At 40.8% G+C, this 143,668-nt stretch overlaps 8 protein-coding genes across 13 annotated transcripts in view; 3 read left to right on the top strand and 5 right to left on the bottom strand.

Moving 5' to 3' along the window:
- Positions 1-4,787, bottom strand: part of keap1a (kelch-like ECH-associated protein 1a) — a 14,999-nt gene extending 10,212 nt beyond the window's left edge. Inside the window, exon 1 of the mRNA XM_006798387.3 lies at positions 4,460-4,787. The gene's annotated coding sequence lies outside the window, so the exon portion shown is untranslated. The remainder of the gene's footprint in view (positions 1-4,459) is intronic.
- Positions 4,788-19,243: 14,456 nt separating this feature from the next.
- crlf1a (cytokine receptor-like factor 1a) lies at positions 19,244-39,646 on the top strand. Of its 2 annotated transcripts, none has more exons than XM_006798385.2 (9): positions 19,244-19,658; positions 25,031-25,309; positions 27,533-27,662; positions 29,155-29,324; positions 34,658-34,815; positions 35,932-36,006; positions 36,088-36,181; positions 38,541-38,725; positions 38,839-39,646. In XM_006798385.2, the coding sequence occupies exons 1-9, from the start codon at positions 19,586-19,588 to the stop codon at positions 38,860-38,862; spliced, it is 1,188 nt and encodes a 395-aa protein (XP_006798448.1). In that variant the 5' UTR covers positions 19,244-19,585; the 3' UTR covers positions 38,863-39,646. The 2 variants fall into 2 exon arrangements, with proteins under 2 accessions (XP_006798448.1, XP_006798449.1); XM_006798386.2 differs by having other exon boundaries at positions 38,541-38,729.
- Positions 39,647-45,581: 5,935 nt separating this feature from the next.
- On the top strand, positions 45,582-47,692 carry odf3l2a (outer dense fiber of sperm tails 3-like 2a). The gene is made up of 5 exons (XM_087833113.1): positions 45,582-45,658; positions 46,024-46,134; positions 46,287-46,403; positions 46,565-46,706; positions 47,347-47,692. The coding sequence occupies exons 1-5, from the start codon at positions 45,610-45,612 to the stop codon at positions 47,690-47,692; spliced, it is 765 nt and encodes a 254-aa protein (XP_087689239.1). The 5' UTR covers positions 45,582-45,609.
- Positions 47,693-47,972: 280 nt separating this feature from the next.
- ebi3 (Epstein-Barr virus induced 3) lies at positions 47,973-50,669 on the bottom strand. The gene is made up of 6 exons (XM_006798383.2): positions 50,392-50,669; positions 50,092-50,206; positions 49,882-49,951; positions 49,022-49,139; positions 48,735-48,898; positions 47,973-48,128 (listed from the first exon to the last, which is right to left on the bottom strand). Exons 1-6 carry the CDS (start codon positions 50,495-50,497, stop codon positions 47,973-47,975), a joined length of 729 nt encoding a protein of 242 aa, XP_006798446.2. The 5' UTR covers positions 50,498-50,669.
- Positions 50,670-50,893: 224 nt separating this feature from the next.
- Positions 50,894-55,876, bottom strand: rabgap1l2 (RAB GTPase activating protein 1-like 2). Its single transcript, XM_006798382.3, has 8 exons — positions 55,423-55,876; positions 54,497-54,577; positions 54,232-54,342; positions 53,869-53,973; positions 53,690-53,773; positions 53,537-53,608; positions 53,045-53,311; positions 50,894-51,458 (listed from the first exon to the last, which is right to left on the bottom strand). The coding sequence occupies exons 1-8, from the start codon at positions 55,531-55,533 to the stop codon at positions 51,228-51,230; spliced, it is 1,062 nt and encodes a 353-aa protein (XP_006798445.2). The 5' UTR covers positions 55,534-55,876; the 3' UTR covers positions 50,894-51,227.
- Positions 55,877-59,665: 3,789 nt separating this feature from the next.
- On the bottom strand, positions 59,666-73,842 carry LOC102775920 (protein FAM163A-like). Its single transcript, XM_006798381.2, has 5 exons — positions 73,464-73,842; positions 72,713-72,766; positions 64,018-64,039; positions 63,794-63,908; positions 59,666-62,260 (listed from the first exon to the last, which is right to left on the bottom strand). The coding sequence occupies exons 4-5, from the start codon at positions 63,884-63,886 to the stop codon at positions 61,889-61,891; spliced, it is 465 nt and encodes a 154-aa protein (XP_006798444.1). The 5' UTR covers positions 63,887-63,908; positions 64,018-64,039; positions 72,713-72,766; positions 73,464-73,842; the 3' UTR covers positions 59,666-61,888.
- Positions 73,843-80,695: 6,853 nt separating this feature from the next.
- Positions 80,696-108,518, bottom strand: nrd1a (nardilysin a (N-arginine dibasic convertase)). Of its 4 annotated transcripts, none has more exons than XM_087832801.1 (32): positions 108,455-108,518; positions 107,621-107,967; positions 106,853-107,087; positions 104,641-104,722; positions 103,294-103,447; positions 101,954-102,027; positions 101,692-101,787; positions 101,377-101,499; positions 99,529-99,586; positions 98,776-98,849; positions 97,670-97,739; positions 97,359-97,436; positions 96,166-96,286; positions 93,621-93,679; positions 93,121-93,175; positions 92,900-93,004; positions 92,351-92,474; positions 91,959-92,045; positions 89,498-89,617; positions 89,319-89,370; positions 88,851-89,001; positions 87,328-87,455; positions 87,019-87,181; positions 86,774-86,805; positions 86,427-86,565; positions 86,258-86,305; positions 86,106-86,158; positions 85,386-85,469; positions 85,065-85,155; positions 84,717-84,833; positions 82,699-82,788; positions 80,696-82,593 (listed from the first exon to the last, which is right to left on the bottom strand). In XM_087832801.1, exons 2-32 carry the CDS (start codon positions 107,821-107,823, stop codon positions 82,372-82,374), a joined length of 3,288 nt encoding a protein of 1,095 aa, XP_087688927.1. In that variant the 5' UTR covers positions 107,824-107,967; positions 108,455-108,518; the 3' UTR covers positions 80,696-82,371. The 4 variants fall into 4 exon arrangements, with proteins under 4 accessions (XP_087688927.1, XP_087688930.1, XP_087688929.1 ...); XM_087832804.1 differs by having other exon boundaries at positions 107,621-107,858; XM_087832803.1 differs by having other exon boundaries at positions 107,621-107,944; positions 108,455-108,478.
- A 5,010-nt stretch (positions 108,519-113,528) lies between these two features.
- On the top strand, positions 113,529-128,210 carry LOC102799148 (SLIT and NTRK-like protein 3). 2 transcript variants are annotated; one of them, XM_006798374.3, is made up of 7 exons: positions 113,529-113,700; positions 116,491-116,771; positions 116,967-117,218; positions 117,456-117,571; positions 117,832-118,755; positions 119,932-120,151; positions 125,552-128,210. In XM_006798374.3, the coding sequence occupies exons 2-7, from the start codon at positions 116,556-116,558 to the stop codon at positions 126,680-126,682; spliced, it is 2,859 nt and encodes a 952-aa protein (XP_006798437.1). In that variant the 5' UTR covers positions 113,529-113,700; positions 116,491-116,555; the 3' UTR covers positions 126,683-128,210. The 2 variants fall into 2 exon arrangements, with proteins under 2 accessions (XP_006798437.1, XP_006798438.1); XM_006798375.3 differs by having other exon boundaries at positions 113,529-113,829.
- Positions 128,211-143,668: the final 15,458 nt, after the last annotated feature.

Raw genomic sequence — 143,668 nt, 5'->3', positions numbered from 1 at the left:
CTTTTTTGTTTTTGTGTTATTTAATTTCTATTGCTTTATTTCATTTTTGGCTTCCATATGACTAAATGTGATATTTTATCCTCATAGAGTGACATCTGGCTAAATACAGATTTGTTAGGACAATATTTGTTAGGACTGATATTTAAGAGAAGTGAAATTACACAACCAGATAATGACTTTCAAGCTATTGTTATCATTGTCCTTAAACCTTTTTTTTTTAAACTGTTGTCACAGGGCAGGAGGTGGGGTACACCCATGACCAGTTTAGAACCACCAGTAAGCCTGAGTGAGAGTCCTTCAGCTTCCCCTATAGTATATATAGATTTTTATCATGCTACCTGAAGATAATAATTAAATATAGTTATTAAAAGAAAAAAAAGCAACTTTGATCTATCCAAATGAGTCATCAGGCACATGCTAATTTTTAACTTGCATATTTTGATGGATGTGGTATATCTTGCTATTTTAACGTAATACTGACCTGCCAGATTGGTCTATACATGTTCGGAGAATGACGCTTATTTTATTTTGTTTTGTATTTTTTTTATCCACTATTTAAGTGAATTCATTTTTATACATAGCTCCCTGTTTGAGAGGCTCAAAAAAATCGAACTTGTATTTCGCATCTTTCACTCGAACTCTCAATATGCGATTTAAATGTTTAAGTTGTAATGTTTAAGTTCGCTATCTTTTTGATTAGTCTGACAAACCAAAATAAACCTATCAGACAGATAGCAAAAAACCCTTAGGTGTGGCCGTACCCTATCAGAATTAATCTAAAATCAGAAACTTGGACAAGGTCTGGTCAGTAAGCTCCAACATCAGGCATTTGCCTCACTGAAATCACTGACACTAAAGACCAAGCAATGGTGGAAGCGTGAGTGACTGCCATTTGTCTGGAGGCCAATTTGTTTGCCCAAAGTTTTGCTTTTGCTACAGGGTGTCCTCTCAACTTACACACTTATTTACCTCTTATGTAAGAGATCTGCAAAAGGTTTTGTGTAACAGATTTAAAGACAATTAGAAGAATTAATGCATTAAGCTTTCAAATTATGAAAAAAAAATGCAAGTAAATAAAAGACAAAAACAATTATTTTGTAGCACACATCTTTATGCAGAACAGCACACCTTGATCAGCTACTTGTCAAGCAAACAGTAAAATCTCCTGCATGCCAGTGTCAGTTGCTGCTGCTCCAGCTTCAAGCGAAACAAATCAGCTCATGAGGTGGAGATGAAGAAAGGACTTTTGTTATCTTGCCTGGTAGATATAGTGCATTTGTCTGTGTGAGAACCCTTGGAATCATTAAACATGTAAGCATTAAAGCGGACAAATCAAGGCCCCGCTGAAGGCTAAACCATGCAAGATCCTTTTGACTATTATATGCAAAATGTCACCATTTGCAGCTTTATGGCAGCACGCATGCATGATTAAAATACTATTGCCACACACATTTTGGAAGATTTTTTTTTTAAGTCAAAGCAAAAGGTGGTTTAGCGATAAGGGGATTTGCAGAGCTGCACAATTAAATCTACTCAGCCACCAGCTACCTCACATCTCAGCCTACAGTTAGTCAGCCTGCTTGCTGGTCATATGACCCAATGTGTCAGACAAAGGGGGGGTAGGGCAGAAAAAATGAGATTTTCAGGGAAGCACACCTTGGGTAAGAGAGAAACACTGATGACAGTAAAATGATGGAAAAAAAAGATAAGAGGGGGAAGTCCACTCGAGGAGGGAGTAAAACAGTAACGCTGATATGACACTTGGTCTGACCAGTTTATTGATTCTAGCTAGATATGAAGGTTCTGTTTGACCGAGGTCCTCACCGGTAGCACCGCAGGTGGGAGTGCAGTTTAGTTTAGTTGCATTTAGTCATCAAATACCTCAATTTGATTTAAGGAGTTTCTTTCTTCCTTTTTCTTTAAAAGCAGTTCTGTGGAATTTGTCAGATGATATCATACTTTTGACACTAAAAACAAAGAGAAGCATTGAAGCCACTGATTCTGGCTGCAGATGAGTTTGCTTTTCATAAATCACACGCCATTCTTAGTGCAGAATTTCTGAGAAGAAACAAATGGGGCAGACAGTTAACCATTTACAGATTGCTTCCGTACATCCAGAACAGTAGAGTAACTGGTGCAGTCAGCACTTATGGCAAATTTCCTGTTGAGAAATGTTGTTGAATTACTTATTTCAAAACTACCTTTTTAAACAGATTAAAACTGAAATAAATATCGTCCTAAACTGCTGAGCTGTAATGAGTGCACATCCTTCGAAATGTTTTGTAACAGTAGTGACAAAAGCGCCTCTGCTGTGTCATCTTTGGTGTCACCATTGACTTTTCTCGAGACAAATGTTGGTGATGACAAAAGCACATTTTCTGAAAAAAAATTAAAGGAAAAAAAGAGGAAGACTGGAGTTGAATGCCACGGGATGATTGTAGTGTTTTAAAGACTTGCAACATCTGTTAACTCAGCCATAACAGCCCAACAAGGAAAAAAAAAACCCCACTCGTAAGCAAGTTCCGCTGTGCACAGCAAGCTTGAATTTTGTAGACCAGTGCATGTGATAACACAAAGTCTAACCAATGTCCGATTGCACCTATGTGAGAACAGTGCAGGTAACTGTCCAAGGAAGTGAATGCCATGTATCCTGCTTTCTGCACAGAGCACCCTCACCTAAACCAAAGGAAGTAGGCCTATTTCCAGATGTGATCCTTAATTTAATGTGTACTCTCTCTCTCTGGATAAGATAGCACCTCTACACAGTTGCTATGTTATTTTTATTTGAGTTACTGTTGCTTTCCTATCAGTTCAAAGTAGTCTGGCCATCTGTCCTCTTGAATCAACAAGGCATTTTCACCGAGAAAACTCACGCTCACTGGACATCGTCTTTTTTTCTGACCATTCTGTGAAAAACCTAAAGATGGTTGAGTGGAAAATCTCAGCAGATCAGGAGTTTTTGAAATACTCAGACCAACCTATCTCCACCAATAACCACACCACGTTCAAAGTCACTTAAATCACCTTCCCCCCCCCCCCAATCTGATGCTCGCTTTGAACTTCACTTTGACCATGTCTAGATGGCTGAACGCACCAAGCTTCTGCCATTTGATTGGTGGATTAGATATCTGTGTTAATGTGTATTTGACCTATTAAAGAGTCTAATGGACATAATTTAAAAAAATCAGACAACACCAGTGCCTCATTTCTCACATCTGAGAGGGATGCAGATCTCCAGCTAAATTGAACAGGTTCTCCCTTTGCTCGCACTCCCACACTTTAGCGAGTGTCATGACATTCAGCCCAAGATATTTTGTGTAATCTTGCTGGCGAACAGAGAGCACTGATCACATTCCCTCCCTTTAGAGGAAAAACAGTTGACACCCTGGACGTGGTGAAATTTAGGAAATAAGTAGTTCCCAAGCTTCTTGTAAGGACGTTCAATAAACAGAAACCCTGGCCAAGTGCTACACAGCCTAAAATATTTGAAAAAGAGCTACAGTTTATTTGTGTGTGCCATTCAACCAGAGACAGAAACAATAAATACACATCAAGCCTGTTGTGGAACGTGTAGGAAAATAGCTTGTTATCCTAAAAAGCAGTCTTTTGGGACTTGTGTATCCTCCCCCCTTCATCTTCTTCTTAATATTATAAAATTACGCTGATTCGCAAATTAATCAACAAACTTGCATTTATCTTTCCCTTATTCAATTAATTACTCAACGGGAAATTGAACTACAGTTATTTCTTTAAAAATTGTATCCACTTTTATTCATTTTATGGAATTTCCTTTTTAAAAAGGTCGACAACATTTTTTATTTTTATACGATTTAAAACTGGTCTGGGGACTGTTAGCTTTTTCTGAATAAACTAATCAAGAAAACGAATTATGGCCACCGGATCTGCGTTTAAAATGCAGAAGCACAGCAATAGAGACCTCTTTAACATTTTCTTGCGTCAAAGGAATGATTTAGAGAACTAATGAACTAATATCAAGTAAATGTCCCTACGTTTGACTGGTCCTGAACAATAAACAACTTTTTAAAATCAAAAACAAAATTCCACCGGATTCTATTAGAATTTTGCAATTTAGTCAAAATATATTTGATTTTATCTGAAAAACCAAAAACAAATAAAAAGCACAACAGCAGCATTCAGCGCTCCGCATGCAAAGGCGACAAAGAGCAAACGTTTCAATTCCCCTTTAAGAGTCTGGGCACCAGGAGAGGAAATAAACTCCACTGCTCAACAAGAACCGTACAAACTACCCGAGCCGAGGGATCAGCCTGTCCGCGAACGTTGCTAATGTCGGAATAGTGATGTCACGAGTGCTGCTGGAGGATCACAAACTCACGAGAACCGTCTTTAAACACATCACAACGATCCCCCTTTCCTCTCCCCCCAACCGAAGGGCGCGTCCGCGCTGGTTTTATTCTCTAACAGCTGCAGATTCACTTACCTACAAAAACACCTGGTCGGCAGCCGCTAAAACTCCTCGTCTCAAGAGAACGGGGCGCATTCACACAGAAGCCAACTCAAACAAGTTACGCAAGACTTGCCCAATCAGCACGATAAGTTTCGCCGGTGTTTCTCTGCACGGATCTCTCCGTCCTACCAGGAAACCCGCTGATATCTCGTCCTCCACGTCAAAGGGACAAATGTGCACTTGTGAACTTCGTCGGTGCTCTGAGTCGCTGAGGGCCGACGTCCAAAGGCTGTAGTGTTGGTGGTGGTGCTGGTGTTGGGGGAGGAGGAATATACACCAACATGACACTGCAACTTTTCACTCCGCAAACATTGTGCGGGGCAATAACTACGCATGTTCAGACCTACACGGCAACTAGCCGGACGCCGCATTCCTCAAAGTGAAACTGAACTTTGACTGGGGCAAGACAGCGGCTTCGGGAATTAGATAATAGTTACGCAGATGAAACACGCTTCAGCGAGAATATCAACAACATATCTTTTATCCAACAACCCGAAACACACACACACACACACACACACACACACACACTCAGGAGAGTGAGCTGCAGAGGAAATCCACAACATTTCCTGCAGTTCGTTCAGATGGATTAAAATCAGGGCCCATGGTAGAATGGTCCGCTGTTTTCTTTATTCTTTGGCGCTATTAGATGCATACTTTGAGTTTCAATAAATCCCTGCGTCGTTATGTCATCCTAAGATATGTCATATCAAAAAAAGGATGTCATTTGTTACATCTGTACACAAAACAGAAAAAAAACCTGCATGCTTTTTGAGCTGTCGAGCTCCTTTATGTGTCCATTCTCTATAATTCCTCAGGATTACTTTAATCTTAGAGAATCTTGTTTTGAAAGTTTCCCTCTGTTCAGCCTGTGGACAGTTTTTTGTTTTTATTTTCCCCGTCTATCTGAGGTGGCTGTGGACTCATTGACTTTATACTTCCTGATAATTTAACTGTCAGCACAGGGACAGAGGTTATTTAAGCCTTTACTTTAACCATGCTTGGGGTTATTTTTTTGTCTTTTTCATGCTTGCCTGCTTGAAATGAAATGTCCACATGTCACCCCATATAAGGCTTGACAATAATTTTGTCTGGGCTGTTTTAGACGATCTTGAAACTTGTTGATAGTTCCCAAATGTTTTTGGTTGAGGTGCAACTTGTTGTGGTATGCACTCAGTCCACCTTGGAAAAAGAACAGTTCAAAGAAATCATTCAAAGCCCAAAGCTGACCTTCATGCCCATGATGAGTGTGTAAACTGCTGTCCACAACTGTATGTGTGACAACAGAGCTGTCCCAAGAAGAAAGGAGCATTGTTTCACAGAAGTGTAAGGACAACAATATGTTTGGACACAAGTAAGAAAGAAAAGAATTCTCTAGCAAGTGTGGTGACGCCTGTTAAATGACTTTCCAGTTTTTATAATGCTCTCCTTTGTTTTCTGAGTCTTTTGACTCAGGTCAATGTACCTCAGCCTAGTTCAAGAAATAGAATGTGTGCCATGATAAAAAGAACCAGTCTGCATAGAGAAATAGATAATTGATATTTTAATGTGCTTCAAACAATTAGACTTACCCTTAGCAAGTCCATGATCGGACTCTTCTAAATAGCACAAAACAATCTCTGGAGTCCTAACAAGGCATTAAAATGATAAATTGTTTGGGTATCTTGTATGGTATCGTAGGAGAAAAAAAAATACAACAGGGGAAATTCTGGAAGTGGCTTATCAGGGTTTTTCGGCTCATTGGTCTATCCCTCATGTCATTATATTTTCTAGGAAATTGAGAAACAGGTCATTGAAACATGGAAATGCAAATGAAAGTGCAGGACATGAGGCAAAAACAAGAGTTTGTACAATTCTCAGTACGTTTATTCAGCCTGACCTCTTAGGCACTCTTCCAGCTTTGCTGTAACTTCTTTAAGTAGTCTTCAGTTCTCCAGGCTTCTTCGAGAACATTCAAAGCTCTTTGGGTGTTGGCTGCCTTTTGTTCTATTCAGTATCAAGATGATCTCACACTGCTTCAATAATGTTGTCGTCTGGACTCAGGGGAGGCCAATCCATGACTTTCATTGTGTTTTTTTCTATCTGGGTATACTGTTACTGCATTAGCAGTGTATTTGGGATCATTGTCATGCTGAAAAATGAAGCAATTACCAATCAAATGCTTTTCAGATGGTTTTGCATGGTGGATCAAATGCTGATGTTATTTTTCTGGATTCATAATTTCATCAGTTTTGACAAGATCTCCAAGAAATAAAGCCCCACCATTTTTACAGACGGCTGCAGCCACTAACTGTTGTACCTCTCTCCTGAACCTCTCCCTAGATATTGACAGCAATTTGAACCAAAAACTTCAAATTTGGACTCATCACTTAAGACCTGTTGCAAATGATTTTCAGTCCAGTTCTTGTGTAATTCGGCATAGCTCATTAAGAATGGCTTCTTAACAGCCATCCATCCCCTGACACCATTTCCGATGAGGCTTTGGTGAATAGTTCATGGATTAACTAATGGGCCAAATAGATCTTTCATGTCCTATGTGCAGCTGGATAGTGTGGTGGTAAGGCTACACAACTTCGGCGTGGGAGTTGCAAGTTTGATTCCTACCTGGTATCCAGTAAGGATCCTGGCTAGACTCCCCATGCTAAAACCAAGCCCTGGAATGGCGCGGCTATGTCTGCAGCTTATCTACAGCTCGTACACAAGCATTTCACTGCATGTTGAACTGTGTATGTGACAAGTACAAAAATTTGAATATCTGAGGCCTTTGGTGTTATTTTCCCCTATTTCTTAAGAAATGTCTTTCATCTGTTTTAGGCCTGTCATGTATTTTGTCCTTCATTTCCTCAAATGAATGAAGAACACTGTACACCATGCTGAGATATGCCAAGTTATTGGCTTATAGCTCTTTGCCAATCACCTTATCGATGGAAAAACACTATCATGAAATAGCATGCTATCATATCACTTTGGCATTTTTTATAGATTCGGCTAAAGAAACAGGAGCAAGTTGGGCTTTGTTGTTACAGGCTGCTAGTAACAAAGGACCTAAAGATACACTTTAACGTGGATTCTTTGATAAGTTGTTTGTTATGTGTAGGCACAACATCCCTTGTTTTTTATGCTTAAATGATTCATAGGTCAATGTTAAGCAACTTTAACAAACTACAACAACAAGCAAAATCTTCTTTAATCTTCTGAAAATGCTCAGGGACAAGGACTAGACTGAAAATGAGTGAAAAGACAGTCAAGGTCCAAAAAACCACCCAACATTGTGAAAGACTTTCAAAAAACTAGTGCTCAACAACACTTAAAAAACAAGCACCTTAGAAACAAATTATGAAGAAATGGAGGATGTCTCAAAAATCTTGCACAGTAGAGTAGATGTGACAGCACACTGTTGTTCAGTGTAGAAACACTACATCAAATGGAATGAGTCTGTTTTATCCCATCACAAAGAATTTTCCTTTTAATATTTGGGGGTGAATGTGGTGAGCGTGTGAGTCAGCTAATGGGCAAGTTTAAAGCTAGAAGTAAAAGAGCCATGTTTGACTTGTTTAACAGTTGATCTGAGTTACTACTTTTATTCAAAAATCAGTCTGATGATTTGTTAAAGCCTCTTTGGTGATGGCAGTTAGTAATACTGACACTTAGCAATATCCTCCAGCTTGTATTGCGTGGGTGATCTGCGCAATTTGTCAATACAGCATTGTGCAGAAAAGGTTCTTAATAACCTCTTTATAATCACTTGGTTACTGTAATTTAAAGAATAGTTGGTGTTTTGGAGATACATTGGTACACGGACTTAACAGGACTTAAAGGATAATGTCAAGGTTCACATTTCTAAGTCTCAATAGTCCCAGGTGATCCATTAACTTTGGTTCAGCTGGATTAAGTGACTTTGTTTCCTTGACTATCTCACAGTTAATGTATGTATTAAAGTGTCTTGAAAAATACAAGATTTTAATATGATTATTTAGAATGAAAACATGCTAAAGGGTTAATTATGTTACACTTTTGAGTATGATATCCTAGTACCTAAGATACATAAACAGCATGATTGACTTGCAGTAACTTCTTCTTCCTCCCACACCTGGGTCCTTACTCTGTTGTCCCAGACATACACGTGATGTTTCTAGCCACATCAAACACAATCAGGCCTTAAATATACATTGATATCCTGTCAGTGAATATCTAATGCTGCACCAGAGGTGACATGCCACACCCTTGGCAAATGTCCACACTTTCTGTGCTTGACTTAATTCCAAAAACATAAACACAGCTCAGCACACGCAAAGAGAATGACTTGCAAAAAACCAAACTGTAACTTCTGCAAAATAATTAATGAGGTACTAGCGTCTCTTGAGCAGACTTGTTCAGCAACTTCTTATGTTTTGTTGTTTTTGTTTATGTTTAACTAAAGATGAGTATAGAGTTTAGGGAAAATTTTGCATGATGATAGAAATGAAAAGACATGCAGCAAAGGGCCGTGGGTCACATTCGAACCCAGGCCAGTTGGCCGCCAACTCATCACGGCGAGCTAAACTGGCATCCTGTTGCTTTGAAACTTTATACAATAATTCTCAGCCCACTAGCATTTTGACATAATATCGCTCAGCGTTATATTGCCTAAGGAGTCAGCCAAGGTGACATTCAGGAAGTCTCCTCGTCCCTTTTGGTAACAATACTATCTATGCACGGCACATCACACCCAACAACACCAAGAGCACAAATCCAAAATCTACCTGCAAATATTGCCACTATTGGAAATGTTGCATCATATCGTGACAAACCAGGCAGGTTACTAGATGTCAGCTGGTTCACTTGAAGGTTCGGCTTCTAGTTAAAGACACAACAAATGATTCACAATGCCGTGAAAGAATTTGCCAGTAATTGATGAGCAATGCAGATTTTTAAATTCTGTCTAGCTCAGTTGACTTTTTCCTAGTTTATTTTTCTGAGCCATGCTGATTTGTGTTACAAAGAAACTGGTTTTGACTAGAATTTCTGTATCGTCATCTTAGTTTCAGTATGTTGTTTGACCTGCCAGGTCAGGTAACTAAGTCTAGGCTTGGTCCATTCACAATGCAGTAAAATTATAAAGGTCTTATCTTAATTCAAGCGAACACCACACCACTCTCATTCGCAGTAAGATGCCTATAAATACACGATAGTGGGTGATTCACCTCTGTTGACTCATTTTGTGACACATAATATGCAATTAAAGTTGGGGTAAGAGCTTGGGCAGGAATGTCTGCATGGGCATGTACAAATATTTGACATTTTTCTCCTTGCTCTATGAGCCTCAGTTATAAGGACAAAGAATACCATAAGTCACGTCTTCTCACAGCAGCATACAGATAAATCCAGGGTTGCTTTTGTATTGAGATCCTTTATAGAAGTAAAATTATCAACACAAGAATCAATACCCAACTGTAAAATACTGGAGCTAGGTGAACATTTTGCACAAGTATCAAAAAACAAAAGTTTCCAATACGAAAAAGGCACGCCCAACAAAACATTCATTCATCTGAAGATATGTTTCAGACAGTTTGCTTTAGGTCCAGCCATTTCCTATGTTAAATATTAGACTGTTAACATGAAAAATTTTCCACTATGTTCAAAATGTACTTGGATATTTTTTTTTCTTTGCCTGCTACTAGTATGTGCATTTGTTTGCTTTTCTCATTTTTTCTTTTCTTGTCTTTTATTTTACCCTGCTGTTGCACACACCCACGTACACATACACGCGCACGCAAATAACGTAAGAGCAATGAGTGTGAACCAAAGCAGCGAGGCGAAGCAACGGTAACGCCTGAACAATAAGTTTTACTGTAAGTTAACAGTACATCAGTAACCCAAACATTTACATGTACAACTTTTATTATTTTTTAAATCACAGCCACAGTGACTAAGCACTTTTTTACAGACTCCTGATTGGATACATGCTGCAATAATAAAATAAATTAAAAAATACAAACCAACAAAAGCAAATAACGATGGAAGATAAGACTTTAAGTGCTCTGATATAATTTATCTGATTAATTGATGTAGATGAAGTCAATACATTACATCCTGCCACACTTTTTCCTTTCCTCAGTGGAACATGTTAAGGAAAAAACAACGAGGAAAAGACAACTCCAGTGTTCAGGGAATTTAACTTTACTGACTGTAGGCTTATTAGGTGAAGACAGATGTTGTTGACAGTTGGTGCTAGACTGAATCAGCTCTTCTTCAGCTATCCATAAACCTCCTGCTGCTTCTCCCACACTGATCCAATCCTTTCGCAAAGGCTCACCCGGTGCCTTCAACACTAAAGGAAATAAGAAACGAAGCACTTGAAGCACTAGTTGTCAATTAAATGTAAACATACATTATATAATTTGCACATTTGTCAAAGAGACTGCTACATTTCCATTGCTTCTAGAGGTTTCTTAAAAATGATGAGTCACAACATGTCCCTTGCACAACCTTTTGAATTTTTTTTGTTGTTTTTTGGGGTGAGTCACCCACTGATGTTTTGATAAACACCGAGGGTTTCCCCTTGATATTTACATTGGTACTTTAATAGATATACACCATGCGATATTAAAGTACCAATAAAAGATAGTATTTGCTTTATTAACGCCTGTTGATATTTGTACCTGTTGCCATGGGATCACACTCAAGTCCTATTTACTGCTACAAGGAAGTAAAAAGTACAACAGCATCATGACACAGCACAACACTGACCACATACTGTAACACTTCTGCAAAGACACACTTCTTGTCTTTCCACCTTCACATCATATTGGAATTTAGCTCCATCCTCTCAGCATTCTTTTAATTTTTATCTTTCTCACATTTTCTTCCTCGCCTCTCCTCAGTAACAGATCCATACTTTATAGCATTTTTGGCACCAGCAGTTTACATTAAATAACTCTTGGATATCAAACACACGCCATGCTGCTAGATTGTTGTTGTTGTTGTGTCTGGTAGGAGAATCTCTGTGATATTGTTCATTAGTGTTACTGTGACAGGGGATGGTTTGAGCTTGACTTCATGCACTGGGAAAGTGCTGCCCTCTTCTGCTTAAACACAGAAACACAAAACCACACTGTGATGATAAAAAGCAGCATGACATTTTCTCAAACACTCTAGTCAAGTTTAGTTTTGCAGCACTTTCTTCTTCTTCTTCTTCTTCTGGCTGCTGCCTTTAGGGGTCGCCCCAGCAGATCACCTGCCTTCAACTCACCGTATCCTAAACATCTTCTTCTCTCACAATCTTCTCTTTGATCTTCCTCTTCTTACTTTACGTCATGTTAACATTTTCCAATGCAATATAATACATGGTGTAGTGCTGCTATATATGCTTATATGTACATTACACATCAGAACAGTTCTGAGGGCTTGATTATTTTAAAAGTCAACTTTATTTTCAGTTCTGCAATATGTGCAGGACAAACAGGGTGGAAATGTCATTTCCCCCTGACTCATGGTGAGCAACTTGAAGCACAAGAATACAAGACAGATATATGAAAATAAATAGAAATTATAGAAGATAAATTAAGGCCTAGTTACAATCATTGTTGTTTTTGCATGAAACTATGAAATGTACAAAGATTCCTAAAGCATTTTGCATTATTGCAGTTCTTTACATAAAACATGAAGTAAAAAAGAATGATTAGAAAGCCTGTATACTTACAGAAGTCTTTATATATATATTACAGGGAAAGTGAGTAAACAAATAACTTATGATGGTTTAAAGGTTGAAGGTTACTTGTTCTACTGTGGCTACACTGAAACATTAAAATTCTGCTTTGAATATTATAAAACTATCCAACCCAGTTGTTTAATACTCTCTTATAAAAATGCACTTTAAAGTATTTTTAAAAATCAGTTCTGCTTTATTGCAATCCTGGGTTGTAGTAATTCACATTTCCTCATTTTTCTAAACATTTATTTTCAAAAAACAATAAAATGAAAGAATAAAGAATTTCCCAAGGACTCCCTCATAATCTACTAAAACACCAATTTAGCTGTTCTGGGCTCAGCATCACCTAATGATGCGGTCTAACTCAAATATTTCTCTAAGCTTGCCAGCTGGCTGGCTGGATAATAATCCATGTTATGCAGGTTCGTTTAACGTTGAGAGAAAGGACGCCTGATCAAAGACAGACTGATATGATGGGTCACCATCTATATCAGAGTTTCTATTGGCTCAAAGATATCACAGGAGGGAGTAATGGACAGACTGTGTTTGTTTTTGCTGGTGCACAGTAAATCTGTACAGTGTAACATTTAATGCAGCACTGTTTTATGGGACGGGAATTCTGATATTTTCTAAAATATTCTTCGTCTTCGTGTGATCTTTAGCAAAGTGCAGATGGGCAAAAGTGTACTTCTTGGAGAGCTGTGCTTTCTTCTTGCAGCCATGCCAGGAGCATCAGTGTTGTTCAGTGATCTCTTGATGGACTCATGAAAAATAGGCAGTTTTGGAGAAACCTGCAATTCTAAGATGTTAGCCCGTGTTTCCTTCTGAGCTCCCCGACTACCCTATTTTCGAGGGTAACAGCTCTTTTGAACTCCTTTCATTTGTACACAGTCTGAAGTCCAACGTCTTCAGAGATAGTTTTGTAATTTTTTCCAGCCCTGATGAGCATCAACAACTCTTTTTCTAAAGACGCCATAAATCTCCTTTGTTTGTGCCGCAGTTAACTTCCTCGAACATATGTTGTGAAGCTTTAATAGATCGCTCTTCCTTGACGGTAAAAAAAGATCCACTCACGACTAATTGTCATAAAACTCCTGATACTGATTACACCTTCAAATTAACCGCTAAAGTTACCCCTAAAGTTAACATACTTTTGCCCCTCAGAGAAATGTAGCTTATTAACAGAGCATATTTTTTCAATAATTAAATAAACAACTATCAAATCTTCATTTCATTTGTTTAATTGTGTTATCTGGATCCACTTTTAGGACTTGGATAAAGTTTTATTTAGACAGGAATACAGAAAACACAAAGGTTTTTCTGCAATCATATGCATCCAAATGCTTGGATGAGGAAATAAATATATTTTATGTACCTGAAATGCATTCTGAATCCAGTCGTCAAACTGAAGAAAGAAAATACAACACTCTAATTTGAATTTAAGTAGAGTTTAAACTCTTGTGACCTCTGTGATTATTTGAGACCAAACTGACATTTTTACTAACTACAAAGTAACAAACTACGGGTGATTTCATTTTCAACGAAGACCTCAAAGGTAATGATGTAAATGATAAAACTCGAGGTTAAAAAAAATGAAAGCAAAAAGACATATTGGAGCCAAAGGTCTCGCCTTCGGTTCATTATCGAGTCGGTAATTAGCCATCTGACGCGGAGGAGTACTCAGGCGAGATTGTAATCCTCCTTTTTCAATTTAAAAGCCGTTTATGCTTTGATGCACGATGCCCACCATCAACAACACATTGGCCCCAGATGAGAGGAGGCAGAAGAAGAAGGACAAAGAGGGAGACACAGAGACAGAAAGACAGAGAGGGAGTTGATGTACATCTGTCATGCATTATTGCCGCAAATGCCAGTGCTGCTATCCTGGCTTTAGAAACTATGTGAGGCGTGTGGGGTTGGGGGGCTGATGGGTCCTCCTTAAATCACAATCTGATTCCTCCTCCTCTGCGTCGCTCCTTTTAAGTGACTGCATCCACACATACATGCACAAACACACACAAATACTTACATACACGCAGTCTCAGAAATCAGTGCTTTCTTTTTGCCTTCCTCTGACATGCGCACACAAACGCACATACACATACCGCTCACTATCCCCCTATGAATTCCTCAGGAAGGAGTCAGCCTTCTTCATTCCTCTGGACACAACTTTTCCTTAACAAGGTACTGATGGTCTTGACCTCCTCTTCAAACAAACCCTTCCCTCCAATCAGCGAGGATTGCGGAGCTGGGGCTCAGCCGGGGCCTGTGGGTATTACAGAGGAAACGTCCTGATTCTCCTTGATTACTCCCACTCTGTCTGTCTGTCTGTGTGTCTGTCTGTGTGTCTTTGCCCCCTTGACACACACACACACACACACACACACACATGCAAATGCACGCACACACACACACACACTCCTGCCCCTGCTCTCTCTTCAAATATGTCTGTCTCAGTGGCTGCTGTTTTTTCTGTTGTCTTTAACCCAATCCCGAACTTTTCTTTGCTGTCTCCGTCTGCTCACTGTGTTTTCCTTCTCTTCTCTTCAGCTTCTATTCCTTTGATTAGTCCCTGGTTTGCTTTTCAGAGCCTTTCCAGTTTCTTGGTAATGAATTGTTTATTCTGTCTTTTCTTTTCTTTCGTTTTTTGTTGTTTTCAGCAGAATACAACAAAGTCAACAAATCCTTTAGTTAAGACTTTAATGGGTCTGTTTAGATTAGTGCATGACTTGTAAGATTTCTAAAGGCAACTTAACGCTCATTGAAGGATATAATTATCTGGAGCCACTGACTATTGTTTTGAACTTCTTACAGTATTTGACTGTTAATGACTGCCAAGCAAGATGTAAATCTGTCAATTTCCACAGGATTTTGTTTATATCCCAAAATCTTTAACTTTTATTCTATTTCCACTTTAAAAAAAAATCCCAATTAATGTTGTATTTATGTAATGTATTTTTCAGTTTTAATAATGTATATCTGTTTTTATTTACTATTTTATGTTTTTGTCATGATTATTACATTAAATAGTTTTTTCCCCTCTTATTTTTAATTTAAAAATGCTTAAATGAAGGAAAAGCCTTTTGGTATAGTTTTAACACTTGTTCCAGGAACCTAAGACACTTTGTTCCGTCCTGGCTTCAAAAGCTGAAAAAAAAAAGTCTGGCAGCATTGTTTTAAAAAAAAAAAAAAAGTAAAAAAAACCTTGAAAAATAAAAAGCGTGTAAAGTTTTTTTTCTTTGGTTCTATTTTTAGTTTACACAGATAAAGGATTGCATCTATTAGCTCAAGTTAAAAAGTTCAATCACAATTATGTAATCTAATGTTTAAAATATTTTTACACCGCTATTTCTATCGACTCATGTGCTACATATTTACATAAATACATGTATATACATGTTTAAATGTCCCCACCCTCTTTTACCCACATTAAACTATGAAAAGAAGAAAATATTACTTGTAATTCCAGTTCCTAATTAATCCAAGCAGTGCAATGCATGCTATCTAGTGACTTAAGTAGTTTTTTTTCTTTAACTTCTTGGAGCTTAGCAGCTTTTGGTGGATTTGGAGCTGTGGAAATAACAGCGGCTTTAGTTGGCAAGTTTTTTTTATAAATTTGATATGATGGATAATCCCACCATTTTTTTCTTAATCATTTTTTCACTCAGCGTAGGAAAGAAAAGGCAACAAACGGAGCGTGTGTATTCAGCTCTGCAGAGCTACTGCTTTCCTCTGCTGCTCTGTGTAACAGTTTGTTGCTCCGTATTTTGTCAAATGACGATGATATCTGCTTATATCCTTCTTTATTTATTTTTCATCTCTCATCTCTCTGATGAGAGATGTCTCAGAGAGGTTACAAAGGGCTGGAATAAATCATTTTAGACGTTTTGCTGACATTTCTTTTTAAGAATTTGGTATTCCAACAGTCCTGATTGGGGAAACGTCCTGATTCTCTTTGATTACTCCCACTCCGTCTGTGTGTCTGTCTGTCTTTGCCCTCTTGACAGTTAGCTTGACAGTCAGTTTGACTGTCTTTATAAACAGATAAAGCTGAATTACAATTGTATGTTTTCTTTTTAGAAATGTTTCACTGAACTAATTAGATGACTTTGCACAACATACATATCTTGATCTGCTGGAAAGCCCATTTAAAATGCTTCCATGTCTCACTTGTAACTCTAATTAAGGCGGAATGATTTTCAACCTAGTGATGTTACAAAAGCTTCAATGTACTCAGAATTAAGGGAAGCACTTTGCAGATAAATGTGGAACCAGTCTTCTTGTGCAGGGCGGGAGAATAAGAAATGCCACGACACTGACAGACATTTGCCATTTGTTTACACCGAGCCTGCACTCCCATCTTGTGGTCCTTATATGATTGGTGTTACTACAGAGGAGGTTTCCTCGTCATGTTCACCATTGTCTTTGCTGCTTTCGCGATCTTTCCGATTCTCCACGTCTTACTTCACGTAACTATCAGCGCTGACTTTCTCAACACTTCCGCTCTGTGCCCGTGGGATTTTGGATTAAGGACAGCTGGGCTGTAAGAGGTTTTATTTGCATGTCACTGTGACTGTTTATGCCACACTGCGATGGCAGTGTTTGCCTTTGTATGCATGTGTTTTCCGACATGTAACAGAGAAGGAAGAGGGAGCTCGTGGATGTTGAGTGTGAGAGAGGCTTGCATGTGTGCGTGCCAATAAAAATGGGAGACAATAGCAGCATAAAACCCACAAGCCAAGACACTGACACATCAGTTTCACTCACAGGGCCAAGATGGTGACAAAGGTCTGCCATGAATTAACTGTTCTAACACTGCGAATAGGCGAACGAGCGAAATGTTCGGAAAAGTGACACAAACAGTCACGTCAGTGTCACAGTTCTTTTCACGCTTCCTGGAAAATAACTATAGAGCACGAGCGGGAACTGTCCCACAAACAAGAGCCCTCTCTGATTGAGGATAATGGCAGACCCTGTAGGCCAGGACCTAAAGGTCATCGTGGCTGTTAGGCTGGCACTGTGGGCGCACTCCTGCTGACTCAACCAGGAAAGGACAAGCAAGACTAACTCATGTTAGTCAAATATTAGTCACAGCGCCCATTTAGACCATGAACATGAAAATGTTCCTGTACTCCAGACAAACTCTGGGGCCCAAATGTCTCACTGTTCTCAATCGCAGTGTGACCCGATGTCACTGCATTTCCTCTAGCGTCTGTTGAAGCAGCCAACGAGTTGCCGGATTCCTGTGTCAGAGGACTCCCACTCAGATCCTGATGAATTTAAACTGAGCTGATACCACACCTCCGCTGGAGGGCAACTTTTCCTCTGTGGAAATGGAGTTTCTTCTCTGGAAACAAAAGTCGCCCTTGTCTTCTTCTTCTGAGGAATTTTATCTTCAGTATAAATTAGATGCTGATTGGCCAAAATAAGCAGGCACTGGTTTTTCATGTGTGCACAGTCGTGCATGAACATATTTCTGAAATGTTTCCAGTTAATATCAGCCTTGAGATCTTCATTGTCTGCTCCTATTTTCAAAATTATGCACATTATGTTACTGGTGTCCACAGGACTGCACTTTGTTTACTTTATCCATTCTTCCATAAAGAAAAAAAGTAGAATTTCTATTGCTTGGATTAGTCTGCAGCTTTTTGCTGGTATATTCAGTTATATATATTCATATATTTTACATTGCTTGCATGTCTTCTGAAAGCTGAAGTTACATGAACGGTGATGTATGACAACATGATGTTTATGACCACTGCCTTTTCCCTGAATCACTCATGAGTTTCCTTGAGGCGTTTCCTTGCCTAGCTGACCTTTATACTGGAGATATTTGGACATGTCAAAGAACAACTTCAAATGAATAATGGTCCAATTCCATTTAGCTGCTTCATTTTCAGAAACGTTGTGTGTGAAATTTCAACTTGTTAAAGTAAAAGCACAGGTGCAAATGTATTTTAGGGAGCCACTGATTCGGTGGGACATTTAGGGGGAACGGCGAGACTGTTAACGTTAACGACCCAAACTATGACAAGACGAAATGACTGCCGAGAAAAAGGCCTGTTATTTTTGTGGTCAGGAGACTGGTTAATCTTCCCAGCATCTATGAGTCTGTTGGCTCTTGTGTTTACATATTTGATGATGATAATCTAGACTGAAAGGTCACACTGAATAAAGATGAAATCAATCAGCAGTGAGTGAAGCAGTCTGTGGGTGTTTGGCAGCTCTGTGTTTTGACTATTGCTTATTCAGTGTCTAGCCATAGTGGCTGGCAGTTTCACTACAATAGAGCTGGAACTGTTAATGTTAAGGAACGAGTTTTTCATATTTCCATCACGTGCATTCCCGTTGAATAAACCCTGGTGGCCAACATAAAAGAGTCTCTAAAGCTAATTTCCCTTTTAATGCTAAACTATTTAACTTTTGATGCCAGTGTGCCCAAAAGTGGAACAGCTGTAGGCTAGATGTTTGATCCAAGACTGATCAATGCAGATTAAAAAATAATAATAAAATGAAAATATTCCCTATCCTCAGGCTGAACAAAGATATACGTTTCAATGGTAACATCCCTGCAACAAACAAAACAAAAGAAAACAAAAATTGCACATTAAAAGATCTTAGGAATTTGTTTAAAAGGATTAAGGGATACAGTTATCATTACGTCATAATATAACACTGTCAAATATCTGAGCAGAACTCAGCAAGAATTAATGAGGAAATGTCATAATTCACTTGGGAGTCTGTTAGGAAGAAGAAGAATCTCCTCATTGACACAAGGATTAAAATGGAGAGACGAGATTTAGCTTTGGCAACCTTTCCTGTAGCACTCACTGACTCAATAGCCTCATATGGTGAAAAATTGTAAAGCAGAGACCCGAGGCATGGAAAGTAACAGAGACAGAGTGATTCAGTGAAAGTGAATGGCTCTAACCATCACTCAAGGGGGGAGAGCCTTAGAGAGAGAGAGAGAAAAAAAGCAGGGAAAGGACGGAAAGAGGGGGAAATGACTGGCGACTGTGTGGGAAGAGAGACAGAGAGCAAGAGAGAGAGAGAGAGGGGAGGGGCTTAAAAAGTATGAACTTGTGTATGATTTAGCTGCAGGAAGCATTAAGAAGGGAGAAGACTGCAAACAGGACGTGGTAATGCCCACGCTTTTTTTTGGCTTTAATGAGGACAAGTTACTCCAAGACTTATCAGAGGGTGATTTTTTTTGCTTCCACACTTGGTCACACTTTTTCTAGTGCGCTTCTTCAGTCCCGAGAGTCAATAAAATCCGGTCCTGGAACCCGTGGTGTTTTTCCTCTTTCTGCTGTGCGTAATTTGTATCCAGGATCGATCGAAAAAAAAGGCGACAGAGCAACGACACGAGGACGAGAAGTCAAGACACATAGAAAAGTAATTGGTGGAAAATGAAAGGCGTCTTGGATTTCTGCTTGATTTTCCTCACGCTGCACATTCCCGGCGTGCTGTCCTTGTCCACACGTAAGTTGCACACAGATGTCCATCGATGCGCAAAGTTACGATAGTGCTGGGGAAGGCTTTGGGGGGTTTGGCTATATATGTTTGTTATGTTTTATTTTATTTTATTCTAATTTTTAATTTTATTTTTAAATTTCATATTTATGTAGTTTTCGAAAGAAATCAATGCAAACCAAGTGTCACCCAAATATCCCAATGTAAACACCAGCACCATGTGACAGTGTAAGTCCTGCTCCGGTATGTTTGATTCTGGCGATAAATATGTTGTAAAAATAGACTTTTGCTGCTACTACAGTAAAACGTTTTAGAAATGTATTAGGCAAGTTAATATTGGAGTATTACGCTGTAGTAATACAATTTCGAAGGGGGAAAATTCAGTTTTTTTGAGCACAACAGTGTTTTAGTGATACCACGTGGGACACAATTACTTAAGAAGAAATATTAGTCATTGGAAAAAACACACAGAAGGATAAATCTAATAAATATTATGCTCATATCAAGTATAGTTGACCACAAATAGTTTCCATACAAGAAATATTGTATAAACCCCGTATAAGAACATGTAGGAATTGCAGGGGGCTTTCTTTGAATAATACTGTTTTTACAATGTGTTTCCAATCTAAAATAACACCAATTCCACGGATTCTTTCCTAAGTTGCCTTACATAACAGTAGGTCACTTCCTTGGGACACATACTGGATCCACTTTGCTGGCTTTCTGGATACATAAAAAAAAACGAAAAAAGAAAACGGTCACTTTGTCCACTTGACAGCTCATGTTATAGATGGGCTCCTGCTGTAGTAAACTGGTCGTTTCCCTGCAGAGAGAACTCATCTCCCATGAGGCTGATTTTCAACAAGTCAGGCCATAACTCATTAAACACATGGAGAGCATGGGGGCTTTACGAACCGCATCAACACAATGACATCATCTGCTGGGGTTGTGGAGAATGTTAACCACCAGCTTAATGCACAATAATCTAAATAAATCAAAGTTATGTCCATTTCACTCTTTAAGTGGTTGGATTAGTTTTTATGGCGAGCTCGCTGGCAAACAGCAGCTCCACTGTGAGGATCTCCTGCTATTCATCCTGTTTCAAAGGCACTAATAAAAGAAACTACAGTTTTAGGGGCTTAAAGGAGACAATGGGCCCTGATCATAAGCCACCCTGCTGTTTATTATACGACATAATCGGTCATTACCATGTTATTCATTGTAATAATGGACTTTGCTTCCCTTTCACAGACTATGCTGCGGTTTACGAATGCCACCATAGTAAAACAGTTTAAATGTGGATTTTTTTTTGCACTAACATATAATTAGTTTTCATTGCAGCTCATAAACTTTTACATTTTTAGTTTTCTGTGAACAAACAATGAGACGTTTATGTAGGATATTATCATATTTTTTAAAACTTTTTTTTAAAACAGACTTTTAATCAGAAACAAACTTATTCTACCCTATATTTTCCTTTTGTGCGCCCTATTTAAACTAAGATAAGCTAATTTAATCTCTCTCGATAAGACCATCAGTTAAATAACTCAAATGTAAACCTGTAAAAAAACAAAAAACTCAAGAGGAACAAATAACATCCGTTGCTGTTTCCTCGGTCTCTTTACCAACGACGTTGCATGGCTCATTGTCACTAAATGTTGCGTGACTTCTTTCACTTGGCTTGTCCAAGCGGCCCCTCAAAAAGTTCCACATGTACTTCTATTAAGCAGACAGAGAAAAGTATTGGCTGCCTTTCAAGTGTTGCATGAATGAGTGAGAGGAGCTTTTTAATACAAAGAGGAGGTGGCATGTACCTTTGAAGACTGACAGCCTCAATACCGCTTAAGTTCACTGGAGACCTTTCACTCTCGAACAAAAGTTCAAAACTTTTCCTCGGCTGAACTTGCCCCGTAACTTCATCCATCTCCATCGCAGGCTTAAGCTCGTCTCCTGCCCCAATGAGAGCTGTGTTTGGAGTTGCCTCAACCTCTCCAAACAAATAATATTTTACAAACCATTTCCTCCAGTGAGTGTGTCCAAGAGGCAATAAACAGCAGTAATTTCGTCTAGAACCGCCGTGTTTGAAGGAGTGTTAAAGGGGCTTCGCACCCTGCTCAGGGGCAATGTCCTCAGTGCCTGGAATACATAAACACTGATTGTTATTCATATGGATCGCAGTCCACTGTATCCGGTGACAAAGACAACCCAGCCTCTGTGCAAGTGTTTGTTTGTGTTCATTTGTGTGTGCATAAATGTGTGCAAGTGTTGTGTCAGAGCTCAAGATGGGCTTACCATATTAATATTGGAGCGGAGTTACAGTTGATTTCGCTTGTTCAAAGGCGACTCCTCCATAAAAGACCCACAACATTGTCTGTAAGCGCAAGGTGGCTGGCAGCTGAATAGATGTGGCCCCGGGCACAGATTTACAGTGTTCTAACAAAGTATTGATGCTCTCAGTCAGTGTTCCTCGCTCATTCCTTCATAAAAGGTTTTCCACAGTTCCGCGCTTTTCAATACGTTGGACTTTTGGCGTCATTTTTTTTAAACTCTCGTCTCCTCTTGTCTCCTCTCTTCGCTTCCATATCCCCATCTTTTTTTGTTCCTTTATCATTTTGTTCACGTGTAGTGAGATCAAAGCTCCACTGTTTGACTTTCAGTTGTCAGATAAGATAAAGAGATAAACAGCTAAACTCTTTCTTTGACCATTTAGCAGCTTCTTTGCTAAAACAACTAAAAATACAAAAAAAGCAACGAAACTGAACTGCGTCAGTGTTAGCGAATGCAAGTGAGACAGGGAGGGTTAAAAGATCTAACGAAACTGCATTAGCGCATGTCTGTGCTCTTTTTGTCAGATGTTTTATCTCAAAATAGCGCAAACTCTGCATTGCCCAAATAATTTTACATAGAAGCATTTGCACTACATACTACAGCATGAAACTCAGCATGCACAAGCATGCACATTTGCTTGATTGTGAGAGATAATCCAATTCAGACATTTCATCCCTTATTAGTTGCAGATTTTTGTCACAGAATCGTGAAGCAGATGGTTTAGACAGGACACTGGAAAAAAGGATAACTTTAGAGGGTTTTTTCTCAGTAAGATTTTAATTATTGCAACTCTAACGTTCTGTTAGGGGTCTAAATGAGGGCAAAACAAAAGTAATTAGTGTCATGCTATGTTGGCTGTGCTTTTTCTATATTAAAACTTATATTTCAGCAGAAGTGGGTCTCGCAACCTTCAACAATTATATAAAACAAACAGTCCTAAACAGGTACCAAAGCTATAATCTACAGCAGGACAAGGTTGCTTAACGGGCAACAAATATGGCACAAATAAGCAGTTATCTTTTGCTCACTGGTAAATTGTTACATAACAGGCTGGCAAACCTGTGAATCCCAAACATTAACTACATTTCTTCACTAATAGCACTAACTAATCAGTGCAATGCCAGTTGTCCCATTAATGCTGTTAACATTTGGATTATTTTCATTTGGTGGATTTACAGAAAAACAAGCAAATCTGACTCAGAGTTCATTTTCTTCTGAATTTTCTTCAACAAATTTCAAGTAAAGTACAAAAAAAGCCATTTTTCTCAGTGCGGGAATTTGAAATGTGGCTTCACTGAGGATGGTGTGCAGAAATCAGCCACCACAGGCAGAGGGCAAAATCAGATTGGAGCAGGGAGTTGAGCTAGCCAACCATGCAGCAGACAGTGAGCAAACCCACTGTCGCGGTACAGCAAGGGGGCAGCAAACCACCTTCATGACAATGATGTTTCAAATGTGATGCGCTGGGCAGGGCAGCACTGTTGGAACACAAACTAAGGAATGAGGCTGTGGAAGGAGGCTTTGCCCATCGTTTTCCGCTTACACGTAAAATAAGAACAAAAGAATTAATACCTAATTGCCAAAACATAGGATTATAGTGACATACCAAAAAGAGCTGATCTGACTTTTAGAGGAAAATAGGGCATTACACAACTTACAGCAGCTAAAATGCTGGGTAGCCTGTGTTTACGTCATGGAATACAAGGAAGGCTTAAATTTGGCAACTCAGTAGATTTCCACTGCAAACCAGGCACAGGAAACCTTTACAGGTGAATCAGACATGGGACTGGGCTGACTGTGATGTGGTGCCCTGTAGAGTTTACAAGTGACCCTAACATGTAGTGCTACGTAAGGCGACAACGTGAGTTGAAGGTAGAAGATGTGTGGATGACGGCTTCATACTGTGGGAAAGCCTTTTGATAATTCCAGCACAAGTACAACTTCATGAGGCCAATTCAGGGGTTTCAAGAATGAAGACATTGGCCCGCAGCTACATGTGGTGGCCAAACATGAATGCATATGCTGAGACAGGCATGCAAAATCAACCAAGCTACAACCATGGGAGTGTCTAACTCCACCATTGATGAGATTCCATATGGATTTGTGTGTGCCTCAGTGGTCTTACTGTTCACAATAAGTTGATTCAAGCTCAGCCATTGCATTCCATAAATACTGAAACTTATCTTTGCTACTCTTGAACTCCTGTGCTCATGAGCTCAGGGAGCACAGAGTGTAAAAACCTGCACAGGCATGGCATCAAGCATATATTGACGGTGGCACTGTGTAGCATTCTGTTAGGGGTTTCAGTGAGGGGGGAAAAGGCTTGTAGGGTGTACGGTGTGGCTTTGTAGTAAGAGGCTCAGGAAGATGTTGGAGTGGAGCTGTGAAATAAAATTGCCAGGGATTCTGCTAACATGCCTGGCAGCCCCTCATATGCACATTGCAGCAGGACCAGTTTAGCTGTCGATGGAGTCTGACGAGTCAGAACCCATCTGTGGGTGAGGGACTTTATGCTGGAAACAGAATCCGAGTAAAAGAACCAGAGCAGTGTCTCAAGGTGATAAAAACACGTTGACTAATATGTTAGGACATGTCCATGTTATGACCAGAAACAGCATGCCTTCAGCTTACAAGATAAGCACTGCCCTGCTAACAAAGCTCCACTAGAGCCAAGAAACACTAAACCTGAGAGCACGGTGCAGGACTGAGTGGTTCTGGAAAGCAGGGAACAGGAATTTGAAATAGAGCAACATTATCCAGCTGGAGGTGGTGAAAAGCACCAAAGCATTATCAGAAGGTTGAGGGGCCGAGAGCGAAGTCACTAGGCTCCAAAAATGAAAGGGAAGTAGGGCACAAGTCCAGAGCTTTGCTATACTGAAACTGTTAATAAAGGTTCCAGCAGATAATTGGATATTTTGTCTTCAGCTACACTTTAGTACATCTGAAGTGCCCCTTGAACACAGGCAGTAACTTTTTCAAATATTAGCCTAAACTTTAAAACCATTCGAAAGACATACTCCCTCTAATATCCATGTCCTCCCACCCTCCTCCAGATGTAGCAATCATCTACCCTCAGGACCCTGTACTTCGCATTGGGTCTAACCTGACAGCCAGCTGCTGGGTCCACCCCGAACTTGGCGTCCACGCCAGCTCGCTTTTCTGGACACTGAATGGTCAACAGCTGCCCAGCTCCTTCTACAGAGTGCTTAGTCCGACTAACCTCAGTGTGACGCTGGCAGGACTCAATGCCTCCAAGCAAACATCTGGTGACAACCTTGTCTGTCACAATCACAAGGGACACATACTGGCTGGCTCCTGTCTCTATGTTGGCAGTAAGTTGAAGTATAAAATGTATAACTTTAAAATAATCTTAATCCTCTGACGATTCTCTGCATTTGCTTCTCTGCTTCGCTACGAGGAAATGTTACATAAATGTATAAGTGCAGGCGAGGACTTAGAGGAGCAATACACCAAAGAGATGAATGGAATGAAAAGGAAATGGGAGTAAAAGGAAACAGCAACCAAGTAGTGGGCAGATTTTTAAGTGTCCCTGCACATTTGTAGCTGTATTTTATGTTTAGTGTTCCTGCCTTCAGGCCCAGCGAGAGGCCTCTATTGCCCGACGCTTTAACCACCTGTGTGGTCCATTACTCGCACTATCACTCATAAAGTATGGGCCTGACGTTTTACACACGCACAAACACACATGTCTGTACTTCTAAAGTTTTGAGACGTACTGTTTTTCTTTTTTTTATCGGTACAGTAAACTTTATAGAACTTACTGATTTGGGGCTTATGACAACCCTAATATGGCGTGTTCCTGTTTGCTCTGAAACAGTATGAGACTATGAAAAATGGGCTTATTTTTCTAGTCAGAATACAAGTAGACATATATAAGGACTTGAATAGTGACAGTTAAATAGCAATAATCTCACTAACAGGGTGGCAAGACTTAGTAATGCTATCCATGTTAGTATGGCAGGGAACTGGCAGGTGTTGGTCCTGGAAAAAACATACGCTCATCGGCCACTTTGCTAGGTATACCCATTCATCTAATCAGCCAATCATATGGCAGCAACTCATTAGGCATGCAGACACGGTCAGCACAACTTGCTGAGAAGAAGGTGACTTTAAATGTGACGTGGCTGTTGGTTGCAGAGCATTTTAAAATTACTAATCTACTGGGACACAAGCTCCTCTAGGTTTACAGAGAATGGTCTGAAAAAGAGAAATGAATGACATTTCTCTGGGGGAAAAAGCCTCGTTGATGTCAAATGTCAGAGGAGAATGGCCATACTGTAACAATGTAACTCAAATAACAACTTATTGCAGCGAGGTATGAAAAAGAGCATCTTGGATCACACAGCATGTCCAACATTAAAGCAGATGGGCTACAGCGGCAAAAGACCGCACCAGGTGCCACTTTTGTCAACTAAGAACAGGAAACTGAACCTACAATTCACACGGCTCACTAAAATTGGACATAAACAACTGGAAAAATGTTGTCTGGTCTGATGAGTTTCTGCTGCAAGATTCACATGGTAGGTTCAGAACATCAAAGCATGGATCCGTCCTGCTTTGTATCAGTGGTTCAGTCTGCTGGCAGTGGTGGTGTAATTGTGTGGGGGATATTTTCTTAGAGCACTCCGGATCCCAAAGCACCAAACGAGCATCGTTTAAACATCACAGCCCCCGCCGAGTGTAGTTGCTGACCACCATCCTCTGATGATGGATGTTCTCAGCAGGATTACATACCATGTCACAAAGCTCAAATAATCTCTCTAAATAATGTACTTCAATGACCTCCACAGTCACTAAATCTAAACCCAATAGATCACTTCTGGGATGTAAAGAAACAGGAGATTCACATCGAGGATGTGCAGCAACTGGGTGAAGCTCTCGTGTCCACAGGGGCTAAAAACTGGGGAATGTTTCCAGCACTTTGTTGAATCTGTGCCATGAAGCATTACGACAGTTCTGAAGGTAAAGGGGGCCTAGCCAGTACTAGCAAAGTGTACCTAATAAAGTGTCCAGTGAGTATAGCCTGTGTACTTTATGTTTGGATTTAGAAACATAGTGACAGATAAGTGAAGAAGCCAAATTATATAAATCACTTAACTTGGTGTTGATAATAATGTTCTACATCATTTAAGTCTTTAAAATGCGATCAGTGTTCATTACCTTTTGTATTCTTTGGTCTTTTTTCATTACAGTAAGTTTAAAGAGCTTTTACTACTATTATTAACCGTGATGAGAATGCTTACTAGAACTGCAAGAACACAAAACCATAAACACGCTCTCTCTAACACACACACAGAAAGATGCAATCAACAAGATCTTCATCTCTGTGAAGCACCTTGTGTTCTGAGAGATGAACATGCACATACACACGCCAATAACAAAAACCCCCAAAACAACAGCTATTTATCACTTTGTACCCTCACTCATCTTTTCTCCTTTGCCATGTTTTTTCTCTTCTCTTTTCTCTTCACAAATTTCCCCCACCCTCTGTCTTCGTCCTACTCTCTGTCCATCTTCACCCCATTGTCTCCCAGTGCCTCCAGTGAAGCCAGTCAATCTGACCTGTTGGTCCAGGAACACCAAAGACCTGACTTGTAGCTGGGCCCCAGGGGGAAAAGGAGAGACTAATATCAGCACGCAGTACAAGCTCAAGTATAAACTCAGGTATGCACACACGCACTGCAGCTTAACTTTTACAAGTGACTCAATTCACTGTTTTTTAAATGATCTAAATCAATTACACTGCTATCTACACATTACCTACACACACACAGCTTTGCACGAGAATGCAAACATCTGAATCATTCGGACTGCAAATTAAGCACACTTTATCCTGCCAGCTCCCTAATACACAGTTTGTGTAGTATCCAAATGAACCCATGTGAGAACAGTTAGCTGGTGGCTATCATGTGTCACTCTAGAAAGCCGACACCCATTTTCCTAAACCAAAGGGAGTAGTTCCATTAGTAAGAACACATCTGTGACAGATAATCTCTGCTTGTGTGCTATATGTGAGAATTTCCAGCTTTGGACAAGCAGATAGTTACTGTTCATTACATCACTGTTCTAAATGTTGTAATCAGATTGCAGTTACTAATCAGACAATTTTGTCTTGACTTAACCGACATAGTTACTTCGGTTTGCACGATTCATGGATAGAAAAAATCAATGATCGAAGGGGCAATGATCAACTAAGGGACAAGAAATGGAAAAACAGGAATCCACCACTGCAAACCCACCATCAAACCTCTAAGCCTCAGAGCAACAACAGCAACACCCCAAACCAGTGTGAATGAGGCAACCTGAACAAGACAGCCAAAGCTTCACTTTTCACACAAAGCAAAAGCAGAAAAGGAATAACTTTCACAGCAATAGATTCTTCCAATATTGTCCGAGCAACCTAAACCATTTTTAAAAAAGTCTTTCAGTAGTTGTACAGTTGGTCTTATAGTGGACCTATCAACGCCATGCTGGGAAAAAAAGAAAGCCTTTCACACAGAAAGTTGATTCTTATCATCTGGATGCAGCATTTTCACTCATCCAAGCGATTTCTTTAGTCTTAGAGACTGAAGAATTCACTTGGATGAGTGATGAAAGATTTTTCCCACTAAAAACATTGCATCCAGATGAACACAATCAACTCTCTGGGATTTCCTTAACTGGATTGTTAAGCAAGCATCGAGACCTTTCATGCTTACTTACTACTATTGTGCTATGACTGTCCAGTTGGCACAGAGGGCTTTTGGCCAGTTAGTAACATTTCTCAGTAGCCTAACTTAATGGATGAAGTGAAACACAAAATAAAACATGAAAATGCAGCCAAGGTTTTAAACGAGTAAGCCCACCGCGAATGTTTTCAGTTAAAATCAGATTTTTTTTCAGAAGATTTTTTTTTGTTTTCTTTTACAATACTGACATTCCTTAGAAAATCCCATGAAAGAAGTCTAAGTGGAGGTGGAAACAAATCCAAATACCACTGGATTTATTTTCAAGAACAATAACACACATGATACCCAGAGTGAACGCTGTTCAATAATAGTAGTGTCATGAGACGATGGTTCAATGTGGAAGCAACCACGTCATGGAATAAATTGTGTTTTAGAAGGATCATTATTGAATGCTGTGTGGAGTTCAGTATTTTTTGTTTTTCTTTCAGATGGTATGGGACAGAGAAAGAGTGTGCAGATTACACTCACACACAGCCGTACTCCTGCAGCATCACCCAGGACCTGCACCTCTTCACACCTTACGAGATCTGGGTGGAGGCCTCAAACCAGCTAGGCTGGGCTACCTCTGATGTCATCACCCTTGACATCCTAGACGTGGGTGAGTGTGAGAAGAAGTTCGCTTTGACCCTTGTGCTTCATCTGCTGCTCTGAGAGCCTTGATCTCAGTGTCGATGAGGCCTCTGGCTGTAATCTAGGATGATTTGCAGCAACCTTTTAGGCTTGTTAGCCTTCAGAAGGAAAAAATGTCTACCTGATCTTTCATCCAATCTGCCAGAGGTTCAACCACTGAGTGAATTTCCTTGTGCTAATTCACTATTTGAACATTCACAGCAAAACCAAGATTAAACATGAGAAAATAACTGATTCAAAACATTAAAGATGAAACACTGTAATTTTTACAAATAGAACAAGACCAACAGCAAACTTTGAGAAAACACTTTACCTGACGCTGGACGCCATGATGTTTTCTAACAAAATTAGCCAATTCTAGTACCGCCAATTTGTCCAGGCTAGTTTAAAGTCATACTCCCACAGTTATGGAAATACAGCCTTTATCTTTCTTACTGAGAGTGACAAGAAACTATCTAGATCACCTTTTAAAACATACCTTCAAGCGCTACTAAAATGCATCGCATTTGTTTAAAACATAGTGTAACAACACCAATTTGTGGTTTTACAGGAGGTTATTTGCCAAAACTTTTCTTAGCCAGCAGCAGTTACTTCAAGTCTGCGCAAAGCCAGGATACCTAATGAATTTGTCTGTTTCTAGTCTTATCTCAAACTAAGCTGAAAGTCTCAGTTGCTTCATACTGATGTGAGGAATATGAGAGTGCTTTCTAATCCAACAGGAAGGTAAAGAAGATGTCAAAAAATAAAATGCCGTATTTTTCGTAGAGAGCGATTTTCACTCTAATTTATCACCATTATGTCAAATTTCATTGCCACATTTTATTAAGGCATTTCTTAAAGTGTAAATATCATATACACTATACTCGGTTCAGCTTTATACAATATACACACTACATAGTATAGAAGATACTATCAGATGGTTTTGGGGGGGGGGAATTTTTAAATAATGTTAAAGCTCCTCAGTGAGACTAAGCCGTGGATTCTTTGCCAGGTTCATCATCTCAAGACTCCTTTTCGATTTATCTTGTGGCCCCCAAGTCAGTACCTGTGATTGAAACAACTTTTATTTCCACAGACAGGTCATTGGCTTGACTTCTGTGAATTCTGCCTTTTAAAGAAAGTTGTTCACAAGCACTGATAGAAACTGAGGGGCAATTCCTTTTAAAGCTTTGTTATGCCTAGCTTAGTGCGGTTTAAGCCAACGGAGCATACATCATTATCCTCAACACTCACTCACACATACAGACACACACACATGCACACATTCAGTCACATGCATGCTGACACCTGGATAGGCAAAGTTGTGTGATGACTGGAAACGCCCTCCCTTTTGATGAGCTTGTTTTCTTTTTACTCATGCTCACTGGACACACACACACACACAAATGAGGAAAAACACACATGTACACCACCTTATAACCCGCTTTTATCTAGTTTAGGAATGTTCCTGGCTGATCCTTGGGACTAATCCTGTCTCTGAGGCGGCCGTAGATGCCCGAGGCTTGAAAAGTTTGGGCTTTGAGGCTTTATGACATGGACCGGAAATAATACAACCTGATTAGCTAAGAACTCTTCACCTGGTTTACTCCTGACGTATTCCTAACAATATACTGGAAGAAGCCCATATGGAGTTTCGAAGGTGAACACGTCATTGGCAAGGAAACAAGTGTCCATCAAGTTGTAATCCCTTTCTTCTTCCTAATGTATGCATGCACGCACCTGTTTACACACCCTGAGGGCTGGGCAGGTCCTGGTAACAGTATAGAGACAGAGGCAGAGAGAGTGGGAGGTTTCTGCACTGGCCTCACTTTTTCATTCAAGTAGTTACCACAACAGCAGCAGCGTGTCATGAAACACAGCAACCAACCACACCTGCATCGGGGTGCCGTGACTCACTGGAGTATACGGTCATGTCTGATCAGCTATGAAGGCGAGGCGGAAACACCTACAGTTTCCCCTGCATTTCTTACTCACAGGGAATCCTCTGAACAGAGGCTAGAGGAAACTTGTATCGCTGACTCTGAAATGATGACGTGTTAAGGAAAGGCATATGTTAATGATGATTCATCCGTAATCTGTCACGTCTCATTGACTTTTACTGCCAAATGCATATAATGCTCAGGGTAACACATTTGCTGTTGACTGAGAACAATACCATTACTATGTATTACTTTTTATATATATATATATATATATATATATATATATATATATATATATATATTAGAGGTGGGAATCACCATACATCCCACGATACGATATTATCACAATACTTAACGCACGATACGATATTATTGCAATTTTTAAAAATATTTTGCAATATTCAGATTCTGTACATAAAGGTAAACTTTATCAATATTCATTTTATCTAATATCAAAGTCTCACACTCAGTCTTTCTCTCATTTCAGTCAGTTTTATTGTTGACAAACTTGAATGGTTTGTATTACAGTCTAGTCCAACTTAACTGAATGCAACCATCTGGTACAATTATAGCTATTCTGAACTATGCAATTTATGAAAACTATGCAGCCCATTCAGCAACTGAAGAATTTGAAAGTAAATTAAAAGAAAATATAATTTTACATGAAATAAAAAAGTTTTAAACGTAATTAAAATAAAACTTGTCTTAAATTAAAATAAGTAAACTGTCATGTTTATTGCTGCCAAAAAAAAGTTAAACACATTTGGACAGTGAAGGAATGTCAGGATTCTTGCTCAGAAAAAGGAGCTGATCAACATGCATCAACAAGTCAGAGCATGTTCCAGTCCACAAAAACTTTTTGTGTAACAAAATATCGATTTCTGCTGTCCCTGTATCGATACATTATTAGCAAACAAAATATCACGATACTACACAGTATCGATTTTTTCCCCCACCCCTAATATATATATATATATATATATATATATATATATATATATATATAAGCATTTTCTTCTAACAATTTGACACTTTTCTATCATTCTGCTATTGCCCCAGTGTGTTTTATCTGTTAATACTGGAACATTTGTCTTTCTTTTTTAAATAGATCTTAAAAAGAGTTTTTAAATTAACAATAGTTTACTGTCATAACTTTAAATTATGCTCAATTCTAGCATCTTGAACAAAGATGCTGTGTTATACATATTCATATATTCAATATATATTCTGTTATTTTAAAGCCTCGAGTCTTGCGAGCCCTGCTTTTTGCCACATGCCTAACAATCACAGTGTGAGGAAACAGGAACACTCTTTTCTAGAAGTTTAACACGGGACAAAGAAATTGTCTCTGTTGATTTTTAAGTTGTTACCTTTATTGAGTAAATCAAATGGAAATGACTTAGTGGATAGAAGAACACGATTCAAAAGAAAGAAAATGATCTCCTTGGTCCTTATTATTATGTAACTGGAAAAAAGAAATCTCACATTTCAAGAAAATGAAACAAAAACCCATGTCGAATGTTGGTTTTGCATCATGAAAGAGATACATTTGTTATCAACCGTGGCATAAAATCAATTATTTCAGTTAAAACACTGCAACAAATTGGTGTAAAATTACAGCAATGTACCGTTTTTTGGTGAATGCAGCTGAATACTGTAACTTCTGATGCCTTTGAGGAAAAGAAGTTAAGAGCAAGCTACTGCACATAATGAAATATTTTTCTTTGGCAAGCGCAAGAACTTATGGGAATATGAATGTTTACATTCAAATAATTATTTTACACATGTTCTCGTGTTTATTTCCGTTGTGCTGCAATTAGTCTGTTTGACTGCTGTGGATGTTCTGTGTGGTTTCATGGTTTGGTCAAGACCCCTATAGTTGCATATAGCCTGCGTGCATCTTCAGTGTCTTGAATACGCCTATAAACTGTTCTTATAGTTGTGGACATATGAGCCAGAAGAAAAATGATATATGGAAAAAAGCACTGGGCCATCTTTGAATGCAGGTATTTTGAGTCCCTTTGCCAAAGGTGGATAAAATCAAGTGCCCAGGACTTGTGTCCGTAGGACATGCAGTTACATTTACAGTGTAATGATATCCAGAAAGCAGTGAATCTTATATGAAATACAGGTTTAAAAATATTATGTACAGTAAGAAACTGTTGCAGAGTACAGAAGGTAGACTTTAACAGTAAAGCTTCCTGTACAAAAGGAAGTATTTTTTACAGTGTACTTTAACAAAACCTATGTTTCTATCTGCAGATAAGATAAGATAAGATAAGATAAGATAAACTTTATTAATCCCTCGGGTGGGTTCCTCTGGGAAATTTGTTAGCAGATGTCATTGGCTATAATTGCATTGAGCCCTATGTGTGTCCACGAAAATATTAGTATTCTCATTTTACTCTTAGGTTTACTGTTTAATCTCTCTCCAAGAAGAAAAAAGCCTCTTGTGTCAACTCCCATTTTTTCCTGTACTGAATCTTTCCCATCTTCTTCTTCTTCTTCCCTCTGATCAGATTGTTTATTTACTAGCTATTCAATGATGGCATTCTGAAAAAAAAGGAGCTGAAGTAGATACTGAAATGATCTCAAAAGTTAATATAATGCTCAGTCACCACATGTTTGTTTGCCGAAAAGATAATTGTTGTCAGATGAACATGCCTCTTCCAGCTCACACAAGTCAACTCTGCAAAACTAAAAGGCGCCTAGAGACCTCAAACCTCCGGCAACACTGAGCAATCTTTCAATGTGTTGTTACACATGAAGACATCACTCCTACTGCTTAAAATTGAAATTGAATGGATTGCTTGGTCGTGTAAACATAAGGAAGTAGAGAAAAGGCCCTAAGCAAAGAGTTTTGTTGTTGTAATACGCTTTGTTTTACTAGAAAAAAATGCTTGTGACATTAATGTTTTAATTCAGATTAGTGGTTCAAATCAACCTCTAGTCAGCCACAGCATCTGTTAGAGCTATTTGATAAAAATCAAGGCAGTATTTGCCTCTCTCGCAGAGCAGACTATTTCCTATCTGTGCTTGATTTCTTTATAACACATACATTAGTAATACAGGCAACAGCTTACAGCAGGGAATCAAATGTATGAGTCGGGTAATCTCTCATGAACAGCTATTAACTGTTGGTTAAGACACAAAAAGATGGAGCCATTACATCCATGCGTTCTGTTTCTGTCTTCCTGCACTTTCTGTATGTTTGCCACTATCAAAGTAACGGATAAACATGCCACTGATCAGACGTTTTGTGTGCAGATGTTGAACCAGTTTCCAACTGCACTATAGGACCTAAATATATTCACTATGTTTTTCATTATCAGTTCTGCATGTGATGCTTAATGTCCTGATGCCATTCCTCCTTCTCCAGTGACCACAGACCCTCCATCAGGTGTGACCGTCAGTCGCGTCGGGCAGTTGGAGGACCAGCTGAGTGTTCGCTGGGAGGCCCCGCCTGCTCTCAAAGACTTCCTGTTTCAGGCCAAATACCAAATCCGCTACAGGCTGGAGGACAGCCAAGACTGGAAGGTAGAGGACAAGAATCCATAGCTATAAGGATGCAAATCTGTTCTCTTTGTCTTTTTCTGTATAACAGCAGCACTGTCCCAGCTGTTTCTCATCCTTGTGCTGTAATCACCTCTGATGTAGCCTGATTGAGGCCTCCTCTGCCAGATGAGTTAATAGTTGGGCTGGTCAAAAATTTTCATTAGTCATAAATCTAGAAGCTACAGCCCAAAGCCACTGTATGTGTAACTCCGCACGAGCCTTTAATGAATGAAAAACACAGTGTAAAACCTTAAGACGCGCAGATGGTGCTTCCCAGAAATCATTTTCCTCTGGGTAAGAGTGAAGATTCTCCTGTAATTAAGGGGGAATTACACCGATGTAATATAAGCAAGTCTTGACTCGCAAAGTGGAAAAAGAAAAGGCGGGGAGTGGAGCAAGGCGGAGGAGGGATGATATGATTTTGAAGGAGGAGAGCTGGAGACTCGACACAGAGTGGTGTTAAAGGGTCGATGGTGAAAACAAAGCACCATTTCCCTCTGAACCAGCCCTAATCATGAGGTCATGCTGAGGAATGGAGGGATACATCTCAGCTGTTAATGTCTTCAATATGTCTGTAAGACGCTCAGCTGTAACTTCTGCCTGTTTGGCTCCCCCACATCACATCATTAGACTTTTGATGCCAGTAATTTCCATGTTCTGTTTTTTGTTTGAGTCCTTTTTAACAAGTGTTTATAGACTGATGCCAGAGAGAAAGTGAGGATTATTAGACAAGATTATTAATTGCAGCATGTGCGCCTTTCTTCTTCTCTATTTGCCTGTCTTCAGTTATGCTGCTTGCATGAGTACCTGTAAGCGCTGCTGTGTGTGTGTCCCAGCATATCCAGCTCTGTAATAAATAATAGAGAACAGATTTTACCCAGCAGGCACGGTTACATTAAAATAGTTTCATAAACATGATCAGCAGCCACCAAACAATGTGAGGTTCATGCATGTTTGGGTCTGTACATGGTTTGCGGTTGTGTTTTCTGCATCTTGATTCGGTCCTGTGTTTTAGTTTTTGCCCATTGGTATTTAATACTGTGGTCAGACCTCCAGCGCTCAGCGCTTTTGTGTTTGTGTCTTTGATTTGTCGTGTAGGTGATGGAGGATGTTGGGAATCAGACCTCTTGTAGACTGGCTGGACTGAGACCTGGAACGGTATATTTCGTCCAGGTACGTTGGATATGTCTCGATGTGTAATGATTAAGTACTTCAGAGTAGCTTTCAGCCTTTCTAATGATGTATTTTCTCCAGGTTCGATGTAATCCCGTGGGCATTTACGGTTCTCGCAAGGCTGGCATCTGGAGTGAGTGGAGCCACCCGACTGCTGCTTCCACACCCCACAGTGGTGAGCACACACTCGTACACAGTCAGAAGGGCACTCAGAAGTCATTTTTTGTCCATTATTGAGGTTTTTAAGAGTGTTTTAAAGCATCATGGTGCATATCCCACAGATCGCTCCTGCAGTTGAAAACTGGCAGCCTCAATGTCTCAGTGGTACTGTTTTATACACTTCTTGGTCAGTCTTCCAGGTTGTTTTTTATAGCACTGGCAGTTTTACTTATGTTAGACAAATCCAGTCAAAGACAATAAAAAATAATAGCCTAACCATCAATGTAACATAATGCAATCTTTTCCCAACCTGACATTACAAAATCAAACCAGACTTTGATAATGTTTTACTTGCAATAGGTTGTAAAATAAACAATTTCAGGACCAACAAAAAAATTCAAAAAACATTACTCATGTTCACAAAGTAGTGAGCACTTGTGGTTGTTTCTTCCCCAGACATAACTGCTGTGCAAAATGTTATCATAACTGATCGGAATAAAGACCACAACTATGAAAACAAAACCCAGTTCATAAAACCTTGATTTTTTTTTTTCCCCATTTTCTGGAAGGGTTTCTGCAAGGGCAAGCTGAAAAAGCACAAATCGGGGAGGGGGGTTTAATTCTGTTTCCCTTTCTCTCCTCAAAGTCTTTTCAGTCACTCATCTGTCTTTTTTTAAAAGTCTTTGACAGTGAAAATTGCATTTGCTTGAGTACTGCTCTGCAGATTCTTAACATACTGGAGGATTACTTGCTTATTTCACTTTGCCATTATAACTACTTTAAACTTTCAGCCCCAAATTTGAGCCAGGTGAAAACTCTGCCTTGGTGTTTTGCATGGCATAAGCCCAGAATATACAGTTAGTCACTAACTGTTAGTGTATAACCTCAAAATTCAAACTGTGCAAACCATTTACCATTTACCATACCAGCGCCACAGCTACAATAACAGAATCAGCAGCAGCTCCTTACTTTGCTGCACGCACAGTACGACCTTTCCATGTTTGATGTTTTCTGCATGTGTTTTGATCATTTGAGGTTCAATTATTCCCTTTTAAATAAGTCATCTTCTTGAGAAGTTGAATCACTGCTGCTTTTTTGATTTGTTCAGGTGCATCCAGTTGAATTCAAATTGATATAAGGAGATGTTAAATAAACTGTATGGCTGATTTATGACTTCTAGACGGGATAAAGTATAAAAGTAAAAATTTGGTGAATGAGTCTCATCAGCATCATCAGCTTGAATTCAAATTGTTATCTGCTGCCCTTCATGTAACTTAACACTGACCCTGCGTTACTGTAACTTCATAGCATGCAAACTAACCAGTTTAGCCTCTATTAAACTGTACTGAATTTCTTAACGTAATATTTTTAATGCAAATGTTGAATAACACAAAATCCTGCTTCATTTTGTTTAGAAATAGATTTCACATCATGAAAAAAGATAGCTCTAAAATAAATTAGGACATTAAAAGTATAATACTTGCTGAAAAGTCCTTATCTTCCTGTCCTTGGGAAATACATTAAGCGTCCAAGCATGAGATGCTGCACAGAAACACCTGCGCTGACTCAAAAGTTACATCTTTATGCTAGCTCCCCCTCTGCAGTGCTAGCTAGATGCTAAAGTACCGCAGACGCAACATTGACACCTCAGGTGAACACAACACAGGAATTACAAGGAAAAACTGATTTGAGGGTGAAGTGGGGTGTGGGATCTCGTGTCCACGCTGGCAGCTGAAAGCAATGCCAGACTGCAACACAGAAATTTAACTCCCTCGGCATTATGTATCAGCCTAATCTTCAGATTTGATTACTCATTTATTAAAAGTGCCAGAATGCTGTTCCAGATCAATCCCACCCACTTTAATCCTTTACTTTAGGGCAAGCCAACCCTGTGACTGAGGAACTGCTATCCAATGAGTGTAAAGTGTCTCTTGACATCCAAGGGGTTTTTATCCAATGTGCAATGTCCTGATAAGAGTCTATACCAGGGGTGGGCAATCTCAGTCCACGAGGGCAGGTGTCCCTGCAGGTTTTAGATCTCACCTTGGGTCAACACACCTAAATCACATGATTAGTTCATTACCAGGCCTCTGGAGAACTTCAGGACATGTTGAGGAGCTAATTTAGCCATTTAAATCTGCCGTGTTGGTTCGAGGACACATCTAAAACCTGCAGGGACACCGGCCCTCGTGGACTGAGATTGCCCACCCCTGGTCTATACTAAAGTTTTGTCAGATGGTAAATGGACTGGTACTTAATATAGGGCTTTTCGACTCAATTTGAGTACTCAAAGCACTTTCTTATTACAAGCTTCATTCACACACACACTCCTTTTCTATGCCTAATACCTTTTTACTGGTTTCTCCTCCCTGCAGAGAGAATGATGTCAGGCTCCTGCGACTCAAAATCCAGCGGAGACTCCAACTCCACCTTGCGCAGGGAGCTGAAGCAGTTCTTCGGCTGGGTGCGGAAACACGCCTACGGTTGTAGCAGCATGTCCATGAAGTTGTATGACCAATGGAGAGTGCTGATGCAGAAATCCCACAAAGTTCGCAACCAGGTAGGTAAGCATCATCATTCCAATCAAATCACAAACATGCACGCGTACACATGCTGCTCACACAAATACATGGAAATCTAAAACTGTTTTATAAACGCTGATTTTTTTTGCAGGTTCTCCAAGGGGATAAATCATAGCACACGCTGTCTTTACAAGCAGAAAACAAATCAAGAAAAGAACTGAGTGAATGTGATTCGTTATTATGTGTGTATATGAGATAAAGAGAGTGTATTCATATATCAGAATTATAAAGACAGTTTGCTCCGGACATTTTTTGTACGGCTACCAGCTGTGGCCACAAGAGGACATCCGAAGAAAAAGTGGGATATTCTTCCTTTATGTAACTTTTTGAGTCAACGTAAGGAAGGTGAACTCATCACAGACATGCTGGTATCACAAGAGGCACCATTTGGACTACCTTCTTTCAAAAATGACACATTTGCATGAATAACCTGGATTATAGTAAAGACTTTTGTATTTGTGTGCAAAAAGGCAATCAGATCAGAAGTATTCAGTTACATTTTGGACTTCTTTTTTTTCCCTGTGGATCCAAAGCACCATCTAGTGGCGGTTCAGCCTCAATGGATACTCCCACCTCTGCCTTCACCGTGGCCCCCATGTAAAAGGCAAAAGTAAATTATCATACAGTATTTCTAATTTCTTCTTTGTTATATAGCTGGATACTATACCAAACTGGTTCACTCAGGATTCTTCTGTTTCTGAGTGTCAGTAAGTGACTGATGACGTGATGGTGTTTGTGTACGGAAGCATTTCTCTGCCTTTTATTTTTGTACTAAATTGTACCAGCATATTTAAAGTATAAAGCTATGTTTTAATTCTTAAATTATGTTTAGTTAGTAAAGACTGTACAATGACTGAAGTTGTTATCACTCTGATGCTGTTCTATAAAATGATGTCAGAAACCCAGGGTTTGGAAAATAGTTATCTGCACACCAGAGTAACTGGCACTGAAAAACACAACTCTGCACCTTATCAGATGACCAAAATGCAAATGGCAATTAAGGTGGATAAAAAACAAAACAAAGCAATAGACATCATATGGATTCTTAATAACATATCATGTTGACTCCACAGTGCATAAGAGGTGAAAATGGAGCTGACCCAAAGTACTTCAAAGCGGAGGCAGATGGACTGACGGGAATACAGAATATTAGTCAAGAGCGGCTCAGTGTCATCTTCGCCTTGTGCGAAGGTCCTAGTTTCTAATCCACTAGCCAGCTTGGGCCCTTGTCTGTTTTTGCATGCTCTCCTAGTGCCTGTATGGCTGCTCTCCAGTTTGTCTTTCAGTGCCTTTGGACTTCCCAAAGTCCAAAGGCATACATTTTAGAAATGGTGAGTCTAAATTTATGCACTGCAGTGCATAAATGTGGGACTTTCTCTATGTGCTCTTTTACAAACCTGCAACCTATTCAGAGTGTACCCAGCCTCCTGCCCTGCTGGTATAGACTCCAGCCCCCACAGGCCTAGATAGAAAATGGATGGGTGGATTGTATTAGGAAAGTTATACAAAGCAAATCACAATTAAAAATATATATATATAAAATATATAATCTGGTGCAAGTAAGAACAAAACCAGACTGAAAAAAACTATGAAAGGTGTTTAAATTAATTAAAAATAAATTAAAAGTGGGTATACGTGGTCCCTTGTTTATCGCGGGAATTATACGTTCCAAAAATAACCCGCGATAGGTGAAATCCGCGAAGTAGCCAACTTTATTTTTTACAATTATTATAGATGTTTTAAGGCTGCAAAACCCCTCACTACACACTTTATACACTTTTCTCAGACAGGCATGAACATTTTTACACTTTTCTCTCTTATTTAAACTCTCTCAAAGATCAAACATTCGTAGAAAAATAAGTCCAGTATTATAGAATGAAACCAAAAGCGCCCGCGGTTGCCTTTGACGGTGCAAAACGTTTCGTCAAAATTGTTGTGTGTGTTGGGGAGAAAACTTCCAAACATACAGTACAGCACTTCAGAGTCACACAGCTAGCGATAGAAGATTTATGTTAACTTGACAAGCTGAACGCATTCTGTACTGTGCAGGAGACACAGCACGAGATTGACTGACAATGATCTACAGCCAATCAGGACGCAGAACTCAAAGCATGCAAAATCGCACCAAAACAATCCGCGAAAGGTAAACCGCGTTATAGCGAGAGACCACTGTACATGTATAAAAAGATTACAAATAAAGGGACATAGATTACTGAAAGAAAAATGAAAAATCTGTAATTACAGTACACAATATTTACAATCCAGTACCTAACCTAAATTAGTAAACTTGGCCTGGGTGTAGAAACACTTGGACAATCTTGTGCACTTCATGCAGATGCCTTCAGTTCTTCACATATTAAACATGTGCATCAACCACGCTGGGCTGTAAACGCCAAGTGTTCAAGAATGATGATGAAGTATGTCAAGCAGCACAAAAGAAAGACACCTTAAATGAGTCAGAATGACTTGGTGTACAAAATAAAAATGTTCACAAGCAGAAACAGGTGTGGCGTACATGGAGCATAGCAGTCAATGATTGAGAGTAAAAACAAAAAGTGCTATGCATGTAGTGGACCTGTCTCTTACTACATCTTATTGTTTTTCCTTTGATTCTTGGCTGTATAATCTACCAAATAGCACATGTGAAAGAGTGCAGAGCAAGCAATAACAAGCTTATGTCTCCATCGAACCAATGAATCCATGTTAGAGCTCGACAGCGAGTAACATCTTTGATCCCTGCTTGTTACATGGTGTCAGTGTTTATCTGGGAAACTTGAGACGCTGGTTGTGTTTTCTGTCTTGCTGTGAGTTCATCTTCCTCTGACAAGCACTATCTTGTTACTGTGCCTGTGAGCAGTCAGTCAGCAGTGCTTAATATTTAACTAGCATGGAGTTCTTCTTGGTCATGGCTCTGCTCTCAAGCCTTTAGTTACCTCTGCATCCAGTGTCCAGGGTCCTGAATGTCAGCAATCGGGAGCTCTATATGTGTATGCCAGATGCTAAATCTGACTCCGAACTTCTGCCACAGCTGACTCTTTTCAGATGGTGTCTAGATGCTAATTCAGTAGCCACAGTGACCCGCAGTGATATGGAAATTGTGGCTGTAAATCCATTGTTCTCATGTGCACTGACACAACCTTTTATAAGTTCAATATAAATATTAATATACTGATGTGCTGTAGGTCTCCTTGCTCAGTACTGAGGACCAAATACTGGACACAAGGCAAGACCTTTTGGGATCCAAATCATCAGGCAAATTCAGAGGGCATGAGCAAGTGAGCAAAACAGACAGGACACATGTAGGCACAATCTGCTATGATGGAGGGGCTGACAAACACCAAGGAAGGGAACAAAAGCAAAAAATAAAATCAGGACGCATGTGATTTATCAAAGTAAAGCAGGAACCAGATTAAGAGATAAGATGAAACAAGAAGCCCCTCATGCAGTGACACTTTAAGTCTTAATGCCATTGTTTTTGTTTGCGCTTTTTGAGCAAAAAATCCTGTGATCGACTGACAGCCTGTTCAGGGCACTGTAACAGCTGGGATGGGCTCCATGCTTCATGGATGAATAGATGAAAAAACACAAAGACAGGTAAACACAGAAGGACAATGGCACTAATGCACAAGACATATGGACACAAGCCAGGGAAACTTAAGGGAAATCAGAAAAAAAGAATATTAGAAACACCCGAATTAATCACAAAATCAAAAAAGGAACCGAAAACTCAACAAATGCAACGCTAGAACCCGGGACGATGACAGAAATCTTATGTCTTGGAAGAAATACTGTAATTTATTTAAATAAAACTAAAACTGTTAGTTTAAAGTGCATAAATAATGGTGGAAAATGGACTTTAAGGACAAAAACAGCAGCAGAAAACGGGAATCAGAAAAGGTCTTCTAACCTTTTGCTGATAAAAACTCCTAATTCGTTGTGAAATTTATTGTACTAATATAAATGACATGAAGAAATCTGAATGATCTGAATCTGAACAATGTTTTTGTTCAGTCCTGCCTATGCTTTTCAACACACTTAGCCTCATTTCTGTCATTTTGACTATTTACATGCTAATTCTAAAATTTAAAGTAGCCACATTTTCACAATTTCGCTGTTAAATTCAATTCAATTCAATTCAATTTTATTTATATAGCGCCAAATCACAACAAAAGTCGCCTCAAGGCGCTTCATAGATACAGAGAAAAACCCAACAATTATATGACCCCCTATGAGCAAGCACTTTGGCGACAGTGGGAAGGAAAAACTCCCTTTTAACAGGAAGAAACCTCCGGCAGAACCAGGCTCAGGGAGGGGCGGCCATCTGCTGCGACCGGTTGGGGTGAGAGAAGGAAGACAGGATAAAAGATATGCTGTGGAAGAGAGACAGAGGTTAATAACAGATATGATTCAATGCAGAGAAGTCTATTAATACATAGTGAGTGAGAAAGGTGACTGGAAAGGAAAAACTCAATGCATCATGGGAATCCCCCGGCAGCCTACGTCTATTGCAGCATAACTAAGGGAGGATTCAGGGTCACCTGGTCCAGCCCTAACTATATGCTTTAGCAAAAAGGAAAGTTTTAAGCCTAATCTTAAAAGTAGAGATAGTGTCTGTCTCCCGAATCCAAACTGGAAGCTGGTTCCACAGAAGAGGGGCCTGAAAACTGAAGGCTCTCCCTCCCATTCTACTTTTAAATACTCTAGGAACAACAAGTAGGCCTGCAGTGTGAGAGCGAAGTGCTCTAATAGGGTGATATGGTACTACAAGGTCATTAAGATAAGATGGGGCCTGATTATTTAAGACCTTGCATGTGAGGAGCAGGATTTTGAATTAAATTCTGGATTTAACAGGAAGCCAATGAAGGGAAGCCAAAACAGGAGAAATATGCTCTCTCTTTCTAGTACCTGTCAGGACTCTTGCTGCAGCATTTTGGATTAGCTGAAGGCTTTTCAGGGAGTTTTTTGGACATCCTGATAATAATGAATTGCAGTAGTCCAGCCTGGAAGTAATAAATGCATGAACTAGTTTTTCAGCGTCACTCTGAGACAGGATATTTCTAATTTTAGAGATGTTGCGCAAATGGAAGAACGCAGTCTTACATATTTGTTTAATATGTGCGTTGAAGGACATATCCTGGTCAAAAATGACTCCAAGGTTCCTCACAGTGTTACTGGAGGCCAAGGTAATGCCATCCAGAGTAAGAATCTGGTTAGATACCATATTTCTAAGCTTTTCAGCACCGAGTACAATAACCTCAGTTTTATCTGAATTAAGAAGCAGAAAGTTAGCGGCCATCCAGGTCTTTATGTCTTTAAGACAGTCCTTCAGTTTAACTAATTGGTGTGTGTTATCTGGCTTCATGGACAGATAGAGCTGGGTGTCATCTGCATAGCAGTGAAAATGTATGCTATGTCTTCTAATGATGCTGCCTAAGGGAAGCATGTATAATGTAAACAGAATTGGTCCTAGCACTGAACCCTGTGGAACTCCATAATTAACCTCAGTGTGTGAAGAGGACTCTCCATTTACATGCACAAATTTGAGTCTATTAGATAGATATGATACAAACCACTGCAGTGCAGTACCTGTAATACCTACAGCATGTTCTAATCGCTCTAATAGGATATTATGGTCAACAGTATCGAATGCTGCACTAAGGTCTAGCAGGACAAGCACACAGATGAGTCCACTGTCAGAGGCCATAAGAAGATCATTTGTAACCTTCACTAAAGCTGTTTCTGTGCTGTGATGAGCTCTGAAACCTGACTGAAACTCTTCAAATAAACCATTCCTCTGTAGATGATCTGTTAGCTGTTTGACAACTACTCTTTCAAGGATTTTTGATATGAAAGGAAGGTTGGAGATTGGCCTATAATTAGCTAAGACTGCTGGGTCTAGAGATGGCTTTTTGAGTAAAGGTTTAACTACAGCCAGCTTGAAGGCTTGTGGTACATAGCCGATTATTAGAGATAGGTTGATCAGAATTAATTAATGGCAGGACTTCTTTGAGCAGTTTTGTAGGAATGGGGTCTAAAAGACACGTTGATGGTTTGGAGGAAGTAATTATTGAAGTTAACTCAGAAAGATCAATTGGAGAAAAAGAGTCTAATTTAACATCAATGGTACTAAGAGTAGCTGTAGATAATATTACATCTGTGGGATGATTATTGGTAATTATTATTGGTAAATATGTACATAAATACTGCAAAGGGCCTGTAAGGCTTTTCAAATGAAATTGTGTCCACCCGTCAATATGAAGAACCCCCTGTTTAAAGGTGCAGACATGAAATTTGCAAGCATTTGTACTCACATGAATATCCTTACAAGTTCAATAAAGAACTTAGTGTTTAATGTTCAGATATCAATATGCTGCAGAGGAATGTTCTAGGTCCTTCCACTTTAATAGCATGTCCACTGAGATGCTGTCACTTGAGCATACATACATGAGTGAAGACAAATACTGCAGTACAGTAACCAAATACTTTGGAATAGTGTTACAAATTAACTACATTACACGTTACCAACATGATCATTATACATCACTTCAAGATCGTGTTTCAGCAGAGCACTTCACATTCAGATTTACATGCTAAACAATTATTTGAGCTCTTTAAGTGTCTATTTGGTAAAAACTATTTCTCCTGAGGAACCTTGGAGGAAAAAAGGTTGACAACAAGTTTGTGCAGATCAGGGCCTCAGTCAAGATAGGATTTCTTTACCTCATGACAATGAATAATTCAGCCTGGGATACTTACCTGGACAGAGCCACACAAGAAAAGGAGTAAGAAAAGGATGTGTCTGAAGTAACAGTGGACTCAAAAAAGAAAAGCTGAGGAGAGTGAAGAAAGAGGTCGGTAGACTATGGAGGAGGCGGAGAAGAAACGGCCGATTATCTCTGCTAGAGAAAGAGGTCAGTTTGAGAAATGTGTATGCCTGCATGTGTGGTTATGTATGTGTGTGTGTGTGTTTGCATCCACATGGACTGTATTATAGCTGAACTGTTTTTGCTATGAAATCTTGCACAGCATTATACAGTCGTTGCTCCACACTTGTTTGAGATTTCTACTTTGTTTAGAATCCATTCCCCAAAAAGCAGAGGAAGTAGGTTAAAATGCATAACCATAGAAAATAAGTCAAAGAGCTCCATATGGAAATCATCAGAGACGATGCAGCCGGAGCCAAAGAGCGGTGGGTGTGCTATACTGCTGCTTGGAGTGCAATCTGTTGCATCATTTTCACCACCATCCTCCTCCTCCTCCACCTACTCACTGTCAGGCCCAGGCCCTGGACGCTACAGCCTGCCCCCTACAGTTGGATACGTCAACCATGATTTCACCAAGCCCAGAAGTGCAGCATATACCTTCCACAGTCGTATGAGCAGTGCGAGTAAGTTGTCAGTTATTTTTGTATGTTCTGGTAAACTTGCCCTCAGTGGACCAATCGTTGACTAAGGAGTGCTACAAAGAAGTACTTAATGCTAAGCTGGAGCAGTTAAAGTAAAGGAATAGCACTTTGATGGTTTTTGGCCTTGTTTGCAGTGGTCTCTGTGGACTCCAGCCCAGGACCGAGGTACCACGTTGGATCAAAGGTCACGCGTTTTGGCAGCATGGAAACGCCATCTTACTCTATTTTGGGCAGAGGAGGGCGTACAGGAAGTAAAGGTAAAAAAGAAGGAAAAACAATTCAACCTGTGTAATTGATGTCAGATATTTGGACAAGCATTAGTCATCCATCCATTTATCAGTCCATCCACCCATTCATCCATCTTCCCCCTAAAATAAAGGACTAATTTCAAACTAGTTTCCTTTTATGTTAGGTGACCTATTCCAGACTCCCGGGCCCGGAGCCTACAGTCCAGAGAAGGCTCCGCCCCTCAATGGCCACCGCAGACCTCCATCACACATCATTGGAGCTCGAACCAGATACCGCTCTGTGGATGCTGTACCCTCACCTAACAGGTAAAAGCGAGGAGGAGAGGTAGATTAGAGGTCAATGAAAGTGGTGTGACATCACCCGTTGGTTTGTGGATCCCTTTCCTGAATCCTTCTAGTAACCATAAACAGTTCAAGTTAGCGTTTAGTGTTAATCTAGGATTTAATTCATCTAAAATTGTGCACAGATTTGACTTGAGCATTCTTGAGTATTAAAACCTGCAGCTACTGTTACTAGGCTCTAACTATATTTATTTCTGCTCTAAAGTTCGACAGTACAAGACGGAAGATTGCCTCTAATACGGAATAAGGGTTAAGTGGCTATTTGAGGAACCTCAACTTTATAAGCACTTCTGCTTCCCAGCCTCAGAGGTTCCCATTCCCAGCCTCAGAGGTTGTTGCTTAATAGCGTCTGATTGAGCTCCGTTGTTTCCCAAACTTAGAGGGGATAGCCTGCTATATCCACCCCAGCCATTTCCTACTAAGTCCGCATCTTTGATAAATATGGTTTCCTTTGTTTTTTAGGAAAGAAGAATGGGCTTGGGAGTAGGTGCCCAAGACAGCATGAGGAATTTAGAAATCAAACAGAGAATAACACCAGATTTACCATCTTACATCACACTCAGTGCTCCTGTTAACCTTTATATTGTTTCCGTCAATCTTCCAGTTACAGTCTTCCTAATCTTCTGGGACATCATATTCCTCACAAACCCTCCAGTGCCAGCTACAGTTTCTCAGCCCGGAGGAAGGTCGGCGCTCCCTCTGAAGATCTCGCCACAACTCCCGGACCAGGAAAATACAACAGCACCAACCCGGACATTTACCGTCATCGCCATCCGTCCTTCACCATGCAGGGGAGGACTAAAAGGCCCAATTATTCCTCTGCTATTCCTGGCCCTGGCGCCTACAACCCAGAGAGATTTCATTTGCACCTTCCAAAATCACCATCCTTCACTCTGGGCATCAGACACTCTGAGTTTGTCACCCCACTTGTGGTAAATGTAACTGACTGACAATGAGGATTTGCTTCAGACACCTTATTTTTATTCTTTTTGACTTGACAAACCAACACTGTTACAAAATAACAATAATACAAAAAATACTGACTTAAACTGGAAATGTAAACTGTGCGCATGATATCCATTTACAATACTCTTTAATAAATAAAACAAAATATAAATAGTTTGTGTTTGCATTTTTCGTGCAGGTAAAATACCAGAAAATGAAATTGTTTACTTCAGTGCAAGCTTAACAGGAAATGGGTAAACAAAAAAAGGAAGTCAGTGGAACTTCCTACAGTCTTTTTCTTGGTATTGTGATCTTCACGGGCACACTCCAGTCACTGCATTTGCCCAGACCAAGCAGCTCCCTAGCACACACTTGGAACAGGTATGGCCTCCCTGGGGTCAGGGCCTTCAGTTCAACCATGGTGTTCTCATAAGGACCCAGCTGGAGGAGAAAATATACATATGTAAAAACACACATAGTTAACACCAGGAGGCTACAAGTCAGCCCAGTGGGAAAAGATACTGGTTACTTTAAGTCACATATTAAAATAGAAGTAAAGGACTTATAAATAGTTGATGAATCATAAACCGTTTCATGAAAGTGGATGGAAGAGTTTAGTAATAATGCAAATGTGTTTCCAATCATTAGTCATACTTTCAAATCAGTTACAGTGTGTGCGGATGCACTTTTTTAAAAAAAAATTCAGTAAATCATGACCAACATCTTAAAAACAGTTTATGAGAAAATATTTTCACACAATTTTGAACACTTGAAGTCAAGTTAATGAGTGTTGTAATATTTAAAAGGAAACAGAAAAGCTACTGATGATTAAATGATTCAATTAAAAACTGGATCCTGTAGACGATGGAAACTTTTTTAGAAAAACAACAAGTACAAAAAAAAGCAATTCGAGGTTGCTTCAAAAGGTTTGGGTAATTTTGAACTTGCACATGTGATATCCGTGTAAGCGTTAAGTGTGATGTGCTGCTTACAAAACTTGTGGTTGTAACACTTATGCAAATATGGTGTGATGAAAATCATACTTACATTAACAGACCTTCGGATCCCCTTGTTTTCCCACTGGTAGATAATCTGGTATTTTAGGGGGAATATTGCCAAGTTGGTCCAAGTAGGTGGAGGAGACCACTCAACCAACAACTTTCTGTTGTTAGTAGGGGAAACCCGGACATCAACGGGAGGATCTGGTTTCACTGAACACACAGAACAGATTTTTTTTAAATTGTTTTTTTTGTTTGTTTGTTTAGATAAAAACAGGAATTGGGTTATGAAGCTAAGTGAAGTTTGACCACATTCTGTGTAATTTCATTTCTCACCTATATCCTCCAGCATGAAGCTTGTTAGATGGGAGCTGCTTCTCCCAGAATGAACTGCTGTGATGTTGATTATGTAGTCAGTAAGAAGCTTCAGGTTGGGCAGCTGGCAGATCCAGAACTGAAAAAAAAGAAAAAGAGAGAGAAGATGAAAGAAAACTTTGGGGAATTCACAAAATGACGAGCACTTGAGATGATCAGAATTAGTAATCAACCACAGATCACAAATTACTGAGACCCTCGTTTCCTCAGACTCACAAGATAAACTTGAAATGATTCAAAAAAAGAAAAGAAAAGAAAAGAAAAGAGAAAAGAAAAGAAAAGAAAAGAAAAGAAAAGAAAAGAAAAGAAAAGAAAAGAAAAGAAAAAAGAAAAGAAAAGAAAAGAAAAGAAAAGAAAAGAAAAGAAAAGAAAAGAAAAGAAATGGGATTTTCCAAAACTCAGCCTGTCCTGTCAGGTTTGTGGATCATTCCAGTTCATTACAGTAGAAACAGTACAGTGGATCATTCCAGTACAGTATGTATGTGTGTGTGTGTGTGTGTGTGTGTGTGTGTGTATATATACATATATATATATATATATATGTATATATATATACATATATATATATAGTACAACTTATCTAAATGAGTTATATTTTGTTGCATGAATTCTGGAAACCACCTCTTCTCCTTTCTCTTGGCTGTTTGCAAACCTAAGGGTTAACGTCACCCCATGACTGAAAATTCCCTCCATACTATGCATGATGCATGATTTCAGTCTCAGGATCCAGGGATTTTTGCTCATAACAGACAAGAATATATCCAAAAATTCCTAGATGCACAGCCAATATCAGATGATCTCTTAAGGTTATAAACTGGTACCTGTTCAGACGATGAAGAGCCGGGTGGAAGGAGATGGCATTCCTTGCTGCTTGCCTGATTATATCTCTCACTGGTAAACACAAACATTTACACATAAACACATTTAAGAAAAAAAAGGCTATTTAATGACACTTGTTAAGTAGAGTGTCTCCTACTAAAAAGGGGTCAGTGCTTTGGGTCAGCACCCACTAAAACTATTCACAGACTTACCTGTATGTGGCAATGTAATGTGTGCTAGGGAAGTGGGGTGGTTTAGGCCAGGTGCACAGCGTCGCATTTGGATAGCTCGAACACCAGCAGTGCACCTTGGGAGCGGAGAGGGGATCTGGCAGGCAAAAACTGGATTTAGTCACTGAGTGCAATACATAAACACTGACAGAAATACAGAATAAAGAAAAATACAAAATTTAATATCTGTATCGGTATCATTTTGAGAATAATATTATAACATAACATGAAAGAAAGAAAGAATAAGTGGAAACATGTAGTCAAGCACAGACTAGCACTCACTCTGTGATGTTCCAGCTCCTCTCAGCAGGTCCAGTGCTTGACTTTCAACAATGCTAATTAGTAGAATCACAGTGACATAGCCACCACCAAATACTGCAGCCCTCATTGCTTCAGAGGAGAGATTATTCGCCAAGAGCAGTTTTTCAAAGTAGTTTTAGAAATGTTACAGTCAACTCCCAACCCCGGGCCCAAGTTAAATACTACTCTCTTCTGTTATTCCCTTGTCCTTTGCCCTTTTCCTTGCAGATCTACACCTGTCTTTGTGTCAAAGTACAGCAATAACAAGTTGCTTCACAGTCTCGCCTCCCCTGTGTATTTGAGCGCCTCGCAGCTGATTGCGGTATAAAAGCCAAAGGGGTCATTGCGAAAGAGGAAGAGAAGTCACAGCACAGGAAATTCCTTATAAGAACTGAACAGTTATGAATTACTGCATGCTGATTAAGGTTTCCTTACGTCATGAAAGAGAATTTTTTTTGAAGTGGTTACTTCTTTAATGGTGCATTTATGGCACAAACGAAAATACTGGTCTCCAGGAGACTCACGCAGCACGTACATTTACAAATATGCAAAGAAACCTATCAGTAAAGACAAAATCAGCAAAGCCAAGAAAGTCCCTACTTCATATCAACTGTCAGTGCTCTCTGGTACTCTCCTCAGCTCATGGTGTCTTGACTGCCATCTAGTGCACAAATTAGGAATCAGCAGGTACAGGTTTAAATCATTCTGTATATACAGTCTTTGGTTATCACTCAGGCAATAAAGTCATACTTCAGCAGAGGTATAACCCCCCTCTAGTGTCCAGTTTTGTGTCATCTGCGCATTCACAGTCCAAGCTCTCAGACATTTTCTCGATTGACTCTGTGAGGCCACGATAGCTTCTTGGGGCTCCATGCAGAGAGGGAGGCACTGTGGACGTTCCAACCCACTGTGTGAGTCCCGTCTTTGTGTATGTTAAGACTGTGAAGCCCCCCGCTGGAGGTCCGCAGCGAGGTGAAGGCCTTGCTGATCCAGCTGTTCTTTGCTTCCTGCAGATCACTGGTCAGGATTCCCTTCTGGTGCTCCAGCTCCTGCATGAGGATACACAGATGTATGACTGCAAATACTGCATTGTGCAATTAATTTTACTATGTTTTTACTAAATATGCACTTATGTTTAATAACATAATATTTAAATAACAATGCCAATTCATATGATTATTGGCAAATTAACACTAAAGTTTTTAATCTATTATGGGTCACAGTTATACCTGAATTTACCTGTAATGATTAGTTTTAAATAATTCACTAACTGGACACTATTATGAATTACTTCAACCCTGTAAATCCTGAACCATGAAACAATTGTCAGAAAATTCAGTTTTTTTGGAACTGCAGTGTTTTCCAAACCTTCTGACCAAAGTTTGTACATGCGAGTTTGAATTTGCATCATATTTGCAATATTAAGCTTTTTTTTTTTGCACAATTTAGTTACATTTTTCAGGAAAAAAATGATTTAGAAGTCTCAAAAGCTCACAAAAACACACGTATTAAATATGATATTAATTAATAATTATGATAATGTATTGTGGAAGTAATGCAATTTATTTATATGCCTATTTTAAGCATGCTAGATATGTAATTAGAGTACTTTAATACTTAAAAGTAATAAAGTAATAAGTAATGAATCTTGAAGCATTCTTCAGGATTATCCCATTATGCTATTTCTGTGTTATTTATCAAGTAAATGACTTCAAAAATGATCCGGGGTAATTCCTGTTAGCTTTTGAAGTCTCTGTTTTCTGCTACTTCTTCCTGAAAATGTTCCTTTGTAACTTTCACTTTCCAGTGTTGTCAAACCTGTTTTACTGGAACAGCGACAATATCTCAGAACCTGGTCCTGTTGTCTGTCTTCAGGGGCTTATGCTTAGTAAAAAATGCTTCATATCAGCTTTATTAGAGGTCAGGTGTCAACATATTCCCTATAAAAAGACAGATTTAATGCAGCACTAGACTAGCAGAGCTCACAGTCATGCTAATGACCACTTTAAAATAAAATAATCTTTTTTTTTTTATTGAATGCCACTGATCTCTCCCCACCCTATGCTCAAAAAACCAATTGAGGTTGTTTGAGCAGCTAATCAGGATGCCTTCTGGGCACTTTCCCATCAGGTTTTCCGGCCACGTCTATCCATCTATCCAGGGAGACACCCCAGAACATGGTGGAAGGATTATAAATCTCATCATATTTGTAACTGGCTCAGTATCCCCAAGCAGGAAATGGGACTGGGGAAAGAAAAACCCTATTTAGCCTGCTAGCACCTCACCCCAATTCTGGATAAGCGGAAGAAAATAAATGGATGGACAGCTGGATGGGTGGCAACCAATATTTATCCAGATCTTCCTTGATTTTTCTTAACTGTGACCAAGAAGCAAACTGAGAGAGATATGTTATAGTGTAAAACTACTACTAACCCATGTTATGACAAAAACATTTCTTTGCTGCATTTTGTTGCCATTTATTGGCTGACATATATACAGATATCCTCTTATCTGCAAAACACTGACAATTTGTGTATGTTTTGGTTACATGCTTGTAGATATTTGTGAAGGTCAGAGATTTAATCAAGATATGTATCTATGAATGGTCCAGTCCGGTCTGATTCACTGGTCTTACCTGGATTTTGCACGTGGCTTCCACCATCTGGAGTTTGGTCTGGACCAGCTCCTTTTCCAAACCCCCAATCTGAGCCCTGAGTAGCTCCTTTTCCTGCTCCCTCCTCCCCTGCTCCTCCAGCGTGGGATCTTCATCCTTCTCCTCCACGCCCTGTTCAGTCACTTTCTGATCTTCCGTCTGCGCAGCCGTTTCTGAGTCCCGACCTATATCGGACGTTTCATCTGAATTCATGATGTGTCGACAGTGGGAGCAAGCTTTTATTGCACTCTGTAATGTGAAAAAAAAAAGTGCAGCAAAAATTAAATGATACAGATTTTTTCCTCTCAAACGTGACATATGTAATAGATAATCTGAGTAACTGATGAGTTAATAGAAAGGTTGAAAGCATTTTATACAACAACAGGATTTGAGATGAAGCACGGCGGAGGTAAGAGGTGAGATAAAAGAAGAAGAGATGACAGCAAAGCTCCAAAGGAAGAGCGCTACCCTCACCTTAAGTGAATCCACCTCCTCTCTGTGGGCGGCTTGCTGGCTTTCAAGGCGGTTTGTCAGCTGAGAACAGATCTGAGCCAAAGATCACGACTTTAACATAATTAAGCAAAACATCAGCAGAAGAAATGTAGTGATTTTAGAAACTCTCTGTACCTGTTTGTAGTCTGCAATGATACCAGACGACCTTTTGAGTTTCTGCTCGGCCTTTTCTATTTCTCTCCGAAACACTTCCTTCAGCTATAATGAAAGATAACATTCCTTCGCTCAGTTATGCCTGCAGTTAAATATCAAAATCTCTAATTGTGAGGAAGCATGAATAACTTAAATCTCACCATGGCAACTTCCTCCTCTTTCCCTCTTTTCTCCTCTTCTGTGATCTGCAGTTGCTGTCTAGTTTCCATAAGGTCTTTGGTTAGTTCGTCCACTTTGTCCTCCGCCTGCAAAGAGAAAATCGCGGCAGTCAGCTCAGGATATTACGCTTTCATCGTGAATGAAACTTTTATATCGATGTTGCATATAACTGCAGGGCCATGCACAATACCAGAAGTTAATAATAATACAATAAGACGAAATCACTGTGCTATTCTAATGAAATGTAAAATGAATGCCAAATATATTATTCTATTACGGTTACACTTTATTCATTTCCTGTGGGGTTTCGCTACCCTTTTGAAAAGGGCAGTAATTAATTGTACCTTGTCTAGAGTGTTCCTCAGGGCCACCTTGCTGGAGATCAATTTGTGGGCCAGATTGTCATTTTCCTGCTCCAGACGAAGGCTGGCCTGCTGAAGCTGACGGTTTTCCTTCTGCAAACCACAGAAACAATCTATCAAAGTCTCAGCATTTAAAAAAAAAAGACATTTTAGATAAAGAATAAGAAAATAACTTGAACCTGATCCTAGCACTTATCACAGCAAAAGAAGAATGTTAGGATTGACTTTAGAGACAAAGATCCCCCACCACATATTTGTCCAAAGTGTCTTCCTCGTCATCCATTATTTGAAGCCGGCACTCCTTCAGTTTAGCTTTCTTTGTTGGTACCTAATGGCAGAGAGTCAAAATGCACTAAATATAACAACGCAGAAAAACTGTCATATTTGACTGAGCTGAAGAAAGCTATCTCCTCCACACAGATATTGTCCCGGATGAGGGATGAGCATGACAAATCAAGAACGAGCCCAAGAAAGAGATCCAGAAGGAGATAGCACCAAGATAAGATAAAATAAGCACATGGGGAAATGATCAAATTGGTATGCCTGAGGGAGTAATAGTAGAAGGAAGTCTGAAATGGCAATTTCCATATCTCAGATATCTAAAACGAACAACCAGAAATCATTCCCTTTTTTTTCTGAAATTAAAATCCATCCATAAAACATCCAAAGGAATGTTTTATGTGTTGTGATTGTACTTGCAGCTACCGTTTAGCCAGTTGCTCGTGTAATAGATGTAGAAATATTGTAAAGATCAAACCCAAACAGGCCCGTAGAGGCAAGCTAAGAGCAGCACTACACCCATTTAATGCTTTGCTCCTAATCAACATTCAAATAAGGACAATCTGCAACTTGAAATGAGTGTGTGAGTGTTACAATCTACTGACATAATCATTTATATTAATAGGTTGTTAATATGCATTAACAAGTAAGAAGAAATTTGTTGCTGTAGAGGATAAAAGTAGTGCCTTGTTGGATAAATCAGTCAAATGTGTAATATTTCTTCTAAAATGTAGACATCTAAAAATGGAAATACACACAGGCAGTACAAATCTGCTTAAGGACAGTACTTGAGTTAATGCAGACTCATGTTCTACTACTTCACTGCGGAATTATGAAGAAAAATAGCTCAGCTGTTGTCACTAAGTGCACAAACTGAAAGAAAAAGAAACTTACTGTGAATTTAGGTCCCGTTTCAGACTCTAGACAGGCAAAAATCTCCTCCTCGCTCATCTGCTCGATTGCATGGGCATCGTAAGCATTGACCATGGACACCTCTTCCATCATCTTGTCCAAATATGCAGCTACAAGAGCTGCCTCCGCTCAATCAGATGTAAACAGTCAGAGCTTTTGCACGTTGAGGCTCCAATTTTAAACAGACCCACGAGAAGTAATGGGGATCCCGTCAGGCCCGAAGGACAATCTGTCTCTTAAGTGAATTAAAGAAGCGGGTTCATAGCGATGCAGTTCTTTTTCCTTGCAGTGATGATGGTTGCAAGTCCAGTATTTGAGCATAAACAGGAAATATCAGGTTAAAGTCCAAGTCAATCGAGGATAAGGAAAGTCTGTTTATAGTCCAAAGGTGAGCAACAGAATAATACGCTAAAGGTGAAATGTATCTCTGCTTAAATCCTCGTTAGAAGTCAGTCAGAACTGCCTACTGTTTCAGGAAAAACAGTGTTATAGGTATTCGGGCGGTAACAGGTTCAACAGGGTTTACAACAGGCCTGAGAGGGAGTGTGACAACAAGACAACCTTACACACACCCACAGCAGAGCTCAGCTTTCTTAGCAACTCACGTGTCCATGCTCTCTCTCACACGCACGTATACATATATAGAAGAACAAAAAAAGAAACACGTGTTGTTGGAGCTGAACTTTTCAAACAAGCTAGTTCACTCTAATTTATCTGGTTAAAATAAGCTCATGCTATGAATTGTTTTTCTCTCACACTTTATGCTTTCAAACCTCTTTAAAAATTCACTCCAGTCATCTTTTCTTCTACTTTTTTCTCCCCCTTTACACTTTTCTTTGCCAGGTAGAGGTGCTGTGTGAAGCTGCCAGACCCTGCTTATGTATTTAAAGAGTAAATGATGTCGTATTTGCGATCTGTCATCCGCAGGTGTTGGCATCACAGAGACCTGTCGCTCTATTATTGTCATGGGCGAAGCAGCCTGACAGGGTATGAAACGGGTCGAGCAGGTAAAGCACTCAAATACCAAAGCACGAGTGTGGAGTAACAAAGATGATTCTGTGTTCGACGCCCTCCTTTTCCCCCACGGTCTCGGTGTCACTTTCATGTAATGATGCATGGTTTCTCTCAATTCCTGGCTTGCATTATAAACCTCTCAGTTTTTATCTTCTCTTTCTTGATGACAGACCGGTTTCTTTTTTAAGGTTTCACTTCCCTTTCTTTAAACTTCAGTGTTTCACTACCTTTCTTTATCTGAATTTTGTAATTTTTATTTGTTTCCCCTTTGTGGCTTTAAAGAAAAAAAACAAACAATTCCCGCTCTAATGTACGCCTGTGGTTTTCTGTTTTTTTTCTCTTCTGTGACCAGAAACTGATTTCAACATCTTGTATTTACTGTCTGAGTCACCGTGTGGAAAAGACAGACCAAAAAAACATGTAAATATACGCCAATATCTACTGCATATGTTTAGTTACGTTTTTTTGTTTCCCCCTCTGTGGCTTTTTTTCAATCAGCATTTCCTGCTCTAATGTACACTACCAGTAAGTTTGGACTTTCTGTTTTTTCTTCATTTTCATGACTATTTACCTTGTAGATTCTCACTGAAGACATCAAAACTATGAATGAACACATATGAAATTATGCAGTACACAAAACAGTGTGAAATAACTCAAAACATTTTGTATATTTTAGATTCTTCAAAGTAGCCACCCTTTGCTTTGATTACTGCTTTGCACAGTCTTGGCATTCTCTCGATGAGCTTCATCGGGTAGTCACCTGAAATGGTTTTCCAACAGTCTTGAAGGAGTTCCCAGAGATGCTGAGCACTTGTTGGCCCTTTTGCTGTCTCATCTCAAACCACCTTGATTGGGTTTAGGTCAGGTGATTGTGGAGGCCAGGCAATCTGGCGCAGCACTCCATCACTCTCCTTCTTGGTCAAATAGCCCTTACATAGCCCGTAGGTGTGTTTGGGGTCACTGTCCTGTTGAAAAATAAAAGATGGTCCAACTAAACACAAACCGGATGGGATGGCAGGATTTTGCGGTAGTCATGCTGGTTCAGTGTGCCATCAGTTTTCAATAAATGCCCAACAGTGTCACCAGCAAAGCTCCCCCACACCATCACACCTCCTCACGGTGGGAACCATGCATGTAGAGACCATTCGTTCACCTTTTCTGCATCGCAAAAAGACACAGTAGGTGGAACCAAAGAGCTCAAATTTGGACTCATCAGAACAAAGCTTGGATTTCCGCTGGTGTAATGTCCATTCCTTATGTTTCTTTGCCCAAACAAATTTCTTCTGGTTGTTCCTTTTCCTTTGTCGTGTTTTCTTAGCAGCTATTTGAACATAAAGGCTTGATTTGCACAGTCAGAGCCAGTTTCATCCTAGTGCTTAATGGATTTTGCGACTTTCAAAGTTCCAGACTCCTTCAGTTCTTAAAGTAATGGTGGATTATCGTTTCTCTTTACATAGCTGATTGGTTCTTGACTTAATATGAATTCTAACAGTTGTCAAATAAGCCTGTCAGCTGTGTACCAACCTGATTCCTGCACAACATGGTCCCAACCCCATTTAAAGGCAAAAAATGTCACAAACAAACCCTGACAAGGCACACCTGTGAAGTGAAAACCATTGCAGCTGACTACATCATGAAGCTCATTGAGAGAAGGCCAAGAGTGTGCAAAGCAGTAATCAAGGCAAAGGGTGGCTACTTTGAAGAATCTAAAATGTAAAACATATTTTGAGTTATTTCACTTTTTTTGTTTACTACATAATTTCATATGTGTTCATTCATAGTTTTGATGCCTTCAGTCAGAATCTACAATATAAATAGTCATGAAAATAAAGAAAAAACATAAAATGAGAAGCTGTGTCCAGACTCTTGACGTGTACGTCTGTGGTTTTCTTTTCTGTTTTTTTTCTTCTTCTATGAAAAGAAACCGATTTCATAATCCTGTGTATCTACTGTCTGAGTCACTGTGTGAAAAAGACAGACCATAAGAATATGCAGATATCTACATATTTATTCGTCCTGAAAAAAAAGGAACATTATGTGAAACATTGTGGATTTTCCTCAGGTCATAGCAGAATGTGTTTTTTTTAAATACAGAAACAGTAACCTGAAAATAAAAGTTAAGTTCTGACACAACAGTTGTGTTCATTATGGTGCAACAAACCTGTGAGCACAAACACTGAGCCACTGTCATCGGACTAAGGGGATATTTGTTGGGTAGGTGGCAGTGAACGCCAGTGTTCAGTGAACATCTAAACTGACAAAGACATTTAAAAATAAAAATAAAGCAGTTTACATACAATACTGTGCAAAAGTCTTAAGTCAGCACTCCATTATCTGGATTTAGCTTCTAAGGAGGCAGACTTGTTGGTATTTTTAAACCAGTTTTGAGCAATAGTCCACTCCCTGCGCCGGATCATTTTCAGAGGAATGTTTTTTTAACACTGACCTATGAATTAAACAAGCATAAAAAAGGCACCTAACCCAAGTAATGAACCAGTGTCATGTCTATACGCACCAGACAAATTAGCAAAGAACCAATTATCAAATTGTATCTTTAGGCACTTTGTTATTAGAAGTCTGCTGCAAAAACATAAAAATTTATTTTCTCATGTATTTTATTGAAACTACAAAAAATGCCAAAGGTAGTTTGACTGGCTTAAAATACTATTTGTGCACAAACAAGGTGATTACCAAAGGGCTACTTCCTGAAAACTGCATATCTCAGCATGATGTGCAGTGTGTCTTTGAGAAATGAGAGGAAAGAGGACAAGAGGAGGACAAAAAGAAGAAGTAGCAGTTCAATAGCAGATGAACAGTCATTTTAAAGGAAGGCAAACAGGCAGAAAAGGGTGAGATATGCTAAATTACACAAGAACTGGGCTGAAAATCAGCAGAAACAGGTCATCAGGAGTTTCTACAGCGATCTGTAAAACACAGCAAGGCTCTGTCATGGTTTCGGGCTGTATTTCAGTGTTGGGGATTTTGTTAAAGTTGATGGAATTATGAACGCTGAAAAGTACCCTATGGTCATCAGTCATGGGTTGGACTACCGAGAGCCCGGACTTACTGCTATTACTATAACGGATCATACCTACAGAGAATGAAATAAAAAACAGCCAACATCCAAAGAAGAGCTTTGAATGTTCTTCAAGAAGCCTGGAGAACTATTCCTGAAGACTTCTCAAAGAAATTACAAGAAAGCTGACAGGGTGTGTTGAAGAGTAAAAATGGTCATTCCCAAAAATTCACTTTTGGGCTTGCTAGAATTTTACAAACTTTTTTCTTTGCCTTATAAACTGTATTTCTGTGTATGTCGGTGTATGTTTCATGACATCCCTGCACCCATTTCCCATTTTCCTATAAAGAAATGACATGTGGCTCAAGACTTTTCCACAGTACTGCATAAAATTTAGGACGTACGTCTGACCGAGAGACTGTAAGATCAAGAAAATAAGGAAATATAATGAAGCTTACAGCTCAGTGAAAACAACGTGACATTAGAGTGAATAAGATAGTTTAGATCTTAAATAATAGCCTATGTTCAATAATACTCAACATCACTGTTTCACACATTTTCCTGTGTTTTTCACACCTCCAGCACAATTTATGTTTAAACTGAGTTGCCATTTCCACAGTTGTGTTCCTCTGCAGCTGTCAGGAGTGCACAGGAACACAGAAAGAAACCAAAACTGAAGAGAAAAGTACTGAAATACGTCTAAACCCAAACATCCCTCACAAAAAAATGACAATACTCCTTAAAAAATATATAGATTCAGGCATATACTGCAATAACACTGCATCTTATTACTGTACTGTAGCAGATATGATGGCTCATATATAGATATAAAACCTAAGCTTTAAGATCATTAAATATGGTACAGCAGCTCTCTTTTCTGCTTATCGCACGTCTAAAAATCTGCTTTCACACGTCACAATCTGTAAGCACAGAAAAGGTAAATACATCAGCTTCTATGGAAGACACTGCGGAACAAACTCTCTTCAGTTTCATGGCAATTTCATGTCAGAAGTGAAAACAGAAACAGACTAAACTGACACTTTTCTCACAGACTTTCTGGTAATCTGCAAGAAGAACAAAAAAAGGCTTAAAAAGTTGTAGTTCCTTCTTCGCTCGTCAGGTCTTTCTTCTGGATAAAAACAGTTAAGCTCCATTAGTAGTTAATATAGCTGTTAGCCCTCATGTAGTGTAAGCTGCAGTGGTAAGAGGTTCACACTACCATTAACCCTTTGTGACACAGGGAAAAAGGGAGAAACTGGAGAAAAGAATAAGAATAACTGAAGTGATGCTCAAATATGGGGTTGTGCATGCCTTCTTCATGTGTCTCAGCTCTGTCTCCTCGTCATCAGCAGTCACTTTTGATTCACTGAGTGGAAAATGCTGCTAAAAATAAATTCAAAGTGCTCACACGTAACAGAAAGGTATTTATGTGGTTAATCTTAATCACATCGAGAGTGAATGATAAATGCAGCACTATATCTAAGTGTGTTTATGTAACTTTGTCATTCTTCAGATTAGGCTGACATTTGTCTACTGCCGGAAAAATGGTGGTTTTTACTAGATCCCTGCATCCAGGATGCATTTGCCAGAGAATGAGCTGAACATGAGATCATAAACTCTGTGTTCATCTAATCTAATGCAACTGAGGTCCTGAGTCATAAATAACTGCCGAATGACTTATAATTGCAGAATTTGCAAATAATGTCCTTACTGTTGTTCCACTGAGTTTAATAAAACATGCTTGTAATTTAGTACTAAGCCTTTTCTTGTCTAACTGAATACATTTTTTCTCCATAAATTACATAATTACATTCACAAAACTTCATGGAAATTAAAAAACAAATTCTACATGTCACAATTTTTTAATGACTAAATTACTTTAATGCCCCAAAACCTCGCCTGTTTTTCTGCCTGGGGACTGTCTGAGTTTACTCTGTACTAAAAGCTTTGTTATGTGTCCCTGATCATATGTAACCCGAATGACTTCATTGCCCCAGATGCATTTATAGAGTGTAGACTAGCTCCAACCTTTGAGCCATTTACTAAAAACACTATCATGTGTGACCGGGCTCAATGAGATACTAACTGTAATGGTACTTATACAGTTTATAGCTTTTGTTTAAGCAAAAGTCGTACTAAGATTAAAATATGAGTTTTTTAAAGAGTAATGTGGCCAATTTTATGTAATATTTCCCTGCTGCAGATCATGCCCAGATTTGTCGCCCACCATGGGGCTTTATCAGTAGGCTTAGTTTATGGGTCACTTCCTTTCAAATTATGTGAGCATGTACAGTAATATGGGCATGTGTGTGTATAATTGTGCTGTCCTCTAATCAATTACCTGAAGTTAGTCTCAAACAAAAGGGCATGTGCTAGATGCTGTAGGTGTGTGTGTGTGCCTGTACAGTGAAGCAAAGGTCAGACGTCAGTGCTGTAGGAGCGCGGCGGGGGAGGAAACGTGTCCAAGGGACTGCAGTAGCTCAGAGGGGAGGAGCTCTGAGGGTGAACCGACAGGGGAAGAGACACAGACGGGTTCTCGTAGTAAGTATGGAAGCCGAGACGCTCCCCTCCGTTACGCATGTCGTCTGTGAGTCCCGAGCGCAGGGTGTACGGTGAACAGCTGGGGCAGTGGTGAGAACCCGAATCCAGCTGATCCAGAGAGACGGGGGTGATGGCAGTGCCGTCCATGGCGAGGGCGTTGCAGGCGTTGCATGGAAAGTGAGAAAGAGGATCCGGTCCTGCCATGGAGGCCACGTCCACCTCAGAATCATTTTTCTTACAGCAGTAATACTGCAGGAGGATGACAAAGAAGGCACCAGGGTGTGAGCAAGAAGAACAAGGGTTTGGATGTCTTCTTAAACATTCTGTGATTCTGATTGCTTTATCACAGCAAAATAAAGTTGTGATATCAAAATCAAAATATGAACAGTGACAAACAAAATGCAGTTTAACGTGGTGGGAATAGTTAAAAGTAGTTTTTTTTTCAGAGGTAGGTGAAAAGACTGACAGTGTACTCAGCCAGCTGTCACTAGGCTTTGGAGGGGCAGTCTGCACTGTGCTTTGTGCAAATGTTGAACCACTGACTGCTCTGGCCACCACATCTGCTTTTATTGTAACCAGATCCAGCTGTGACTTGGTACTAGAGTGCTATGTTACATAAATGAGACAGAATGTGGAAAACCATGTTAAGGTGGCAGACAATTAGACTGGGTTATGGCTCAGTCTCGCTAGATTAAAAATAGGACTGCAACATCCTTGAGTTGCCCGGTGACTGAAGTAAATTTTTGGCAAATTTAGGGAACGATTGGAAGTAGGTCGCCTCCAGGTTGAGCGTTCGACAACCTCAATCTCACAGCAACCACTTTTGCTTGTTTGTTTGATTGTTTCTATTTTAACTATTGCAATCTGACTGAAGCCTAGATTATACTCTGTTGTGGACATGGACAACGTCCTGGACAGTCAGACAGCTGAGTACTCATTCCTGTTACTGCTTTTTGAAGTCTGCCAACTTGGTTGGTTGTCTAGTGAATTAAATTTCTTGTTTTTATACTGTATAATTGTCTGTCTTTACCTTACTGACTGACTGTTGCTTTAAATTGGCACCATGTGAATAAAACTGCATTGAAATGAATTTTATGTACGTCACTGGAACCCGAGTCTTAATTTTTAAACGCACACAGATTGCAATCAGCTAAATCAATATGTGGCAACAAGTGCAACTAGTCTGCAATGGGTCTCTTTGGATAAGGTGACTTCATCCAGCTGGTTACCAACTTGTTTGTTTGGTAACCAGCTCTGCCTTGTGGTTATATTTATTAATAAAAGCAAGTGGCTAGCGTCTATGATATTTTGCTAGTAAATTAAAATCCTGGAGCAACTACAACACTATCTGTGGAAACCTTTCTGTTTCAAGCTTGAGAAGTTCAGTCTGGACTCTGATTGTAAGTTAATGCGAATTTCCAATTAGTGTGAATTACTGTGCATGTAGATGGCAACAGATTTGCACTAATTTATCACAGTATTATGTCAAACAGATACCAAGTAACTGCCAACTTAACCCTACTTAATTGCAGACTAATAGCGGACTGTGTCAATTTGCTATTTTTTCACTCACTTTTAAGATGCTAGCTGAGTGGGAGTGGTGCCCATCTTTGAAGCAAGTATTTCAAAGACAATAAGACTGCAAGTTCATTGCACACGGTCACAAACTAGATTAGTTAGTTGAGTTTGTTAAACCAGTAAACATCAGTAATGTAAAAAGAACTTTTGGGTGAACAGCAAACTGCCTAAAAGACCAAGAAACATGAACGTGCACAGTAATACCTGGAGTCTACAGTAACAGAGAACTGCTACAATGCACAGCAGTATCACTCCGGCAAGTATTCCTCCGGTTATGACAATAGTTCCCGCTGACATCCGACCAGCTCTCCATCAAACCCTTCACACAAAATCAACAAAGACAGAAAAGAAGCAAAAAATGCATCAAGATTTACATTTGGATTTCAGTAATGTTAGAATAACTTCTGCAGAATATTTAGCATACTTACGTCCAGCAAAGGTTTCTAATGCCTGAAAAAATAACCAGAGTAAGCTGGATTAGTGTATTTATATGCCATTATTATACAATTGCAACTGATAAAAATGCAATTCCAAAATAAAAGTCCTTCTGGACTTTGTAAAAAAGCAAAGCTGCTTTGCTTCGAGCAAATATGATTCAAACGATTCTGTTTCTGATTGAATCAAATGGCAAACTCTGGTGTATTTGTGCAGAGAACAGGAAACATTTATAAAACTATTTACTCTTTACAAACTGTATTTGCCAGAAGTCTGTCCATACCCCAAACTTACATCGTTATTGGGTTCAAATGGTGAGATATTTTTGTCATATTTTTGCTGAGCTGCAGTTGAATATCACCATATTTTTTGCAGGGTACTGTGCATAAATAGGATATCACAAATTCTAATTTTGACATTTGCTTTTTAGGGATAAAACAACAGAGTAGTTGTATTTTTAAACATTGGCACATGAAGGGTAGCTGTTTAGCACTGCATGCTGTCTTAATGCTGAGCTCATCCCCTCCCAGCTTCTGCTCAACACTCAGTGAACTAACATGAGAGGAATGCTGAACTGCAATACTGAACTATTTCTTTCATTTGTAACCCATCTGCAGTCTATAGCCTCCGGGCTAATGTTTTTTTTGTTTTTTTAATTTTCAGAGGTTAAGTGCTCAGAGCAAAAATAATCTTTTGAAGGCGCCATCAGATCTGAATTCCAACAAACCAACCGAACACACACATAAGAAGACAGCGGGAGAATGTAAGGAGGTAGGAAACCATAGCAGGCCTGAGGACTGTTACTCTCAGAATCACCTCTCTTTGGAACCCCTGCAGGTAGAAAAAGAGGCTTCTGTCAGGAGGAAATGTTTAGCATGAGAAACGCTACAGAGCAGCTGTTGTGCTATGCCGCTGATAATTTCTATGATTCTGTAATTATGTAATTTATATTCAACCAAGCAACTGTTTAGCCTATAAATACAGTGTAGTTATATAATGTGTGGCTTTTAAAAATTAAATAACACACGTGGTTGCCTAAAATGTCTAAAAGTAGTTTATAAAATACGCCCCCAGGCCACATTTTAAGCTGCTTGTTAATACAAATCAGCCACTCACGTGGGAGCAGCCCAATGCATTGCAGCTCAAGTCTGAAGAAGTGCTTAGTTGATTTCAGAGCTCAGAGGAGAATGGCCAGACTGCTTCATGTTGATAGGAAGGCAACTTAGAAAAGTACATTTATAACAACAAAGGTATGCAAATGAGTATCTGTGAATGGATAATACATCAAATCCTTGAAGCAGTGTGCGTGGTCTTCTGTTGTAGCAGCAGTAGACCACACCCCCTGCCACTCCTGCTATCTAAAGAACAGGAAACTAAGGCTACAATTCACATTGGCTCACCAAAATTAGCCAATAAAACACTGGAAAATGTTACCTGCTCTGCTGATTTCTGTAAGTAATTAGAATAATAGGTTGAGAACCTGGTATAAACAACATGAAAGCACGACTCTGTCCCACCTTGTATCAACAGTTCCAGCTGCTGCTGGTGATGTAAAAGGCTGGAAGTCTTTGGGGCCCTTAGTGCCAGTCAAGCATTGTTTAAACACCACTCCATACACAAGTGTTGTCCCTGACTATGTCCATCATAGTATGACCACAGTGTACCCATCCTCTGATGGTTGCTTCCAGCAGGATAGCACGCCATGTCACAAAGCTCAAATTATCTCAAACTACTTTCTTGAAAATGACAGTAAGTTCACTGCTCTCCAATGGCCTCCACAGTCACCAGATTTCAGTTCAATAGAGCAACTTTGGGATGGGGTGGAATGGAAGATTGATATCACGATAATAATAATGCTATCACGTCAAAAATAACCAAAGCCTGTGAAGAATGTTTCCAGCATCCAGTTGAATCTATGCCATGAAGAATTAAAGTCAGTTCTGAATGCAAAAAGGAGTAAAGCCACATGTACCTAATGAAGTAGCTGGTGGGTTTGTATTACAGCCGCTGTTTCATGACAAAGAATCTGTTCTTTCTATATAACCCATAAATAGGCATACAAAGGAATGAATCACGCTCACTCCAGAATACTTAAAACAACTGGGAGCTGTTTTGAATTGGAAAATAACACTCAATGTGTGGTTGAATTAATCTGCTGAATGCAGAAGCACATTCTCTGCATACTAATAATATGTGTGGCATTTCATACAAGTATGTGCAGCACAGTTTCAGCATAATAATAATACGTTCAAGCGATATGTCGCTTGTCCTTTTTTTTACTGTGACAGCTTCAAAATCACCTCTCACTGCTGCGCTGATAGCTGCCACCATGAAATCTCCTGGATATTATCAGGGCATACTGTCACATGAACCCAATTCCTCTCCCCTTTTCTTTGCTTTGCAGGTAAATAACCTTAAGCAAACAGATCTGATTGACACTGAGACACAAAAAAACTGTGTAAAGAAATAAAAGAAAAGAAAGAAATCAACGCAGATGCACGTATATTTATCTCCAAAGCGCACAGCAAATTTACTGTCTCGCCTCAAAAAAATCTGCTTCTAAACAAGCCTGTCTGAGAGAAAGCACTAAATTAGCTGCGTGCGAGCGATAAAGAACCCCATGTGTGTGTGTGTGTGTGTATGTCTTAATTTCATTTTACTGGCAGTGACATCAAAATACTAAATAAACAAACAACCACGGCGCAGAATACCCAAATTAATCCACTCAGAGAGTGACCTCTTATATCAGCTTTTAAATTTCATGATTTTGACATTAATTTAGACAAATTTGCATGGCTGCGTTCGGGCAGAAATATTCATTTTAGGCACTGCCATTATAGTAATTACAACACCAGAAGACTCTATTTATCTACCGTTCAACTTGATTAACTAAAACATCCAGATATTTCTCACTGGAGTAACAGCGTTTAATTATGCCAATTAAATGGATTCAAACAAACAAAAAAACCCAACTTCCCTTTATATTAATGCACGTTTGTGAAAGCTGTGAGCTTTCGAAAGCAGTAATTTGCAGTTAATTTACATTTCATTGACTAATTAATAGATTTAACTGTTCTGGGATTTGATATTTTGACATCTGGTAAATCTCAGCAGGAAGATTAAATAAAAAGAATAGTTCATAATTGGGCGGCTTGGTCAGCTGCCAGCGAGAGGTTTTGCTGCTCTGTCCCTTTATTTGTCCGATGTATCATTAATGAGGTTAATGACCCTGAACAATGAATAAACTTGAATCTCTATTTTATAGAGATAGTACAATCACATAAAGCACTACATCTCTTTCAGTATGTGTGCGGCCTGAAATGAGTATGTGAGCCTCCCTCTCAGAGAGCTCACTTCTGCAGTATCTTCCATTGCGTCATCGTACTAAATTATATACACCATGGACCGCGATAATGTCGTTAAAAGCGATGTGAAGTCTCTTTTGCTCCCCATTTCTCCATCCCCTCCCCGTCTAGCTCACAATCTCACGTCTCCTTACTCCTCTTTGTGCATCTTATCTTTTCTTCATTCTCTTTGTCTCTCATTTACTCTTTGAAGAATATCCTACTTTTTCCAACATGCCATACATCGTTCCGGGCGCAGGCTATCGACTTAAATTTAAGACCTGTGTGCAACTACTGTGGCACATGCATGCAAAATTCATAACCTTCTCTGAAATATATCAACAAAGGCGCAGCAATGGAATCTTTCTAGAAAGAAAAATAAGTCACTTTGACTAACACGCGACCAAATTATGCTAGAGAGGGAGCGCTGAGGTAAAGCCTCAGATTAGAGAGTTTCCAGTAGACTGGAGAGACAAACATGCCAAGTGACAGAGGTTGGAAGACTCAACTTTAATGCTGTCATCTTATCCAACACAATTCATGTATGACTCCCAGTGGGTTCAGAGCTGTCTGATTTAGCTGGGAAGCACACACACACACACTCATAATACCACATAAAACCCTTAGATTTAACTGTGGTCTGAAAGAAGGATCTACTACAATCCTGTCAGTGGCTGACTTGGACAAGTGACACTGAAGAAAGGGGATGAAGCTGTCTCAGAGGAGCCAACAGGCATCTGATTTCCACAACACAGAAGCTACATAAAGTCATTATGTGTACCAGTCCCAGGTGACCTGTACACTCTAGTTATACAGACTGTATTTGTCAAGTCAGCTTCAATCACAGAAAGAAAGGATCCACTTCCTCACTGTACAAAAAGCAGCGCTGAAGGAAATGTAAATCCCTGAGATTTGCAGGGATTTTGAGAGTTGCCAAGAAATGATGTAAAGTATATGTGCAAATGAGAGACAGGGAGGCTCTTAAGCAGTCAGCAACATTGTCACTCTTGACTCAAAACACTGAGCGTCTAGCAGGGTTGGGCAAAAATTCAATTTTGACTTCAGCTCATTATTATTTTCACTGTCAATTAATTTGTACTGAGAGAAGAGAGCAGGTGGAGGAGAACCTGGGGAGGTGACGATATGCACTGGAGAGAAGAGGACTGAAAGTCGGAACAAGCATGAAAGATTATGTGTGTGATTGAGAGGGAGACAGGTGGAAGACTGAATCTGCAAGCAGTAGATGTAGAGAAGGTTGATGAGCTTAAATATCTGGGGGTCTGCCATCCAACGAAAAGTGTAATGGAGAGGGGGAGAGAGTGCAAGCACGGTGGAGTGTGTGGAGATGAGTGTCAGGGATGATTTGTGACAGAGGGATAACAGCAAGAGTGAAAGGGAAGGTTTACAAAACAGTACGGAGACATGCTATGAGGTATGGTTTGGAGATGGTGGGACTGACACAAAGTGTAGAAGTGAAGGAGGACACGGAGTAGGTTGGTGTGACAGTGGGGGATGCTAGGGACAGGCAGAGAATTCGCTGTGGCGACCACCTGCTTCTCATCAGCAGTGATGATTCTTGGCTCACAGGTTGGCTGAGTTTTAAAGAGAAGTTTGTGTTTGATTTGAGGTTCATGGTGCTGCCGCAAATAGGCACATACAACAGGTAAAAACAGGACTTCCAATTAATGATCTAAACATAGCAGCAGTGCTGGAAGGGTTCAGAGGTGCACAAGGATGTCCTCGATGGGACAAAATTTAAATCAGGTCATGCTTTTTGCTTTATATTGGACACACTGTTAGATTTCATTTATTATGAATGATCTTAGGCATCAAGAATTTGTCCTTGGTGGTTTTCTGATATTTCTGCCATCTTCTGGGAATTCTCTGACATTTTTGTAGACGATTTGATTAATTGATTACTCAGAAAGAACATAGAAAGATGACTTTATTGAACACCCGAGTCTCAAAAGGTCTGTGTGCATAAATAAAAAAAATCGTTACCAGAAAGAAACTCAGAAAGAAAAATTCAACCACAATACCACAACTTTATTGATCCTTTTGGGAAGTTGTTCTTATATTTTGAGCGAACGCATCTGTATGGAAACAGCCAGCAAGTTGACTCAACTGTCTGAATTTTGGAGTCTGGGTTAATGATACAGCAGATAAATTCAACAATCGCAGGTTGGGAACCTTCCTCATAGAAAATACAAGGCATTGAGTTGCTATAGTCTCTGACTGGCCTCCTCTTCTTCTCTACTTGTGAAAAGCCATTAAAATTCTTGCATGCAAAGACAATAAATCATCAACTTTAATACAAATACACATGCTAAGAAAAACTAAACCTGTTATACTGCATTACACCATATTTACCCTGATGTTATATTCGTCTCTAGCATATACTTTATTATTAGTATTACTTAAAAATCACATTAGCCTTGCTGTAGCACAGATCAGAAAAGTGACTCTTCTTCTTCTTCTGCTTTTTTCTCCTCTCCCTCCCTTTTTCGTTCACATACAACATGCACATGAAGAGTTCATTAGAAAGATGATTAAACCTTTGTTCAAGCTACCACAAAATCCTCTCATTTCGACCTCCGCAATGTTAGAAACGCTGAGAGAGGTGAAGAGGTTTCACACTCCACTTGCAGAACTATATTTAGCAGTTTTGCCATCTCTTAACACAGTGAAAAGCACGAGATGAGAGGCAGAAGAGAGAGGTGTCATATTTTAATTCGTTTTCTCTGCGGGAAATGAAACGATCCTCGCATACAGCTACATGCAAATGAACACGCACGCACCCACAACCAAAAACACCCCTGATCGAATGCTGAAGAGGTAAAAACACAGCTTCCCTCAGAACTTTCACGTGGGACGATGTGGTGATGATTAGTGTTGTGAAGCTGGGAGGTTCTTCTCCCATGTGATGCCTGAGTGAACTGTGGAAATTAGAGAAGCTATGACAGGAAACTTTAATTAGAAAACTCTCTGCTATACGGTAAAGCAGTGGACGACAGCAGATCATTAGATGAAAAGTGATCCCGTATCTGTTCAGTCAATCTGAAGCTAAAAGGAAAATTAGCTTAGGTTTGCAGCAAAGGCTGGAAATGGGGAGGAAATTTAATTCGTTCAGTTCAATTCAGTCTATTTATATAGTTCCAAATCACAACAGCACCTTACTGTATACATCATTTCAATTGCTTTATGTGGTAAGGTAAAGACCCTGCAATATTAGATAGAAAGCCCAACAATCACAAGCAGTAGGCCACAGTGGGAAGGAAAAACTCCCTTTTAAGAGGAAGAACGAGGTGCAGGGAGGGGCAGAGTGGGCGTGAGCACAAAAGGCAACCTACAGGAGAGAGTGTCATAACCACACTTCTGAAAACGTATGCTAAAACTTGAAGTGCACTTCCCTAGAAATGTTACTAGGGAACTAGTAACAACTATTGTGATCTGTCCACTACTGTCCATTTCTCCTATCCATTTATGGTTGCTTGTTTGAGTGGATTAGTGAAAGATTAATACTTATAGCCTCAATATAAGGACTCACAGATTTAGCAAATTCCTGGAAGGAGACAGCAGAAAATATCATGAGGGAATGTACAAAGAAGGGAAAACCTCACAGCGTTTTATTCGTGTCTGTTGTTACTGGCACTGCATGCACAACACCAAGACATGACCACAATGTAATTAATGCATAATGAACCAGACACATGCATAAATGTTGGCAACAAGCCTAATTTAAAACCACTTTTACTTGTCTAAAGTGTCACAGACTAGGAATGTCACAATACCACCAATACCAGTGCAATTATATGATCCTTTATAACCAGTTTAATACCAAAACTAAATGATTAGGCTATGTACCAAATCATAAACACCTGACGTGTTGCTGGCAGACTGTTAATATTATGTATCATTGAAAGGACAGACTTGAATGTTAGGCTAGTTCATGGGTAGCACTGCCCAAATTAGATGAGTTTAAGTATCAGGGGGTCTTTTTCATGAAAGAATGAATACTATGTCACTCTCTTGCGGTGAACAATGAGGTGAGCCTGAAAGCAAAGAGCTGCAACTATTCAACATCAAAAGGAGCCAGATGTGGTGGTTTGGGCATCTGTCCAGGACATTTCTTTGGTCCCTCCCAAGTGAGGTGCTTCGGGCATGTCGTACTGGAAGGAAGCCCAGGGGCAAACCCAGGACATGATGTAGAGATTATATCTCTCGACTGGATTGGGAACGCCTTGATGTCCTTCCAGATGAGCCGGAGATGCATCCAGCATCAGAAGATGGATGAATGGATGTCTAACTGCTCAAAACTTATATACATATCATTGAAAAACTACTAAAGCTACTACTATGTCAGAAAGGCGGTGTGCAAGATTTTCAATATATGCCTTTTAAGTTCTTATTTAATAGGAACTAAAAGATATGGATAAAGGTTAGCATGTGGTTAATTTTTTATAAATAAAGAGATGAGTTTACAAATGGAGAAAGGAAGAAAGAGAGAAGGAAAGCGGGGAGGGATCAAACGGGGAGAGTAGGGAAGCAGGAGAAGGTGGCAGTGCCTGAGTGGCTGAATGATATACCCACTCTTAAATAATGATATGAATATTTCGTTGAGGTGGCCTTCAACTTTGCGCCGCAAATCACAGCAGGTTCTTGCAATTTTAAAGCCCCGGGGCTTCAATTATTCAGGTATCATTCCTTTAACAATATTTTTCCATCACAGGACAATTTAGCCAGGTAGTAAAATCGGGGACTTTTCTGCCTTGTCTGCCTCTGAAAGCACTCATCTCAGCGTGTGAGGAGAGGAACACATCCACATCTAAGACAGAAACACCCACTATCAGAAGGGTGCAGAAGGGAACAAAGGCAGCCAGAGGGAGGAAGGTGGTGTGTGTGTGTGTGTGTGTGTGTGCTAGATTTCATTATGAAATACTCAGAAAATGAGTCTCAGAAATACACATTTTTCCTTATGACTGACGGCACATGAACTTAATCAGGTCTCCTGTTGCGTTTGATGCGGTTACTGCATGTCCTAATTACCTCGTTGTCAATTATTTTTTGTATTACTTATGACTGAATGCATCTCAGGGGTTCTGGGGATGAATTTCTTTCACAGTATGCCAAAAAAAGGAGGTTATACAGAAATCCAAGTACACTCTTGAGATCCGAATTGAAGATCCACAGCAAGAGCAGAAACACAACTTTCCTTTGCACAGCTTGCCCAGAGGTTCAGAATAGAGATCAGAGGCACAGCACGAACTTGTGGCCAAAGGTTTACAGTGCTGGCTTCCTGTAACAAACAGTGCCAGAGACATAGCTGTACCAAAAGCACCCTTACCTTTAGAAGTCAGCATCTGGGGGAGAGCATTCTCTGCTGTGCTGCAAATCCCCCCTGGAAAACCCCAAAAAAGACCTGACATCAGTTATAACAATGATTTCAAGAGATGCCTCAGGGCCCCAGCAGTGATGTGGTCAGCACTGCGGCTACAGTAAATGAACGAGTTTGTCTCAAAGTGGGGATGGGTCTGTCTGCATTCCCATCAAAAATCCACTCATCCATCAATTTTCACATCATTAATCGCTCACCCAATCAATGACACATTTTGCCCCCTGTCAGTGCTCATATTACCTCATAAAGACATATGGAAGTTGTCATAATCGTGGAAATTAAAGCACATTTTCTGGTCATTCACGCCACAATAACCTCTGAGATCTTTTTCATCCTAGTCCAATGCAATCAGACAACTGTACGCAAAATTACTAGAAAGAGCTGTGAGATAGATGTTAAACCCTCTAAAAATAAAAATCGAGTTTACTCACCTTACTGTCCACATCATTTCAAGTAACGTCTAAACTACTACTACAGTAGAGGCGATTTTTCTTTTTTCTTTTTTGGGGGCGAAATAAAATTGAAAATCCTTACTTTTGCGATATAAACACATCTAATGCTTTAACCGAATTGGCGGCTGGAGGTCAATTTAACAGCTGTTACATCACTGATTAGCCTCGTTTTACTCAATTAAGCAGATAAATTAATGCGCACAGCTGTTAAGTGGCGCGCGGATGACTGTAAATCCAGGATGCCCTACCTTTTCGGACTGAATGTCTCAGCAACCTGTTAGAGAGACGTTTCTTTTCTTTTCTTCCCTTCTTCTTATTTGCACCGCTGTCGGTCCGGTGTTACGCGGCTCCACAGACAATAAAGTCCAGTGATTTCCTCTCCAGCACCGGTCATTAAAGGTGCCCGGAGCCCCCCTGTGCTGGCTCTACAACCGGAATCATCACGTCATTATCCGCCGTTGGTTATCCCCTCTTGACCACGGTTTTACTCACAGCATGGAGCCAGTGAGGGCCTGTGGGAATTCTCATGGCATCCGACCGCTCTGTGAAGCGCTAAAGACGGATGAGACCAGGCGGTAGTCCGGCTGCAGAGTGTCACCGCTCGGCATGGCCGCGTTTTCAGCGAGGTTCTCTGGGGGCGTTTCGGCACCTGCTACCGCCGTGCCCGGTGGGGCGGGGTAGAAAGAACAGTGGGAAGAGTGAGACGGTGTCAGCTGTACCGTGTGATATCATTTTACAGGACGATGGAAGGGGTGGTGATGGTAGTGGTGGGGGGCAGAAGGTCGTCACCAGTATGACATGAAAGCGTAAAACGGGTGCATGATATGCTCGGCTGCAGCGGGAGAGGTACACACGGACTCTGCGGAATCCAAAGGACATCCAAAACATGTCATGCCACTTGTCTCAGTAAGTCGTAAGCTTGAAAGAATCCAGAAAACCAACCCGCCATATCATGTCTACACAGGATTTGAGATATTTTGACAGGAAAATCTCCCCAGTAAAAAAAGAAAAGTTGTGGGGAAAGAAGAGGTTAAAAGGCTGAGTGACACACACACACACACACACACACACACACACACAAATTAAGAATTGAAGCTGCCCCTGGATCTGATTAATGTGCAGCAACTATATAGCAAATATAGAGGTCATACTCAAGGGTGAGCGGTGGCCTCGCTTCAGTGCTCCACTTTTACTTTCCTCTCTGGTTAAGGACTACAAAATGCAACAAGTAGGTTACAGGCTACACAAAACAGCTACTAAAAAAACTCGAGCCACTATTTGTGCTGTCCTTGGTGCTGAAGTCGACTATAAGCAAAACAGAGGGCAGGGTGATACGCAGCTAAAGGACTGTTCCATAAATCTCATCGTCATCCTTTTAAGTCCCTCAAGCAGCTGCAGACAACTCTCTCAAATGACTTGAGCAAACAAGGTCCATCATGACAGTAATATCCACATAGCATGCACTGTGTGCATAAATATTTGGAAAGTGTTCTGCCTTGAGTATTCTAGTCTTACCACCTGCGCAGAGAGATTTAAAAAATCTTTTAAAAGATGTACGATAGGAGGTTAGATCCACAAATATGTTATTCTAAACTATTGGCTCACGCAGTGTTTAACAAAGCAGTGAACACTCTTCTCATCAGTGTTTCATAGAGAGTCATGCTCTCTGAGTGACCTTTTTACAACATGATGTTAGCCTTGTTCCACCAGCACTGCATAATTTGTCGCCCCTAATCTAATTTTATTAAAATCTGTATTTTCTTTATGTTATTTTTGAAATCCTATTAAAGTTTGTATAGCTACTGAAGAGCTTTGGCATGTTTCCATATGAAAAATAAGTTTAATTCACACTGAAAAGTCAGAAAATGTAAAAAAATAAATAAATAAATAAAAATAAGTCTTTCATATAGATGTAGCCCTTGAAATAGCTGAATTATTTAGGCATGCTCGGTTAATGTTTTGCTGCAAATATTCAACAGGATTGTACATAAAAGAGAGAGAGAGAATGTTTATAGGTTGAGGCATCATTATTGACCAAGGAATACCTCACGATAGATTTTTGGTCAAAGGTTTTATAAACAGCATTTGGAAGGTTGTGGTTGCTGCTTCAGTGAAATCTGATCACAAACAAATGGAGAGAAAAAAGCGACTCCACAGATGCTTTAATGTTGATAACTGAACACCTAATACTTACGCATGTGTATATTCAGTTTTGGATACAGCGAGCTCGTTGCATTTATTCAACAATACATTTAATCCTGAGGAGTACAATTTGCCTAATAATTGTGTGTGCAGTATAATGAGGAGATTTAGTCTGGCTAAACTTGTCTAAGTATAATCTTGATCCAGAAAATGGCTCTTCAGCATTTCTCTGCTTCCCTGTGTCTCTCTGGGTAAGTTAAGCTAGCTTTGTAGCAGGGGGCTGATGAAGGCAGGCCAGTGGGGAGCGCTGAGATTACTGCTCAAATTGAATAAAGGAGTCGACACATTACAGCAGCTTAGATGATACACCCCACTGCACTGATTAACTCAAAACAAGCTCAGTGTTATACACGGGAAACAGAAACACACATAAACACAAAGCCTACAAGCCATGCGCATAAACCTGGCCAGCCCCCCTCTTTAACACCATTTTTTTCCTGCATTTACCTTCTCTCAATTTCTCTCTGCTACACACACGCGGCTCACAACCGCTCGCCGTGGCCTCTGCCTCATGACTTGAGTTCATTACTGCCTTGGCAGGAGTCCTCCTATGAAATTAGAATGACAACAGGAATGACACAGAGTGTAGCGGTGGAAAGTTTACACAGGGTGAAATCGAAAGAGAGTGTGTGCGTGTGCGCACGTTAAACAAATCTAATCTAATCGTCTCTGATTCATGGGCAAGCTTGTCTGCATGCATTTGCGATACACTTCCTCTTTGCGTATGTACCCAGTCTAGGAGATGGAGACAGAGAGCAGATGAGACAGAATGGCTTCTGACAGGAAAGCACAGCATGAGCACAACTCTCTGGGACAAAGTCGCAAAGCCTTTCTCAGCAGGACCACCAGCTACTGTTGACAGTGCCGGCTGAGTTTATTTGCTGGTAGTACAACTTGTGACACAGTTACATAGCCCAAAGGCTGAATTAGAACTTTCTTAACCAAAGAAGCACTGGGAAGCTGCTGGTCTCCATGGTTAGACACCAAGGAAAGGCTACTTCTCCAGTTCCTCAAAAGCAAAAGACACTAGCAGTGAATGAGCAGATTGGATGCTGCACATATGCCTTGTTTCCGCTGCAAATTTTACCCCAGTTTCATGGTTTGTCTAGAAACAAGTTGTTAGAAATGTCATCCTTTATTTGTGTAGCATTTAAAGATAAAGACAAATACATTTTTACCCAGGTGAGCAGTATTGAATGGCTGTCATTTGTTTGCCTACTTTGTATCACTGAGACTCTAGACTTTGGTCTAAATTTGCAGTACTTTATACATTTTCCTGGCCTGAAAAGTGAAGCCGGCGCAGAAGCATAGGGTGACTCCTTTGAGTGTAAAATAAGACACCAGAATGGGGAAGAAAGGTATTTAAGGGACTTGGTTGTTAGTGTAAGACAGGCTGGTCGGAATATTTCAGAAACTGCTGATCTACTGGAATTTTTCCAAACAACCATGTCTAGGGTTTAAACAAAAAAACAAAAAACAGTTTATGTCAGGGGTCAGAGAAGAATGGCCAGCCTGCTTTGAGCCAAAATGGAGGCAACAGTAGCTTAAATAATCATTTGTAACAACCAAGGTATGCAGAAGAGTGTCTATGAATGCACAACAAGTCTAATCTTAGAGCAGATGAGCTACAGCAATGGCGGACCACTCTGGGTGCTGCTACAGGAAACTGAGGCTACAGTTTCAATGGCTTTAACAAAACTGGACTCTAGAAGCCTGGAAAACATTGGCTTGTCTGATCTGTCTGAAGGTTGTGTCATTGTGACACATTTAGATGGCGGGTGTGTAAAAACACTGGTGGTATAAACAATGCTAGTGGTGGTGTAATGGTGTGTGAGATGTTTTTTTGGCATATTTTGGGTCCCTTAGTACCAGCTGAACATCGTCCCACAGCGTACCTGAGTATTGCGGCTGACCGCAGTACACCCATCTCCTGTTGGCTGCTCCCAGCTCTTTAACACACCATGTCACAGAGCTCAAATCTGATTTCCTACACATGAAACCGTGTAACCAAATAGCCTCCAGAGTCACCAGATCTCAACACAATACAATAGAGCACATTTGGGAAGTAGTGGAACGGGAGACTCGCATGCTGGATGTGCAGCTGCCATGTCAATATGGACCAAAAGCTGTGAGGAATGTTTCCAGTACCTTAAAAGAATTAAGAAAGCTCTAAAGGTAAAAGAGGGACCAACCCAGTACTAGCAAGGTGTACTCAATGAAATGCCCAGTGATTATATAACAGCAACCATATGTATGTGTCCAATTTCACTGCAGGTGCAAACTTGCATGTGACAAATAAAGGTTTGTTTGATTGATTAATTTGATTGAACTATTAGTTTGTTATAAAGTACAGAATGTTCAAAATGGAATTATTTTGGCTAATCAGTTTAATATTTACAAAAAAACAAAACAAAAAACAAGACACTTTAAGTGTCTGGACTTCTTTAAGTTGCTTGAAGACGTTTCACCTCTCATCCGAGAAGCTTCTCCAGACCCCCAAAAACACTTTCCTGTAAACCTCAATTGAATTTTGATTTGATTTCTAATTAGGTCATTTTTGCATGCTGGTAGAGCAAATTAAGCTGTGCACATGGTAAAAATTATCCTCAGAACGTTAGCACTGCTCCTGTGAGCAGACTGGCTTTGTAGCGTCTAAGTCAAAGCGCTGTTTGTCTCAGAGGCTACACTGCAGGCTAAGATGTGGTTTTTTTGTTGTTGTATTCGTTTTTCACGACAACTGTGAACAAAACACATCACATGGAATCTGGTCTTTTCTTAGTCCTGATGTGGGCCACTTCTATATGTGGTCCCAAAAGAGATACTTTTTTCCTTCTCCTCAGTCTGAACAGTCAAATAAGAAATCTTTAATGTCATTTGTCTAACCGGAGTGTGCTCTCTATCCAAACCAGAGTCGCTAACATATCTGTAGACACAGAAAACACAATATATAACCAAGAAATTACAATGAACCTTTTCTAAAATAAAAACATATCAAAAAAACACCACTTCAAACTTCAGACAAAGCCTGAAAACTTGCCAAGTAAAGAAAAAAAAAAACCTGATGTCCCACAACCCATTTATGTCAAAGAGGAGAATATAGCTACAGTTTAAATTATGCGAGTAAAAGCACAAGCTGATTAACTTTTAATAGACCTGCTCTTATATATAGTACATTACTAGCAGGATAACAAAACAGGAACATTGCATGAACCAGACTCTGAGACAACCTCAGTGAATACGTTAAGCTGAAAGTCTGGTTCCCTTGCACCTACTTTAAATGAGTGCTTACATGCACCACTCTTCCAAAGGCCAAATAGCCTTCACAAGTGTTTTTTTTTTACACCTAAATAAACTCAAGTGCCTTCAGTGGCCTCTGAGCTCACCAGATTGAGGCATCAATAAACCTTTATGTGAAATCCTGGAGGGTGAGTAAGTAGAGTGTGAAACTAGATTTTCAACTCCTTCAACCTTAAAGATGTTTTTGGGTATAGTACACACAGTTTGGGAGAGGCAGGCCTGTAGCAGCAGTACAGAGAGGACTGAAGCTTTCCTGAAGCTAGCGTTTGTTCTTATTAGTTCAAATTCAAAATGCCCTCCCTCCCTCCTCCCCTCCCTTTCCTCTTCAAAGCTGCAGTATCTTGAATTTAGTGTTATGTAGGACAAGTAGCCAGTTCTTAATATCCTGTATTCTCCACAGAGGAGATTTATGCAGCTGATCTACCACTGAGGCAATGCTTAGACCAATATAGTCAAAGCTAATTAGATCTGTTTGTCACCACCAGCAATGCTCTGCGGTGCTGTAGAGTAGAACATATTTGCTGCCATACATCCAGAACGATCAAATTAATTCCACATTGTACCATTAAAAGGAGTGTAGAAACATGATCCCTCCCACAGGTAGCATTGATCAAATTTTAACCAGGCTTCATTTTTCCCCCCTTATTTTGTGGTATTACCAAGAAGCAGTTGTTTTTATTATCTCACCCTATTATAATCTATGATTTGTTGATTATATTTTGTATCAATATGCATTATAATCCAAATCTGTGAGAAAGTGACTAAATGGGTCAAATCTGGGGGCCATGAGGGATGCTCTCTGCAACTTCTGGACATAGCCAGCGGCTGTTTGACACCCCTGCACCTCCTGAAGCTCCATTGTTCAACTGAAGGAAAAAGCACCCCAGACCACTGTGGCACGTAGAAAACATCTCAGGTGGCTTGTCATGCCAGTAACCTTGGAAACCATCAGGACCATCAAGGTTAAATTGTTCTTATCAGAGAATAAAACTTTCTTCCACCCTTCAATGTCCCATGTTTGGTGCTCTCTTGCAAAGTCCAAATGGTCAGTTCTGTGGCGTTCAAGGGGACGAGGCCTGGCCTTTGAAGACATTTTTGGTTTTTGGAGCCCAACTTCAGTCTCAGTTGCCGTCTGATGGTTACGGAACTGCAGTCGGCACCAGTAACAGCCTTAATTTGGGTCGAGGATCGTCCAGTGTCTTGACGGACAACCAATTGGATCCTCCAGCTCAGTGCTGGTGAAATTTTTTTGGGTCTTCCACTTGACTTTTTCGTTCCATGACTCTCAGGATCATTTAAGAAATTCAAAATGACTGTCTTAGTGCATTCCACCTCAGCTGCGATGGCGCGCTTTGAGAGCCCCGATTTATGCAGTTCAACAACCCGACCACGTTCAAAAAGGGAACGTTTTTTTGCCTTTGCCAACAGAACGTCGTGACAGTGTGACTACCTGACAGAAAACGACAACGAATCCATATTTTTGCACAGATTGGGCCTTTTAAAGGCATGTGGTCTCAAACTTTTGATCAACTCTAAAACAGCATGTTTCAGTTTAAGTGTTGTTTTCAATAAATTGCATGCTCAAAAGAATTTTTTGTCTGACTGCCATTTCTTCTTGTTGCACGTTGAAGCTCCACTTGGAACCTTGTTAAGATCCAACCATGCAAAATAAATTTTTTGGCCATTTTTCAAGTGGTCTTAAACTTTTGATCGGGACTGTACTTCCATCATTTTTAAAATAAAAACTTTTTCTTTTGTTTGCCCTACGAATCAATCAAACTTACAACGGCACCTAACTCATGGATGAAGCAGTGTCGTGACGAAACATAACAAACAACTTAGCACAGAACTAGTTTTAAATTATATCTTTACGAACTTTACTAGCAACCTCTTGTAAAAACACATCAGTTATTTCATAATTAGCTTTTTTATCTAACTTTATGAAAAATGCCAAAGATAACATAGTTTGACAGGAATAAAAGAGTATTTTCGCACCAGCAAGGTGAACTTGGCATATCTCAGCAGTGCAGTGTGTTCTTAAAAATTCTTAGGAAATTGGACAAGTAGAGTACAGAAGTGGAGCAGAGGAACAGTATCTAAAAGTCCTATCCTTAAGAAATCCAGCAATCCAAATCAAGACCTGAAACAGGACCCGAGAGATGCATCCTGATCCTTTAAGTTGATGCGTCTACTGTTCACTAAAGACTCATCGGAAATGGTCTCAGTGGAAGTGTGGCTGCCAAGAAGAAAATCTTTACAAAGGGAAATTCAGAGAAAAGGCTGAGGTATGAAAAAGGTCAACAGGTCTTCTAGAACGACTAATCCAAATTTGAGGTTTATTGTCAATACGTGAGGAGGAGGTCAGGGGAGAGGTACAACAGTGTTTGGTGTCATGGGTTGGGGCTATTTCAGCCAGTGGTGTTGGGGATTTTGTCAAAATGTATGCAATTATGAAGACAGAGAAGTACCATCAACATTTGATCCATCATGTAATACCATCTGGAAAGCATCGGATTGGCAAAGCTTTATTTTCCAGCATAACGTTGATGTCAAACACACTCCCAATGCAGTAAGAGTATGAGCTGTGGATTTGCCTCTCCATAGCCTGAAGAAGAGCAGGTGAAGGCTTTTCTACAGTATGAGGCATATTAGTCAATTCTGTTAACACGCTCTACTGAGCTTGGCTTAATTTTTTTTTAAAATTGCATTCAATAATGCAAAGTATCTCCAAGCACAAGACCAAGACAAAATCACCTGCGGCAGCCTCTTCTTCAGGGTTCGGACAGAGAGTCTGTGAGTAATGTATAATTTTCACATAATTTAAAGTTGTAGAAATGACATCACGTTGAGTCACCGGCATGCAAACATTTCTGACTTTAAAATAACCTCAGTGTGTGACGCAGTTGATTCTAGCAACTACTCATCTCTCTGTGCCATCTGTGTTATTTAATGTGACTGCATGCCAAGAAAGCTGCATCCAGATCATCAAAACTCCTTTCAAATTTAACATGAGTCACATAAGAGTCACAATGATTTGAAGTTTCAGTGTATTTTTGCTGTAAAGACGGCTTAAACTGCTTCATTCATTCACTCAACATCGACTGATGATGATTTATTTCTTTGCAGTTGCACAGCACAGCACGATCCAGGTCACCCAATAACCGCAGCACACACCAGAGCCTGAAATCCAGCACACAAATTCACACGCATGGAGTTCAAAGCATTTCTGCTGTTTTCACAGTCGATTTGTGTTTTTAAATTGAATTATACTCAGTCTGGACTGCGACGCAGACAGCGGAAAATACAGATTTTAACTTCTGTAGCAGCACTACAGCTCGGAGAACCAAATAAATGAGAATCTGATTCAAAGAATTTCAGTTTCTCGCAGCTGCTGAGGATATAAAATAATTGAATGTGAGAAAGCAGAACAGACTATCAGTTAGCTAAAAGAAAACTCTATCATCACTCTCAGTCTTTTTGCTTATGCGCAGAGTGTGAGGAAAACCTACAGCTGGGCTCCAGAGTCGAAATCCAGGTCCAGAAAGGAGCCAAAGCTGCTTCAACCTTCCTTCACCTCATATTAAGTGCCTGCATTTCGAATGAGGCAGAGTCCCTGAATGTGGCTGAGTAAGTCTGTCTCACAGTCTGAGCACAAGTTTATTTAAGTATCTTGTGGTAGGGAAAGAGGGGCAGGCCTTCAGTGAAAGCAGGAATGTCCACGATGGCTATGGCACCTTCCACTTTGGGAGAGGCGGGAAGGAAACTAAGCTTAGACACTTCACCGTAGGCTGAGCTCCTTAAATCCTCATCTTTGCCTTTTTCTTCCTGCTTTTCCCCACTGCCCTCCTCATCATTCTCTTCAGCACCAAATCCCACCACCTTAAGGACACAGAGACGAAATTAGTACAGATATAAAGTATATCACGTCCAAAACACAAAGAAAAGTAAAGAACTGTGCAACATAAACACAAGGGCATTGCTTACATGCACACTGAGCTTCCTGCTGCTCTGTCCACGATGTTCTTTGAACCAAGAGACGAGTTCATCTCTCGTCATCTGTTTCAGAGCCTCGATCTGAACACACAGTGGCACAGACCAATGGTAAGACAGAAGCACTCACTGGAAATGTAACAGCTTAATTCTCAGTGTCAGAACCAAGCATGTTTTAAAAGGATAAACCACATTTTTTTCCTATGAATTAGAGAGGCAACAATGTTGACAGTACCAAACAGCCAGTTTATCTGTCCCCAGTGGGTCAATTAGTTTTGAGATAGTGTTGTGCTTTCATAGAGCACAAATAAAACAGGTTCTGTAGTTCTGTAATACATTTTTCTGTGATCTGTTCCTTTGGCAACGTCTATCTGATGCCCTAAAAACACAAACTTCAGCTACTGAACTTTGAAAATGCAAGTCATGTGAACATTCTCATTAATACTTGTTATTTCTCTCTTGCTTGCTGTATACTTTGCATTAACTATGTTCATATTTTGTAGAGAGCTGAGAATATATATACATATAGACATATATAGTCATCAAGAAAGGAAGCGCGCCCTCTATTTATACTTAAGGTTTTATGTATGAGGCCATAATTAAAGATGGTCCTTAGCAGATCTTAAAATTGGATTCAAATAACCTGGGATAGAAAAAAAGCCCCAAATATTTCACCGTCATTTACTTATCAAAAACAAAAAAAGCCAGCGTGTTAAAAACTAAAAATATCCTTAATGCTTCCAGAGGAACTAAGAGTGTAAGTAGCAGCCAGGTGCTGTTGATAAAATGCACTTGATAAAACTGATCATCAGAAAGAGTGACTGCCTCTATAAAACCAGACGTTTTGGCAGGTTGTAGGTCTGGTGCATTCAGGTGTGTGCAACCGAGTGCCAAGAAAGAAGACATTGACAATGATGTTAGGGAAACAACTTCTAAACAATTTGCAGTCCATTAATTTTACAGTGAGAAAGATTATTCAGTGGACTCAAGACAGCTGCCAATCTCCCCCAGAGTGGATCGCACAATGCTCAGAGAAAAAAAAAAAGCAGCAAAAAACCCCAAGAGCTACATCTCAGACTCTACTGGCCTCAGCTATAATATTAAATGTTAACACATATGACTGTCCCATTTAAAAAAGACTGAAAAAGTGTGGCTTGTTTAGAAGGATTGCCAGGAGAAAGCCTTTTCTGTATATAATAATAATAAAAAAAAAAAACATGGCTGCAAGCCTTAGCTTTGCAAAACGGCATCTTAACAAACCACAAAACTTCTGGAACAATGTCCAGACACGGCCCAAGTGGAGATATCTGGTCATAATCCACAGCACCACACTCAGTGAAAACCAAACAGCACATCAGCACAAACACTTCGTAGCAACTGTCAAGTACGGTGGTGGTGGGATTGTTTTGCAGCCACAGGACCGCAATGAGTCAACCATGAACTCCACTGTATACCAAAGTATTCTACAGTCGAACGTGAGCCCATCTGTCAGCTAACAGCAAAAGCTGGGCTCACGCCACAGGACAATGATTCCAAGAACAGCAGCAAATCTTCAACAGAATGGCTGAAAAAGAAAAGAATGCGCTGTTGCAATGTCCCAAACAAAGTCCAGACTTCCACTAAATTGGAGGACCCGCGGTAGGACCATACATTTGCCCATAGTGGAGTCTAGATGACAAAGTTGGGGCAAGCTGTTAAGAATAAGGCGACTGCAATTATGTGAGAATATACTTCCATTCAGCAGCAATAGATTCATAGAGCAAGTGAATAGCATCAGTCATTCTGTTATATTATATTAACAATGTTTTGCAGTGAAACAGTCCTGGTGTTTATGTGGATGTAAATAACACTGAACAACCCTGTAATGCACCAGAACAAAAAGGCACTAACCCACAACCCCCAAAAGGATTTGTCCCGCGGTCATCAAGGTCACGGCTCAGAACGACTTTAGCAGCACGAGCACGTCTTAAACAACATCAGAGCCATTATTTTAAACATCGTGTTGTCCTCACCTCTCTATTGAGCCTATCGAACACATACTGCTGCGTAACCACCTCTGCCCAGTTCCTGTCCACCTCCTCACCAAGATGTGTGTCCTCGCACTCTTTCAGCTTCACTAAAGCAGTCACCTGCAGAAAACACGAGCACACAGGTTTTCTAGTCACTTCTTCCAGAGTGCAGCTTCACATTTAGGCATTCAGCCGGGTTTTACATGACTCAGAAATGTGTTATTAATGGAATGAGATACAACTTTTGACATTTAGAACATTTCTGGATAGGCAAATTTTTCTGTAACTTTTTCCATAAGAATGGGAAACTCCTGAATAAAATAAGAAAAAACAAAACACATTTACACAGACCTGAGTATTAAAGGCCTCCTCAGTCAGTGCATTGAGCTTCTCTCCGAACGAAGTCAAGAACTCTTCAATCTTTAACTCCACCAGCTCGGTGCTGAGAGAGATGAGAGGTAAGAGATATATTGTAGGGTATAGAACGCATTGGATTCCTTTAGTCATTTATCACTTCCACTTGCTTCCCTTTCCATGGCCACATGGATAAATTGCAGCTTGGGTTTGGATGAACAGCAAGATAGATTTACCTTGGTTTTGGGAAAGGTGTTAAGATAAATCGTATCTTGCTTTGGGCAAATTATAGGTTTCCATTGTGTGTTGCAGACTCACTTGAACTTCGTGGCCTGTGTCTCCACTGTGACAGAGAAACCTAAAACGCCTGAGGTGTTTCTGCAGGTGGGGTAGACATGGTATCTGCAGATGGAGACAAAAAGAACGCTTTAGGATTAGAGAAAATACGGGTGAAATAAGCTGATGAAAAACTGGATTACATCTGATTTGCACTCTGTAATAAAACCAGTCTGGCAAGTATGAAAATTGAATTTCAATGTGAAAAACATTTGTCCCAGTAGAACTAGAGCAGCTTGGCAAAGGTTTAAATATTACTAGCTCCCACATTTCAGAGACACCAAACAGAAATCCGACAGTCTCTTAACAAGGTCGGCACAGACTTGTTCCTTCTAGAAGGCAAAGTAATGAAATACAATACAGACAGAGATGTGTAGGTGGAAACAGAAGGTTAGTTTCTCTGCATACCTTTGATTTCCACATAAAATAACTTCAATACCCTTCAAATGGCAGAAAAAATGTAAAAAGGAAAGAGGAAGAGAACTGGATATACTAAGAAAGTTACTTTGAAAAGTTGTGTATGTCCATATGGAGCACATTTAGGACAAATGCAAATAAATCAAATTAACTGCAGCTTTCTAGTTTTAGAAAAATATTAGCGTGTAATGCTAATTTGAATGGGAAATCTCACTGTTTCGCTTAGTTTCAGAAATTTGGTTTTAAATGAACAGAAAAATATTATCGAACGCAGCAGAAACTCACCCCAGAGTCTCTTTGGTCCTGAGGAAATCAAAGCAGGGCTCCTCCATGTGCATCTGAAAACCCCCCCAAAACAACTCAGTCAACAATGGAGGGATGACGGCATCAAAGAGGGAGTGTGTGGAAACAGAGAAGCAACATATTGTAATGCTCACCACCAACAGCTCCATCAGCGTGTGCTCCCTTAAAGCCTTGGGGCCAGACTGAATAAAAAGCAAACAGAAAGAAAATGGGAATGAATTTGTGTGCATAAAAAAAAATGAACCTTCAGAGATAAAACGACTTGATGACCTGTAGACGTGCATGTACATTGTGTGTGTATACCTGGTAGTAAACAGTGACTTCCGAGTTGGCGTCTCCTTTATTGAGTGATTTGACCTTACAGATGTGGTGCTTCTGTGGAAGCTCGACCACTCTGAACATCACCGGTACCTCCGCTGTCAGCTTGGAGAACTGCAACTTACTGCCAGGCAAGACACGAGGAGAGAGGGAGTAAAATAAGTGAGAAGGTAAAGAGGAGAGAGGGAAAAAAAGCAAAGGCGAAAGGCGAATCATGGACTAAACAACTGAAGCTGATGTGAATCACGGCGTATTATAGCAAACAAATCTATTTGATTGTATAGTATTGGTGTTCTCATTAGGGAGTGCATTCAGTGTAATAACTGACTTACTCTGTGACATATTGCAGAAACTGCACAGACTCCTGTGGAGGAAATACAATAAAGAGTAATGAATAGTGAGAGATAAGAGAGAAAGAGAGTGAGGAGAGGCAATCAGCCAAGCACGAGGGCAATGTCAAGTACACCCAGTAGCAACTGAGGCAAGAGTAGACGTGAACGTTGACTGATTCACTCTAATCAGCTAATATTATTGTCAATCAGGATGCTTGTCTGTGTGCTTTCTGCTGTCCACTCACTGCACTGCTAAAGTTCCCTTGCACCAGTCCCTCTGCAAAGAGCTCAGCTCTGAAGCTCCGGCTGAACTCCGTCAGCTCTTCAGTGGTCAAACCAGCTGTTAGTGCCTGATATTTGTCCACCATGGACCAGCGAGAGTGCTCCAAGATTAACAAGCGCACGTCCCTGGAGGAGAAAAAAAGGATGAGAGCGAGAAGATAAAAGAGGACGGTGACGACCGGAGGCTCTTCTATTTAGGGCTGTCACACATTTCACCACTAGAAGGCAACATACACTTGATAATCTCGCATAGCAATGGGGAAGCAACGTACTTGCTGAGTTTCTCAGGTTTAATGAGGATGTTGAAGTAGGTTTTTTTCAGCTGCTCTGCGAACATGCTGAAGACGTCAGGGGAGGCCGAGAAATCTGCCAGGTGGTCAATGATCAGGTGAAACAGCAACTACAGACAAAAATATGGTCAACAAGTCACACATACATTACATAAGATTCTTTATTATTCAGTGTGTGGTTTATTTAATTTAAACAATTACACGTACACTTGTGTTTGTAACTGTTGGGAGATTAAAATCAATTTAGCCTTTAAACACCAATACAGTGGATTTTAAAATAAACGTGTTACAGACATTTTTATGGCCAGCTGAGGCCCATTTCCTGTTATTTTATAACAATTAAGCAGATCAAAAGCTGAAGCTTATTCCAATTGTTGGACTTGCATTTGGTGTCTTTTCTCTGCAATCGTCAACATGAGCTCCAAAGAGATGATTCAAGTGAAGGAGTCCATCATTACACTGAAAAACTGCAATAAACCTGTCAGAGCTTCCAAATCAACACTCTGGTACATTCTTTAAAAGGAATGCACCGATGAGACCACAGGAACAACTACATCGAATAAGTCAATCCTTGTTTGAGAAAAACCTTTTCACAGTCACAAGGACGTAGAAATGTCATTGACAAAATCAAGAAACACCTTGGTGAATGTGATTATAGCGGGTTTATGACAAGGTGACAAAGACACAAGAACCGGAAAGCCAGATTCGACTTTTTCCAGAAAATATGTCAAATTCCTTGGACATATAAAACCAAGTTTGACTTGAACCAGAATGGTGGGGAGCCAAAAGTATGGAGAATGAAAGGAACTGCTCATAATCTGAAGCATACCACGCTATCTGTCAAACATGGTGGAGGCAATGTTTTGGCGTGTATGGCTGCCAGTAAAACTGGGTCAGTAGTGTTTAGTGATGATGTGACTGCTGATAGAAGTAGCAGGGAGGATAGTGAAGTGTACAGGGCTATGCTCTCTGCTCACATTTAGCCAACAGCTTCAAAAGTGATTGGATACTGTTTCACAGTTAAAATGGGAAAATGATCCAAAGCATCCTGCAAAAGCAACCCAAGAGATTCTCAAGACAAAGAAATGGCATATACTTCAATGGCCAAGTAAGTCACCTGATCTCAACCCAACACAGCATGGTTTTCAGTTACTGAAGACGAAACAGAAGGCAGAGAGTCCCAACTAAAGGCGGGTACAGTAAAAGCCTGGCAGACCATCTCAAGTAGATTTCAGGCACTCACTGACTGCAAAGAATTTTTATCCAAGCAAGAATTTAAAATTATATCAGTTTGTCCAATTAATTTTGAGCCTTTAAAAATGTTGACTATGTATAAAAATTGATATAATTCCTAAACAGTTAAGCAAAATTTTTGTAAAGCCCCTTCAATTAAAGCTGTATATTGAATGTTTGATTTAAAATCCCCTGTGGTGGTGTACAGAGCCTAAAATACAACATGCCACTATTCAAACTGTTTATCTATGTGTGTATGTATGCTTACTCACAGGAAGCTTGTGGTTAAATCCTTTAACTTTGATGACCAGTCCGTGCTCACCAGCAACCAGTTTATACTCCAACTGGGCCACTTCAGCCTCATAGGCTGGCTCTGCCAGGTTGTGGCCCAGAATGTTTACCAGAAGGTCAAACAAGACCACACTGAAGTGCAAGAGGAAGGTGACAAATAAAGAGAATAAGAGAAAAGTGAAATAGAGAGAGGGCAGGGAATAGTACAGAAGGAGGTAAGAAGGATGAGATGGTGGATAGAGAGGAAAAAAACAAAACAGGCAAAATAGAAAAAGAAGGTGGAAGGACAGAGGAAGGAGAAACGTGGGGGAGGGAGGGTAAAAGTGACAAAAATACATAAGTGGAGGCAGTGGGAGAGAGAGAGACGATTAAAAAGCAGACATTAACAAAGGTCATAGCAAAAAAACAAACACTTATTTTCACAAACTCTTATCTGAGCTTAAACTCACTGCTTAGCGGATTGCTGGATTACTGGAGAGATTAAGTGGAATCTGATGTAGGCTAAAGAAGAAGAGAGAGCAAGCAGGTGTCAACCATTCCCTAATGACATTAAATACCTTTAAAGTAACATCTTGCATGCTAATTGATGCACACAGTACACGTACACACACACTAACACACAGTCTACCTCTTGGGATTTTGAATTTGTTATCTTTCTTGTACCACAGGCAGCCCCTGTCGCTGTCGGCTATCCGGACTGGGAACTCGGTGTCTGGGCAGTCAGAGGGCTTCAGGGTGAAGTCAGTGGCTGAACAAGTGCACACACACAATAAATCACCATTCCACTCGGTACAGCCTCATAAATAATGCGTGACTTTCGACAATTCATTATATACAGTTTAGGGATAAACATGCAGTCGCTTGTCAACACAGAGAAAGATGTTACCCCCACAATAAATGATTCAGAAACCCTTGGGCCAGAAAGTGAAGCTGCCAGCTTTTAGTAAAGCTGGCTGCGTGGGTCTGTCACTTTACAAAGTTTGTAAGCAAACTGCAACGACAGAATGAATCAACCTTTGCATTTGGCCAGAAGTGAGCCAGAGGTGTTTTGTTTTTCTGTTTAAATTAAAATATTGACCTTTAATTAACATACACCGTTCAATCCATGCAATCAGCAAATATAACTGGTGCTGTGTAACCATTTTTGTGCCGATCGGTCTGAATTTACAATCCAAACTTTGGATACATTACAGGAGCTGGCCCTGTGATGATACACTTAGTAAACTGTATGTGTTTTCGTTCTACTTTTAAATTAATTCATTTAATAAAATACGTTCATTTTGTTGTAGCCAAATATGTGGTACGTTTTAAAATGCAGACAGTGATGGATTTAATCTATTTCACAGTGAAATTTTATAACTATAACGACAAGTTGTTCAAAACTGATTTGCAGTGGATTCTAAAATACAGTTTACCTTTACAATCTGTAATGAAATAACTTGAATTATTTGTAAAACTAATAACATCCCCCAAACTGAATCTCAATCTTGAATACTTATTTTTTTCCAAAACTTTAGGTTTTCAAGAACTGTATTTTTTTGGGGGCATTTTGCTGTTGCAGGTCAAAAAAAATTCCCATGCTTGCCCCATAACCACAAGCTACAGGCTTATGGTCAAATTAGCTTTACATGTCTGACCAAGCTGCAAGGCGTTGAGTTGCATCATGGATAACGTAAGCGTCTAGAGACTGATTTGACTGATTTTTGATCAGATATGGATAGCAATATTTAACTAGTCTGGTTATCAAGATGCATCAATAATTCAATGTGATATTAAATGGAATTTAAATATGTCTGGAAAAAAGAGGTTATAAAACAAAACAAGCAGGAGACTCCTCAGAGTGTGCTCTCTAATAAAAACCAATCACAGGATGACACAGCATCCGCTTATATTTTGAGCCTTAATACAACTTAAAATAGAAGTTCAACTAAATGTACTCCCTGTACTCCCACCATGAACAGGGAAATTAGTGATAAAGACCAATGTGGTGTTCTGTACCAGGCTGAAAGCAGGTGTATTTGTGCTCTAAAGCTGGTAACACTGTTTATGGCAGGGGTATGGAACTCCAGGCCTTGAGAGCCAGTGTCCTGCAGGTTTTAGATGCGTCCTTGATCCATCACAGCTGATTTAAATGGCTAAATTACCTCCTAAACATGTCTTGAAGTTCTCCGGAGGCCTAGTAATGAACTAATCATTTGATTCAGGTGTGTTGACCCAAGGTAAGATCTAAAACCTGCAGGACACCAGCTCTCGAGGCCTGGAGTTCCCTAACCCTGGTTTATGGGGACTAACTTGCTTTTGAAGCCAGCCTCAAGTGACCATTCGAGGAACTACTGTTTGTGGCACTTTAAGTTTTTCATTTTCCAACAGAAGCTGTGGCTTGATTTGTACAGAAAAACAAAGAATTTCTGCTAGACTACACCAAGAAAAGACTAGAATAAAATAGTATTAAATACATAATTTACCACACATGAAATCAGTTAAGCTATACAAGGGTAAGCAAACAAAAACAGGACCATCTTTCCTCCGACACAGCTATCGTAATCTCTCAAACATTTTTTCTCCATCTTGCGCTGTTGTCAAAATATGGGTTGAGCTAATTTAACACTCCATTTCTAAAATGCAAAGTTTCTCTCCCCTGGACTTAAATTATAGGAGGAGGATAAACATGCTGTGCAACAACATTAACTGCTGCTTTAATAACTGCCGAGGTAAGGGGGAGAAAACTTACTGCAAATGCTCCGAGTGGGGTTTCAAATCACTCAGCCTCCCCCAGAGTGAAAAATACCATCCTGACTTCACAAATTTTCGCTTGAATTAATACACCTCAGCTAGATCAGTGACTAACAAGGGAGCATTACAAATTACAAAATACACTGACAAAAACACTCAGTTCCTCCAGGTTTGGTCAATATATCTGATTACCAGTATTTCGTGGATGGATTAATGGAGAGCTAAAGTCCAAACTGCTGGAGCACATCTTGTCCAGATCATCGTATTGGACACTTTTCAGATACGGCATGCAGCAAATTAGGCCAGAAAGACCTACTTTTTTGCCCATAATGCAAAAAAGAAGTTTCTTCACCTACCAATGAACTTATTCTCTGCAGGAAGGTGGAGGTCAGCGTTAAGCTCCAGGTTTCCTGTCCACTGCTCCATCCACTCTTGCTGGATATCTGTATGAAGGTTAAACATCTATTAACACATAAGAAATACTTGCCAATTTGATTCAACTGCTGAATAAAGTGAACTCTCTACTTTTATATTTTAATTTAAATGCTTTTCCAACACCATTGTTTGCCATATAAAAGACAGAGATAAATGCTGGCATTTCTACTGCTGGCTCTGCTTTATATGTGGCTGAATACCACCACACAAGGGAAAAAAAGACAATGTATTCACTGAATGCTTACAATGTACGAAGGAACTGCTACAGTCACAGTAAACACACACACACACACACACACACACACACACACACCCTCCATGTTGTATTGTGTGCCAAACCACTTCTCCCTGAGGGGACACTGGCCCTCATGTTCTGGTGACAACAGCATCAGGTTGGCTTTCTCAGGGGTGAGGAGAGACAGAGCTGCACTGATCACCTACACACACACACACACACACACACACACACACACACAAAATCAAATCAAAAGATGTTTGCGGCACAGAGAGAGATCATATTTCCTCACTTTCTAAAGAACATCAACATTAATGGGAGACGGTTTTAGCAGCCAAAAACAATGAGACAAAAAAAGAGAGCAGACGTTAACACAGAAAATATGCAAAGCCACAATTAGACTGTAACTTTTGATGCAAAATAACATCCACCAGCAGAAAAGAGGAGCTCAGCTCTAAGAAATATATTTGAAACAAAATCATTAAAGGAGCGATGAGAAACACATCTATATTTTTCTACTTTTGAGTGACCTGTTTCATTAACATCTTTATCTAAAAAAAGGACATTTTGCATTTTAGAATAAAAGCCCTGAAAGTGGTTCACTCCCAGAACTACTGAACTACTTACTCCTGGATTGAACTCAAACATCAACTGATCTCCTGTCAGGAAGTCTTCTTTAGGGAACAGTTGCATGTTTTCACAAATGTCCTCCACGTACTCTATAGGATCAATCTGGCAAAGAGCAAATCAAAATCGAGAGGCTTTACTCACACAATCTCATTGATAATAACAATGATACATGTCCAAAACACAGCAACTCAGCGACTAATGAAGGCTGTTAACCTTACTTGCTCCTGATAATGAAACTCATTTGCTTCAATCCTCTGAATCTCTTCATATATCCTGAGTGCACAGACAGACAGAAACAAAGAATTACAACTTTTATTCACCTCATAAAATTGCTTAGACGCCACAACACCAGCACTCTCTAAGACAGAATAAGGAACATAATAATAACAAAAATAATAAGACCATAAATATACAAATGAACAGCCAACCAAACATATTATGTTGTCACTATCTCAAATAAAGCAGCATCTACTACAACTACACAATGCACCGAGTCAGACAATCAAACAGACAGAAAATCCATCTTGTATATTTGATTTCAAACTGAGAAATATACCTATCTTATATCTATCTTAGTGAGGATATTTTTGGAAAAATGAGGACCGGTGGAGCTGTGTTCACTTTTATAGACCCCATTTAAAGCACTGTTTGAGGGTTAAGATTGATTTGAAGGTCTGTGTGTGTGTGAGTGAGAGAGAAAGTGAGTGAAAGAAAGTGCCTTTGCTGTGGTCCAAGTGTCTGCAACATCTTCAGGTACTGGAACACGAGGCGAGTCACCTGTTAAAAGCCACAGACAAGCAAATTATTAGTGTATAACCACATTTATTGTTAGTAGAATTCCAGCAAAAAATGATTCCTTCCTTTCTGCAATCAATTGATATGGAGGTATTGTTAAGTTTTATCCATAACAATTACAGTGATGCCAAAAAGAAGTTGCCAATCATGTTAACTATGGTTACCTGATTATAGTCATTAGAACAGCTCTGAAAACTGAGTTGGAAAAAGTGATTTCTTTCAGAATACTAAACAGCTCAGTAATACATGTCTTGATCCCACTTTTAGAGAATCAGACATGAAAATGAAAATATCAAATCTCTGTTAAAGTAATAGTAAGAGTAAAAAATAATTATTACCATTGAACAAAACCATTGTTCATCAGTTGTGACAAAGTAAAAAATCACTTACAATAACTTAAAATGAGTATTTTCTATCTCCAGACATCAATGTTAAAGGGGCCTTTTGATATTTTGGAATATGCATTTGCTTCCTTGCCCAGAGTTATAAAAAAGATTGATGCCTCTCTCATAGCAGTACACCAGGTATGAAGCTACTGCCAGTAACTGATTTGCTTAGCTAGCACAAAGACTGGAAAGTCCACTGGTTTCACAGTCTTGCTAATTAATACATAATATCTTCATTACAGTGGAATTATGCACCAGACTGTTTCTTGCCAAGACCAGCTACGAAGCAGACACTTTAAAAATACAGGCAGATTTTTATGGTCTCAGTCTTGTTGCTAAATCTGATCTTTTTTCCATTAGTGTCTGTATACAGTTTGTGGCACAATCCCCAATCCTTGTGAAGACTGTACAAGTAAGAAGCAGCATGCTTATTCGTGAGCATATGAGATGCAGGTAGGGTGCATTCTGTTATCTTTGAATAGCACTAGAATAGCTGTTTGTCAGTGTCCATTTTTATGCTAGTCAAGTTAGCCAGCAGTAGCGTCATAATAAATACAAAAAAATTGTCCTTTTTGTATTTATGGTGCTCTTTGCCTGCTATTATGTTTTACTTTGTGATTTTTATATGTGAAAAGTGCTATATAAATAAATTTTACTTACTTAAATGAGAGCTGTATGCTTTCTGTAATACTCTATGGGCTACCTAAGGCAAGCTCCAAGCAAAGTTAACCCCTTATACAAACACTGTGAGGGAACGCTTTTCTGAACTGCAGGAGGTTTTTATTGCCGGCACCAGTTTCATATTAAGTTGGCTTGCTGTGTGTCTAACAGGAGGAGAAGTGGGAGACATGTCACTGGTAATCCAATGGCACACTGTAATTTTGATGTCAAGCTTGACACTATTTAGTGTCATCCACCTTGAGTGTGCTGATCCCTCTAATCAAGTCATTTTATTTAAAGAACAATTTTTTAAAGAAGAGAAAACAAGCTAATCTATATAAGCCAAAGTCTGCATAGGTATATAACCAAGTGAGTGATAAGACTTTTGAAGGTTGTAAGGTTTCCCTTTGTAGTTAAAATTCCATTGACCAACAATGTTTAAGCAGCCTTTGTAGATAAGCAGTTCATATGAAGTGGAAAAGGACTTTATCTGCTAAAAAGGAAGTCTTGAAACCATTAACTATTGTTTCACAAAAGCTTTATTTTGGCCTTTTCACCATTTATAATCAGTAAAAAGTCAACAGGAAAGTCTTGTCTGGACATCCCTCAAAAGTAAGCTTTTGTCGCCATAGGGCAAACTAACTGAAGGTGTTCCCAGATCCAGATCATCATGATTATGCTCATGCACTTAGTTACTGCCCCTTAACAAAACTATATACATACTTTAGTACACTGGTATCATATATTCCTAATTCCATTGTTAGTCTTCCCACAAAAAAACAGAAGACTAAAAAATGTCTAAACCTAATCCGACAGCAAGGAAATACAAAAGTCGTGTGTACTACTTCCATTACTACCTTCTGTTGAACCTCAGTAACTGACTGGATTGTGTAGTTGATCGACTTGTTCAGGTGTACCACCAGAAATATATTACTAACTCTTACACTTGACTTCATTTCATATTATTATCCATAAAACTCTTGTGAGTTTGTCAGTGAAGTGAGAGGTTATTCTGCTATTGATCCAAATAAACAATATTCTTGAGGTTGTTTAAGTATTTATACGGAAATTACCTCAGTAACGGTGAATGGGATATTTTTCCATTGCATACCTTAAGAGTAGGAAATGGTCCTCTTGTCGAATTATCAGGCACTGCCTTTGTGTTAAATACAAGAGTTGCCATAGCAACTGACACACAGTGCTTCCTTGACCTTAACTGTTGTATGCCAGCTACTTCCAGTATTTTAATAATGAAGAAAACCTGACTCTTTATGATATGACAATAAATAATAAACCTTGCGTGGGAGATCGATGCTTAAACCGCTGATTAATTTAATTTAATTTGCCCAGTCCCAAGGTTTTTTTCCTTTTTATTTTGAAAGAAATGCAGAGGAAATAACAAATGTTAAGAGTTTTCTTTACCTTGTAGAAGTTTTGGAAACCCTCATCAGTTAGGGTGATGGAGATTGAAAAGATGGAGTAGGTGGTGTTTTGGTCAAAGCCAGTTTCACTGTTTCCTCCAAACAAAGCCACAGCCCAGCACCTTTGAAAATGCAACATAGAAACATAACAATAAATTACCACAAATAGGCCTTTGACTAAAGAATTACTCACTGTTGTATGCGGTAAAATGAATGAACAATAAATAGAGGGCATTCAAGACATGTCACTTGTTGACTCCTGGCTGCAAACACTTCACTTTCTACTGGGGGAGTGAACAGTCACAAAAATACATGCAATATTAAATCATTCATTTGAACAGCTTACACACATTTGAGACTTGTTGGACCATAAATCAAGGCGAACACTTCAGTTGTTTAAGAGTATAAAGACATCTTTCATTCATCTGATGATGCACTTAAAGGACAAGTTTGGTTGAGAAGTCTGCTCTGTATTAGAATAGGCTAATAGGAGGAATCTAAAACCTTTCCATACTGCAGTTTTTATACTGCACTTACAAAAATGTACTATTACATGGCATATTTCTAATGGATTTATCAGTGGTAAATAATCAGCAAGAACATGGTATGATAATTTGAGGCCTCTGATCAGTAATGTTCTACAGACGGACATAGAGATCATTTCCAAATCTGACAGAGGAGACAACATGTTCCCATTTTCAAAGCCGTCTCTTGGCCCTTTTTGCTAGGATTGTCTGAATTCAATAAAAACAACCACTCCACTGCCTTTGCAGTTTGGGAATTGAGTCAAAGTACACTCAGATTTCACTGTTGTCATTTATCAACAATTGAAAGGATCATAAACACTAAATAGGAGCATTCTTTTACACTATCCAAGTGGTGCTGATGGTAAAGGGAGCATTGGATGGGCTCTTGGTAACGTGGGACGACACAAGGTTTGGTAAATCACTTCACCACTTAGCAACAAGAGGCTGAAATGCACTTGTACAGCCATATCCAGAGATGAGAACGTATGAATCACATTGTCAAGTGGGATGGCAAAGTGTATAGTATGAAGATTGGACTCAAACACACAGGGCTGGCGCAGAGCGCGAAAAAAACCTCATGTATACCCAGCAAATTGAAGAGCTTTTAATTGGGTTTTGGAGTGCCCTCAAATCAGAAAAACAAACAGACAGAACCAATAACACTCACTTCTTCCTAAGCACTGAGAGGATGCTTCCTGTGCCTTCATGGCCAATCAGCCAAGAGATGTAGTGGAGAGGCTTCACTCTGACGAAAATGAAAAGTAGAAACAAAAAAACATTGATGCAATCCATCTACAATCAGGGGGAAAGCATGGTATCTTTTGGCTGACCCAATTCTATATTTATATAAAGAGACATCAATGCAAATCAAATACATGCATGGGGAAAAAACAAAACAAAAGAATTTGATGAAATTTCTCTCAAGGGAGAGCATTGTATGACTCTATATTTGTTGTATATGTTCTGCATGGCGCTCACCTGTAGTATTTCTCCTGAGGAGGAAGAGCCCAGGTGATATTCAGTGCGTGAACTTTCCCGACGGGGACAACTGTGAATGCAAACAGGTGGAGAAACACCATCAAGCACCTGAATCAAACAGACACTTGGCCTGGAGAAGTAAACCTGACATCAACAGAAAAAGCAAATGGAACCACTGATTTTTTGATTCAGAGCTCTTTCCTCTTTCTGTTACATATATTTTAAACAAAACTGCATAAAGGCAGCCTATTTTGCATGCCCTTATTTTCGTATGCTAACATTAAACTCTGCCAATTACTGTTCAGCCTTCTATAACACTCCGTTTCCACTATTCTTGGGTCTGTATGTCAGTGATAAATGATAACCCTATTATGGTCATCAAAATTGCTTGTCTAAGAAAGTGGATAAACTGAGCATCAGCAACAAGTCCCTGTACACAATAAAAAATATTTGTACATTCTACTCATTTTCAGTTTTAACTATGTGAAAAACTACTTTAGTCGAGTCCATGAATAAAAATATGGAGCTGGAAATGAGAACAACAAGTCCCCTTTAAAACTGCAATTTGAATCAGCTTGACAGCCTCGAGTAACTCGTCTCAGCTGACATATTACACATTCTGGTCCTCAGCGGCTCTTTTGAATACATCCGGACTCATTATAAATGTCTTATATGCATCATCACAGGGACTGAGTGAAAGCTGTTTTGGGATTAGTGTCACTTCAAGATGTGAAGTGAATTATTTCTTTGTGCTCAATAACTAGCCAGTTGGCTAATAACGGAGAAGCAAAGGATTTCACAGGATGTGTCCCAATCATGTCAGGGCTTCTACTGGCCCAAATGTAGAAAGCAGTAATGGATCCAATGTGCTTGTTCTAAATAAATGGTCTGAAACTGGATATGAGATTTTAAATGAGACAGCATGTTTTTATTAATGATGACAAACTACTCTGGAGACCCCGGGCTACAAGTCATTGATCTATGGAGGACCCCAAAGGTCCCACTTTGAGAACCACTACTTACATAACCTGTTAGGGCTTATTTATATGTGGGAACCTGCAGTTCACCAAATGTGCTTAGAGATATCCGGTAAGGTGTATCAGTACCTCTGTAGAGCTTGCTGAAAGCCGTTGTGTCAAAAGGATCCAGCATATCAGAGAAATCTGGCTTGGGCAAACCACTATAAACACAAAAACAATACCATCACTTAAACAGTTCCGAGACGTAATCAAAGCGACTTCAACCCACCCTTATGTTTTAAGTAACATAGAAAACAGTTAATGGAAAAGGTTTCAAGTATAAGATTGAGGATGGATGTCTCCAATTACTGTTTACACAATGGGGGAAGTAATAGCACATTATTTATGTCAGGCAGAGCTATAAAATCCTTTCATTCATTTAAAGCTTGATGAAAATTAATTTAGTTCATCTAAAGAAGTTAAAGTCACTTCAGGCAATTTTATAAGGATAGATGTGAGCATGTGGAAATGTAATCCTTTAATTGAAATGAAAGCCTTAAAAACTGGAGGTTATGTGGTTTTTATGTGTGTAACAGTGACTCTGATTCACTAAAAAAGGTTCGGCAATGACTCATAAAGCATACGGAAGCTGTGCAGCAAAAAAAACAAACATAAAAAAAAAAAAAAAACACTAATTCAGCTCAGCTCTGCTTTAGGGAGAAGAGATCCCTTCCAGGTGCATCATTTTGAAGAAGAAAAAAAGCATCTGAGATGAAGAAAGCGGAGAAAGAGATGGTAAAAAGGCTTGACATTTACATTTGAGCAAAGGATATTGAGACTCAATCTATATAGCGCCAGCTTCTCATCACAGCAACTGAGAGCCTCTTCTTGAATACTCACTTGTTAGGCACCTTGCTGAAGATCTCTCTGACCCACTCCTCCAGAGTGTCCAGCTTCTCTAAAGGACGCAGTGAGTGAAGGAGGATAAATTAGAGTTTGAGTGTGTTTCAATTATTCAGGCTGAAAACAACTGAGATTTGGGGAGAAGTCAGTGCAGTACATACTAAAATGCCTGCTTTAAAAGAAACTATGTTACAGTGTGGCTTTACATGCTTTGATTTAATGCTAAAATGTAAATGAAAATTCACGACTTTCTGTGTTTCCAACTAAATAAGGTAGAGACTTATTCCTTTTTAATTATTGCCAATGCAAACAAACTATAAGCCTACATTTAGAGCTTTTACATTATTGTATAATGAGATGCAGCTTTTGTATTTTGCATTGCAGCCTTTTTTTACAAACATTTTAATGTATAGCATGGTTAATTTGATTGTGACAGCTTTTTCCTATGCATGTTTCAAATTACTAAATAGAAGTCAAAGTTGTTTTTCAAGGCTACAGTACATAATTTTAATTCAATAACAAAGGAGCAATTGTTTTTCTTTATTCTTTATCCCTTCTTTTGTGCCAAGTCAACAGTCAGTTCACACTGTTGCCTCACAGCAATATGGTTACTGGTTCGAATTTGCCAGCCAGCTGGGGCTTTTCTGTGCTCTCTCTACGCTTCTATGAGTTCTCTCCGGGTACTCTGGCTTCCTCACACAGTCCAAAGACATGCTTGTTAACTGGTGATTCTAAATTGGTTGTAGGTTTGAATTTGAGCATGAATGGTCGTCTGTTTCTCTGTGTTGGCCCTGCAACAGGCTGGCAACCTCGCCCTATGACAGCTAGGATGAGCACCAACTCCCCTGTGACTCTGAACCAGATAAGCAGTCGAGAAAATAGATGCATGGATGGACTCTTTAATGAAACATGATGTAAAAACCAGGTAGGATTGTTCAGCTGGGCTTCAAAACAGATGTTTCCCCTTGCTGATATGGAAGCTCCTAAAAACAGCTTTTTCAGGCAACACTGATCGATATTATAAGCAAAAATCCTTTGGCCTATAGGTTGAAAAAGTTTAACCGCACTCTCTGGTCAGATGCCTGAGGTTAATTTCACCTCTGAACACAACCAGAATGATTAGTGCAATGTAGTGACATCATAATGACCTAATGCACACAGGTGCAGACATATATTACAGCACCAAGCAAGTCAAAGCGCTAGAGGTGAACAAAAAATTGAAGCGAGCGAAGAGAAAAAAAAAGGTGCAATTTTATGAATATTATAAAACCTTGCAAGGAAAGGTGTTTGCAATCTTCAGCGGTTTGATGCTTCATCATTTTCCAACAGAAATGATGGTTATAAATATTTCCGGTCGTTTTACTCCAATTAGCGATCTACTATAACACCTTTGCATCCCTCTACACTGGCAGAATCTTAGACGACAACAAAAGAGGTGCAACAAGAGTGAATTTTACTGAGGGCGAGTAAGTGTTTCATGTGGACGGCATTTCTCAGCACCAAATGTCAACACTTCATCATTTTACTTGTATGCTGTAGTTAATTAGCTGAGTGATATTTTCTGTGAAACCAAGAAAATACATTAGATACTTTGTATGTGACTTTGTTTTGAGTAATACAGCAATTCGAGCTGATTCTGGAATGATTATCTACAGTTGGCTGAACATGGATGAAGTGAATCTTTATTAGAGATAATGATCGTCTGAATTTTTGATTAATCCACAGATTGCTTTTTCAATGAATCGGTTCGTTTGGTGTATGAAATTATTGAAACAAATTACATTTCTGTCAATCTACTAATCGGCTAGTTCTTGATGCATAATAAATGGGAATGATTTTCCTGACCTTTTGACTGCACAGCCAGAGTCATGTAGTGGGCAGAGTAGTATTTCTTCCAGAAGGCACGCAGCCGCTTATACACATTGATCTTCATTCTTTTGGGCTCCTGCTTCAGTGTCTCAGCATTCCCTGGTATTGTGACAAGTTAACAATCAAGTGACAAACATAATACAAGACAGAGAGGAGCCCCAACACATGCAGGGATATGAGAAGGCAGGTAAACTGGTGCAGGTTTCAGCTCTCCTGTTTGTTATTGCTGAACATACCCCAAGGAGGCCCTGCGTGTATATTTTGTCCCAGCAGTTGTTTTTACTAACTCACCCCAGCAGAACTTGCCCATAGGGTGTCCAGGTTTGGCCAGACTGCCAAATAGCATCTCCTTCCTGTGGGAGTCAGATGGCTTAGCCAGCTGGTACTCTGATAGACAGACGGAGGGACACAGGAAAAGGTAAGATGGGACAAAAAGACAAATGTCTATGGTGATAAAAAGAGCTCTGCGCAGAAAATGCACTAAAACACTTTATATGAACCAGGATTAATTTCTCAGAATGCAGGAGTGATGCACATAGGCACCAAGACCCACCACTGTCAACAGCCTCCACTTCCCTGTCAATGGCATCCCGAATCATTAGGGGGCAGATGAAGAACTGTGCCCACCTGACAACAACAGGACAAAGCGGTAATGTTCAGAAGCAGACAGAGCACAGATCAGACATAAACATTTAGATGTAGATGGACGCACATGACAAACAACATCCAATATATATCCAAGTGCACACCATGATCCACACTATATCTATCGGCCTCTGAGATCTGAATATATGACATCCAATTTTCACTATTCTTACTTCATATCACTTACTTTATACATCCACACTGTTTAGATTGAACTAAACCCATAATTTAACTAAAACATGGAGCGACATCAGACATACCAGTGGTTTCAATCTAACTTTAAAGTTTGAAGTTATTACTAAAAGAGGATTTAGGCATAATTTAAATTCAAACTGGCAGTGTCCAAAAGCATTTCCTTCATCTCCTACTTGGCACTAAAATTGCCAGGTAAATGCGTCCCTTTGATTCACCTGTTCAGTTTATGAATTCAGCTTGCTAACCAAATTTGATATGGTTAGCTGATAACTTGCAGCAAAAACAATTTCTGGCACAACTTCACCTGCTTCCAAGGTGCATGGAGAGGATAAAAGAATTCACAAAGCAGGAACTCCAGCAACACTTGAGGAAGAAGAACAACTTTAATAATAGACCAACGCGTTTCGGCTTGTGGCCTTCATCAGGGTCATCAAATGAAGGCCACAAGCCGAAACGCGTTGGTCTATTATTAAAGTTGTTCTTCTTCCTCAAGTGTTGCTGGAGTTCCTGCTGTGTGGTAGCTGATAACTTGCCACACCACCCTCTTATCAAAATGAGGTAATTTCTGGCAATATTTGGACATAATGGTTTAACGGCAGTCAAAACTGCAATAGTGAGGTTTCAAAATGTAGAGTCCACAAACCCATGGATGATGTCTCGGTGGCTATTTTCACAAAGCAAAAATGTTAGGACTGAAGAGTAAAAGCGAGCGCTAACAGGGAATATGCCTGTAACATGCCACACATTTTCACAATATAATCATCAGGTCTGCTAGAACATTCCTTTGGTAAATTATGCTTTAGCATGTTAAGTGCCTTACTGTTTGGATTAGACCATAGATTTTCCCTTATAGCCTCTATGAGTCTTTGGTTTCAGCCCAGTTACTAATTGTTAATTGTTCTAACTTGTCTCCGTTGCTTCATACGAGTTTATATTCTCCTTTTTCTTGTTTCTGTCTTGTGTTTACCTGTAAATCCTCACCACCTCGTAAGGATGACTGCTCGAAAAATAAGATAACAACCAAAAAACAAAAAAGCCCAACTGACTCCTAACCTGTCAAGAGCCTCTTTGAAGTTTTTCCTCTGAATGTCAAACTGGAAGATGGTCCTCTCACAGTCCGTGGAGGCATTGTCGCTCCCACCGTGCTTCTTGAGGAAAGCATCAAAGCCGTTTTCTGATGGATACTTCTCACTGCCCATGAACACCACTAGGCGACAACGAAATCACAGTAAAGGTGAAAAGAGAGAAGGGATTACAAATCATCAAAAAAAAAAAAAAGGAATCCAAAGAAAATAATCTATTAAAGCTACTTGCACGATGTGTCTTTTGTAGTTTTCTTATTTATGTGGACAATGAGACAAATGCAGACAATAAGACATCACATTTCTGGCTCAGCTTTAATAGATTTTGATAACTCTGTCTCAGATGAAGCCGCGTGCATAACTCTAAATAGTGCTGGGAATATTTAGTGACAGCATGAGAAAAGGTTTCCTTTCAGAATGATCATTTGGAAACAATGTTCAACAATCACAATTTGTAGAGGAGACAGATAGCAATTTCTCTGCTGACAGTAGCATCAATAGATTGGATTGAAATTCTGAAGTTATGTGGCATTTTGTGCAAGCCTAGCTTTTTTTTTTTCCCCCAACTGAAAAATATCTTGCTTGCTTCCTCATAGTGATTTCTTGCCTTATTCTTGTAGGTGAGGTAAAGTTAATCTGCCAACAAGGCAAGGTAGACATTAACCCACAGGCCCCAGATTTCCAGGAGCCCCAAAACCCCACGAACAGTGTAGCGTCACTTGGTTGGTAGTAAATTAATTATTTGCACCTCACATTCTAAGACTTTCCTTATGCAGGAAAACATGAATTTTTGCTTATATTATGTATATGAGTTTAAAAAAAAGGGACATTCAGTAGGCGAAAGCTGCAAATGTTCAAAAGCAACTGGTATACAACAATCTTTGCTGGATTGTTTGCTGTTTACTGTATCTTGGGATACATTATTATGCATTCTACGTAGTAAATGGGCATTTGTACATGATGAGTTAGATGCATAATGCACAGAGAGCAGGCAGAAAAGTGGGTCAAATGGAGCCTGAAAACTATTTTTTTGCCCTGTGGCCCCACAGTGGGTGGATCTGGTCCCTCTGGAGATGGATATTCTGGGAAATGTCACATATTGTTAACTGATACTGAACGAGACAAAATAGGCTAAGAGGCACACTAAATAATTAAAACAAACTACACAAGGATGCATTTAAAATTAGGATGTGTGATAGGAAACATTGAAACATATCTGAGGATGTATCTGGGGACAGAGAAACCACTGAATTAAAGAACAATGAAAACTTTTTTAAAAAAAAGATGACAATACTTGTCTACTGGATTAATTACTCACTGTGTTCCAGAAAGTGAGCTAGGCCGGGGAGATCGCTGGGGTCACTGAAGCTGCCCACACCAACACACAACGCTGCCGCAGACTGAAACACAGGGTATCGAGGCATATCTGAGTCTGGCATTGCACTTCAGGGAAATCTTGAATGATACTCTGTTTATCTTGCTGCCAAAAAAGGCCATAAAGACAGAAACCAATGTAATAAAGTACTGAGACGCAGACCACAAAATTGTTGAGTTTGATAGTTTTATGGCCTTAGCTGACATTATCGAAAACGAATCTTATCTTTTAAATGCCAAAAGCAATATATGAATAGAACTTTCAGGTACAGACATGTTTAAAGTAGTGTTAGCTCCTGATGCTTACTGTACTGGGGTAGCCTTCTAGGATTCACAGAACAAAATAGTTCTGATTTATCTAATACTAGGCATTAGTGGAGACCCTCCAATCATCCACCATCTGAAACAAGCCCATATAACGCCTCTGATGCATAATTGTAAGGTAAAGACGCAACAACAATGCAGAGAAAACAGAAAACCCCAACAATCACATGACCCCCTATGAGCAAGCGCTTTAGCGACAGTGGGAAGGAAAAACTCAATTTTAACAGGAAGAAACATCCAGCATAATCATGCTTGGGGTAGAGCAGCCATCTGCCGCGACTGGTTGGCATGAGGGGAGGAAGACAAGACAACGACAAGCTGTAGACGAGAGCCAGAGATTAATAATAATAATAATAATAATGATAATAACTAATGATTAAATGCAGAGAGGTGCATTAGCGCATATATGTATATGGCTCAGAGACCAGCCACATACGTAGTTTGCTAAAGGCAGAGGAATTGAGAAATCATAGGGATTTGCACGTTATAAAGGCAAATATTCATTCATCTCTCCACCTACAGACTCAAAATTGAAACCACATCACAACTGTTTTTTATCATTTGAGAAGGCGTGCCTTCGCCAAGAAGTGAAAATACAAAGGAAAGAAACACTTCGATCCAACCTAACACAGTGCATTAACATGCTTATTCATTCCGATATTGTCGCAATTACTTATCAGCAGATTAGACATGCGAACCTCACATCTACAGAGAGCTGTCAACAACAACATCCAGCTAGCATTAGTTTTGTTTTCTAAAGCTCACACTTTGATAAAGACTTTGATTACATTCTGACATCATATGACAGTTTATTTGTCAACTGTCCCAATCCAACAAAGTTAGAGCCACTTCAAAGAAAGTTAACAGCAGCTAACAGAGACCAACAGCAGCTTCACTGACTCATCGATTTGTATCGGACTCCTTTCACGAAGTTTTACAGCCTCCTCCAGAGTAAATAGATGTAGACTCCTGGCGTATTGACAGCTGAGGTAAACAGAGGACCGACACCCTATACTCACTGCAAATGAACCCCAGCAAGGGTGGTCTGTCTTACAGCAGCCACTGTAGCTAAGATTATACACTTGAATCGGGAGTGGAAAGAAAACAGAATTCAGTAGATTGCAATCTACTGACATCTAGTGGTGAGATTTTACACATTGTAGCTTTAAGCCAACTTTCTCGTCATTGGTTCGTATCTGCAAAAGGAGGTTTGAACATCAGGTGGGTGGAGCTTCTGAGCGTTGAGATATCCCCGCCAACTTTTATGTTATTAAAATACTTTTCAAATGTGCAATATTGCCATTGTTTTGACAGTGAGTACTGCAGGGCGTGAGCAAAGTCTTTCTACTTTAAAGCTTGTAAAAAATCAAACTTGTCTTTATTTTCTTAGAAGAGATGATGATAAAACTAAAGTGTGTTTTTCAAAGTATTTTGTTGAATCTATTTACCTATAGGGGATTTTCACAAGCTTCACTGAAGAGGTATGTGCCACACTGCTACATCTCTTGCACCTCTTTTGCGTTACCCCACCATGGAAAATTTTCTAGATCTGCCACTGATCATATATAAAAACAGCTGTCGGAAACAAAGCATTTAGTGCCGTCTCAAGCCTCAGCACATACCCTGAACTCTAAATATTTGAAACTCTGGCTGTATTTTATCAGAGTATTAGCCACTGTAACATGTTGCAGAAAATATAGAAGAGCATAAAAGATGCACCTTAAATAGTTTGTGAAGTAATGGTGTCAATTTGTTTTTTACATTATTTCAAACAGTGTCGTTTTACAAAACATAAATAAAGTCTATATGAAATGCTCTCTTGTTTCCTGTACCTGTTTCTCTGCATTTCCTTTCTTCTTTTTCCCCTCATTGTAATCATCTTCATCATCGACACCCTCATCTTCATCATCTTCCTCAGACCCATCCTCTGATCCATCTTCAGATTCATCATCATCATCATCCTCCTCCTCTTCTTCTTCTTCATCTTCATCTGACTCTCCATCTTCTGTCAGTCCACTGTAATCTGAGATGAGCAGAGCTTGCAGCCCGTTTTCTAACACAATGTACCTGAGGAGAGTAAAGTCAAAGGTGAGATAACACAAGGAGAAGCACTGTGGTATCAATTGAGTTTTAGAGCCTTCACTGCTTTTTCTTAACAGCTTAACAGTTATCCCTTTGCAGATTGTATCTTACACCCTTTCAGCCCGTCTTGTGCTGTGCTTTTTCACAGCAAATATTCCATCCATGCCCCACAGAGGCCTGAGGCACTGGTCTGTGCTTAAAGCATGAAATCATCCCATCAGACTACAATAATATTGCACTGATCCAGCTGGATGGGAGGCTCAATATCATTTTTGGATCTGGGTTAGTGGATCTGGGTCGTTTTGTCAGCACTTTCACAGTCATGAATGCAGAACTTTAGCAAGATGTATTTCATTACACATGAAATCCTATTAATACCTTCGAGTGAGAATAACATACATAATAGAACAGATAAATCATGCAACTTTTCCTTTTTTTAAACAGTATAATGAATTATTTAAATCCTCATGGGAATCTGGTAGGAATGCTTGACTGTGCGGTAGAAGAGTTTTTTTTACCTGTACTGTTTGGGGTCACTGGGTGATTTGATGATCTCTCTGTCACCGACATTATCCTCAGCTTCCCCCCCTCTTCCCGAGTCCCCGGCAGACTGAATTTCCTCCCGGGACGCCGGCTCTGTAGCTTCTGCTGAAGCTCCCACTTGGACTGAGCCCGGAGAGTCAACCGCCGGGGCGTTTCTTGACTTGTTTGTTTGCGGCATCCTCGGCAGAGATGACGAGACTCTGGCACTGCAGGCTGACAGCCAGGGGCGACCACAAACAACAGGACAAGTCTCTGTCAACGGCAATTTACTCCTTAGCGCGGCAGCACAGCGTGTAAGCCTGGACAGAGCAATGATGAAGACCTGACATACGAGTGTGGGGGAGAAAAACAAAGCTAAAGTTCAGCGCTCTGCGTCTAAAACAACACAGATTAACCAAGACTCTCGCTGTGGCGTGGGCCTATAGATGTGAAACTGACCTGTCACACACATATAGACACACACAACACCGGCTAGCCAGCGCCCACAATACAGCTATTCATACAACTGTCTGGTGGTTTCGCTCTATTCAGCTGGATGTCAGCTAAAATCCGACCCTGTCTCACCAGCCCGCAGCAAAACCTGAACCCATCATCTCACAGACCACCAAGAGCAAGTGGACATTTGAGAGGAAACACGAGTGAGAGTGTAAGGATTTAATGTTAACAAGCCGTGTCTGGTTCTGTTAGAAGTCTGTTTGACACAAACGAAATAGAGCCGGAGTGTTTATTTTTTTAAATCTACTTCTTCTTCTTTTTTTTTCTTTTTAGAAATACTTCACGAAGCCGGTCAAAAAACAATGAAGCCATACCTCTCTCTGCCGACAGCAGAAGGGCCTCGGTGCCTGCGAATGTCCCCCACAGCAACAACGAGTGCTGTGATTTGCTGAGAGGAAGACGCGCTGAACTATGACGGCCGATGATTGGCTCTAGAGACAAGGAGGCGTGGTTTGGGTGTCAACACGTGTGCGCTGAGCAGTCAGGAGCGGTTACGTTGTAGCAAGCTTCAGGCCCTGGACGGGCAACGACAGGCAGCCACCTGGATGCAAACAGACATCTGTTTATGATTATGACCAATAGATTGATAATATGTCTTACCGGCCGCTTGTCATAACAGGTAAATATCTTAGTTTCTCATCTCCTCATGCAACATGAACTCTCAGAGCTCTTTGAAGTGAATGCTGTCTTGTCAGCTAGTGACATAATAATAGCATCTGTACTTCAGAAAAACTGCCTCACCACACAGGTTGCACTTGTGAAGTCTTCACATATGGATCATTGGGTTAGGGGCCGCTAGGTGGCAGGCACAGGCCACGGGGGATGGGGGGGGGGGGGGGGGGGGGGGATTTACTCCAGATCCTTGAGGTTTATCTAGCTTTAAGACTTCCATTAGAGGACTATCCTTTAGTGTTGTTTTCATCAAATGCCAAGAGCTTTTAAGATGTGCATTAATGCATTCAGCACATTTGCAGGGAGATATTTACCACAACAGATGAGAAGATAACAAGAGGGGAAAAAAGAAAGTTTTATTTCCCCACATTACAGCATTTGGGTATGTTAACAAAAAGACCTAAAGTGAGGGTTTACTGAATTAGTCTAATATACCTTTACTTCAAACGTTATGTCACAGTCAAAGAGTTAAAAGCATCATCCTATGAATAAGCCACGTTGACATTTGTCCAGCGCTCCTCCTCAGCCTTCACTCAGCAGCGTGTTGGCATTTCCCCCCCTCCGCTGTGCCAATATGTCCTCCCCCTCACTCACCAACTCTCTCTTTTACTCCCTGTCTGAAGCCAATCTGATTTGCCCCTGGGCTTCTGTCGGCAGAAAGAGGTGATAAACACCGCAACCATGACAACCGGCGAGCCAGACACACGCCTGAGTTCCTGGATCCTAATGGCTTCACTTGGCATCCTCTCCTCTTTTAATTCATCAGGTCCGGCCTTCACCTGAGCTGATATTAAGGCTCTCTGGACGGATGAAGGCGCCGTGATTCCGCTACACTTTGAGCTTTCTCATCCAGTCTTTTAAGATAAGAGTCTATCAGCTTGTGAGATGAAACAGTGTTAACACTAAAGCATGCGCACTGCTTTAATTAGACCTCAGGAATTAGTCACTGAATAAATATTTCCTCTGTCTGGATAGTATTAACGCAAATGCAGGAATATTGATTCTTCTGACAGCAATTTTCACAAACAAATCCTACTGATCACTAATGGAGCCTCTGTGAAAACACTGTGACTGGGACAAGGCATGTGAGCACAAAGCGATTGCTCACCCAAAATTGCAAGGCTGTGGTAATAGCAAGGATAAGCACCGTATTAGAAACTCTGTGAAAGTGCCTTTACGTGTGTCTCCATGCGAAAACTTTCAGAGCAAAAATGGCAGGCTTGAGCTGGTGATCGATTGGACGGGCGTCCACAGACTGTGAACCTCACCTTTAATGCTAACACACATGGCCTTTTCCTGGTAAAATATATTGTATTAGTTTGGCTGCAACGTGAGCCATCATAATTTTCTGCCTTTTTTTGGTCCCTCTGTATGACTGAGCCCAAATTGAAGTTCACATCGGGCACCTCAGGCCTCCCCCGAAAAATGTGTCTGCGTGAAAATGGAATGTAGAATGCAGCCAGCTGAATCAACATAGGTAATATGAATGTGTCCCCCTCGGACACCTTCCTTGAGTCACTGGAAGCAGCAGCAGCAGCCTTTACCTTAAGACTCTGAGAGGGCAAGGTTCCCATAGCAACTGATTTGAATCCTAATTAAAACAGGAGATTTGATTAATTAGTTCAATGATGTGTGTGTGTGAGAGAATGTGTGTGTGGCATGACTGTTTGCATGTGTGTGGGAGTCTGCATGTTCTCGTGAGTCACGGTGTATCTCGTGTGTAAATGAGGATGGGGAAGGGTGGTGGTGTTATATATGCCTATACGTGTGTGTTTATGTGTGTGTTCGTGAGCCCGTGAGTAATCCTTTGAATCACTGCCGTGTCTCCAGCATGTGTGCGTGTGTGTGTGTGCTCCCGGGAGGCTTGTCCTTGCCTGCAGTACTACTGTGTGAATCAGAGGTGAGGCCTTTGGAGTTGCCCTCTGCTTTAATCTGGAGCTAATGACAGAACCACCTGCCCTCCTGGCCATCCTCCCCCTCCTTCCAAATACCTATTCCGTCTATCTGTTGGCTCCCCCTTGCACACCCCCCTTTACATGTTCAGCCAACCCTCACAACCTTACCCAAAATGCTCACTGTCTCCCTTCCACCCGCCTCCCACACTCAGCTTGTTTTATTCCCTTTCTCGCTCCTTCTGTCCCTCTTCTCTTTCACTTGCTTTCCACATCCTGCCACAGAGTGCATGATACTTCTGCCTGCATCTCTGATTGCCTCATCGCATTGAGTAAGCAGAGACTAGGGGGCAGTGCAGGCCCCAGTGAAACTCAAACACGTGTTTGGGGACGACTCAACGCTATGTGAGCAAGATGTAGCTTTAAGGAGCTCTTTCGACCAAGGAATAATCTGCGTCCTTATTCTTGTTGGTGCCCGTTCTTAAGTCTTGAGTTTGTGTGCCCTCACGCACGGAAGCCAGTCCCGCCGGAGATCGCGTGAGCGAAGGCATAATTGGAAAGAGCTGCAAAAACTGGGATGACCACTTTGTGCGATATGTCCTCGGTGGAAAGAAAGATGGAGTGAGCAGGGAGAGGAAAACAAAGGAGGAAGAAATCAAAGCAAGTAAACCAGACTGAATTGACAAGAGCCCACAGGAGAATCAAAGTAAGAGAGTCACGAGGAAAGAAGGGGAGAGAGAAGGAAAGGAAGGAAGAAAAGATGTGTATAAAATAAGGAATAAGGAAAAGTATGCTCTGACAGAAAATAATTCACATGAGAGGAAGGAAAAGCCTTTGGAGAAGGAGCAAGCGGAGGAGGAAGAAAGGAGAAGTGGCTCAAATGAAACAGCATGAGTCCCCATCCATTTCAACACTGGACAGCTCCATAGACAGCACTAGGCCAGTATAAATAGATCCCCTACTTTAGAGGCCCCGTCAACACTCTAAAAAAGTACTTTATGTGCTCAGAGCGGCTCCTGCCCCCAGAGAACAGACACACAGGTATCTGATGGTGCCTGATAACCATCTTCTCTCAGTTCCTCTCTGTTTGTTTTCTTAATTTAGGGAGCCTCCACGGTTCAACAACAACACCTCTGTGAGAAAAGAGTGTTTTTCTCCCAAATTCTCCACCACGGGCAGCATTCTGCCTTGAGGTGGACAGTAATAACCCCAGGTCTGGCATCACATTACCCCTGTCACAGAGATTACAATAATATCTCAGGACAAAAACCCTATGCGTGATTGAAGCTTATTTATAAACACAAGCCTCCCTGCATGGTGTAGGCGAATTAAATGTGTGCATGCCTGAGTAAGCAATCCCCACGAATGCATGTGTTCATGTGGCTGTGCATACATGCCCCGCATCTGCCAGCCTGTTTCCATTGCGAGTGAGCGTTAAGTAGCCTTGTGGGGAAGCTGTAATACAGACTAATGCACCTGAGAGCCCTGAAATCTATAACCATCATCTACATCTCCCTGATATTACTGGAACCGTCTTACTGTTTCTGATAGGAATCTCCAGAGACCCCCCCCCCCCCCCCCCCCAATCTTTACTCCTGTAAGGAGACAGAGAAAGAGAGAGAGAGGAAAGAGAGCACTAGGGGAGAAATGCACCTCTCCATTTCCTCAAGGTTATTCACCTTAATGCACGCTGAAATCAATGTGAAATTGAACTGAAAATTGAACTTTCAGCTCAGTAATGTGGAAGACATGTTGTTATTAAATCTTTTCCTATAGCCATGAAACCGGCTGACTGATAGTTGAACGCTTTTGAATGCGTGTTTTCAAAACCATGGCACCATGGGGTGTTTTATTGAGACCCTCCCCTTGGTCCGCTGGAGACGCCGGGCTTCACGGGGGCTCCATAGCCGCCACTTAGAGAAAGTATCGATGGAGTATCAGCCACCTAGCAGGCTGTGATTAGCTGATGTGGGGAGCTCAATTCAGCGTTGGTAGGGGGGCTTCATTGCTCTCAATCTGGGCGGCATCTGTTGCGCCCACCAACCCCGTTTGGCAGGACAGGTGTTTTGATGTAGGCCGCGCACAAACTTCTGGGTCTCGCTGTAATCTCCGCTGCGACCCCCTCATAGAAGTCACCACAGTTTTCCCGACCGGTACCGTGTGTGTGCGTCCTCGAGCGCGCGCGCGCGCGCGCACGACGAAAGCCAGCTGGCACGAGTCGTCATGGTAACACACACCGGTTTCACGAAATCCGTCGGTGCTTAAGGGCAAGAGAGGAGAGATGAATAAACTAATGAGATTATAAATTATTGTCGGTATAGCTGAACAGTCGGGGTATTTTTTATTTTTTTTTACCGGGATGCGTAACCGGGCAACGTGAGGAGAAAGTTTATGGGGCCCATTGTCTGTGACTCTGTTGTGTCTCCTGTAATCTGTTTATGATGAGGAACTGAACTGGCTCCTCTGGTGAGGAGGAACCCACCCTGCGCGCTTTGTGCCTCATATAAAAACTAGCAGTTGCGCGCCGCCTTATTGCATGATTAATTCCGGCGCCTGCCCTCTCTTTTCCCCTCCCTTCTATGAATTACCTAGTTGTGTTTGAGATGAGGAGAGGATTCTCCATTATTACGCCCAGGTTACAACTCCGCGCATTGCACGTCTGTTCAGCAGACCAGTGCCGCAGCTCCCACGGGCTGCACTGTGGAGAAGCGGACCTGCATCCTAAAGCCAATCGTTTTTTTCCTCCTTTCCTCTCTCTCTCTAGCTCTCTCTCTCTCCCGGTTTTTATCCTCCACCTCATTGCAGTCTTATCACGTCTCTCCCCCCCCACCCGCTCTGGTCCCCCCTCCCTCCCCATCCGCCTCAGCCGCTACAGGAGAGGAGAGAGGGAGCGAGAGAGAGAGGGAGAAGAGTGCGGCTGAATGTGAACGACATGTCGACAGTCAGCCTCTAAAGTGTTTTCTCGGTCGTTCTCTAATTCTTTGGCGGCGGACTGAGTGAGTATTACCCGCATCCCTGCTCTGCTAAGCGTCGCTGTGTGGATCAGAGAGGCTGTGAGGAGAGACAGACAATGAGGAATGCAATTGGATTGCGTTGCTCTGCCAAGGATTTTCATACATAGCCTGGTAAATGTCTTAATAGGTTCTGTTAATGACTAGGCTGTTTAATTGGTCATGCCTTAATTATTCTAACTATTACAATTTGTGTGCCGTAATGTTAGGGGCTAATTGATTTTCTTGAAAGGCTGTGAGCTATCCAGGCTCATATCCCCATACATTTGATCAGTGATGCTGCTTCTTGCCTGATAGTGCAGATCTGTGCTGAGAGCAGGGGCCCATGTAAAAGCCTGTGTGAAGCTTGGTGAGCGTGTATTCTGACGGACAGAGAGGACAGAGAGATAGAGACTGGAATTATGTGACATGAATAATATGGTGAAGAATAAGCAGTGACTGTCATCTCTGGTTCGCTTGCGTCAGTGTGCAGGTCTGGAGGAGAGGGGAGAGTGAGAAGAAAAAAAAAAAACTCAGAGAGACTAAAGAAAGACAGGGAGGGAAGCCACACCTGTGTCAGGACGGTTTTCAGATGGACATGAAGACAGAAGGACAGAGACAGACGCACGCAGAAGCACAGGCAGAGTTCTGGGCTGCCACCAGTCAGTGCTTAAGTCCTTTCGTTTCTTGTTACCATAATGATGCAGAGCTATGCCGACTGCTGACTAGTCCACTCGGCTGATTGGAGAAAGAGGCTTGACTGTGTTTCTTCTCATTAGGTAGAGATGCCCATCCACTAAAGCAGACTCTAACAGGATGGATCCCAGTGGTCTATCTGGACTCTGTATTGATCTCCTCTGTACAGGGGGGCCACGGTCCAAGTAATAAACAATACATATCTAGACTGAAGACCCAGTGGGACTCTGAATGGGCAGTATTTTGTATTGTTTTCCAATTTGTCCAAAACTGTTGAGCATGTAAGCCTGTTTTCTCCTGTGAAGCACAGATGCTCTGAACACTTTCATACACTGATGACTGTTTTTCACTTCTCCTTATGCTTTCTTCCTTTAAAATCGTGAGGTTTTCCAACAAGTATTGCAGCATTACACTGGTTTGTTATGAAAGCTCACACTCATCTACACGTGTCTAGCTACCTGTTTCTGTACTTGGCAGGCTATAAAAGCCTACTTTTTGGATATGGTTTGACCTTTCTCGCATTGTGTGCAACACACACGCATGAAACTTGGCTCCAGCACAGTTTCTCTGTGAGGCGGGCGTACATTGTGTGCAGGGCAAGAGGAGGGCTTTGATGTAATCAATATCAGATTTCAGCTGTTTCACTGTGAGCTCTCATCCTGAGTGGCAGCCTTGACTGACTTCTTGCTGCTTATGCAATCCCACTCTTCTCTCCCACCTCACCCATTTCCTCTTCTTTTGTACCTACTCTCTGCACATTACTCCTCCTTTATATGTCTGCCTCTCCTTTACTCCTTTCCTTCCCCTTGTTCCCATTTTTCCTCCTCCTCCTCCTCCTCTTCTCATTTCTACCTCTCCCTTCATCTTTCCCCCGTCATAATCATCTCCGTGATTGCTCTTCCTCTCCCGGGCGGTGATGTTTTCACTCCTGCCTCCTTGTCTAACTCGCTGATGCTAGATTATTGCTGTATGATTACAGCTACCATACCATCATGATCATTATTGCATTTCGCATGGCAGTGTTCAACACTGTATGAGCAGATCGAGATGCTTTATCCAATTTAGATCTCATTAAGACTCGAGAGGAAATATCCCCGTGCAGCACTCACAATCTCAGCTGTTTTTCGCTTTTCTTGTCTTTGTTGTTGTGCCAGGAGTTCTGCAACTCATTCTCTTGTTATTACCGCGCCGCTCTCATCATCGTCACGACCATCATCGCTATCGCCGTCAGTTCACGTTCCTGCCTGTCGTCGCACTGATTCACACCACCCCCACCTTTTGAAATTTTTTTGAAGAGTTTTGATTTTGCAGCAAAGCTTTTCACTCCACTGTCATTATCACAATAATGATTATGACAGGACTCGATGGCTGTTGATAACCCAACGTATTTTTCTGATTGATAATATGGGGTATTTTGTGCCTCATCCTTCTGTTCTCTTGATTGCCATTCATCTTATTAAATGGAGCAGTTCATTAGACAGAAGCATTATGAGTCTGATTTGCATTCGCCCATATTCATATTGCATACATTAAAATAACACATGCGTGACATTTCGGCTTCACCCGGCATTTGAAAACACAGATGAATACATTCATCACAAGCTCTACCCGCCCCCAACCCCAGCACTCAGAAAGCCACTCGGAAAAAGAATAAAACGTGATTCACAGGTGAACTAGCCCACGTGCGTGCCTTTGTTTTGCATTTTCAATGTCAACATTTGAATTTTTAATTCAAGAGAGACATTGTAGCAGCTGAGAGATTCTTCAGCCTGTTGTTTTGAAATCAATTTGTCCCGGTTTTGTAAACCCTCTAAGCCTCGTTTTCCTGTTACGAATACAAGCACATGCATACACGGTTGACGGCTATCATATCATACTGTGGCCTTCCTGTACAGCTTCATTCCACTATAATGCTGTTCCGTCCCCATGACACTACACTCTGTGTGATTTAACATTTATTTTCTGACTGCTTTAGTATGCCTCTGATGTATCATCCATCTGATTCATCCTGAACTGACTTTTGCTGCTGCCTCCCTGGCTGTTTGCCCTCCGTTAACAATGCGTTTGTGTGATTGTGTGTGCGTTCGCCTCACCGTGCAGTGCGGTGGAGGCCTGATGCCGGGCTGTAGCCGCAGGCTGTTGAGCTGAGAGGGAGAAGCAGGAGGATGCAGTGGGTCACTCTGGCGGTGGCCCTGGGGTGTGCGCGTCTCTCCCAGGCGTCGCACACCCCCACCCCTACCCCCACCTCCACACACACCCCTCTCGTGGACAACTCCGAGGAAGAAGTGGACGAGCCGTGCTTCGAGCCGTGCACGTGCGAGGTCAAAGAAGGTGTGCTACACGTGCACTGCGATGGGCGGGGCTTCACAAATGCCAGCCAGGTATGGCTTTCTTCATCATTTGTCTGGCCACGCATGTGGAGCTGCACTTCACTTTACTGCGCTGTCACTTATCTTATTAAAGCGCCATATCTCCCAGTCTAATATCCTGCCTCTAATGTGGCTTAGGGCTGTTTCTAACTGCTAAATTTATGTAATTAATAAGATAACTAATCAGACCTCTAATTAATCATTCAGGTGTCACAGTCATGGGTCCGCCCTTTCAAACTCAACCTCCAGAGGAACTCTCTAAGGCGTCTCTATAGCAACGGGTTTCAGCACCTTGGCAACGCAGTGTCGATAAACCTTGGCAACAATGCTCTCCAGGACATCCGAGTGGGAGCCTTCCATGGGCTCGCCAAACTGAGACGTCTGTACCTCCACGAGAACAAGCTGGAGGTTTTCAGAAATGACACCTTCGCCGGCTTAGAGGCTCTGGAATACCTCCAGGTAGTCCCGAGGAGTTAATCCGTGTTGATTATCCACGATTGACTTAATTATTGACAAATTTGTCCAGGATTACTATAGATAGCTGTGACAGAAATAATCAATGGCTAGCAGGTGGCCTGTGTGAAAGGATCTCCTCAAAATCTCTGTGCATTTTTGCAAACGGAGAGCTCTCAGTTGAGTTTACTTTCCAATTCGAGCAATTACTCATTCGTCACATCTTTTCTTTCTTACCTGCAGGCCGACTACAACGTGATCAAACGAATTGATAGCGGTGCTCTGAGGTTCCTCTACAAGCTCCGTGTTCTCATCCTGAATGACAACCTCATCCCTAACTTGCCTCCTCATCTGTTCAGGTTGGATTCTGATTATTTTACTGCAGAGCTTTTAAATTATGCCAGGACTGATCTGTAGAAATATCAGTGTCGGACACAATTAGTCACGCTGTACTGCTGAATTAATGTTCCTGTGGCATACTATTTCATATAATCAGAGATGGATTAATCATCAGATAAAATGCTGGCTCCTCTGTGATGGAATGTGTGAATTTTATTTTACTATAACAGTGTCCTTTCATGTAAACTAGCAAACTATATCCCTCCTCCTCCTGTACCAGATCCGTGTCTCTGACTCATCTGGACCTGCGGGGAAACCGTCTGAAGAGCCTGGCATATGCTGGGACCCTGGAGTACGTTGGCCGCTCCCTGATGGAGATACAGTTGGAGGAGAATCCCTGGAACTGCGGCTGCGAGGCAGTGCAGTTACAGCAGTGGCTGGGTCAGATTCCCTACACGGCGGTAGTCGGGGATGTTACATGCGAGTATCCCTTCCACCTTCACGGTAAAGACCTGAGGGAAATCCCCCGCAAAGAACTGTGTGCCGACCTGCCAGATAAAGAGCTGCAAGCAGTGGGGAGTGGTCCATCAGCAGGATCACAACCCCAGCATTTGCCCCCTAACTCTAAACACCAACCTGGGCGAGTCAGACCAACTAAACCCTCCTCTATGGTGCACGGCTCCCGCCAGAACACACATACTTCCTCCACTTCGTCATCCTCTTCCTCTGCAGAGCGTAAAGACAGGGAGAGGCACCCAAGGCCGACTAAAAGGCCTCGACCCTCCAGAACATCCCCCACGCCACGCAGTCTGATGCCCAACCAGAATCCCCCGGTGGCTGGTTACCAAACACGGCCCCCTATTCCCATCATCTGTCCCCTGGGCTGCACTTGCAACCTGCACATAACTGACCTGGGTCTCACCGTCAACTGCAAAGAGAATGGCTTCCTCAATGTGTCGCAGCTCACACCTCGGCCTCTCAACGGCCGCAAGCTCTACCTGAGTGGAAATTTAATACAGAGGATCTACCGCACAGACTTCTGGAACTTCTCCAGCCTCGACATGCTTCACCTGGGGAACAACCGCATCTCTTACCTTCAGGAGGGCGCTTTTTCCAGCCTGACGAGCCTGAGGAGCCTCTACCTGAACGGAAACAATCTGGAGAGGCTGAGCCCCCACATGTTTCTAGGATTGCAGAATCTAAGGTAAGAACCTTTTGGATCAGTCACACCATTTACTTTAGACGTACATATTAATTAAAACCTCATTAGCTTAGGTATTTAGAGATTTGTTTATAAGTATGTGGAAATTAATTTCACTGTAATACTGGAATGGCACAGAGCAGAACACTTTGATTACCATTATGCCGGAGTTTGATTGAAATGGAAGGTGCCCAGTCTCTTCCAGAAGTGTCATTTGTTAGTCACGCTGCCTGATGCCATGCTTCAGTTTGGGTGTGAGTGACAACGTGAAAATTAATGGGTTTTTGTTGTATTTGCATACAGAGGTGTCGATAAGGCGGTGAGACATTTGGATTTTTTGCCAGGATTTTTTTTTTGAAGAATAAGAAAAGCTTAAAATAAAAGCACACTGTCAGAGTGATGCATATTTATGTCATCATCAGAATAAGACAGTTCCTTGGTTAATAACCTATATCCAAAGTCAGTCATTAAACAGCGAGGAAGACAGCAGAGCAGACTGCAAAGACCTCTTTTAGCCTTTTGGCTTTCAGCTCCACTATTTTATATTTAAAGACAGGGTTCAGGAAAAAAATCTCCATAGCCATTTTTTTGACTATTAATCAATAATAAAAATCCTCTCTGGACTTTTCAAAATGTCTACCTCTTAACCTCTCGTTAGCCTTTGTTAGCGACTTAATGGTGAGAGTGCTGTACAAGTCATTTAAACCAGATCCGTCACTTATTCTAGCAATGGCACTACTGGATGACTAGCATGCAGAGAATTCTCCAGCTGTACTCTGCATATATTTCTGTTATTTAAAAAAAAGAGTCCTTTTAATTTGATTTAACAAGATAATCTGATACGCAGAGGCCAGTGTTAGTAGTCATCAGTGCAAAATTACACAATTTTATTTGATAGTGATCAGTTTATGGCTGCGAACAGGGGATGAGAAGATGAAATCCAATTTCTGGTGTGACTTTGTGACATGAATATTCATTGATCTGTTTGCCATTCATGGCCGCAGCATATACTTGGAAGTTAAATGTATGAAAAGGCATCAAAAGGAATGACTAATTTATGCAGAAAGGAAAATGACCTTAGTGCATCACGAAATCACGAGATACAGCTTAGATACAACATACCGATAGTCTCTTTGCTTGTAAAGTCTGTGACACTGCCATCTTCTCTCCTGTCTATAGGTACCTTTATTTTGAGTACAATGAGATCCGTGAAGTTGATCCCGGCACTTTCGACTCCATGCCATCCCTGCAGTTATTGTTCCTTAATGCCAACCTGCTGCGGAGTCTCCCTCTTGGTGTATTCTCCAGAGTCAATCTAGCCCGCCTAAACCTTCGAAACAATCACCTGCTACAGCTTCCGATGGAGGGCGTGCTTGAACACCTCACCGGACTGGTACAGGTTAGTGTAAATTACTACATTACTAACCGTATTTACTGAATGGCTGTGGCGGTGTGGATGCAGGTGGATGCTTGAGAACACAATTCTGGTCTGCTAACCTCTGTGTGTGCAAATGAGTCAGATACCTGGCATGAGGCTTTCAGCTAATTTAGGCCAAATAACATGCATTTTGCTGACTGCCAGTTGCCAGGTGGAAAAATAGAGATTATTGAATTGGATCACCCCCGTTGATTTGCTACACAAAAATGTGCATAATTATACAGAGCGTATTTATTTCAAATGTCAGCCGATGAGATTAAAAGAACTAATAGATTGCCAAGACACATTATATTATCACAGCTGGATGAAATAAACAAAACAACCTGAAATCTTGGATCAAGCCACGGCCACGTTTAAAAACTTCTGGCAGCCCCTGGTCTCATGGCCTCTGGCACAGCTGCAGTTTTCTCTGTCATCTGTAGCGTCTGTTGTTTTGCGGGCTCTGCTGTGGCTTGTGGGACTATAGTTGCGCCTCAGGTATTCTAATTGGAAAATTGCAATTGACTTGATTTGCATAAGTGGTCTTAATAAATCAGGAGCTAAACTGGAGAAAGCTGAACCTCTCAAGTTTTTGTGAATGCTTGTAATTAAAGTACCTTTCAGTAAATAGACTGTATAAACTGCTGTTATGTGGTAAATCCAGCTTTTTGTGAAAGCTTACCTCGCACATTTGACTGCAGCTTTATGTGACTGGTTGCTATACACAGCGCACCAATAAGGACAGGAAGCGAGGTGTTACATTTTTTTTTTATCCTGCTTCCTCTCACTTCAGCAAATTTAGTGTACCAGGCTTTTCTTAGACATCCCGAGTAGAATGAGGTAAGGTGGGTGTAGATTAGCCCGAATGTCATTGTGAATTTCCATTTTTCTTTGCTCCATGCAAAATTCCTGATCCTAGGTAGTGTGGGTGAGACTGGCAGTTCAGAGGCTGTTTCTAAATCTTTGCTCGAGGAAGGGACGACAGTAGTTCACGGAGCTGGAGGAGCCATGTAAAAGTGTATTATGGGTTTTTCTTTTGCACTGTTATACACCTCTGATGTCCAAGAGCATTAAAGCATTGACCAAATGGAAGCACACAGTGGGCTGTATTCATAAAGCTCAGCGGTACGACCATTGTAGTCCCTCAAATCTGTGCCACAGTAATTGAATACATTCATTTACCAGGGTTGTTATTACTCTGACAAAGCCACATTAAGGCTGCCCATAGACCACGTAAAATAATGTGACAATGATATCACCTGTTGACTTACTGCTGGCCTGTTTGAAGCTCGGATTTCTGGGCGCTGGCGTGTGCTTTTGGAGCCAGAGTTTGCACAGAAAAAAAAATCAAAGGGTAACGCAGATGGAAACGGGGTTTAGCTCGCAGCTGCAGTAAAAAGCAGTCCATTTTGTTAATCATAAAACAGCAGCATGTATAGCTTAGAGTCATTGTCACCATCAAGAGCAGGATTATACAGTTACACCCACTTATATACACTGATATGAAAATACCCTGCTGATGTCAGTGTAATTAAAAAAAAACAAAAAAACAATATTAGCGTGACACCAGGGAGAAAAATTCAAATCACTCTGGTGTTTATGATTTCTTAACTAGAAAACGAATAGCAGCTCAACAGCAGATGAACCTTAAACCAAAGAAACTCGAGTTAGGTGACTCAGTATGTGAGTGGATGCCAGAAATTATATATGTACAGTTCAGAAACACATATGTCTTTCCCAGTAAATGCAAAGGACGTGTTGTGCAGCAGAGCAGCGCTTCCCTGTCATTGCCAGCCGTAATGAAGAAACTTGCCCATGGCCATGTTTCACTTATATAAACACAAACAGCAAGTCTTTCTCTGTCCGACGATAACAGCCGTAAAATGGCCATTTGTTGCTTTTACACTTTGGTTCTGTGTGGATTACAGAAACAAGATGTGAAGTGTTAGAGAAATTTAGAGGTGGTGGTAGGTGGATTTGCTTATCTGGACAGAGCTATGCTAGCTGCTTCCAGGCCTCTTCTAGCTGTAGCTTCATATTTAGAGGGTTTTTTCTTCTGCAGATGTAAATATGGAATATTCTCAACACAATAACAAGCAGTCAGAATGTTTATGAAGGTGAAAGCAAGTTATATTTTCTTGCAATACAAGCCAGCATTTCAACTGAAATTGCACATCAAAGGCATTTTTTTTCTTTTTTTAAATAAAAGTGAAAGTATCTGTAATCATTTTAAACGGTGCTCTGAAAAGATGTGTTTTCTCTTTCAGCACAAAAGACGTCTTTGGTCTCATTGACTGGCTAAGTACTCTGATTTAGCATTAAATGCCAACTCATGCAGGTGCGCTGTGAGGTGAAATTTCTTATAGAACAAAGGTGGGATTGATAAGAGTAATGTCGTGTTAATAGCCACTCAAATTAAATTATGTGTAGGTAGCTAAACACATAGGTAGTGTTACCAAAGAGCTATTAAAATGACTTAATGTAGTAAAAAGTTAAGAGTTTTCAAAAGAAACAAACTGAATTCCATTCTAATTCTTTTTAAACACAGAAGCTGTGACTGTGCTTGAAACTGGGATTTTTGTCCATAATGTGTTCACATATGGAGATATAATAAATGGCCATAACTATCTTTAGCAGCTGTGACAAGTAAATTCTTCTTCTAGGGTCTACAGTCTGTTTGGAAGAGCAGATAGAACCGCTTCCATCGCTGGGTGCTCTTTCTCATTTTATTTTATTTTTTCCTCAGACCCTCACGTCCACATAATAACAGTTTGCGGCACATTTCAAAATCAAGATATCTCGTACAGCTGCATTAAAAGACAGTGTTTATTTTCCCTCCGAATAAAAGATCAAGGGCTTCTTTCCAGGCTCGCCATGTTGCGCTGATGTTCAGCAATCACACGGAGGCAGAGATGCCAATTTCTTCACCGACACTAGCCTCAGTGGACCAGAAACTCTTGCTCTTTGCTCTGTGCTATTACTACCACTCTCTCTCCAGCTACATGAAACACAAACAGCTGGATAGAGAAAGTTCATGCCCCTTCTCGAGGGGTTGTTGAAGTCGCTCGGGAGAATATAGGAAATCGCTATCTGAGGTAGAAATCTATGAAGGGAGCACGAGCACAACATGAAAAATAAATTACAACACTTCAAAAAATAGAATAAAATCAAAATCTGTGTGAGTGCACTCAATACCACAATCTGATGAAATATAGAAGTGTAAGTGGAGAGCATCGATACGTTAGTGCTTTGACATGTTTGACATCTGGCTTTCTATGCATAGCATCTCACACTCTACCACTGTAGCCGTAAAGAGAGATTTTAAACGTACACGTTTTTCAGAATAAACACAATTTTGCATATGCTGCAGGTTCTTCTTCAGTCTTTTTGTGTTCGCTCTGTGTGTGTGTTATTCAAAAGACAATGAAACCCATTCATCAGTATGGAGAAGGCTTGGCAAGCTGAAGCTCAGGGGCGTCTCGTCACCAGAGACTACAGCAGAATCCCTGCGCCAGAACTTCCAAAACCTGCTTGTATTGACTCTATTTCTGTGAACTAACTGGAGCAATTCTAATGACTGACAGGATGTTTGGGCAAAGTGATCAATTAGAAGGCACACGGCTCACTAAGAACGTTCTGAATTTCTCCCCTGATGGGAATTTTTTTATAGCTCTCAAATAAAGTTTGGATGATTATTGCCTGATCTTTGCTCTCTGTCATAATGATAAAAACCCACAAGAGCAAATATGCTCTTCTGCGGTTAAAGCAGGGCCATTTCAGTCCTTTATTTAAGTCAGTCTGAATATATTTTCTGACAAAAGAGGGTTTCCAATATATCATCGCAGGCTGGATTAAAGCAATGAATGCCGGTTTGGTTAGTGTGCCACTTTTTATTGTCAATTTAGTGTACGTGGCTTACTCCAAGCCTTTGTGTTCACAGAACGTGCATAATGGTATCACGCGCTCATATTTTCCCCGCACCTGCCGGGCTAACTGAGGGTCTGTAATTTCCTGTCACAACACAAGCTGTGATTGACAAGTTGACAGCAAATCGCACACTAGGTGACCAGGCGTATAAATTGTAAACAGTGTTGGATGTGTTGGACAGATGCTTTGAAAAGAGAAGGGGATAAAGCCTTTGGGATTTGCGTGAAAGAAAACAATAAAATGCTTCAAGAATTTCCACCAGATGTAAGACTGTCATTATGAAAGTTATGAAACAGCAAAAACAAACTGACACTCTGGTCATGCAGTGTTTCTTTAAAATGTCACTTTGCTCATTCGCGCTGCGTTAGAGGGTAGATGCGTCACAGTAATGCGGTGGATGCTTTTCAGTGGACTTTTAATATGAGTGAGTGAAAACTGCAGCATAGTTTCTCTTCGCCTTCCAGTTGCAATTACGCTATTATGAAAGCCACACAAAAAGCCCACAGTGGGCTAACTTCAATAAAGTGAAGGAGCATCCGGTTGTTCAGTGTGAAGCATGGGGAGGTAGCTGTATCATGGCTCCCACAACAGCAATGCTGAATCATCTCGGAATGCATCCATCTATTCCTGCAAGCCAGGGAGATAGCCTAACCGAATTAGCATGACAACATTTGTGCGAGCTCCTTGGAAGTGTGACAGAGAGAATATCAGCTTTCATTGCCAATGTCATTGCTAAAGATATGGAACAGATGAGTTCTGTAGACAATACAACGTGATGTAAGTGATTCCCTTCGTGCATAATCTGCTTTAAGCTTTTCAGAGCGCGGCAAAGTGAATATTTGAGTTTGTTTTAAGGCGCACAATCAATAGCTGGCAATGAGAAAATGGATTTGCACGCATACCTATTGGATTATAGCACAGGGGAGAGTTGCATCACATCCTGTTAAAAACAAAGTGCTGTGATACTCTTGCACGCTCGTCACAGAAAAGCTGCCGGTGAGTTTTATGAACAAGCACCAATATAGAAACTCTGAGCGGTGTCTATTCAAAACTTTTTTCTATGAGAGCCCTCGCGGCTGGGAAGAGTTGAATATTGAGGATATATCGAGCCTGGGCACCATCATCTGGTAAATGCAAGCACTTTAATGTTTTGACCCTATAATGAGAGTATTTACATAATCTGTGCATTCATCACATGCATATTTTAAAAATTATTTGGAGCTACTGGTCAGTGTGGAGAGCCATTATATCAATTCTGAAAAACTCATTTTCCAAACCTTATTACGTGGAAAGGGTTAGAGATATCATTTTTCTGGTTGTCATCTAAATAGGAGTCGGAGCCATCGGCCCATTCTTCAGCACAAAGTCAGGGAAATTATCTACTGCACGGCAGACCAGTAATTACACTATTACTACACAATGACAACACACTGTATTTTTAATGTATTTCTCCAGGTGGACCTGCAGCAGAACCCATGGGAGTGCAACTGTGAAGCTGCTCCACTGAAGCGTTGGCTGGAGGGGCTCAGCGCTGTGGTTGTGATGGGAGAGGTGGTGTGCCATTCCCCGGATAAGACCAAAGGTGTAGACCTGCGATCCCTCTCCATGGAGCTGCTCTGCCCTGAGCTGGAGCCTCAAGAGGACCAGGACCAGGAGGAGCAGACGGCCACCTCCACGGCTGCAGACAGAGGCGTATCGGTTGACTACCCCGGCTCAGGCGTCGGTCCCCTTCCGGAGAAGAATTCAATCCCTCTGTCGGTCTTAGTGCTCAGCCTGCTTGTGTTGTTTGTCTCTGCTTTCTTTGCGGCTGCGGCACTAATCGCCTACGCCCTGAGGAGGAGAGACAAGCTGCCGTTCCGCCGCCAGGGAGAGGTGGATTTGGCCGGCATCCAGATGGAGTGCGGGATCTTCACTGAGCAGACGCACCACCATCATCATCACCACGGCCTCCCAGAGACGCCGCCTCTACCTCCGCCTGAGCACAACCACGTCTACGACACCATTCTGCCCCCAGAGGCCGCCGCCAAAGGCCCTAACCCTGCGGCGGCATCGCACATGTGTAGCAACCCCATCTACAAAGATGAGCAGGACGCAGCGGTGAAACAGCGGCCGCAGCAGCAGCAGCAACAGACGTTTGCAGCTTCGAAAGAGTGCGAGGAGGGTTACTGCTCTGCAGCAGAGAAGGAGAGGGAGTGGGCTCTGGAGGTGTCCTCGTCACCCATCAACACCGTCACAGGAGCCATGGGACCACTCGCTGGCCTCCACGGGAACGGCATCCTGTGCCCCACAGTAATCGACAGCCAGGGCCCCACTCCTAAAGTGGAGCTGGTGGACTGTCTCTTCAGACTCCCAACTCCTGAGTTCAGAGATTTGCCAGATAGGTATGTGAGGCCCCCGCCCCGCTACCCCCACCCCCAAGACTCCAAACAGGACACGAGACCCGACCAAACGCTCGTGGTCACCACCACCACGAGCTCCACTCCAGGTGGTAGCAGTCAGAGCGAACAGGGAGCTGGAGAGCAGAGAGCCAGACTGAGGACCACACCAGACTACATGGAGGTGTTAGACCGCTCTTACCAGTTTTAACGCGCCTCCTCTTTCTCCCCCTCCTCATCCTCATCCTCCTCTTCCTGCTACCCATCTTCTCTTGTCTCTTCATCATCTCTCTCCCTGGTGGTGAATCATTCAGTAACAATGACTTCTGTACAGAGGTTGGCTTTGAGAGGAGCCTGTGGGGGAGCGGGACTACACTACACGCTATGTTTATTCCTGGATAACGAGCTGAGGTCACTTTTTGTATTTTCCCCACTACTGGCATATAGGTTGGTTTTTTGGCAAGGAGTAGCTGATCACAGATCTCTGCCTGGAGGCAAAACTTCAGCTGCAGCTACTACAGTATCTTTTTCTTTTTCTTTTTAAAGTACTGAGGCTCGGCTTTTCTACTCGGCGCCACAATTAGCGGGAGACGGCATGGTGGTGGTGGTAGTGGGCGTTGATGCTCATAATATTGCTCTCAAAAGACCTGCGTGGAGGTGAAACACACCAGCTCTTCAAAGCATCATCAAACACAGAGTCGTGAACTGTGACAGCCTCGAAGTTTAGAGCGAGCTGGGTGGACACGTTAGGATGGAGACCAGACAGAGAAAAGCAAGAAGAAGAGAAGTAACTGAAAACAGCCAAGTGCCTTAGCAATGAACAGCCAGCAGTGTGGTCAATGCTTATTTTTCTATGAATACAGATCTATTTATCTAAACAAAGAGGTTTGACTACCAATGGATGGGACGCTGATGGACGACTGAGACTAATCAAAAACCCGCCGAGTAATTGCATTCCCCTGGATGAGCCAAAAATAATAATATACCCAGTCAATATTGGAGTTGTTTGTATGCAGTTCTGTTCATTTTCATCATCTCATCCAGTTAACTTAATTTGCTTAACCGGTTGATTTTTTTTACAGGGCTACGATGATGGACATATCCAGGAATAGTCGTTTGCTGTGTGAAATTATAACAAGGTTCTGGTTTTATGGGAAAAAAAAAAAAAGGATACAGATTTTTTTTTCTTTGGTTTGTTTGACTGAAAGACAAAACAAAGGAAATTACAGAAGGACATTAAGGCAATGGATGCATCTTGGATTTCTTAATCAGCCAGACTTAATGGGGCCAGGAGGACCTCTGCTGCACATTTTCATTTTCATCGGACACAGGCGCAGAGGTTATTGTATTGATTTTTAAGTATTTCTCAGAGGAAAATTGAATGGCAGAAAAAGATCAATGGACAAAAAAAAAAAAACCAGGATGTAAAAAAAAGGCATTTTTTGTCTAAAAAAAAACAAAAGAGACAAACACTTCTATCAACTATCGATTATTATCTTTTACAGAGGTACCTTTTTATGCTTTCATCTCTTACCAATAGTAGAGGCAGTTGTGAATATATTTATTCTTAGTTTTCGCGTGTTGAAGCTCTCCTGTAAGGGATCATGTTATATTAATGTATAGGATGGTTCTGCATCTGGTTCAGCCTTCTTACCGCCGACCCACGAAATACAATAAAGGGTGCTACATAAAAAAAAAAGCTACTGTGTAACCGCTTCACACATACATACACTTGCCCTGACCCCCATAAATGCACACTCACTCTCCCTGTTGCTTTAATAGTGTATGAAAGAGACGACTTGAGGTATGCTAAGCCTCTAAGCTTGTCCATGCAGCGTGTTGCGGAGATCAGATGAGAGTTGAGCAAAGCTAGCTGCCTGCAGGGTTCCTCACACACTAAAGGGTGGAGATAGAAGCTAATAGTGTGAAATCTACCACATTAACGGTATAAAATAAATACAAGTCCATTGGGTGAAATAAGGACATAACTGGGGGCCCTGTGGCCAAGGTCGTGAATTGCTAGTGTTTCTTTCATAATGATCTTCCCTCTCTCTTCTGCTTTCATCTTTCCATCTGATTTGCTCCTTTCTCCCCTTTTCCTCTGCTCTTTATTCCTCTGCTCTCCTCCTCACCTTTTCCTTTTGTTCTTTCTTCTCTCCTCTATTTCCCCTTCCTTCTCATTGCTCTGGCTGTCAGCTCAGCCTCGCAGGACGGACACGGAGAGGTGCTGTTCAATATGCTGCTCAACACACAGGTAGCTCACATTCAAGTGTGTGTGTGTGTGTGTGTGTGTGTGTGTGTGTTTTGTTTCTTTCTGCTGTGCTCTTTCCATCCTTCGGTGATGAGTGCAGTTCTTCAGACGCCTCCTCACTCTCAGTGTTCAGAACTCTGTTGCACAGATAATCCCCCTGTGGGTGCGTTTGTGTGTGCGTGTGCGCACAGTCGCGACTTTGTGCATTCAGAGGGGTGTGCCTTTGTTTGTAGGTGTGTGTGTGTTTAAGAAAGTGTGTGAAGCCGGGCGTTTGTGCGGCTCGTCTGTTGGCGTGTGCATGACGGGGAGGGTGAGTGCAGCGGCACAGCCTCAGTCCAGCCTTAATCCTCTAAGCTGTGTAGTTCACTCATGCCACATCAGCCCCATTGTGTCTACAGACAAAGAAGCCCAGTTAAAACTAAATGCCAGTTAGAGCAACAAACGACTAATTATAGCATCATTCTCTCCGTCCTGTTCGCTCGCTTTCCCTCACTTTTAATGCTTCCTCCTCACTTCCTCGACCATGAGCATGTCTAATTTTTGCAGCCCTCTCTGCTCTGGACCCGTTTCACAGAGTGTGAGTTTGTGTGGGTGCGAGCGTGTCGACGTGTGTGTGTTTGGCTCTTGCGTTTCCCTGTATGCTCGTGTATGTGTCTGTGTATGTGTGTTTGACTATCTGACAGCTTTGCCATGGTTCATGTGTTTGGGTCCTGTCAGAGCTGTCCTGTCACTGTGTGAAAAAAATCATTCATTTCCCAGAGTCGAGGATGAAAGAGTCTTTAGACTTCAAACGCCTGTGGGCCTCTGTGGCTTAGATTGCCTCTCGCTCTTCCACCACCACCGTGTCATTTATTCCTTAAAAAAATACTAAAAAAAACAAAAAACAGTGCGGCTGTGGCATCGGTTAAGCAGAGATGGCAGAGACGTGGCGCGGAGCTGGACAATTAGCCTGATTAAAACACTGTCATTTTGCATAATAGATTTAGCCTGAGCTGCGATAGGCGGATCCTTCTGAGCGAGAGTGTGTGTATGTGCGAAAGCATGAAAACATATTCTTCTCTGCATAAACATGCGGAGTATTAAAAATGCACAGTTCGGCATGGTTTGAAAAGAGATCTATTTAAAAGTCATGGTGCATAGCTGCACAAGCTTTGGTGTTTGGCCATGACAAATAGTTGTGGTTGAGCTGGTCATCGCTCGCAAACACACGCGCGCCACACACACACACACACACACTCATAAACATTTACATCAATATATCAGCGCTGCAAATGTGTGCACACTTTCTACATACAAATACAAGTAAGCACGAGTAAACAAAGTCCATTTATATATGTACATAAACTGTACATACAAGCACATATACAAACACAGCATCTGCTGCAGCGCTGTGATGTTGTTTGGTTGCTCTGCATTGCAGTAATCGGCTCCGCTCTTCTCCTCTGCTCTCACCCACAGACAATCACCGGCTCTCAATGGACAACATCAGCAAGGGAAATACCTACAAAGAGAGCGAGAGACATAGAGAGAGGGTGCAAGGGGGAGAGAGAGAGAGAGAGAGAGAGAAGGGGGGGACAGTGAAGGGAGAGTAAGGAGGATGCTGGAAGAAAGGGGATGGTGAGAAGGTAGGGAGGGAAAGACGGACTAAAGAAGACAGAGATTTAAGGGCAGATGGGGGAAGATGAAAAGAAGGCGCGAAAGATCAGCAAGCGGGTGTTTCCAGGCTTTAGGTTGCTGGAGGACTTGTCATTTGCGTGCAAGAGGAGAGTTACAGTAGGCAGCAGGGCAGAGAGAAGAAAAAGGAACTTAGAGTAGATGTGCGAAACAGACTCAGATAATGTATCTGTCCATTACGGGGGCACACATTTCTGGCGGCTTCTGCTTTGTGTCTGCTCCCTGGCACGCGACGCCACCCACGTGATCTCTGCAAAGACCTGGAGCTCAATTACAAGTCTGCCAAACAGTTAAAAGAAGAAGATTTTTGAGTCTTCTAGTGTGAAATGACAATACTTATTTACAGGGCTGTGAAGGAAAATGGCGGATTACTCGGCATGGTGGCTAGGTGTTATTATAGTAAGCTGATATGTGTCTGTTACTGTGTCATTCTGCTGTTGCGCTAAGCTGGTGTGGAGACACTAAGATGGCAGGGACCGGCCCGGTTGACGTTGAAAACATCACGCAGGCTTTACAGGGCCTTGTGTTGAAGAGTTTGTGTGTGCGTGCAGGGTCTGCGTCTTGTCAGTTTTAAGGTTTTTGTGTGCGAGAGATGAAGAACAGACAGAAGAAGGAGAATATGGGTGATCTTCACAGAAAAGCTATTTTAAGGGAAGTTGGTATCATTGAACAGATTTGCATCCGGATTTTAAGTCCCCCACGCAACCACAAGGTTTTGAGTTTCCTGCTGGAAGAAGACACCGCTTGCCTCGGGTTCCTAGCAACTCCCTGAGAACGCTGCCACCGATAGAAAGCGAACAGAAATGTAATTATGCTCGAAATGGCATTTTTGAAGTCTGATTTTCACTTGGAGATTGGCATTATTGATTTTTTTAAATCCAATTTTCCATTTTTAAAAATTGACTACATACCAATTATTCGCTGGATTGAGACTTGGAGAAAAACTACAAAGCCTGAGGATCACTGTCTCTCTCTGAAACAGTGTTGACGCCACCATAAATTCTGATTTGTGAACGTGTCTCCCTGCTGTTTCCTTCGTAGTCAGAAGCGAGCCAGGAGCAGAGGATTAGAGCCTACCTCAGCACTGGAATGCCTGGTGGCTGCTATTGCACAGCTCCCAACGCTTCCTAAATACCCCAGCTGGTGGTTTTTAGTTTTGAGAGGCAGTGGGCCACACAACTGTCGACTTTGCACTTCATTTATGATAAACTTAAGTCGGTCTTAATCTCTGCTCGTCGCCGTGTGTTGAACCAGTGTTTGGAACAACATGTTTATCTGGCGGGGAAGGCGAGTGGAGTGGGAGCCAGGGGAAGGCACCCGTTCATAGAGATAACCCAGAATGTCTTCTCTCCCTCCAAGTGAGGCTCTGAAACTGGGAGTGTGATTGTGTTTATGTGTCTGTGTGCAGGGCCGTAACAGTGATTTATGGGTCCTGTGCACAGAGGGGAGTTCTGGACCGTGGCTTTACTTTTTCATCACTGCAGTTATGGCATCAAACAACTAAATCCAACCAGCCACAACATAAAGTTCGCACACTTTGATCTCCCGATCGGTTACAGAAAAATCCTCGGGGAATGATGCCTTCAAAGCTGTTTTCACACATGAACCCCCAACAGTGTTGGGAGAATCAGACTGGGATATTGTCCGGAGTCGCCGTTTATCACATTTAGCACACCGAAGATTTTTGAGTCAAGCCTGCACTCTCTGATGGTTTCAACAATGACTTTACTTGGGCAGAGCTTTTAGCAGACAGGACACATGATACCCACTCACCTGCCTGCTCTCAAGATAGTTAGCTGTGCTATTCCCACATGGGCTTAATTGGACATTATCCAACTTCATTCTAGAAAATGGCCGGATAAAGACTGTTAAAGGGGATCTACCCTTTAATTGTACCTCTATAACTTCCATACTGGACTCTACTAAAATAGATTTGTTTGATTCGCTGTTCAGAATAATCCTTATTTATCTTATACTGAGCTGTTGGTGCACATCGGTTCATCCTCTGTTTGAAACAAGCTGGTTTAGCTCTACTCCTTTTAAGGCCACCTTTAATTTCAGTTTGGTTTTCTCTCACTGGCTGCCCTTCACAAACAGAAGTTTTGAACAGCATGTAGGTGTGGCTTCCATGGTCACATGCTGCGCTCACTGACCAATTCATTAGGTACATCTTGCTAGTATTGGGGCACACCCTCTTCTTACATAGATTTAACAACTTGCTGGAATCATTCCTCAGAGATTTTGGTCTATTTTCACATGTCAGCATCATGTAGTTGCTGTGGATTTGTTGGCTACACATCCATGATGCAAATCTCCCTTTTCAGATGCGTTCCTGCATTGAGATCTAAGGACTATTTGGGTACTTGTCATGTTCAAGAAACCAGTTTGATCTGCACTTCGTGACATGCCACAATATACTAAAAAAGTAAATGATGTTCAATTGATACTAAGTCACTCTGGTGCTAAGAACCATATTACACCATTACAACCATCCTACACGGTTTCTATCAGGCTGGATGGATCCAAGCTTTCATGTTTTTATAGTACATTCTGACCCTACTAAATGTTGCAAGAAATCAAGACTCAACAGACCAGGCGATATTTTTCTAATCTTCTATTCTCAAGTGTTGCTGCGAATTGTAGCTTTAGTTTCCTGATCTTCTGTATACTTTGTTGTAAGGAGTGGGTTATTTGAGTCACTGTTGCTTTCCTATCAGCTTGAAGCTCTACGGCAATTCTCTTCTGACCTCTGGCATCAACACGGTATTTTTACCAAGAGAACTGCCGCTCCCTGGATATTTTCTCTTTTTTGGACCATTCTGTGTAAACCCTAGAGATGGCTATGTGGGAAAATCCCAGTAGATTAGCGGTTTTTGAAATATTCAGACCATCTCATCTGGTACTAAGAACCATGACGCATTCAAAGTCACTTAAATCACCTTTCTTCACCATTCTGACACTCGGTTTGGACATTTAGTTCTTACGTTCAGCTTTGCCAGTACATGTCTGCAAAAGTTCAGGACTGCAGTGTGGGTGAGAAAACAACTTAAGCTCTCGAGAATAAACTTGAGAATAAACAATTACTATTACTGTGCACATAAATGCATAAAGAAATCAATAGTGTTGCAATTTATGCCGATGAATGGTGAAAAATGCCACAATATTACTTTTAGTAAAGGTTATAACATTTTTGGTGCCTTAAATTTCACTGGAAACCAAACTTACCTTCATTCATTTAAGCTCAAGTCCAGTTTTTTTAAAATGGGATTACAACAGAGAGACTGACAGGAAATACAGTTAGAGAGGGATGTTGTGATGTCCCAAATGCAATAGTATAATATCAAACACTGCTTTTGTCTCAATCTTTGATATGCAAACACAGACAGACACACACACACACACACACCAGGTAGACTGATGATGCAATAAGGACATTGTTTAGACTGCTGCTGTTTCATCCACCTATCCATCATAATGTAGTAACAAGTGAATCAGTGGCCAATATTGACATCTCTGAGAGTTATGACACTCTCACCAAGCATTAGTTAGCAAACCATCACGGAGAAAAACAAATCTTTGAAGCCACGCAAGTCAATATTTTTATATTAACAATGGATCAAATGACTCCCGAGTAATGTGAAAGGAGCTGGTGGTTGTGAAGAACTTACAGAATTATCACCCAGCTCTGCAGGTGATAATACCTTGTTGATTAAACTCACTATGAAATGATCAAAGCAAGAAAGTGATAGAGAATTTTAATAGATCATTAAAAACTCATGAGTTAGCCTTGATTTGATGTAGTAAACAGAATTTGACTAAAAAATGCAAGGTGAAAAAGAATGTCGGGAAAAAAGACGAGGAAAAAAAAGAAAATATTCGTAACAAATTTTCTCCTTTATTTGTATGCGTATGTGTGTGAGATGAACGGTGACAGAAACGCGGTCATTCTTATGCATTATATATACTGTCATTGAAATTTTAACACATCTTAAAGTAATAATTAATGCAAGCATTTAATGTTTAAGAGTTACGCTTAACTGTTAAACCTGTGCATGACTCAAACTTGCAGTTAATTCCTTTTGCAATTCAAGTGTTGGTGTTGCTCTTGTGCTGGATAGCATTACAGCATGCGCACATCCTTCATACTTTGAACAGTTAGTCTTCAAAATGTAACAGAGGCAGACAATTTTTAAGGCTCTTTACGAAAAAAAGCCCCCTGATTTTATTTCTGACGGTTCCACTTTGTCTCGCACAACACTTGCTGTGTCGTGCATTGTATTTGTTTGCGGTTTTGATGATTTTCTGGGTTCCATGTTTCAAAAACCAGAGCAGTGTGAAATAGAAGTGTAAAATCTTCATAAATATACACTTGGGGATGACAAAAGGCATTTTAGTTCAGACAGTTTTGGAACCATAGCTCATCCCGGAGAGCTGCTGTTTAAATAAATACAAGCATAACAAATGTGTGCGTGTGTTGTGTGCATGTGTTTTGCTGAGTGAGAGCCCTCTGGTACGTGCATGTGCCAGTTCTTCAGCCGTGGAATGAATCAGATCTGCTCTCAAGACTGCGTGCCTCTCTCCAACAGCGGACTCGTAAAAGAAAGCCCTACATGAAATCCATTATGCTTAATTCCCCAAATCCATAATACTCTCAGAGGTCTTAATCTCCATCCCATTCTTATATAAATTAGCTTCTTCGTCTCTGGCAGACAGAGCTCTCTCTGTCGACACCAAATGCCCAGACCGCTCTGCACTCAGTTGGGAGAAATCACTGCGACTACAAGAGACAGCCATGATCTTTTCTGCAAAAGAATAAACCTTTTGGGAAATATGCTTATTCACTTTCTGGCACAGAGTTCGATGAGAAGATGGATACCACTCTCATTGCATATTATGTTAGCTTTGCCTAGCACAAAGGCAGGAAGCAGAGGGAAACAGCTAGCCTGGCCCACGGGGATGTAAACAGGATTGCACCAGTTACACTGTGAGCATTTTGTTAACCTTATGTTTAGTTCATTTCACATCAGAGATAACAAGTGTAAGCCTTAATGAAGCTAAATACTGTTTCAGACTTGAGCTGCACCTCTGTGAAGAGTAGTGCTGTTTCTGATGCAAACTGCGGCAACTGAGCCCTACGCTAAGCTCTCAAAGTACCTTAATTGCCTCCGTGAGCTGTGTGTCACAGACGCTCCAACTGCTCACAGTGTTGATAAGCAGGCCGAACCACAATAACATCCAGTTATTAATGGAACATCGGCATGTACACACCTGTCCCTTTCAGCTCATGTGGTATCTCTGCTTCACATCTCTCCCCACTCCAATCACCCCACCGCCTCTGGATTAGACAAATGATTAAACAAAGGAAATATTACCAGTTAATTACAGAGCTTTAGAGTTGCTGCTAGGCAGATTTTGGTGGGCAGAGCGGGGCTAGCTATTTCCTGCTGTTTCCCAGTCTCGATGCCAGTCTAAGCCAACTTGTGGCTCCATATTTTCTGCACTGAGGGAGGAGTGCTATTGATCTTTCCAACTCGCGCTCTCTGCCAGAAAGGGAATAAACAGAATAATTTCCCAAATTGTCAAACTTTTGCTTTAAGAATAGAGGGACATCTACAGGAGGCCGCCATCCACCAGGAAACAGAATGAACTTGCTATTTTCAGGCCATGCACAAGGGAGAGAAAGCGACACTTTGTCAGGCTCAGATCTATTTTTTTTTTTTTTGCGGCCTTCAGATTCTCTTTTTGTTTAGGGCATCTGTCAGACTGTTTTCTCGAAAGTGGTGGTGCGATGAGGATGAGTGAAGCGTTCCGACTCGCGCGCGCGTGTGTGTGATGCTGGATAACCGGGGGCGATGCGCCGCAGTGTGGAACCAGGAAATAAAAACAACATTCCAAAGAGAATAATGCAGCAGGAGGAGGAACCTAGTTCTACCGAGGTCCCCTGGCATCGCTCGCTAGCTAGCGTGTTTGTCTGCGCGCGTGTTTTTGTGTGTGTCTGCCTATGTGCCTCTGCCAGCTTTTGTGCTTCTCCATGTGCTGGTTATGTACACATGCTTGTCCTCCAGCACTGGAATGAATCACACACACACGGAGTCACATAATTAGTGCTGGGTCCCCACAGTGAGAAATTCCAAAGATTCTTCTCCACATTTCCAAAGAACACAATGTTTTTGCTTCTTTTTTGCACAACATCAATCAGAGGGAAAGACTTTTACTGTTTTTCAGACCATTTTTTTACCCCTCTTTTCTTCCATCTTTACATATTCTCCCTAACTCTATTACCCCTCCCTCTCCTCCTAATCGCCCCTACTTTCAAACGCCTCCCTCCGTAATTATTTCTTTCTTGTCTCCCTTCATTGCCCTCCCCCTCTTTTTATTATTTCTGCCTCCCCCCTTCCTTACTTCTTATTTAATCTCAGTTCATTTTTGCTCCCCCCCCCAACTCTATCCCTTCCCCTTTTCCTTTTCTCTCTCCTCTGTCTGTCTCTGTTAAATGGGAGCAGTGACCCCATTACGGAGCGTCAGTGCTGCAGAGCGGCGGAGGAAGAGGAGGCGAGGGAAGGAGGAGCAGGAGAAGGAGTGGATGGGAGGATGGATTGCGTTCTGTGCGTTTGAATGGGATGATTAATGAGCATCGCCTCCAGAGGGTGTTATCCCTGCTCCGGACCAGCAGGGACACCAATGGGTCACCTCTGGTCTCAGGCACGCGGCTGTGATACACACACGGCACACACAGAGGCTGGAACGCTGTGCAAACAGACGTGCACACACACACCTCGCAAACCCATCACCGCTGACATTATCATTAACAATGGTGGGACAATGGGATCGGGGGCCACAATAGCAAACACAACCCAGAGCCTGAGAGTGTTCATAGTTCATGAATGAGTTGTTTCGCAGCTCCAGTGCTGCTGCTGAGACAGATTTTCTTCTCAGGTTGCTAACTCTTTGCTGTCGATTCACTTGCAACATGGGATCGATTTAACATGATGAATTGAGTGCACGCTGAATCTAAATATTGAAGTCGTGATGTTGAATGTTCAGTTTGTCGTCTCCTAATGATTAAGAGCGAATGACTATTTTCAGTATTGATGTTTCTGGTAATTATTTTTCATTAATATCCCATATTACCGCTGCTGTTGTGAGAGTCTTTTTACTGCTATGTCTTTCTTTGAAGGCTGAAAAAGTCATTCCTTGCCACACACTGTACTAATTAACGTGAATCATTACACATCACATTACATATTAATGCAGAAGCTTATTATCTAAAAGAGCTCTTTATAATCCCTAAAGGGACCTATACTCATCTATAACTACATGTTTTTATTCTTGGATTTCACTGAAGTAGGTTTGCGTGACTCAGAATTCAAAACAATCATTATTTATCCTACACCCGGCCTTGGCACAGACCCCATGTTTTTAGCCTTTTTTCTTTTCTTTTTATATGTTTCTTTCCAACCCCAACTTTCTCCTTACCTATGATAAACAGAACCCAATATTAGGAATAACTGACCTCACTGACATCATAAAGAGCCAAGAGAAGAAAAACTGTTTAAAACCTAGCGTGTGCAGCAGTATGAAGCCTGAGCATTTAGATCACAGGGATTAGTTGCACATCCACGATCTGATATCCCTGTTTTGCTGTTATTTCGACATCATAATATTGTCTGGGTATTCAGTTAGCATTAGCCAAGAAGTTAGCTAATGCTGTTAAAAACCATCACAAGTAAACCAACACAAGTAACCCAAATTTGGCTAACAGCAAAGCTAACTTGACAATATATTTGTTATATTGAATAATCTAATGAAGAAAATACTTGCTATTTAATCCAAAAGATACTTTAATTTAAGCAAAGTCATTTTTCATTCTCTGTTTCCTTCATAATCTAAAGCTACGACAGCGTGATTGGTCTAATGTTGATCCTGGACCAACATTATTATCAGTAGCGGTTTTTGATACGGGGCGACATCGTGGTGAGGGGCGGCATCACGGGCATCGGCAAAAATAAATAAATAAATAATTGCTCGTACTCATGCTGCCCCGACATCAGCCAGCGCATATTGGGAATGGCATATAGCACCGATCGGTTTTCTATCGCCCATTTGCTGGGAGTAAGGGCGCCCTCCGTTTGCGAGGTGCGCCTGCTGTTTGCGGGGATTCTCTGGCTGGCTGGAGCAGCATCTAATAACCAACTCGCAAAATAAAACAAAATAAAAACAAACCAACAAACACGAAAACACCAGACATTATGATACAGCCTTATAATTTGCACCAATGTTTTTTTTTTCGAAATTCTATAAGCGAAAAGTGAGCGCGAGAGCCCTCGGTGCGCCTGCTCGCTGCTGAAGTCAAAGTAAACTCCAGTTTACAGCAGTGCAAGTAAACAAACAATATATATATAAGAAGAGTAAGAAAGTAAATATACACTTTAGGACTCGGGGTAAAGGGATCAATAACAATTGAAAATTTATAATTTACAGTTTGATGATTTAAAGTCTCACACACAACCCGTCGAAAGGGGAGGGGGGCCGGCTGCTTCCAAATAGAGCACATTTCATTCATAATGATGTAAATCCAAGCCCATTATATATTCATGATTTGAATCCTGGGTTGAGTGAAATCCCATAAATAAACCCTAGACAAAGTGAATCTATCAACTAAGGTGTAGGTCTATTAGGTCATGTTGTGGTGATCCTCGAGTTGGGGGATTTGTGTTCATACTGGAGTGCAAAATGAAAACCAATGCAAGATGGACAAGAAAAGTTCAAAGCCATCAGGTCCTCAGTTTAGAAAAACTAGAAAAGAAGAAGAGGAGAAACGAGCAAAAGATGCAGGTAAGCAGATGTGTCATTGGATAATGGCAGGTCATCCTGAAACAATCAGAGTCAGAATCAGAATACTTTATTAATCTCTAAGGAAATAATGTGGATTACAGTTGCTCCAAAAAGAAATGGTAAAAATAGTAACAGTAACAGACTCCAAACATTATGTTACAGATTTTAATATTAATTAGTCATTGTCAATTGTTGATTTGTCCTGTTCTCATTGTATGACATATTATGATGGCTGTTTGGTAGTCGTTTGCATCCAGTGCATACTCTCTCTGTATGTGTTCGCCCGGGGCGCCAAACAGGCTAGGACCGCCACTGATTATTATGATGATGCAAGAATAGCGCCAACGCGGGGATACCACATACACTGTTTGCACAGAAAATAAGGACAAAGCATAATAGTTTGGCTGCAGTTTGGCTTAAACTCAAGCCTCATTTTTAATTAATAAATGTGTTTATAGTCATTTTAATATATTTACATTTAGTAATTATTTCAGTCTCTCTCAGGTTGTGTATCTAAGCACAGGGGGATCCCAGGATGGTGATACAGCGATATAATCCTGCACAGATTTTTACAATTAACAGCTACACTACTGTCTGTTTGCTCTTTGTAAGTTACTGCTAATACTAATAAAACGTCTAATTGAATAACATTGAACATTGAAAGCCTTCAACTGCAAGATACAGCCTAGCAGGAAAGCAGATTGTGCACTTACCCTAAACCTTCTCCACATATAAAGTATGATATATATATTTCTTACGTTATCCTGCTATCAGTCACTGCTGGATCAATCAGATTAAAACCTGCAGGTGAAATGCTGCAAGCATCCACTTACTCACTGAGGTACCCGTATTTTCTGGGTCCTGCTGATGTGTTAAGGACTACTTACACTGCGTGCAGCATCAGAATGTTGTAAAATTACTGAGTGACTTCCTTTTTAAATCAGTGTGACTGCACTTGGCTGCTCTGGTAACAGAGGGTTATGGTTCCTCTTCAGTTTCTGACAAAGTACTCTGACGTGCTAATACACGGCAAAATGTAAGGATGACAACTTGAACGTCAACAATCTTGTAGTGACATGTCAATAACCTGATAACAGCTGTTTCCTTTTGGTTTGCATGAGGTTAGTAAAGACTGTTTAAACCCACCTTTTTCAAAATTACTCTCCCTCTTGCAGCATTTATTATTCTTTTTTCTTAAAAACAGAAACACTCTCTTATTTTATTTTTTTTCTAGACATAGTTGACCTTCTCTGTGATCCTAACAGTGCACTGAATTTGTGCACATTAGTGTTGTGTCACAGGTGAACTAATCTTTTGGATGAATAAGCTGAACACAGTTGCTTATAGAAAGAATCCATTCAGTTCTCAGATCCTTTTAGTTCTCACTCAGTTAGAAGCAAATGTGCATGGATGCACACTGAGTGAGTGATTCAAGTCATCCTTCTGCGGGGATCCACTCGCACAGAAGCCATTCTTTTCTTTGAGTGCGTGGCTAGTGTTGCTGGGAGCTAGTGCAACATAATCAATGGTGCAAGATGATCAATGGCCTATTTTCTCACGTGGCTGCACATACAAAGCCACAAGAACACAAAGCGCATCTTTAAGTTTTCTGTAATTTCAGCAAACTTCCCGGATAAACATGTACACAAAATATTATGCTGGCGAGTATAAAAGAGAGTGTGAAGACTCACCAGTGCTACTGCAGCTTCAATTCAGTGCAAGGGAGAACTCCATGTTCAGTTATTCATTCACTGACCGTACTCTGTGAATTCATGCAAGGCTAATCAAAATTCAAGAGTAATGCTGAAGTGTAGATCAGTTAAAAAGAGTAAAAATCATATCCGTTAATCAGCAGGAAACCAACTCTCTGAAGTCAGCATACACTCTGCTTGACCATCACTCTGGGCCCGGGGGTATTTTCCTACTAGCTATGACTTACCATCTTCCCTTTTCACATGCGTTGAGGGATTTAATGCTGTGTCTCCAGAAGTGGAAAAATTGGCCCAGGATGCAGTGTGCACTTCCCCATCACATGTTTGCCATTTTGCACAATAAATTCAACGTAATTCAAAGTTGTAGACAGTACTCCATTATTTTTCAGTCCTTGGCACAAATTGAGGACATAAATGCTTGATTAGAAGCTACAACTAACTACTCAGTGTAGAAACAGTAATGCAACAGCATATGATTCCGTGTTGCTAATATGTTATTTTCTCTTACACATTTCCTACACATTTTATGTAATTTTGTGAACCAAAATGACATTCGGTATCCTAAATATCAGTTTCTTCTTTTTCATGTGGAAGCACTATTCAAGGCTGTGATCTTTTCAAAAGTTCAGTCTTTGAAATGTCAAAAAAAATATATATAGCAATAATATTCTTCTTGGTTCATCCAGCAAACTTTCAAAAACTCTATTTTTTACATCAAACTCTGTTCATTCAAATTGTCACATTTGAGAAACTGAAACAAATTCTTGTAATTTTTGCATCATTATTGCATTAAATGATTAACTAGCTATCAAAACGCTTATACCTAATAATTTAATCAACTTCTTGTTTCGGCACTTTGAGGCACTTAGGAATTTGATGAATTGCATGCATCTTGATTACACCGCAACGAAGAGAAAAGAGCAATTAGAGTGAAGGTGCTGTTGTAAGGTGCAAAAACCTCTGTTTGAAAAAAAGCTTTGTGGAGTGTGCTGTGTTTGGCCTCATTTTTATTTTCCTCTTTCATTCTGTCACTCCACGGGACATTCTTCTTCTGCCTCTCCCCCACTGTTTCTGCCTCTATGGAAACAGCTCTTGTAAACTTCAACCACATGTGGACAGTTGATGGCAAAATGAATTTCACTCATTCCCACAATGATGAGAGTCGATAGGAGACTGGGGCGCCGCTGATGTCGACTGCAGCAGTTGAAGATGCTGCGGTAAATCATTTCAAAATGTATTAAGCCACCCAGATCCCGACCAAATGCTGCACCGGTCTCTATTCTGCATTTTTCAACCCCAACAAAACTTCTTATGACTGTGAATTTGCAATTGTAAGTAAGATTACTCTGCGAGTTTGCAAAACGTTGGAAAGCTGCTGCAGATACCCAATTGTTGAAATGAATAAATACCCAGCAAACTACTCCCAAAAAGTGCACAGCTGAGCAGACTCAGCAGAGCAGAATGTGCTGCTCTGTTCAACTTATTCGAGGCCAGAAGGGGTTTTTAAATATTGCAATGTAAATGCAGCATTAGCACGTCTACAGCTGTGGGCCTGCCTGTTATACAAATAATGGGCTGGGTATAAAACAACAAATACATACGCATAGCATCGGTTTTACCAGTTGTTGCAAGAAAATCACTTATTTCAGAGGCGTTTTTTGTGTGTGTTCCAGTTGTACCCATCCAACCATTTGCTGATTATTACCTTGTTACACCTGACAGCCTCATGGGAACACTGAACGGTACCCGCTCTTCGCCTCCCTCCTTCCATCTGCCTCGCTGTATTTACATCACTGCTGAGCACCTGTTTAAATTTGATCTTGAAGGTGAGAGGATCCTCACACTCCAGATTGGAATGGCTTATTTTCTTTAACTGACGCTTGTAATCCACTTAGCAGCACAACTTTTCCTCTCCTCGACGTCCTTGACTCCTTAAAACAGCTCTCGCTCTACTCCAGCAAAAATGATGGTTTTTGTGTAAATACGAAATGAGGCAAACAAAAGTTTTTTTCTATTGCTCAAACAGGTGCTCAGGTCATTTTCACTGTGCACAAGGCTAAATGAGGCAGTTTTTTGCTGTAGATGGTCCAGGTCAAGTTTTTATAATGGTTTATCTTAATTTATGCAATCAAGAGTTAAGAGTATAAAGAAAATTCAGTTGTAACAATTTGAAATGAAATAGCAACAATTAAAAAGGCTTTTCATTGCAAAACTGAAGGCAAAGGAGAAGACCTCTGGACCCGAATGTTGGAGCAGCAAAGACAGTATAGAGAATTTAAAAGTAACTGACAAGAGAGGCTGATACTCTTTTCACTTCTTGTATTCATCACTTGCAAGTTTTGTTTGCTGGAAATTATACAGTATGTGCAAAAGTCTTGAGATGCTCCTTATTCCTTTATATTTTGCTAGGAGACGGGAAATAAGTGCAGCTTGAAAATCAATATTTGGTTTGACGACTTTTATTCTTTGACACAGCCTGAACTTTCTTAGTCAAGCTTTCTTGTAGTTACTTTAAGTAGTCTTCAGGAACAGTTCTTCAGGCTTCTTGAAGGACATTCAAAGCTCTGCTTTGGATGTTGGCTTCTTTTTAGCCCATTCTCTGTCAATGTGATCACACACTGTTTCAGTAATGTTGGGGTCCAAGCTCTGTGGAGGCCAGTGCACAACTGGTATGGCTCCACTGATTGTGTTCTGGGTATGCTTTTACTGCACTGGCAGTGGGTCT

This window comes from Neolamprologus brichardi, chromosome 19 (assembly GCF_056152115.1).
Source record: "Neolamprologus brichardi isolate AB-2024 chromosome 19, ASM5615211v1, whole genome shotgun sequence".
Lineage (NCBI taxonomy): Eukaryota > Metazoa > Chordata > Actinopteri > Cichliformes > Cichlidae > Neolamprologus > Neolamprologus brichardi.
Note: the sequence above shows the minus strand (reverse complement) of the source record. Positions and strands in the feature narration are given on the sequence as shown.

Coding starts and splice junctions, on each gene's coding strand:
- odf3l2a (XM_087833113.1), top strand. CDS start 45,610: ATGGAGGAGGCGGAGAAGAAACGGCCGATTATCTCTGCTAGAGAAAGA. Junction 45,659..46,023: donor TATCTCTGCTAGAGAAAGAG/GTCAGTTTGAGA, acceptor ACTCACTGTCAG/GCCCAGGCCCTGGACGCTAC. Junction 46,404..46,564: donor CAGAGGAGGGCGTACAGGAA/GTAAAGGTAAAA, acceptor CTTTTATGTTAG/GTGACCTATTCCAGACTCCC.
- LOC102775920 (XM_006798381.2), bottom strand. CDS start 63,886: ATGTCAGCGGGAACTATTGTCATAACCGGAGGAATACTTGCCGGAGTG. Junction 62,261..63,793: donor TCTGTTACTGTAGACTCCAG/GTATTACTGTGC, acceptor ATCCTCCTGCAG/TATTACTGCTGTAAGAAAAA.
- nrd1a (XM_087832801.1), bottom strand. CDS start 107,823: ATGCCGCAAACAAACAAGTCAAGAAACGCCCCGGCGGTTGACTCTCCG. Junction 97,740..98,775: donor TTTCAGCAAGCTCTACAGAG/GTACTGATACAC, acceptor TTGCATTCACAG/TTGTCCCCGTCGGGAAAGTT. Junction 82,789..84,716: donor TCGATAGGCTCAATAGAGAG/GTGAGGACAACA, acceptor CTGTGTGTTCAG/ATCGAGGCTCTGAAACAGAT.
- LOC102799148 (XM_006798374.3), top strand. CDS start 116,556: ATGCAGTGGGTCACTCTGGCGGTGGCCCTGGGGTGTGCGCGTCTCTCC. Junction 117,219..117,455: donor AGGCTCTGGAATACCTCCAG/GTAGTCCCGAGG, acceptor TCTTACCTGCAG/GCCGACTACAACGTGATCAA. Junction 120,152..125,551: donor ACCTCACCGGACTGGTACAG/GTTAGTGTAAAT, acceptor GTATTTCTCCAG/GTGGACCTGCAGCAGAACCC.
- ebi3 (XM_006798383.2), bottom strand. CDS start 50,497: ATGAGGGCTGCAGTATTTGGTGGTGGCTATGTCACTGTGATTCTACTA. Junction 49,952..50,091: donor CATTACATTGCCACATACAG/GTAAGTCTGTGA, acceptor TGTGTTTACCAG/TGAGAGATATAATCAGGCAA. Junction 48,129..48,734: donor GGATCCGAAGGTCTGTTAAT/GTAAGTATGATT, acceptor TTTCTCCTCCAG/CTGGGTCCTTATGAGAACAC.
- crlf1a (XM_006798385.2), top strand. CDS start 19,586: ATGAAAGGCGTCTTGGATTTCTGCTTGATTTTCCTCACGCTGCACATT. Junction 27,663..29,154: donor AAGCTCAAGTATAAACTCAG/GTATGCACACAC, acceptor TTTTTCTTTCAG/ATGGTATGGGACAGAGAAAG. Junction 34,816..35,931: donor AGGACAGCCAAGACTGGAAG/GTAGAGGACAAG, acceptor TTTGTCGTGTAG/GTGATGGAGGATGTTGGGAA.
- rabgap1l2 (XM_006798382.3), bottom strand. CDS start 55,533: ATGATGGAAGAGGTGTCCATGGTCAATGCTTACGATGCCCATGCAATC. Junction 54,578..55,422: donor AAACGGGACCTAAATTCACA/GTAAGTTTCTTT, acceptor CTCTGCCATTAG/GTACCAACAAAGAAAGCTAA. Junction 54,343..54,496: donor ACACTTTGGACAAATATGTG/GTGGGGGATCTT, acceptor TGTGGTTTGCAG/AAGGAAAACCGTCAGCTTCA.